This window comes from Quercus suber, unplaced genomic scaffold (assembly GCF_002906115.3).
Source record: "Quercus suber isolate HL8 unplaced genomic scaffold, Cork oak 2.0 scaffold_286, whole genome shotgun sequence".
NCBI lineage: Eukaryota > Viridiplantae > Streptophyta > Magnoliopsida > Fagales > Fagaceae > Quercus > Quercus suber.
Window position 1 is genome coordinate 600,347 of NW_027069742.1, and position 144,179 is coordinate 744,525.

General features: G+C 33.6%; 10 protein-coding genes, 1 long non-coding RNA gene, 1 other non-coding gene and 1 pseudogene across 13 annotated transcripts; 10 read left to right on the top strand and 3 right to left on the bottom strand.

Moving 5' to 3' along the window:
- Window positions 1–861: 861 nt before the first annotated feature.
- On the top strand, window positions 862–3,427 carry LOC111987473 (uncharacterized). 2 transcript variants are annotated; one of them, XR_010632429.1, is made up of 4 exons: window positions 862–1,003; window positions 1,186–1,266; window positions 2,754–2,934; window positions 3,130–3,427. It is a non-coding gene; the product is annotated as an uncharacterized LOC111987473 (transcript). The 2 variants fall into 2 exon arrangements; XR_010632430.1 differs by having other exon boundaries at window positions 3,180–3,427.
- Window positions 3,428–9,474: 6,047 nt separating this feature from the next.
- On the bottom strand, window positions 9,475–20,266 carry LOC111987466 (ER lumen protein-retaining receptor A). Its single transcript, XM_024019185.2, has 6 exons — window positions 19,915–20,266; window positions 19,241–19,506; window positions 16,269–16,384; window positions 13,414–13,487; window positions 9,987–10,050; window positions 9,475–9,898 (listed from the first exon to the last, which is right to left on the bottom strand). Exons 1-6 carry the CDS (start codon window positions 20,003–20,005, stop codon window positions 9,862–9,864), a joined length of 648 nt encoding a protein of 215 aa, XP_023874953.1. The 5' UTR covers window positions 20,006–20,266; the 3' UTR covers window positions 9,475–9,861.
- A 15,203-nt stretch (window positions 20,267–35,469) lies between these two features.
- On the top strand, window positions 35,470–41,000 carry LOC111987478 (uncharacterized). The gene is made up of 4 exons (XM_024019202.2): window positions 35,470–35,782; window positions 37,724–37,846; window positions 40,446–40,565; window positions 40,735–41,000. Exons 1-4 carry the CDS (start codon window positions 35,746–35,748, stop codon window positions 40,788–40,790), a joined length of 336 nt encoding a protein of 111 aa, XP_023874970.1. The 5' UTR covers window positions 35,470–35,745; the 3' UTR covers window positions 40,791–41,000.
- Window positions 41,001–48,953: 7,953 nt separating this feature from the next.
- On the bottom strand, window positions 48,954–52,329 carry LOC111987457 (uncharacterized). Its single transcript, XM_024019175.2, has 3 exons — window positions 52,003–52,329; window positions 50,294–50,367; window positions 48,954–49,430 (listed from the first exon to the last, which is right to left on the bottom strand). Exons 1-3 carry the CDS (start codon window positions 52,258–52,260, stop codon window positions 49,343–49,345), a joined length of 420 nt encoding a protein of 139 aa, XP_023874943.1. The 5' UTR covers window positions 52,261–52,329; the 3' UTR covers window positions 48,954–49,342.
- A 3,336-nt stretch (window positions 52,330–55,665) lies between these two features.
- LOC112034638 (hypothetical protein At1g04090-like) lies at window positions 55,666–59,726 on the top strand. Its single transcript, XM_065782001.1, has 2 exons — window positions 55,666–56,949; window positions 59,573–59,726. Exons 1-2 carry the CDS (start codon window positions 55,666–55,668, stop codon window positions 59,723–59,725), a joined length of 1,437 nt encoding a protein of 478 aa, XP_065638073.1. The 3' UTR covers window position 59,726.
- A 48-nt stretch (window positions 59,727–59,774) lies between these two features.
- LOC112028909 (benzyl alcohol O-benzoyltransferase) lies at window positions 59,775–63,255 on the top strand. The gene is made up of 3 exons (XM_065782022.1): window positions 59,775–60,041; window positions 60,324–60,826; window positions 62,245–63,255. The coding sequence occupies exons 2-3, from the start codon at window positions 60,371–60,373 to the stop codon at window positions 63,172–63,174; spliced, it is 1,386 nt and encodes a 461-aa protein (XP_065638094.1). The 5' UTR covers window positions 59,775–60,041; window positions 60,324–60,370; the 3' UTR covers window positions 63,175–63,255.
- An 11,562-nt stretch (window positions 63,256–74,817) lies between these two features.
- Window positions 74,818–78,521, top strand: LOC112029458 (benzyl alcohol O-benzoyltransferase). Its single transcript, XM_024062146.2, has 2 exons — window positions 74,818–75,494; window positions 77,462–78,521. The coding sequence occupies exons 1-2, from the start codon at window positions 75,048–75,050 to the stop codon at window positions 78,386–78,388; spliced, it is 1,374 nt and encodes a 457-aa protein (XP_023917914.1). The 5' UTR covers window positions 74,818–75,047; the 3' UTR covers window positions 78,389–78,521.
- A 4,844-nt stretch (window positions 78,522–83,365) lies between these two features.
- Window positions 83,366–86,510, bottom strand: LOC136071118 (uncharacterized). Its single transcript, XR_010632432.1, has 4 exons — window positions 86,351–86,510; window positions 85,833–85,924; window positions 84,866–84,955; window positions 83,366–83,761 (listed from the first exon to the last, which is right to left on the bottom strand). It is a non-coding gene; the product is annotated as an uncharacterized LOC136071118 (long non-coding RNA).
- A 12,936-nt stretch (window positions 86,511–99,446) lies between these two features.
- LOC112029064 (benzyl alcohol O-benzoyltransferase) lies at window positions 99,447–104,461 on the top strand. Its single transcript, XM_024061758.2, has 2 exons — window positions 99,447–99,982; window positions 103,250–104,461. The coding sequence occupies exons 1-2, from the start codon at window positions 99,536–99,538 to the stop codon at window positions 104,162–104,164; spliced, it is 1,362 nt and encodes a 453-aa protein (XP_023917526.2). The 5' UTR covers window positions 99,447–99,535; the 3' UTR covers window positions 104,165–104,461.
- Window positions 104,462–111,658: 7,197 nt separating this feature from the next.
- On the top strand, window positions 111,659–117,772 carry LOC112038657 (benzyl alcohol O-benzoyltransferase). Its single transcript, XM_024071487.2, has 2 exons — window positions 111,659–112,133; window positions 116,682–117,772. The coding sequence occupies exons 1-2, from the start codon at window positions 111,687–111,689 to the stop codon at window positions 117,579–117,581; spliced, it is 1,347 nt and encodes a 448-aa protein (XP_023927255.1). The 5' UTR covers window positions 111,659–111,686; the 3' UTR covers window positions 117,582–117,772.
- Window positions 117,773–120,263: 2,491 nt separating this feature from the next.
- Window positions 120,264–123,427, top strand: LOC112038651 (protein BOLA4, chloroplastic/mitochondrial). Its single transcript, XM_065782024.1, has 2 exons — window positions 120,264–120,665; window positions 122,566–123,427. The coding sequence occupies exons 1-2, from the start codon at window positions 120,351–120,353 to the stop codon at window positions 122,635–122,637; spliced, it is 387 nt and encodes a 128-aa protein (XP_065638096.1). The 5' UTR covers window positions 120,264–120,350; the 3' UTR covers window positions 122,638–123,427.
- Window positions 123,428–125,499: 2,072 nt separating this feature from the next.
- Window positions 125,500–126,441, top strand: LOC112038642 (benzyl alcohol O-benzoyltransferase). Its single transcript, XM_024071466.2, has one exon. The coding sequence runs from the start codon at window positions 125,577–125,579 to the stop codon at window positions 126,387–126,389; it is 813 nt and encodes a 270-aa protein (XP_023927234.2). The 5' UTR covers window positions 125,500–125,576; the 3' UTR covers window positions 126,390–126,441.
- A 17,139-nt stretch (window positions 126,442–143,580) lies between these two features.
- Window positions 143,581–144,179, top strand: part of LOC112019862 (benzyl alcohol O-benzoyltransferase-like) — a 2,227-nt pseudogene continuing 1,628 nt past the window's right edge.

Below are 144,179 nucleotides of genomic sequence, written 5' to 3' on the forward strand. Positions count from 1 at the left end.
ACAGCACGCTAGAGACTATTCTCTATTCAACTTCTTGGACCAAAGAAATTAGAGAAATAGTCAACTTCTTATACTGTGCACTTGGAGGACCAAGTCACCTACATCAAAACACTATAATTTTTACTTATTGGCAAAGATTCAAAGGTTAAATATNCAGACTCTTAAATTTGGACTATTTATTTGAAATACAAGAAGTTACTATACATGGATTGAAGAGTTGAGACTTTTTTGGTTTTGCACAATGCTTTATGAGTTGATCCTTTTACAGTTTTACCCAATAACATGTAATCATAAAAATTAGTAGAAGACAGTACCTAAAATAATTTTAGTTGAAGTCATAAAAAAGTATATATTAATTAAGGTGACAAAGAGCATGATTTTAGATAGGATATAATGGTGGAGAAGAATACATGGGCTAATCTTGATTAGTCTATTAAGGATCCATAGCCAACCACAAAATTTTGGGACTAGTGCTTTGTTGTGATTATTATTATTGTAGAATTCCTTGTTAGAGTGGATATTATGCAAACCAATATAAATATGACATATTGACTAGAGAAGATCCACAGTAAATAAAAAGAAATTGCATCTAACCTACAATTATAATAACTAACTCAAAACTTGGTACAAATGTTGACCAATACGATTAAAATGGAAAAGAAACACAATTTAGATAGATAGAAAGTTGTTAGGAACTCAAATCATGCTCATTCTGACTTTTACTACAATTGGTTAGTTACAAAAATAAATGAGTTATGAGTAAAGAGGGAAAGAGAAGATTTTCAATTTCAAATTGGCTTGTTATTGATCATGTCTTATGCTATTACCTCAAGCCTATCCATCTACAAGTCTGCTCTTCATAGTCTGACACTGGCCAATTCTACAATAGGGGGAGGATTTATTACGAGAAAGTGGAATACCATATGCAATCGTTAGGCCATGTGCATTAACTGAGGAGCCTGCCGGAGCAGATCTCATTTTCGAGCAGGGAGACAATATAACGGTACAACATTTTTTCTTTAATCATATCTCAGTTTGTACTATTTAATGGTAATGTTCAAATACCCCGCTGGTGGGTTCTGTTAGCATTACCTTGCTCTTAAATTGAGTTTCTTGGGTTCTTGGTTAAGCCTTCAAGGCTAAAATTACTTTATGTGACGATTTTTGACTATATGATACATACAGGGTAAGATATCAAGGGAAGAGATTGCTCGTATATGTGTTGCTGCTTTGGAAAGCACATATGCTTGTGACAAGACATTTGAGGTAATACTCTTGCTCCCCTTATTTTTGTCATATAATTGTAGTTTATGCGCTTCAATTCTCTTTTTATTAATATACTTGGTTTGTGTCGTATGGGACAATAACTGATTGTAGTATTTGCATGTAGCATATTGATAGAAGTGCAAGTTTTACTTCAAATGCTTGTAGTTTACTGTACCACACAAAATCACCTTGTAATAATGTAAACTGAGTTTGTGACTTACTTTGAACTTCTTTCATTTCTCATTTTCCCCCCTTTTTCCCCAATCAATTAAAGGGAAAATTTTATATAACTGCTATCAGATCAGCTATGCTCTATGTTGTTGAATGTTGGGTTGTTAAGAAATAACATATTATAAAATTGGTGTAGCTAAAACAAGAGTGTTGAGATGGATAAGTAGAAATACACAGAAAAATAGGATTCATAATAAAGAAATCTGTTTAAAGATAGGGTGGCTCCTATTGATGAAAAGATGAGAAAGATTCGCTCAAGATGGTTTGGTCATGTTCAAAGGAGACTGATTAATGCAATGGTAAGAAATTGATTTGAGTTGAGGGAACAAAATAGGGGTATAAAAAGACCAAAAATAACATGTAAGTAATAAAGAGCATGACTTTGGATAGAATGGAAAATAAAAGTAATTGTGGCTGACCTTGATTAATCAAAGATCAATAGCCGACCCCAAAAAATTTGGGACTAAAGCTTTGTTGTTTGTTTGGAGTAAAAACTAGTTTTTAGTTTTTCTGTAAAGAACTGTGGATGGTTGTAGTGGTAACATTTTATCATAGAAAATAAATATAACTTTCAGGGTACGCAATATATAAATTATTGTGCTTGTTCTTAAGCCACTTCAAAGATAGGGGTGAACTGCTCTGTCTATTTTATTACTACTTTAAGCAACATTAATAATTGTAATTGCCGATTCCAACAGTGATATCACAGAACATTGTAAAACTTTTACATGGTTAGACTTCAGGCTCTAAGTTTCTGGTTATCTATCCTATATAATGCCACATAACATGCTGCCAAAGTTTTTGCAAAATTGTAATTCAGGCCCAAAAGTTCTTGTTATCCATCCTATAATAATCTTCCTCTATGGCTTTTAGTTTAGTCATTTGAAATTTTTTGGGGAAGATTAACTACAATACTATTTTGAAATTGAGGAAACAGGACTGAAAAAGTTTAAAAATGAAATGCAGTTCCTTCTCTCAATAAGAAAAGCTGTAAATCCTTTTTCAATTACATGATTACTTTAGCTTTGTCAGTACCAGTAAAAAGTACAAGTGCTGTCCAGTCTAACTTGTATGATTTACCATGGAACTTCTTGACTATAAATGTTTGGATGAGCTGGAAGCATGAAAGTGGGAGAATGCTTTTGTGATACTTATTTACTCTTGAGCTTAATTAAGTTTCACTTGTGAACATAAAGTGCTCAAGTTTCATTTATTGGAGTTTTGGACATCATCACTTTCTTCTATGTCTTCGGCAGGTTAAAAGTGTGATTCCATTTAGTGAGCCTTTTACAGTGGACCCTGAAAACCCACCTCCAGAGAAGGACTACGACATATACTTTAAAACTCTGAAGGATGGAATTACAGGGAAAGAAATTCTAGAACAAAGTCCAGTTCCAGTCTGATGCCATAAGCTTATCCAATTTTGAAAATAGCCATGTAAGTAATGTGGAGGTGGTCATATAATTGTTTCATGTAAAGCAGATTTAAGGAGAAAGGCTGAGACTGTACACTTATATTTGTTCCCTATTCCACACAGTTCAACATTTCCCAAAGGCATATTGATAAAACTTTTAAATTATGCACATAAATTTTTTGTTCTTGCTACTGTTATTAATCAACTCAGTGAAGCAGGCTGGGGAATTCTTTGACTGCTTCACTTATACTCCTGTTGATCGATGCAGGTGTATTCATCCCTTGAAAGCACAGAGCAGAAGCTTCAAAAGAAACATACAAGCATGGAAGAAAGGAAATATAACATAATTCAGCTCTGCGATCAAACAATGTCTCAGTACAGATAATTTATATGAGATAGTTGAAAATACCAACTCACGTTTGAAGAGTTTACTTCATAATTGTCCATTCTTGTGTGTATGAATACTTATGCTAATTAAGAAGACAATTAAATGAAAGCGAACATGTTTTTCATTTATTCTTTTAATAGCAATATCAAGACTGTTTCCATGTTATGTTCCTTTCTAGGCGTTTCAAGTTGCCTTAAAACTTTCTTGTTCCTTCTGTGCTTTTTTAATCAGAGAAAGTTTTTGCCACTCATTCCACTTTCCCTTTAGCAACTCGTTTTCCAATAAATTTAGAATTAATCAAAATTTTAAAATATTTCTGTAGGACACAGTTTTACTCCATTCATTGGATTAACCAGGAGATTATTTTATGATAAAATGGTCTTTGTTCAATGGTATAGCCACATATAGCGTGTTAGGACTTAGAAATGCTGGGTTTTCTGTATACTTAAAATGGACACGTGAGAGTTGACTATTAATGTCGCCTCAGTAGTTTCAGTTTGTCCTAATAAATCATGGCTTTGTGATTGGAAATCGACATTGGTTTTTACAATGTCATAAATAAATTGGGAGCACTGTTTGCAATAAATAAATTTTCTTGAATTTCTTTCCCAGTTATTATTAATAATATAAAATGAACATACCCTCCATTCACAAAGCACCATCCCAACTTTGATATTTTTGTGCTCCACAAAGATGACAGTTTTATTGCAAATCCACCATAATTTTGATATTGTTATTATTCTGTTTTCTTTTTATTATAGTGTATATAAGGTTTTTTTTTTTTTGGGGCTGAATTATAAGGATATACATTTGAGAAAAAAGAGAGAATCAAGTGAGATGGATTTGTCACCGACCCTCCTAACCATTGGAATATTTTCGTGTCATTGACAAAAGATTTTGGTAAAAATAGAAAGTGAAATGCTTGAGGTACTAATGCTATAAATTGACCAATCAATATGTGCTACGGGTAACACAGTGGGCTGGACCTAATGCAAATCTTGGGTAGAGTGCTATTCTGGAAGGGACTGTGAGCAACTGGGCATGCTGTATGGTGACTTTAACGAATATGGGAGAGAGTTGCATCCATACTTACATATTAGTACATGGTAAAAACTAAAAAGAGAAGCAAAAACAAAAACAAAACAGAAAAATAAGAAAACGAAAACGAAATAACTAGGTGCAACTGGAACAAATTATGCCTTACCATTACTTTTTACTACCCCAAACTTCGAAAAACAAATTATGCTGTATGGTGACGATTTTTTGTTTTTTGAAAAACAAAGAACAAAAAATCGTCACCAAATTTGCAAAGTTGGACTTGGACAGGCCTAGAATGGGACAAAGTTATAAACTCAATATGGCATTTCCATTTTCCATTTTTCTCAATATGGCCTCCCATTGTGTTTTGTGTAAGTTGCAGTACATTGCATAGTCGAGGAACCTGTGAAAGTTGACAGGCTATTCAGCTTTTCTCTGATTCCAGTAAATATGTTATTGAGAAACAGAGAGAAAAATGAATTGTGGAATCAATTCCTTTTACTGAATTGGAAAAATGAAACTTAATACATTATGAATACTATATCCTACTATTTATATACATGAAACAGAGCATAATAGGCCTAATAGGGAGTAACGGTTTTTCCCTCCAATAATAACAGAATTTTAACTAATTAACCGTTTCACAAGGAACCAATTGTAATGTGACATCTGTCACCTTCGTTTGGCTCTTCTTCTGCATTTGTCACGTGCAATTCTTTTCCTTCTTTCTTCTTTGTTCTGTCTAATTCACCATGTTCCATTTGAATTGTAACAAAAGCTCATATCAGGCAGAGCTGCTGCAGCAGATGATGTTTTTTTTTTTTTGATAAGGTGCAGCAGATGATGTTAGAACTTAGAAGTTTGTGATGCACTGTTTCTATATGCAAGACAAAATGACAAGCCATGGAATCTGCATGCAGATTCGTCAGGCTGTTGCTCCCTTATCATTTTGCATGCAAGCATTGCCCTAGTGGATATTGCAATTAATATATCCTGAAATTTGCATATGCATTGGTGCTAAAAGTTTGTCACTTCCAAATGTTTTCAATCTAAGAGATGTGCATTGTAGGTAGTAGTAAGAGAAGAGGGGAAACTAGCTAGTAAGACTTTGATGACAATATATCGATGTATTCTATATGCTATGCACTTTTTTTTTTGCATATTTTAGTTGTGTGAAAAAAATCTTTGGCATATTAAGGACCATATTAAGAAATCAAGATATATATATGGTAAATTTGTATGCAGTAACTTTTGAAATGAATAGAGCTTTGAAAATCAAATTTAGTAGGGTGGTTTCCTCCTATCTGTATATATCACTGTCAGTGGCAGTCTGGTTTGGACTTTGGCTCCGTACTGGCACTTTGGATTCAATTCTTGAAAACTTGCTGCCAACTTTGCCAGACAGCAATTGTCGTTTCTTACAAGCGTTTAAAGTACGCTCATAAAAGAGTATCATTTATAAATTTGAAAGTGTTGTCTCTAAGCCATATATGTAGAACACCTAGACTGCCTTCCCAGTATATTTGTTATCCCAGAAATAAAAATCTTATGTGACAATTTTTGTATCTGACTTTGTATTTCATCGATTATTTTATAAAAAAAAGGAAAAAAGAATATACAAGAAGTTGTCAACGTTTTTAATGCTCATTGTTTAGAAGGTTAGGTACTAACTCTTTGTGTCTACTCACAAAAAAGCGATGAACAAAATAAAAATCATATGCTCCATTAATTATGTGTTTGATTTTTTTTTTTTTTAATTTGATTACTTTATAAAGATTTTTAAAAAAAAAAAAAAGAGGGAGAAACGTGATAGATTCCCATTGGTGGATTAATATAAGAATAGTGTTTATTGCGTACACAGTGTACAACAACTTTTTCCCTTAATATAAAATGGAATACTAAGAAATGGCGGAAGGAAGAAAAAGAAATGGCGAAGGAGGAGAGGAGCATACCGCGGCGAGTGGAGGAAGGAGGAAAAAGAAAAAGAAATGTCGAAGGAGGAGAGGGGCATCGGGTTGAAATGGGGAAGGAGAAAGAAAGAAAAAATAAATAAAAAATTCTAATCCCAGTGTGAACGCAAAATAAAATAACATTTTTTTTTTTTAGATGTGAGCTACAGTGCACATCTATTTTTAGATGTGCACTGTAGCGAATCATCTATATTTTTTTGCTTTAGCTCCACTGCTGGAGCACCATTTTAATGAAAGTGGAGCTAAAATATAGCATTATTGCTTTATACCACCACTGCTGCAAATGCTCTTAGAAAGTGACTAGATGATTTTTATTCCAATGGATGCTATAAAATCACAAGGGTATAAAATACAAAAACCAATACTGAGATTTGGGCTAATACCAGGAATTATCAAAGACTTTAAAAAAAAAAAAAAAAATCTAATTTGCCTTAAACACAAGCAAGACTTAACAATTAACACCGTTTGAAAGTTCTCTACTCCCCCAAGTCCTCTACTTCCTTCCAACACTAAGATGGAGAAGGAAACGAGAGGAGCATGGAAGTTTTCAAATGATATTAAGTTATGTTTGTACTTTGTGATAGTATCTAAAATTAGCTCAAATTTTAGGGGTAATTTTTATATTTTACCAGATACGAATATGGCTAGAAACTTGGTTGAAAGAAGTTAAAGAACTTAATAACTTATTAACATTCAACAAATAAATAAATAAATTATTAACAAGACGGATGAATGATGATATAAAATACGTCACAGTGGCCCAATGATCAAACTACATATATATCATATCATATATTACGATCTCAAGCGGCTGTCAAAGCCAATATATACCTCCTAAGATCTTGACTTATAACAGCTAGCTAGCGTTCTTGAATACTAATCTATATATATATATATATATATAATTTTTTTTTTAGATAGCGTATTATTAACAAAATTGATGCTGGCAGCTGAGTATTTTACGGAGTTCATAAAGTTATAATAGAACAAGTACAGTTCAATCTAGTTTTGATCACTTCTATTCAATGAATCAATACTTGCGTGAAAGCAATAATCAAAGCCACTAGCATTTAAAAAGCCAAGCAAAGGCCTTGGCTTTTCAAACACATTGTATAAAGATTAGAGTGGAAAATAGATAGGCATGAACAATATATTTCTCTCTCTTTCTTCCAGACAATGTAACATTTACATCGCCAAATAAAAGAATCTCAAAAAAACTACAACAATAATTATAATCGGGGTCATTTTGTATTGAGCTTTGACCTGCTAAATTAGTTCCATTCCTAGAAAAGAGGTTGTCTTCGACATCTTCTTCAGAAGCAACAAACTAATAACTGCAAAACAAGCTAATATATGTATCAAAAACTTTCAAAATATAGCTCAAAAGAATGAACAAAAAAGAGAGAGAGGAAGAGTATAGCTCCATACATTGAAACAAAATTTGTGTTTTCTTGGAGGACGAGTATGCATAACTTTTCTAAGTCTCGAAAGCATTTCTTCTTCGGTGAATATTATTCCTGGGGAGCTCATGAACACCCTTCTTTGGATTGGAGGAGACCACAGTCCACTTTGCTCATAATCAAAGTCGAATTCAGACGCATCAGAAAATTTTTGAACGAGTTGTTCAGACACAGACTTGGAAACTAGTTCAACTCTTTGTGATGATGGTGAAGATGGGATTTCTGAGATGGACATTGATAAGAAGAAGCCAATGGTGCATAAGATAATGAAAAATAGAGAGCAGCTTGGTGATTGGGGTGAGAGATTGAGAAAGAGACAACATATAATTTTAGATAAAAGCTAACGTTAAGGTGGGAACTAGGATGAGGACGTGTATGGCTGTATGCAATAATAATCCTGTACAGACGTGGGAAGCATTGCTGAAGATTCCTATATATTGGTGTCTCATTATCAGTTTCGAAATTCAGCGGAAGATTCACCATTTGTAGCTAAACAGTGCTTGGAACTTTGAAAAGTTTTTTAATTATTTGGACTTTGTTATATTGTGTGGGATCGATGTAACATGTACCTAAGTTATTTTATCCATGTGCAATACTGTTTTTGTGGACATGGAGACATGTTTATTTGTGGTGTTGTGGACCCTAGTTCATGGTCCTAAAGATTTATATTCCATGGTTGGTAAGCACGATCAGTATGCAGGCACGATTATTTCTGGTGCATGTGATTTATTGTTATTTTCCTATATACATGTGCCTAACTTTTCCAAGAAAAAAAAATTGAAAGGTATGTGTGTAATCAAAATGTTGAAAATTATAATGTGTGTTTGTTTCTCAAAAAAAAAAATTGTTGAAAATTATCATTTACACTATAAGCTCGATTGTCACTTAGAGGGACCTTTTAATTGGATCGCAGTAAATCATGGACCAGTCTCTGGAATGCCGATAGTAACATTGGTTGGGAATAAGTTTCTATATATATATATATATATATTTTTTTTTTCCTCTGAATAACATAATTTTTAAAGAATAAAAGGTACGCAAGAGAGGACTATAAAAACGCATGTAAGTTTTCATATTTTTATTAATCAATGAAATTGTAGTCCTACGGTATATCTCTTCATCCTAACATAAATATAGAATTTGAAAGGTTAATAAAATAATGTGTTCAGGAACATTTCTATCATTAAAATAAAGGTTCTATTATTTGAAAAAAAGAAAAAGAAAATTAAAGTTTTGAGTATGCTGGAGATGTCAGATGAGCTTTTGATATTAGTCATTGAACTAACGCACATGTTCTTTCAAAATAGTTGAGGTCTATGAATTTCTTATGAGTTCGAATTATCAATCCCTCACATTGCCATATTGCCATATTGCTTGCAAGGCAGAGTAACATTGAATCACCATGCATTGATTAGCAGAGTAACATTGGATCAACATGCATTGCAAGCCCATTTCTCCAATGTTGGATTGTATAATTCTTTTACCTACAAGTTGTAGGTAAGAGAATTATAAATATCCAACATTAGAGAAATACAATTTTAAGCAAAATATGTTAAGGTTTGGATTTCATGACAAGAACAAATAAAGCCTATTGAAGCAACTTCCTTTCAGACCAATCCTATTCAGAATCAGATGTGAACATAATGAGGTGGATACTCGAACATATAAGGAACAATCGAGTCGCCAATTCGAAAACTAAGACCATCAGAAAGTAAAAAAACATGTTAATTTAATATATGATAATACAAATAAAAAGAATAACTATATCTGCACTAAACATCCATATATGATACTAGCCAACTACGCAATTTTGTCCTCCCAGTAAATCTTTAAGACAAGACACTCAAGAAACCATCACCACATAAGAACATGGTGTGTTTAATCTGATATACAATTGCCTATAAGACGTGGGTTTTTCCACCCAAACCCGCTAAATTTTTCCCCCATTGATATGGGGTTAAATTCAAAACTATGAAACTTGTATCCCTTCCTCTTGCACGCTACAAGTCAATTTACCAATGGTTCTGTGCAAAAGGAGTACCAAACAACAACTTGGCTGAACAAGCTTCAAATTTTCAAAAATCCATGCTTGGCTCAAGCAGGCAGCTTTAGCTTTGCATTGTTTTTCCAGCTGCAAAACAAAATGGTTCTTAATGATATTTATCAAAATATAAAAGTGCATGAGAGATCGTCATCAACTATGTGCCAGATTTCATTACCTAAGAAAGTAGTAGTAAAAGAAATCTGCATATAAAGCTGTCTGAACAAGACCAGAGACGCAAGCTGCAAAATTAAGAAAGAATGCTTAAATATATCTACAGGCGGCAATACAAATGACAAACAATTGTTCTCAATGATTCTAGGCATAAGTTACCTATCCATCGACTGAAATGCGCCTCTGTGAAATAGCGGTATATCCAGTTGAGGATGTAGAGCCCACGATATGCCCTAATGATAGTATGAAAATCCAACCATAAGTTCAATCAACATGTGTCCAATAATTTTCTTGCTTATGTGAACCATGAGGCTAACCTAAAACTGTTAAATGCAAGAGACAACAAGATAAAGACCAGTATATTGACCATGTACACTCCAATGGAAAACAATAACAGGGAGAAGCAACATGTTATGCTGTTACACTAAGTGCATCTAAATCTATGTTACACCAACTTGGGTTTGAGACTTGAGAGTTAGATTTAGGTATGAATCCAGGTTTCAAAAGTTATGTCTTCCTAGGCTTTGATAAACCCATACACTTCTCCTGCCTTTCCCAATATAAAATCATATTAATTGGAACCTAGTAAACCATCAAAATTAAGGTTAAATAAAAAGGCAGTATTATGAGTGGTTTAGTAAGTACTTAAACATATGATGGCACCCAAGTTATGGAAGAAAAAAAAATAAAACAGAGAAGAGAAAAAGAAAAACAGGTCAGAAAAAAAATCCAAACTCAGAAATATAGACTTTTGAAAGTAAGCTCTCAAAAATTATGATTGTATATGCATGTGTTTACGGAGAGAGAGAGAGAGAGAGTATGTTTCAAATCACTCTGAAGGGCTTCAGAATTTTTTTTTAATAAATAATGGGGTTAAGTATTTGTATTAATGAAGTACCTATTTCTGTCTACAAACACAGCTAATGGCATTATACCATTTTAAGATGCAGGGGCGCACACACATGTAAAAATTTTATAAAATTACAGTAAAATAGCCATGGAGGACATTTTTAAGATGTATTCCGATCTCTTAAACTTATTTTACCAAGAGAACATACATGAACACACACACACACAAAAACAATCAAAACAAAAACACATACATTAATATAAGCGCATGCATATTCATTCATATGTACCACACGCCATATTCATTGGTGAAATTCTATATCTTATCCCGCTCCATTCACAAAAGTTTTTTTTTTTTTTTAACGAATGAGATTTCAATTTATTGAACCAAAACAACAAGATACATGCAGCAAGCTGCGAACTACAGAGCAACAACCTTAACTCAGAAAGCCAAAGTTTTTTTTTCCCCCCCTTTATAAAATTTTTCATTACCTATCAAAAAAGAAAGATAAAATACAGCAACTACTCGACCAGCACATCCAAAGGGATTCCCCAAATGCAGCAAAGAATTCTATTCTGAGATGAGAAATATCTTCCTTGCATCCTGCACAATTGATCTAATCATTTCCACTTCAGTTCTAACTCTCTCGTTATTGATTCTCACATTCCTCTCTCTCAAAATATGATAAACAGATGCAGCCCAAGCCAATTTGCTATTTAGAGTTTGCAGACCATCACCCTTAAGGATGGACAGCCAATTTAGCTCACAACTCCAACTCTCAACCTGCCGATCAAAACATTATCAAAACTTCCCTCCATATTCTCCAGGTAACAGGCCAGTCAAAATAGATATGATCTCTCAATTCTATCCTACTTCTACAAAAAATAAATAAATAAATAAAGCATATCACCCTTGTAACCCCATTAGCCATTCTCTCCCTTGTGACTAATCAATCTTTGATGGATTAACCATGACATAAAAGCATGTTTTGGAATGTGGCCAATGTTAACAATTATGGTGAGGTGATTAAATTCACTATTTCCTAACAACTTAAGTTTTTTGGACAATCGGTAATTTATTATGGTATCAAAGCAAGAGGTCATGAGTTAAATCCCTAACTTTACTCTACCTCCTATTTAAAATGTTAAAAATCTCATATGTTGGGCCCCACTTATTATGGGGGAGTTTGGACCCACTCATGTGGGGGAGTGTTAAAGTTATGGTTAAGCGATTGAATTCACCATTTTCTAATAGCTTAAGCTCTTGGGACAATCAGCAATTTATCAGCCAAAAAACCAAATCCTCTTCCAAGTTCCACCACTTAACAAAAAGGCACTTCATTAATAGCTTCCCGTGTATTAGAACATATTTAGTATGAATTTTCCATTAGCAGTACACTTAACAAGAGTGCACTTCATTCTAATAGCTTCCCATGTATCCGAACATATGAACTTTCCATTAGCAGTACAGTAGGTAACAACACCACCTGAACAATTGCACTTTTCATTCTAATGGCTTCCCATGTATCAAAACACGCTGCTTGGTTTCCCCATAGTTTATTACTTGCTAGAGTTGCTCCTATATTGCTTTGATTACTAAGTCAGATAAATAGACATACTAAGTAATCCAATATAGAAAAAGCTTATTTCTCAAGTATTGGCAAAATATTATGAATGCAACCCTGGATATATTTCCCAAGGAGAGGTTTAAAATATAAACAAGAAAAATGCCACAGCGAAAACTCTGTCAAGCATTTCAGAATCATGTGGCAAATGTAACTGGCACTTCTTGTCAATAATTGAACTCAACTTAAAATGTATATGGTCTTTCATGCACAAGATGGATTTTCTAATTAGAACATTTCATTATTGATTTGGCACTGAAGTGACTCAGACAATTAATTAACGGCAGCAACAAAATTGCTGTAGATATATGGTGTTTGTGGGTGTGAACAATAAATATGGTTTGTTTTCCAAATACTTTTGATGAAGAGTTGTAGGAAAATTGTATGACACAAGACATTTGGGAAGCAAAATTTTATAGGGGAAATGCATTCAATAACAAAAATATTAGTAATAACAGTCAAATTTAAAAGAATTAAAATCTAGCTAACCATGTGATAAAGAGAATTCTTAAGAGAAACACTGGTATGAAAAAGACACATACCCAAGAAAGAAAACATATTGGCCAGTTAAATTGTCAACATTTCCACTTCGTTGTAGCAAAACTAACTGGGGAAGAATTGCAACTGCCTCCAAATATATTGAAAATGCCCATAAGATCTGTGACAGTTGCATCAAAAGTTAGTACGAGATCGTCCTTCACCTTTACGAATTGACAATACATGACAGAACAACTACAAAGCTAGCATGCATAAAACTAACTTTTGGTTAAACAAGTAGGATTCGCAGAAATATATTAGAGAAGATAACAATAATGTGAATGAATAAGCTGCATATAAAGCTGTCTGAACAAGACCAGAGACGCAAGCTGCAAAATTAAGAAAGAATGCTTAAATATATCTACAGGCGGCAATACAAATGACAAACAATTGTTCTCAATGATTCTAGGCATAAGTTACCTATCCATCGACTGAAATGCGCCTCTGTGAAATAGCGGTATATCCAGTTGAGGATGTAGAGCCCACGATATGCCCTAATGATAGTATGAAAATCCAACCATAAGTTCAATCAACATGTGTCCAATAATTTTCTTGCTTATGTGAACCATGAGGCTAACCTAAAACTGTTAAATGCAAGAGACAACAAGATAAAGACCAGTATATTGACCATGTACACTCCAATGGAAAACAATAACAGGGAGAAGCAACATGTTATGCTGTTACACTAAGTGCATCTAAATCTATGTTACACCAACTTGGGTTTGAGACTTGAGAGTTAGATTTAGGTATGAATCCAGGTTTCAAAAGTTATGTCTTCCTAGGCTTTGATAAACCCATACACTTCTCCTGCCTTTCCCAATATAAAATCATATTAATTGGAACCTAGTAAACCATCAAAATTAAGGTTAAATAAAAAGGCAGTATTATGAGTGGTTTAGTAAGTACTTAAACATATGATGGCACCCAAGTTATGGAAGAAAAAAAAATAAAACAGAGAAGAGAAAAAGAAAAACAGGTCAGAAAAAAAATCCAAACTCAGAAATATAGACTTTTGAAAGTAAGCTCTCAAAAATTATGATTGTATATGCATGTGTTTACGGAGAGAGAGAGAGAGAGAGTATGTTTCAAATCACTCTGAAGGGCTTCAGAATTTTTTTTAATAAATAATGGGGTTAAGTATTTGTATTAATGAAGTACCTATTTCTGTCTACAAACACAGCTAATGGCATTATACCATTTTAAGATGCAGGGGCGCACACACATGTAAAAATTTTATAAAATTACAGTAAAATAGCCATGGAGGACATTTTTAAGATGTATTCCGATCTCTTAAACTTATTTTACCAAGAGAACATACATGAACACACACACACACAAAAACAATCAAAACAAAAACACATACATTAATATAAGCGCATGCATATTCATTCATATGTACCACACGCCATATTCATTGGTGAAATTCTATATCTTATCCCGCTCCATTCACAAAAGTTTTTTTTTTTTTTTAACGAATGAGATTTCAATTTATTGAACCAAAACAACAAGATACATGCAGCAAGCTGCGAACTACAGAGCAACAACCTTAACTCAGAAAGCCAAAGTTTTTTTTTCCCCCCCTTTATAAAATTTTTCATTACCTATCAAAAAAGAAAGATAAAATACAGCAACTACTCGACCAGCACATCCAAAGGGATTCCCCAAATGCAGCAAAGAATTCTATTCTGAGATGAGAAATATCTTCCTTGCATCCTGCACAATTGATCTAATCATTTCCACTTCAGTTCTAACTCTCTCGTTATTGATTCTCACATTCCTCTCTCTCAAAATATGATAAACAGATGCAGCCCAAGCCAATTTGCTATTTAGAGTTTGCAGACCATCACCCTTAAGGATGGACAGCCAATTTAGCTCACAACTCCAACTCTCAACCTGCCGATCAAAACATTATCAAAACTTCCCTCCATATTCTCCAGGTAACAGGCCAGTCAAAATAGATATGATCTCTCAATTCTATCCTACTTCTACAAAAAATAAATAAATAAATAAAGCATATCACCCTTGTAACCCCATTAGCCATTCTCTCCCTTGTGACTAATCAATCTTTGATGGATTAACCATGACATAAAAGCATGTTTTGGAATGTGGCCAATGTTAACAATTATGGTGAGGTGATTAAATTCACTATTTCCTAACAACTTAAGTTTTTTGGACAATCGGTAATTTATTATGGTATCAAAGCAAGAGGTCATGAGTTAAATCCCTAACTTTACTCTACCTCCTATTTAAAATGTTAAAAATCTCATATGTTGGGCCCCACTTATTATGGGGAGTTTGGACCCACTCATGTGGGGGAGTGTTAAAGTTATGGTTAAGCGATTGAATTCACCATTTTCTAATAGCTTAAGCTCTTGGGACAATCAGCAATTTATCAGCCAAAAAACCAAATCCTCTTCCAAGTTCCACCACTTAACAAAAAGGCACTTCATTAATAGCTTCCCGTGTATTAGAACATATTTAGTATGAATTTTCCATTAGCAGTACACTTAACAAGAGTGCACTTCATTCTAATAGCTTCCCATGTATCCGAACATATGAACTTTCCATTAGCAGTACAGTAGGTAACAACACCACCTGAACAATTGCACTTTTCATTCTAATGGCTTCCCATGTATCAAAACACGCTGCTTGGTTTCCCCATAGTTTATTACTTGCTAGAGTTGCTCCTATATTGCTTTGATTACTAAGTCAGATAAATAGACATACTAAGTAATCCAATATAGAAAAAGCTTATTTCTCAAGTATTGGCAAAATATTATGAATGCAACCCTGGATATATTTCCCAAGGAGAGGTTTAAAATATAAACAAGAAAAATGCCACAGCGAAAACTCTGTCAAGCATTTCAGAATCATGTGGCAAATGTAACTGGCACTTCTTGTCAATAATTGAACTCAACTTAAAATGTATATGGTCTTTCATGCACAAGATGGATTTTCTAATTAGAACATTTCATTATTGATTTGGCACTGAAGTGACTCAGACAATTAATTAACGGCAGCAACAAAATTGCTGTAGATATATGGTGTTTGTGGGTGTGAACAATAAATATGGTTTGTTTTCCAAATACTTTTGATGAAGAGTTGTAGGAAAATTGTATGACACAAGACATTTGGGAAGCAAAATTTTATAGGGGAAATGCATTCAATAACAAAAATATTAGTAATAACAGTCAAATTTAAAAGAATTAAAATCTAGCTAACCATGTGATAAAGAGAATTCTTAAGAGAAACACTGGTATGAAAAAGACACATACCCAAGAAAGAAAACATATTGGCCAGTTAAATTGTCAACATTTCCACTTCGTTGTAGCAAAACTAACTGGGGAAGAATTGCAACTGCCTCCAAATATATTGAAAATGCCCATAAGATCTGTGACAGTTGCATCAAAAGTTAGTACGAGATCGTCCTTCACCTTTACGAATTGACAATACATGACAGAACAACTACAAAGCTAGCATGCATAAAACTAACTTTTGGTTAAACAAGTAGGATTCGCAGAAATATATTAGAGAAGATAACAATATGTGAATGTGATAGGTCTTCACTCTTCAGTAAGGATTCTAATATTAACTTGCATGTGACAGGGACTGCGAATTGACCAGCCAATTAAAATAGCTATAACTGTAAAGAAATGTGTTTACATCATAATAAAATGTGATCTGTCATCCTATATTAAACCTTTTTAATGGAAGTCACAATCATTTCTTTACAATTACATCTTCTAATCAAACTTCAACAATAAACTGTATGGGATTTCAGCCACACAGAAACTCATAATTTTTTTTTTTTCGACAAGTTCTTTTCTCCTTTTTTTTTTTTTTTTTTTTTTTAAAGATATACACCCAGTGGGCCTTGAACCCACAATATCTCTCCTCACCCCATTCTTTATAGAGAGAGGAAGTATCATTTGAAATAGAGTTCAATAAAATGCAGAAACTCATATACTATAAAGTTGTGCATATTATCAACAATATTGCTTAAACTTAATAAGCTATCAGCACTAAGACGATAATTGGATATGATTTGCCTAAATAAAACAATGGATTGATGAAATAAATAGCATTGTCATCATATGATACATAAGATATATTTTTATGAAAATTATTTTTAATATATGTTATGTGTATAACATCTTGACCCGTAAATCATATATTTATGATTGGTAATTCCACACACACCTACTTGAAACCATGACCTCAACCTCCACTTGACTTGACTTGTTTAACAGTATGAAACATATACAGACATCTAAGACATACTATATCTGAGAAAAGAGAATTTTAAATGTATTTCAGCAAAAATATATCGTATTAATATACCATATGTGATTTTAGACTAAACAGACCAAGCATAGGCTCTCTATTTGCCCCCTTTTTTTAACCTGCTATGAAAAATTGCAAAAGTGCAATGAATCAAAATTTTCAGCGTTACAACTCATATGCGTGATGTTTGGTATTATTCATCACAGAGTTGTATATAAATTATTATTTAAACGTATACTGTGATAGAGAACAGCACAAGTACAATCAAGTAAACTTAAATCTAACAAAATTTTTATGAAGTATAGAGTAAAAAGGCCAAAACTCAATGAAAATCTTAGGCATGAAACTAACCCAAAAAAAAAAAATTCTACAAACAAGGCATCAAAAGGGCACAGAGGACAGCTCAAGGCCCCCTCACCCCCAAGGAAGATGCAAATCTTTAAAACACACATGCGCGCTATGTCTTGGAATCACAGTTTCTTTGAGAATGCACCAAAAACTATAGGCAGCCAATGACAGGAAAGAAATACCACGAAAGCCTCCAAGCAGGTAGGGGGACTTCACAAAAGTTAAAGCATTAAACACTGCACACGATGACCACTTAAACTATAAACCTCATCAACCTAGGCCTATAGAATGGTAGCAAAACAGTTGAACTGGTAACAACTTTCAAGCTTTGATCTACCAAGTCCAAGTTAATAGAAAACTAGCCCCACACCATATACTGTGGTTATTTATTTTGGATGAAGGACCTCCACACCATGTAGTACTCAATCAATGATGAAAAAACAGGTGTTAAATCTAACACTTCAAAAATTTCATGCACACAAGCCTTAATTTCCTCAATTTACTTGCCAAAAAATAATTCATCCTCCTTACTACTCCAGGAAAAACCTTACTGATGTCTCAATGTAATCAATAAAAGAAGTTACGGTAAATATTACCAGAGTTAAATATGTGTACAATTTATTTTATTTTTTCACAATAATTCTTTAGAAGCACAAAAGCGAACTACTTATTGACATGGAAAGTACTATAAGAGAAATTCCAACAAGAGAAGAAAAATCCCGAGACTAGTTGACAAGTTAAAATTTTGACTGTGCAGCCCCTTTAGTAAAAGAGCTATACCCAAATCTTTTTACTTAAGCTAATTTCATCACTAATTATGTCAATTTGTTCAAAACTTAATAATCATCACAGTAAAATGTTTAGGGTGTGTTTGGATACCGCTTATTTTGCTGAAACTGAAAAATTATTGAAAAATTATTGCTGAAAGTACTGTAGATAAAAGTAAAAGTTAGTTGAAATAGTACAATGGGGAGGGGGATTTGAACTTTGGATGTCATAGAAATGTTTAGCACTATTAATATTGACCTTTAATTCAGTTTCCATAGACCTTTTTTTTTTATTATTAGATAATTACAACTGGGGAGGGGGACTTGAAGTCTGGATGTAATAGAAACACCCAGAGATGCCAACTCATTGACCTATAAGGCTCTTGATTTAGTTTTCTTAGATTTTGAAGATCTAAATTTGTTTGGCTCAATCTTGTATCTAAATTGAACAAAGCAGACTAAAGTGCAACTCCAGCACTTCAGCAATTTATATCTTTCTTGACACAAGTAATACAATAAACCTCATTCCATTGGGTTAACAAACAAAAAATGGAATTAACGAATACGAGGTGTCAAAACAATACATTGATGATGGGGGTGGGAGTGGAAAACAATTTTGAAGTAATAATTAATATGGAACCAAAACTCAAGAATCATAGAGAATATCCAGCTGCTCAACAATAAAAGCACAAAACTATAAACTATACCTGAATACCATAAGCATAAAACTAAAAAAAAAAAAAAAATTCCGGAAATTTGAAATAGGCATTCATCCTTATAATCACGAACATAAATAAAAACCCATTTAGTAAACAATATCCCAAAATGACTAGTTAGCAGTGAACTACCTCTTGAAACGTGAACTTCTCATGCACAAGAAGCGCCAAAACAAGGCTTGCAGCAATAAGAAAATAATGGCGGAACGTGTCAAGCTCTCTATCATACGAACGCCTAACCACCCGGTGACCCCTCATGCACCACACAATCGCGAGTGAGCTCGCTATGAACACGATCTTCATTATGGTGTTATAGACGGAGATAAACTCCGTGAAAATGTCCACGTACCGCGCCAGGAACACCAACGCATAAAGCTCCTGAGTCTTTCGCGAAATCCCTAACAAATCATCCAAATTCCCAACCAAATTCAGCATATTACCAAGTCATTGCACTCAATCAAACCTTAAAAATCACACTTTGCTTTTTTAAAGAAAAAAAAAAAACAAATAGAAATCTTCGATTCCTACAAAGCTTTCTCCTATTCTAAGCTCAAAAAACCCTCACAGCTCACTTCAAAACCTTATTCCAACTAGAAACCAACACAACACTGAGTTGTACCATGTGAAACATTATTTCATTTTCTTTACGCTAATTGCTCAGAAAGCCCAAAATTAACAAAAATTAGTAAATAACATGGCAGATCACAGAATATTTCAACATTTGAGTGAGAAAAAGGAAACGAGATTACAAAAATTTGTTTGCATTTCAATTTTCTCGGGAACCAAGCGGTGGGGTAAAAAGTTACCTGAGCAAGATTTGGTGGCGTAGATTTTGAGAAGAAGGACGAGAATACTGATCAAGTGCGTCATATCACCGGCGAACCTGAAGATATTCATGGTCGCTACTAGTCTTGCGGAGCTAGATTTTTGTGCCCTAGATTTCAGAGAGAAATGTTGAAGAAGAAAATGGAAAACGGAGTGAGATTCGATTTGAACAGAGTTTTTGTGTATGTGTTTGTGAGAGAGAGAGAGAGAGAGGGGTTTAAACGGGATTTGGTAAAATGACGTGGCGGTCGGAAACGGGGTTTTGGTTTGGGTGTTGCGAGTCTTGCGACCAATGTGTGTTACGGAAGACCTTCTTTCTCTTACGTGGAAGCTGGGATTTAGCACACCACGCGTTGGCTTTACGTTAACCGTTCAGTTTTTCAGATGGGCGGTCCTTGTATGGATGGTGTCGGGTCAAACATGGGTTATACGTTTCTTAACTGCACCTTTTTTTTTTCTTTTCTTTTCTTTCTTTTTTCTTTTTAGGAAAGTGACAGATATTCTTTTAATAGTTGGATTTTAAAGACTCCATTGACATAAAGCTGAGTGATTGACAGAAATTCTGGCATAACATTGGGTGAAAGGAAAAAGGCTTAGTTATAAACCAATTTGAAACTCTCTTTGCTGACCGGTTAGTTGCAATTTGAAAATAAAATTTAGTTCCTTTTCGGTTTGGATAACTTTTTTATGTATATATTAGTATAAAATGTATTGTTAATTAATATTTTATAACTAAAACGTGCATTAGAAATATAATATAGAATTTTTACTTAGAAAATTAAATTATGTAAGAATGTAATGTAAAACTCATATTTTATCTCTCTAATTTCAACATGTCACATTATTTAATCACATATTTAAGAATAAGTACAACCATAATCAATCGATTTTAATACTCATATATAAATTCAGCCAAATTGGAAATTTATAAAAATGTTATTAGATATAGTGGGATGTATTAAATTTTAAGTAAAATATTGATGTAGCAATCATTTGTTGGATAATGTAAGACGTGAGTTTTATCCTCATCCATACCAAATTCTAACTCTTTTACATAACTTAATATATTAATTGAACTATTTTTATCTATTTATACAACTTATTTTAAAAAAATTAATTCTAAAAATAAATCCAAATAATTAGTATCAGAATAAATATCATGCTTTAAATAATTACAGTCTAATTCCACAATTTCATGAGAGCAATACCACTCAAGAAGTTGGAGGTTCAAGGGGTTTAAACCTTTACCCCAATTGTGAAATTCATGGTAATCAATTATCGACATCTTGCATATGAATCATGGTTGTTCAACATCCTAGCTTGAGTGTTAAATGATCAAGCTCAAATATAATAATGTATTCTTATACAAGCTCATGAATATAAGACTTAATTTAAGTATATATAATATTATTTATCTATATATATTAATAGTCAAAACTCAAAGAAAATCCGATTAAATTTCAATTGGATTCTCAATTTTGCACTTCGTTTCCCGTTTAATTTAGATTTTGTACCAAAAGAATTATTGAAAGTAAAAATCAAAGAGTCTAAATCCAAATAGATTCCAAATTGGATTTTAATTGGAGTCTAATTTTTCACCACATGCTCATCTAAGTTTTAAATTTTTGTGACAAGTGAATTATTGGGTGAAAAAATCGAAAAGTCTAAAACCAATTAAATTCTAAATCATATATATATATATATATATAGTTGAGTTCAGGTTACACCTAGTGTAACTCTAAACAATGTTATACCACTCAATATTTTTTTAATTGAATAAAATTTTTGATAAATCTACCATTAGATTACATTTTTTTCATATATTCTTCATGCTTGCAAATTTTCAAGGTGATCAAAGATTAATAGCTATGTCATCAATCAATTTTTTAAATTTAAGTTTTTGTAGTTTAAAATAATGCATAAAAGATGAGTTTATCGATTAAATTGTAAATAACATCCAATTGACATGATTATTAAGAACATATAAAACATGTAATTCAATGGTGGGATTTTCAAAATATGAATTCTATAACAAGTTATTGGGTGGTGTAACATTACTTAGAGTTACACTATGTGTAACTTGAATCCAATCCACACACACACATATATATATATATATATATATAACATATTTTAGAAATGTATGGTTTAAAAAAAAGTGTAAGCTAATTTAAACCTCTTCTAAAACATAATGTATAATTTGATAGTATAAATAGTACATTTTGTAACATAAATTGTGTGTATATCTACACATATTAATAATATTGCATTAGTGAATCTATTTTTATCAGCTCAAACGTGAAAAGAATTCAACCTAATTAACTCACATAATATAGTTTCAAATTTTCAACTCTAAATTAGTTAATATTTGAATACATATATATTAGCATAGATTTATCAATAACTTTATGAACAAACTTGAATTTGTTCGATAATGAAAGAAACCAAGCATATAATCTAACCTAGTGATGAGCTTAGCTAGGCTTGTATTTGAAGAATTTTGGAAAGAGACAGTGAGAATTGCACTTGAAGTTGCTAGAGGGATTCTCTATTTGCATCATAAAGAGTGTGAAGTTCATATCGTCCACTGCAATATAAAGCCCCAAAACATCTTCTGTAGAATTTTTAGTTATCTTTCAAATGGCACCAATTTCAACTTATTCAAAATTTTGAGCAAAAAGTTATGGCCAAAATACTTAAAGGTGTTCAGCTTTGGAATTCATATATTTGCTCTTGATTCTCCCTCCAATTTCAACTTCATTTTAGATTTAAATTCAAACTTGATCTAATTCATATCCAGAAGTTTTACCCTCCTTAGAGCCTTCAAACCCCTCTATAAGTAAAGTAGGCACCCCCATCCAAAGCACCACATCCCCAATCTAACTTCTTAGAGGGATTAGAAGTACTTACTCACCCCAATCTTCCTTAGATTCAAAGTGTGATTAAGCAACCTTCTCTTTATTTTTTGGGATTCTAAAATAGCTCCTTTAGGGATCAAAATTAAGGAAGCAACAAGCTAGGGTTGAATGCATGATCATCTTCTTAGTTGATCAACATTTTCAATCACTCTCTTACCTCACTCCTCTTGGTTTCTAAAGGAACCCCCCTCTTGTTTGTATAATTATATACAAGTAATTATTTTTTATATTATTTTTGTTGTTAAAACTAGGGATGTCAATGTTCGATTCAACCTGCAAACACGACATGAACCTGACACGGGTTTTTGCAGGTTAGGGTTGTGCCTTAATAGGTTTGGGTCATAAACAGATCGACCCTAAAACGACATAATGAGAAACGTGTCATAAGTGGGTCAACTCACATAACTCGTAATAGATACGTTTGACACGTTAATTTATTTGTGTCAACCCAAAATGACTCACTTAACACAACCTGTTTAACTCGTATAGCAAATAAATATTCATTTTATTTTAAATTTGTCAAATACCATTTATATCCAACATATATTTTAAATTTAAAAAGAAAGTCAGTAATTACAAAAACTTATAAGGGATATAATTGAAAATTGAAATTTTACAAACCCTAGATCTCTAAACCCTACAAACCCTAAATTTCTAAACCTTCTTATAAATATCTTTTTTTTTTTTTTTTTTATTTCAGCCATACTACTCACTCTACTATCTTATTGTCTCATGCCCAATTCTTAAACTCAAAATCTCAAACCAGTTATTTCTCTCTGTCTCTCTGTCTCTCTCTCTCTCTCTCTATTGATGATAATTGTAATCATAGTTAAGATTAGTCTACTGTTTACTCCAATTCTTTCAATATTGATACTTAGCATTTGGTGAGTTCCAAGGATATTATATTTTTATTGAACTATGTTATTTTTGTTAAACTACTTTATTTCAAATTTGGGTTGAAGTATATGCACTTCTTTTGGAGTGTAAAGAACTTATTTCTAGATGAATGTTATATTTTTGTAGAACTATATTATTTTGAATGTGGATTAAAGACTTGAAGTGTATGCACTGCTTTTGGGATGTAAAAAAATTTATTTCTAGATGGATATTATATTAAATATTATGCAGGTTGAAATGAATTGTGTTACATTCGTGTCAATCCAACACAACTCATTCATTAAATGTGTCAAATGGGTTGGGTCAGGTCAACCCGCCTTATTAACAGGTCAGGTTAGGGTTGAAGGATTATAACACAATTATTAAATGGGTCAGGTTAGGGTTGAGCCATTTAGTTGAATACCCCTATCTCAACACGATACGAACCCAACACGCTAACCCGAATTGACACCCTTAGTTAAAACACTTGTTTGTTTACTCATGTTTTGATGTTTTAACTATGTGTTAGTAGGATCAAATATTCTAGGACTCTTCATGCTCATATACTTCTTAGATGTTTGATTCTAATTCACTATTGATCATATGCTTGGATTTATTTTTCCCTTTATATTCGACATGTCAATATGTTCGTGCAATGATTAATTTCCATTTGTTTATCATGCAAGATCTTAACATATTGATAAAATCATGTGAAATTATGTTTGTTCATAAAATGTCATGCTTGTAATCATGTTTTTATCTTGCTAGATCTTTGATTCATGATAAATCTTTGTCAAAATATGTTTTTCCTTTTAAGTGTATTTCTATGTATATATGCATGCTAATTGTTGTTCATCTCTTGTCACTCTTGTAAAAACATCCTTTTCAAAACATAAGCACAGCACACCTAGTAAAGACAAAACATAATAACTTACAGGGAAAGAGGCAATGAATAATGAGAATAGAATGTGACCATAGCCTCTGGAAAATATTATTTATGTTTTTATTTTTAATATTTTTGGGATTTTTTTATAGGTACAATGTAAACTGTAAGGGTTTTGGGTAACTGAAGGGTCAATGATATATATTTAGAAAATAAATAAAACGAAAGAGAGACTATGGTGATTTGGTTTGGGTGGGAAACTGGGGGATAGTCCCTCTCAGACAAACCAAAGTTAACACCATTGGGTTCCGTCCTAGACCAATATTCAAAATTTATCTAAAATAATCTATATTTTGGCAAAATTATATAAATCATGCTTAAATTTATATTACTCAGCTCATTTATAACCCTATCAAAAAGATAAAGAACTAAGAGTTCTATAAAGGCCCAAAACGTAAACTCGAATGGAGGAGATCAAATTTGGCTTGATATTGGCTTCTATGATGCTTGGCTACCTACTCAAGTATCACAGAATGTAGATCAGACTCTTTCACCAAACGATAAGCATGAAGACAAAATTTGCTAGTTTCGTTTTACCACAAGATGAATACAATAGAATTTCATTTTATGATGCTTAGTTTATTTTCTTTTCTTTTTGAATCAATTAAGTTTTGATGAATTTGCAAAATGTCTATCATTTTCATTCCAAAATCCAAGTCAATTTAATCATTCAAAGAGTTTAATTCAAGAGTTTTGTAACTCAATTGGTTGGTATTTTTTTGTATTTCCAATAGAAACATTCAGAGTTTAAATCTTTCCACCTCCAATTATTGAATTATCAAAAAAAAAAAATTACCACTTAGTAATTAAATTTTACAGATTTAATCTACAAATAATGTGTGTTAAAAGCTCAATAACAATATTTCATTATAGAAATTTTTTGAAATGATAACCTTTTAAAATGTATAAAGAATTTTTTTTTTTTTTTAGTTTTTTAGAATCATGTAAAGAATCTAATTTAAATGAATTTTAAATGACTCTTGTTATTCCACAAACATGTTGGAAAATTTTTAAATGGAAAGGTTTTGCTGCATACTTGTATGCAATAATTGCTATATATAAGGGTATGTGGCAGCAAAAAGAAAATGACAAGCGTCTAAGGTCCACCTGATCATGTGTATTGCACATGACCCTTGAACATATGTCTCTTTCTTTTTGCTGCCACATACCCCTGTATGTAGTAATTACTGCATACAAGTATGCACCAAAACCTTTCCCATAATTAAATTAGAGAGAAGAAACAATGCAAAAAATTATAGTCCAAATATATATTGTAATAGTTTTGTTCTAAGAAACCTCTCAAGTTTAGTTTGTTGTTTGTTTCAATAGAAAACTTTATGTGAAAATAGTTTTTCGCATTTTCTTATATTTTTTAATATTATAAAAAAATTGGTTAAAGGAAATTTATCTCTTAACTTCCCTTAAAGCATTCGTATCAAAGGTTTTAAATTTTTTAGCATTTACCATCTCAAAATGCCACTTTATCTATTTTACCACTTCACTTTAAAATACATCCAACATCAAAAGTTCTATTTTTTTAGCATTTGATTTAAAATAATATTAACAACTCATTAAAATAATTAAAAAAACATCATCACAAAATCTACAACAACCAACCACAACTCGTCACCACCCACCATTGCCACCTCCACCACCAACCACAAACACTGTGGCATCCATAACTCACCACCCACCACAAGGAAAAAAAAAAACCACAACCTATCACCATAACACACTAATATTCGTCCTCGGAGGAACTCAGTTCAACCACCTCCCTTGCTTTCTTAGATGGTCCTTTCTCGGCCACCGTTACTTGCCGGGATGAAGAGGGACCTGATAGCGGAATACCTTCAGGTATATAAGACCCCTCAGTAAAAGCAAAACCGCTCTCCACCACGGTAATCTGCGTAAGCCAAGGGTCACGAGCTCTAATTACGTGCTGCGGAACTGGGAATGACGTCTGAGCTGGGTCGCATCCGAGGATTTTATGAGCAGCTCTGACTTGGTTATCAGTTCATTCAAGAAAAGTTCCGACCTGAGAACGGTTTTCAAATCCGCTTTGTTAACCAGGTGGAAATGACGTGCAAAGGCGTGTGGATCTGCGAAAAGAAAAGCGAAATTCCTATGGTTAATCAACCAAATCGAGTATACAGGTATAAAACTTGAAAATGCTGAGACCTAGATTATCTTGTATTTCGGATGCCCTACCTGGCTCCCCCTCTACGGTTGGGCAATGAAAGCCGTCGTGCCACTCTCCCGACACTATGAGGAAATCTTGGGTTCAACCCCTTATTGGAATCAGGAAGACACTGGATAAGACGAACCCTATCGTCCCTGTCTTTCATATAATATGTCTTACCCCTCAGGTGATGAAGGTTGTAACACCAATTCACATCATGGTGAGTCAGTCTCAGCCCCATTTCTCATTCAGGGTATCTACACACCTTAGTATCCTAAATACATTCACAGCACACTGAGTAGGAGCCAGGCGAAAATGCCTGAAGGTAATTGAGGGTCACCGGCCTCATAGGGATTCTCATCCCTCCTTCTACAAAAGCGACTATGGGATCACGACCTCACCCTCTCTCCTCCTAAGGTACCACTCTCCCTCTTCACAGTACTTCAATCACATTATTGGGTATTCCATAGTCGATAATGAATTTGTTCATCTATCTCATCGGACTCGACCACTTCTTAAACTTACCCATTCCCAAAGACAACTAAAAGTTCTAAAAGAGAAAAGGAAGAATGAAATCAAGGAAAATTGGGTCACTAGAAAAAGAAGACTTACAGAAGTATGACGATACTCTTCAGATAGTGTGCAAGTCAAACCAGATTCAAACTATATGCATCAATAATTGTAAGCGCGAAAATGATGAAACTCTTAGTTCAAACAGAGTATTTATACTCCCCTTAGGTTCCCCAAATGTAACCGCTTGCTCATAAAAGCAAAAGATCATGCCGTTGAAAGTGGGAAACGGGTGCCGCCAAAATTTAATGTGGGCCCATTAAGTCTTGAAACGCTAAAAACGCGCATCGGGCAGTCAAAAAGCCGCCAGCATCAGTACAAACCATAAATCAATTTCTCCAGATTGGACGTATCAAAACCTTCGATCGAGATACGTTTTCTAGAACATGTGTTGAAGCTAATTGTGGGGCCCATGGGCCCGATAGCCTCGGCCATCATGTAGCAGACCCAAGGCCCATGCCGAGGAGCACAAGCTATTCTGGACTAAAGTGGGGAAAGCCTATTTTCCCAATCCACGCCGAGGACCACCTTATCCTCGGCCTGACAAAGGTGATTTTGGGGAGAGACTAACCCCAAAGTAAACTGTCACTCTCGCATTTAATGCACTCAACTAACCCCCCTGGCCAGCATTAATGGGGAGGTAACCCCTTGGCAGGATAACGTTGATCAGAGTGAACCACTTGAGTACCGATAAGGCCTCTGATGGGACGGACGGCCAGAAGAGAGGCAAATAGATGATCAACAGATGGAAGTAGGAGATAGGAAGATAAAACTATAAAAGAAAAGCTAGTAAAGTAAAAGAGGGGGGGAAAAAAAGANCTATCACCACCAGCCACAAGACAACCCATCATCACAACCATAACCCATTGCCACAGTTAGGAGCGGAGCTAAAAATTTTGGTTTGGGGGGCTGAATTACATATTTATATATACATTCACTACGCAACTACATATTGATATTTTCACACACACGTGTGTGTGTGTTCAAGAGAATTGTTTTTTTAAGTATTGTCACTCCCAAACATTACATATCCTCGGTGTAGTTTTCTTCATTTAACATTTTTATGACTAAATCAAGTATTGACAAACAACTCAAAACTTAACAAGAACATTGAAAGACTTAATCCAAATAAAATAAAATAACTCTAAGTAGAAGTTTCTTTTATTAAAAATTTACCATTTGAACTCAACAACAAAAATTTACCAATTAAGAGAAGAAAAAACTAAAAAGAAGTATTTTTTTTTGCTTACAAGATGGATAGTTTGTTGTTGTTAACCAATATTTTTTGGAACCCACAATTAGTTGTTCAATTACTTTTTGTAAGGGCCAACTTTTATTTTTTTGGAGGGGTTAACTATTAATTTTAAGGTCTAATATTAATTTTAAGGTTTCTTTTGTTTAAGGTTTTCAACAAAAAATATTTCCCTACAAGTTCGGTATTGGTGGCAAAAAGTAAGAAGGGCTCATTTGCTTGGTAGAGTATACTTAAGGCAAGGCATGTCATTGAGAAGGGGATGTTATGGAGGGTTAATGATGGGTCACAAATTCGGGTATTCAAGAATAGTTGGATTCCGGGTAGTTTTCCAACCGAGGCAGTACCACTTACGCAGGATTGTGAAGATGACTCCACATTTAGTTCACTTATATACCAGACAACAATGGACAGATGATTGATCAGAAAATTGCTCCCTGCTTGGCTCAGAGAATCAAGGCTATCCCACTTTGCAAAACGCCACAGGTAGATTGTACTATATGGCCACGGAGTTAGGACGGAAACTATTCGATAAAGACCGGGTATCAGCTACTAGGTGAGCTGGAAAACAGGGAGGCTGCTTTGAGGTCAAATATTGCTAATTCGAGGAACTTTTGGAAAGGAATATGAAGCTTGCGAATCCCCAATAAGATAAAACATTTTGGCTGGCGAGCGTGCACTGAATCACTCCTAACGTTGGCAAACTTGTATCGGTGAAAAGTGATAGGGTCACCGTTATGCAGCAACTACGAGAGAGCAAGTGAAACAGTCCTCCACACTCTTAGGGACTGTGATAAAGTGTTGGGTTGCTAGGGTCACGGGTTCAAGAAATTAAGAAGCCAAGATCGGGGTACGGGTTCCTTTACAGACTTGGTGTTCTCAGTAAGGCAGCAGGAAGAAAATATGGAGCTATTCATGGTGGTTGCGTGGTTTATATGGAACAAACATAACAAAATGCATTTTAATAAGCAGCACTTGCCACTGAGAAGATCCTTGACGCGACAATAGCACTGCTCACTAAGTTCCACGGGAATCCAGATGGCAAACCCAAGAGAAAGCTGGCTCGGACACAGCGCTGGGTACCACCAATTGAAGGAATGTACAAGATAAACTATGATGGTGCTTATTTCGTGGACGAAGAGAAAGCAGGGATCGATGTTGTGGTGCGGAATGATTTGGGTCAAGTTATGGGCTCACTAGCAAAAAAAATTGACATGTCATCGACTGTGGAAGTGCTTGAGGCAATGGCAGCGAGGAGAGCGATGTTATTCATGGAGGAGTTAGGCTTGAGACATGCTGTATTTGAAGGAGACTCGGAGCTTGTTGTAAAAGCATTAGTGGGTCACTATCCAGACTAGTCTAGTATTGGTCATATTATAAAAGACTGTAAGTCTTTAAGGGGTTTGTTCCAAACTTGTTCTTTCTCTCATGTTAGGCAGCAGGGCAACGGAGTTGCTTATGCTTTAGCTAGGAGAGCTAACTGTATGGATGGAATCTGTTGCACTAGACATTACCTATCTAGTTTATGTTGATGTAACATCATATTTTTTCCACATGTTAATAAAGTGGATCCTTTTCTTCTCCAAAAAAAAAAATAGGTCTAATATTTTTTTTTTTTTAAATTGCAAATATGCGCCCCCCCCCCCCCTCCACTGGTAAGTGTAGCTCTGCCCGTGGCCATAGCCAAACCATAGCCACCATAACAACCACAACTCACCGCTACAGCCAAACCAATAGCCAATAGCAAGTATCAACCATCACTGCCACTACAACCACCAATCCGCAATATCCACACCCAAATCGCTTGTTTGTTTACTCATGTTTTGATGTTTTAACTGTGTTAGTAGGATCAAATATGCTAGAACTCTTCATGCTCATATACTTCTTAGATGTTTGATTCTAATTCACTATTGATCATATGCTTGGATGGGGGGGGGGGGGGGAAAGAAAGAACAATAAGGCCTCCTCCTCGGCCACAGGCCGAGGAGCATCCCTCCTATTTGTAAAGAAACTCTTAGCATTTTTTATAAGAAAAGTTCATACATAGTGATCGACGGCCAGCACCTAAACCTGTCAACCCACTCTCTATAAATTTATTATTTGGGCTTATTGGGCTGAAAACCCATCACTCAGGGTCAATCCAAATTGAGTCCTTACAATTAATTTTTTAGAAAAATGTTAATGTTGAAAGAGAGCTTAACTCTCAACCAACATTTTTTTTTTCAATTCTACCAATATTTAATAAAAAAATAAAAAAATTTGATGGTTGCATAAAATAAAAATAAAAAAATTTAAAGTGCAATCTAGTGCCGCGATGCTTATTAAAAAACAAAGCCGGCAAAAACAAAATGCTATACATGTTTATTGCAAATATAAATATTGATATCTATTATTATACAAAATGAAGTGTTGGAATTTTTTTTTAAAATTTTTTTTGTAAAATTACGTTCATATATTTTTTCCTTGGTTCTTTAAGATTTTATTCATGCTCTTAAAGAGAGATATAACTAGAAGTAAATTTCTCCTAAGAGATAGAGTACCATTAAAAAAATTGCAAAGTTTGTAAATTAAAATGATTTACATAGTGTTGTCACCTTTCTATGCACAAAGTACTTGAAGATTGGAGGTTTAGGAAGAAAATAGTTTGAGCGCTAACAACACATTGTAACTATCTTGACACACAAAAAATGTCACCCTTTTTTGAGTTAAAAATATATCATAGTACAAGTATTCATTAATAAAATACATGTATTATCAAACTAAAACACACACGCAATATAAGTATTCATAAAGATATTTAAATTCTATAACCTAAGTTTCAAAAAACTAAAAATTCTATATGTCTTATTGTATTTTTAGGATAGTTTAATTTAGGTAAAATTCAATTGTCTAAGTTCAAGGAATTTAAAATTCTACTCAAAATAATATTCTATTACCAAAAATTTCAAGAAAGTTAAAATAGAATTTATCATTTATTTTAATTTTTAATTTTCTATCATAATATTAATAATTTTTTAATGTATAGAACGCAATAAAAATATAAATCATTGACTTAAAAAATTATATAAAAACTTAAAACTTTATTTGAAAAAAAAATTTTATATTAAATATAATGGAAAGAGGCAATGAATAATGAGAATAGAATGTGAGTATGTGACCATAGGGATAGAGCCTCTGGAAAATATTATTTATGTATATATTTTTAATATTTTTGGAATTTTTCTATAGGTACAACGTAAACTGAAGGGTTTTTGGGTAATTGAAGGGTCAATGATATATATTTAGAAAATAAATAAAAAGAAAGAGAGATTATTGTGGTCTGGTTTGGGTGGGAAATTATTGGGTAGTCCCTCCCAGACAGACCAAAGTTAACACCATTAGGTTCCGTCCTAGACCAATATTCAAAATTTAATAAAAATCTTCTATATTCTGGCAAAATTAAATAAATTAATCATGCTTAAATTATATTACTCAGCTCATTTATAACCATGCCAAAAAGATAAAGAACTAAGAGTTCTATGAAGGTCCAAAACATAAATTCTAATGGGGAAGATCAAATCTGGCTTGAGGATGGCTTCTATGATGCTTGGCTACCTCCTTCAAGTATCACAGAATTTTAGATCAGACTTTCACCAAATGATAGGCATGAAGACATGCTTTGCTAGTGTCGTTTTACCACAAGATGAATACAATAAAATTTCATTTTATGATGCTTAGTTTCTTTTCTTTTCTTTTCTTTTCTTTTTTTTTAAATCAATTAAGTTTTGATGAATTTGCAAAATGTCTATCATTTCCATTCCAAAATCCAAATCAATTTCAAAATCATTCAAAGAGTTTAATTCAATTTTTGTAAGTTATATAAGAGCATCCACACTAGATGTGCTAAATGTGCCAAATGTCAAATATTTGGCACACCAAACACCAAAAAACACCAAATATCAGATGTTCCAAAACTCATAATTTTTGCAACATGCTACAGTATCTTCACATATTTGGCACGGTACAGACATCTGTGGCATATGGTTTTATTATATTTTTTTTATTCATCTTTCTCTCTCATCCTAATTATCTCTTTCGTCTTCTCCTTCAGCTATTCACGATAAGGATGTGCCTTCTTCTCATTTTTTATATTTTTTTAAGGTGACAGGTTCTGAGGTTTTTTTTTTTTTTTTTTTTTAATTTTATAATTCTTAAGAAAATATTTATTTTTAAAAATATGACAGTTGAAATAAGAGGATTGTTTGAAAATGTTACCGTTAGAATAAGAATATTTGAAAATATGACTGTTTAGGAACAAATATTACCTTTAGGAACAAATAATAAAGAAAGAATAAAATAAGTATTAAAAAGAATTAAGAAATAATATTTAAATGAAGTGGTAAAAATATAGAACATCTAATAAATGAGATATTGTAAAATGATGTGGTAAAATAATAAAATAGGCTTTTGATGTGGTAAAATGGCATAATTTTTGCAACAACTACTATGGATGCTATACTAGAGTTACCATTTTCTAGTTAAGAGCCTTGTAACTCAATTGGCTAGTATCTTCTTGTATTTCTAATAGAGACATTCAGAGTTTAAATCATTCTACCTCCAATTATTGAATTATAAAAAAAAAAAAAAAAAAAACACTTAGTAATTAAATTTTACAGATTTAATCTACACATAATGTGTGTTAAACTAATGCTCAATAATAATATTTCATTATAGAAATTTTTTGAAATGATAACCTTTTAAAATGTATAAAGAATTTTTTTGAAAAAAAAAAAATTAGAATCACGTAAAGAATCTAATTTAAATGACTTTTACATGACTCTTGTTATTCCACAAACAAGTTGGACAATAATTAAATTAGAGAGAAGAAACAACGCAAAATATATATATATATATATATATATAGTACAAATATATACTATAATAGTTTTGTTCTAAGAAAACTTCTCAAGTGTAGATTGTTGTTTGTTTCAATAGAAAACTTTATGTGAAAATAGTTTTTTGTATTTTCTTATATTTGGTAATATTGTAAAAAAATAGGTTAAAGGAAAACTATCTTTTAACTTTCCTTATTTGACTTGGTGTAAGTTAGAGTTGTTTTCCACTAAAGTTTTCTAGAAAACAATTGCATCTCACACGAAACTAAATAAGAAAAGTCAATAAATACTTTTTTAACTCATTTGAAGCTCATTACCAAATATAGGAAAATGATATACTTTTCTAGAAAATACTTTTTGAAAAATAATTAATTTTCTAGAAAATGTTAATGTCAAAACAAACAGAGTGTAACTCTCAACCAACATATTCTTTCAACTCTACCAATATTTAATAAAAAAATTAATGTTCATAACAAATTAAAAGTGAAATATAGTGTCATAATGCTTAGATTAGGTAAAAATAGAATTTCTATTTTGTATAAAAAAAAAAAAGGCACGCAAAACCAAAATGTTAGACACGTTTAATTGGTGTGAGACAGAGTCGTTTTCAACTAAGTTTTCTAAAAAACAACTATATATTACGCGAAACTAAATAAGAAAAACCAATAAATACTTTTTCAATTCATTTTAAGATTACTACAAAATATAAGAAAATGAGATAGTTTTCTAAAAAATGTATTTTTTGAAAAATGATTAATTTTTTAAAAATGTTAATGTCGAAACAAAGTGTAACTCTCAACCAACAATTTTTTTTTTTCAATTCTACCATTATTTAATAAAAAAATTTAAAAATTTGATGGTTGCATAAAAAAAAAAAAAAAAAAAGTGCAATCTAGTGCCGCGATGCTTATTAAAAAACAAAGCCGGCAAAAACAAAATGTTATACATGTTTAATTGAAAACTAGTTGCTTAATAATTTATTGCAAATATAAATATTGATATCTATTATTATACAAAATGAAGTCTTGGAATTTTTTTAAAATTTTTTTTGTAAAATTTCGTTCATATATTTTTTCCATGGTTCTTTAAGATTTTATATATGCTCTTAAAGAGAGTAACTGGAAGTAAATTTCTCCTAAGATAGAGTAACATTAAAAAAATTGCAAAATTTGTAAATTAAAATGATTTACAGTGTAGGCACATTTCTATGCACAAAGTGCTTCGAGATTGGAGGTTTAAGAAGAAAATAGTTCGAGCGCTAACAGCACATTGTAACTACCTTGACACACAAAAAATGTCAACCTTTTTTTGAGTTAAAAATATATCATAGTACAAGTATTCATTAATAAAATACATATATTATCAAACTAAAACACACACACACACACAATATAAGTATTCATAAAGATATTTAAATTCTATAACCTAAGTTTCAAAAAACTAAAAATTCTATATGTCTTACCATATTTTTAGAATAGTTTAATTTAGGTAAAGCTCAATTGTCTAAGTTCAGGGAATTTAAAATTCTACTCAAACTAATATTCTATTACCAAAAATTTCAAGAAAGTTAAAATAGAATTTGTCATTTTTTTTAATTTTTAATTTTCTATCATAATATTAATAATTTTTTAATGTATAGATCCCAATAAAAATATAAACCATTTACTTAAAATGATATAAAAACTTAAAATTTTATTTGAAAAAAAAAACTAAAATTTTATATTAGTAAGAAATTTTCCACCAAACAAATATATAAAAGAAAAGAAAAGAAAAGAAAAGAAATAGAAATAGAGGATAAGTCCATGGACGTGGACCCCAAGCTGGAACTTCAAAGCTACCAAGAAACCAGGGCAAGAGTCTCTGATTTGTATTAAATATTAAATTTAGGCTGTCAATACATATATATAGTAATAATATATAATAACAGCTGTGGCAGTCAAAATGGTAAAATCGAAGCAATGAAGAGCTGCCAGATTCAAGTAACAAAGAAAGAAGAAGAAACCCATTAGGCCATTACTTTTTTTATTTTAATCAACCCATTAGGCCATTACTACAACTACTACACACATATATTTTATTACTATACTTTTGCCATAAGCTTTGGTTTCTTCTCGTTTTTCAACAAGAAGATTCAAGTAACCAAAAAAAAAAAAGCCAAGTTTATTCTGGTTTGTCTGAAGACTCTTTGGAACTTACTACAATGGGTTGCTCTGGATCTTCTCAGGCCAAAGCCGATGGTAATACTAAAACTGCTTCTTTTTCTATCTGGGTTATCTGGGATTTGTTCAAAGTTTTGGTATTGCTTGAAGAAAAATGTTTCTGAGTTGTACTGTAAAAAATAATAATGTGTGTGCCATTGTTTATTATTATTATTATTATTATTATGCATAGTTTAGTTCTTGGTTGTGTGTATAATGTTAGAATCACTGATAATGGTGCATCTTAAGTTTTTTTTTTTCCTTGTTTGTTGCATGTGCTGTAGCTCACAGACAATATTTTAAGGTTTTTTTTGTTCTTTGAGTGACAAAATCTTGACTTTGTTGTTGTGTATCTGTAATGGGATTTGTTTGTTATATCATAATGTTGGCACTTGATGATGATGATGAGGAAGGATAGCAATTGTGAGAACTCAGATTTGTTGTTGTTGTTGTTTTTGTTGTTATTGGTGAGATCAAAGATTTCATAGACTGAAAAACAGAATTTCTAAATTGATTTCCTAGATTTGAAACAAAGGGGGAAGACCTCTTATGAGCCTATTGAGGGAAAGATCTATGTGATTGACGTGCGTCTTCCTTGAAAGAAAAGAAGGGAAAGCACTAATCTGTTACAAATATTGAGAAATGAACAGAGTATTAAGGGAATAGCATAGGTTCCAATAAATAGGGGCCGAAAGTGCAGTAGACGCTTGACTCACTGCTTCATTTTTTAGCAATGGTAGTAATGTAGGCATGCAAATTCTTCCATGTTTGTTCGTCAATGTCATGGTTGGAATATTGTTAGTTAGATCATACCAAGCTTGCCTCCTTTTTCTTATGTGAAATAGGTGAATGAAAGTTCAAGCTTTAAGTAGTAAAAGTAGCATGCGCTTCCCTAGTAGCAGGAAAGGAAGATAGAATTAGTGTGCTACCTTCTCCCCAAGGCCTCCTCGGTCTTCTTGGACATGGTTTTTTATTTAATTGGAATGCAGATGAGATTAAAAAAAGGGGGGGAGGGGGGGGGGGTTGTGTTTGCAAGAATGGATTTTTTGTAGAGTAAGTTTAATCAATTACATTTGTCAACCAACAAGTGTCCTCTGCACTATTTTTGTCAATTTGTTATAATTTATTTTGTCATTACGTTTTCGATTCAATTTTTTTTTTTTTTTTTATTCTTCTTCTTTCCAATTGATTGTCTATTTGAGCCACTGCCGGATATGGTACATTATAGGCTGCAAATCTTCGAGTTGCCTAGTGAAGAGGAAAGATAGACTGGATACACATACCACTAAGTGTGTGTTTGAATGAGCTTATTTCTTTATTAGTTTACTTTGTTTAGCAAAAGTATAGATGTACCTGGAAAAAGATGATACTTTAAAAAGCTGTACATTTTCTTTTAGGATGCAAATAGGCTCATCCATACAAATGCAAGCAACACACAACTCGATTGCCTTATGTCACTATGAGGTATATATCTTCTACTAGCTTCCCTAACACTCCATTTGAGTGTGAAGGACAAGCTATTGATATTTGAAGGATCTTCTCAATTGTGCCATTCTAAGTTATTGGCATAAATGCCGTGCACGCCTATTTCCTTCTACACTTGGTCCCCTTAAGAATGACCAGCAATTTGAATGCTGAGAAAGAAATAGAGGGAATCCTCCAATAGGCAATAGAGGAGTCATAGCTCTCCAATATTTGATTATATCCTAAAATAATTCCTATGAACTGTGACCTAAACAATATTTAATGGCACAACTGTGACACAAAAACCAAAGTTAATGTTGTTGCTGCCACCACTATCACCCATACACGATATATCCACTTATCTCGTCCTCATCATATCTCTCCCCCTCTCCCATAAACAAGCCAAATGCACATATATGCATTTATGCGTATGTATCAAATTATCTATGTGCTTATGTCTTTCCTAGCTAATTCAATTTATTTGATGGTGATAACAATACTTTTATATGATCTCAGGGGATTTTAAGAAAATTCAGAAGCCGAAACCTTGGAAGCATACTGAACCAATTACAAGGACACAACTAATGCAGATGCGTGATGAATTTTGGGATACCGCTCCACACTATGGTGGCCAGAAAGGTACTTTTTCGATGGGACTTGTGTATGCTCTCAAAGAATGCATGTTGTATGCGCATATATTGTTTACGTATTAACTTTATAGTTTTGTCAAATTCTGCTATTCCCATGTTTCAAAATTATTTGGGTATCTAGTAACAACCCTACTCCAAACCCTCCGAAATCATGAGTAACTAAAAATTAAGGGCATTAGATAGTACATCTGTTGTATAGTTGGGACAAAAAAGATTTGACTTTTTCTTTTCTTGTTTGCTTTTGCATCAGTATGATTTAGTTGAAAGTTCCATTTGATGGCCCATGACTTTTTATGCTTCGGGCATATTTGTAGCCCAAGGAAGTAAATATTTGAAGATTCTATGGCAAGCATCTATGGTAGAGATTGCAATGAAAATCTAGCAGTTATTTTGTTTCTGCTATTCTAGCAGAAGATGCACAAGAAAAACCTTTACTTCAAGAGATCAGTAATGAGTGATTGCAAAGAACACATATGAGCTCAACATATTTTTTTACATCATGATTGTTTTGTAGAATGAAGATTTGGATTAAGTTTGTTGATCTATATAGAATTTGTGCTATATGGTTGTTGACACAAATGGGAGACATATGGACTGTTAATGATTATTCAAAATAAATGATACTCTTAGAGAGAATTTATGTTTGACATTGTGCCTATTTGCATCATGACGATATTTCTAGTTTCTGACATTGGCATATAGATGCATTGGGATGGATGCCAACAGTTGTACAATAGTTTATCATGTGTGGTTAACTTGCAAAAGCATGAATAATGATATGAAAAATTGCAGGCTTATCCTGATTCTCGGGTCCCCTTTTTGGGGCCCATCTTTTCTCTTTATGTTAAGATATTTAATTTGTGAAAGCATACTTAAAGAGTTGCTTTTATTCATATCCGTGATAGTTACTATGCTTTGTCTCTTCATTCTAAAAGCAAATGTTTAACTAAACTCGGTCCTTTTCAGTAAACTGAAAGAGTTCACTGTTCTGGGTATCAGCTGATACGAACCATTAGTTTTTACTTAAAGGTCTGCAAGAAGGACACTCACTTCTTTAAGTTGAAATGTTTGTTACCACATCAGCCAGTAAGCATATTGGTGAATTTATTCCGGCATATTGAGCATGTTCCCCCACCTACTGGATCAGAATGGTCCAAAATTCTGTTATAAAGTGTTTGGTAAAAGATGTACGGCAAGAACTTGATAAAATATGTTTGATATTACTGATTATGACCAGAATTAGTTTCATTATAACTCTTTCTAGTTTTGAGAATGACATTCATAGAAAGTGCGAACCTCTGCATGAAGTTTTGTATTGACATTCATGGATACTGTTTTAAACATGCTTATCATTCATTGCTGTGAAAATGAATTTAGTGTTTTCATATTGTTGGACCTCTTTTATATGTGATAGCATATTGTATTTTGATTACTGTGGTTGGGGAGGCAGGTTTAAAATCTGAGATTGTAAATCAAAAGTTTGCTTCTCACAGTTATGAGCACTGGGAGTAGACATTATTTAACTGGGACAAAGTACTCTTGGTTCACCAAAACAAGTCTGGATCCTATCAAGTGCATGTCTTCTTAATATAATCTTCTACAAAACGATTTCTTTTCATAGCTGCATATTTTATGGTTATTTGATTAGCTTTAGCTGTCTTAGTTCACTAAGCCAAGTGCATACACAACTTGCCCAATCAAGGCTTGTGTCTTATCCCCATATACATTAGTTTTGACATCCAGAGATTGTCTCGATCAGTAGGAGCTTGCCATTCTTTGACACTAGAGAATAAATGGGTTCTGCCCTTTTAGAAGGTAGTCATTTGCATTTGGTTTCTAGTTCAAACATACACGCACATATTATATTTTAGTAGTAACTTTGATGAAACATGCTCAGTATAATCAGCACTTTGGAGGAAGTTGTGGTAATTGCTAGTCAAGCCCATCCTATTAATTATCATAGTTCAGGTTTAAAGATGAGTTTTGTTTGCTTTGCCACTTCCTCATACCATCTACTTTTCTCATCTGTCTGTCTACCTGTATTTAATGGTACAGTTTGAGATCAAAACTATATCACTTCTTTTTTAGATCCAAAACATGTCATTTTTGCTGTTGACATTGTCATATTTTATCAGTTGTTATTGCTATATATTCTTGTTTTACTGTTTATGAAGTAAGATGAAATTCTTGTTAAAAAATGTAGTGATATCATTATTGTCTAAAGTTCGTATCAAACATTTGTTTAATTCTTGACCCATATTTTTTATAAAAATAAACTTAAATGTTGCACTATGATTGCTAAAGCTAAGTTGCATGAAGGTTCTCAAACTATTATATTTTAGTCTGGATGTTTTGCTCCTTTCTAGTTTCTACTGTTCTATGTTGTTTATAGTCATCAACATGACGGTAATGTATATTCTGCTGTAAATGTGTATGTATATTTTGCTGTAAACATGTTTTGTTGTTATATTTGATGTGCAATCTACATGTACTGTTTGTTTAGTGTTAAGAGAAGTTGAAGAACTAATCTTTTAGTGTTAAGCGAAGAAAGAAGATATCTGAAATATGAATGTTGTTTTTCTTTCCAGAGATATGGGATGCACTTCGAGCAGCTGCTGAAGCAGACTTAACCCTTGCACAAACAATCGTGGAAAGTGCGGGTGTGATCGTTCAGAGTGCTGACTTGACAATCTGTTATGATGAAAGAGGTCCATCATTTCCTTCCTTCCTCCTCCTTTTTCCCCTTTCATTTATCTCTCTTCTTTTCTTTCCCTTAAATTACTCAAAATTTTCTTTTGTAATCTCCCTTTTGTTGGTATAAAAAAAAAAAATTACTCAAAATTTTCTTTCATCCAGCTTACAGAATTTCCATTACAGGTGCAAGATATGAACTACCCAAGTATGTTTTGAGTGAGCCAACCAATTTGATATGAGAGTTGACAATAGGGTAAAGAATACAGTGTTTCATTAAGGCTGTAAATTTTGTATATTGATCTCATGGCCCCTAGAGTTCTGAATCTTGATAGTGTTGGGGAATTAAGAATTCATGTCGCAGCTCCCAAATATTTGGAGTAAAGGATTTTCAAATTGATTATCCTTATAGATCTTCTCTTCATTTATACATCTGTTTTTTTCAAAGAATATTTTTTTATTCTCTTTTGATCCAAATATTGTTCTATATTAGGTGAAAATAAGATATCAACTAATTAAAAATAAAAGTTTCTTCTTACGTTGTTTTACTCATGGTTGTCAAAATCGCGATTTGGATTGTAGGATCGCACGATTTTACGATTTCACCTTATTAAAACGTTTAGAATCACACTAAGATTGTAAAAATGTTAGGATCGTGTAAGATTGTATGGGATCCTATCGATCTTACCAAAAGATGAATTTTTTTTTTTTTTAAATGGGATAAATTTTTTGATTTGATGAAGCTTTAAGGGTTTTTATTTTTATTTTTTATGTTGTGATGGTATGACTTTTTATTTTATTTTTATAAAATTATGTTAACCTAAACAATTTTTTTTAGTTTCTAGTTCACTTATAATCAAAATGAAGGAATGCTTCATCATTTCTAAATGAAGAATTTGATGTTGGCTTTGCTAGCTTTTAAGTTATAATGTCGTTAAATTTGTTTGTTCAATATACTAATTTGTGTTCTAATATTACTAAAATGTTTTTTTTATATATAACTTTATTAGTTATGCTTGTATTTGTATATTGATTTATTGATTTTTTTTAGCGTGCTCTTTAATTGTTGTTGCGTGGTATAATTTGAATAGTTGAGTGAAATTGTATCTTGATGCCTTTTGTAGCTCTAGTATACAAATATATAATGTCTACATAGATTATGATAATTAGGAATTTAGGACGGTGGTTATAAGAACCTTAGAGTGTGAATAATTAAATGTTCACTTCACCTTAATATTCATCTTACTTTTGGATTTCATATTGTAGTTAGCTAGTTTCCATTTACTACCTTATTTTAGATTTCAAACTTGGAAATTAGAACTTGGAAAATATTTTCCATATGTTTTGATAAATATTTTGGTATTTGGTTGCTAATTAAACATTTATTGAACTTTTTAAATACATTGGGTCAAAACTTAAATATAATTGTTTTGTTAGTATAAACTTAGCGATGTATGGCATGCAAATTATTTCATATGATGGAAATCTTAGTTGTTTTATGGATGAATTTATAATTTATGTGGTTATTTAATATACAAAGTCATTATCAATGTATTTTTTACTTTCAATCTAAAAATATGTAAGATCTTACGATTTATGATCCGATCTTACGATTTACAATCTCACCTACCTTCAACGATCCTATGTAGAATTTCGATTTTGACAACCTTGATTTTATTTATAAAAAAGAGTTTCTTCTAAACCTTAAGGTATACATAGAGAGAGAGAGAGAGAGAGAGCCAAGCATTAGCACAATTCCCTCCCCCCATTTTTTGGTAGAACAGTTTTTAAGCTAGTGTTACAACTTACAAGCTACTAGTTTCAAGAATGTAAATCGTTAAACAACAATACTACTAGCACAATTTTTTTAACAATAAGTAACATATTGTGATAAGTGGTGCAACATTACTTTCACTAAGATCATCATTTACATCACTCTTATTGTACTTCAAGTGAAAGAAACTTTGTGAAATTCATTTGTTTCAATGGAAAACTTTGTGAAAATAGTATTTTGCATTTTCCTCTATTTAGAAGTATCAGGAAAAAAAAAATGGTTAAAGGAAAACTATATCTTAACTTCCCTTATTTAGATGAAATTTTTTGCTAAATTTTTTTGAAAAACAACTCTATTCCATATGAAGCTAGATAAGAAAAACAACTCTATTTTAAATGAAACTAAATAAGGAAAATCAAAAGATAGTTTTCCAACTCATTTTAAAGTTGCTACCAAATATAGAAAAATGAGATAATTTTCTAGAAAATTCTTTTTGGAAAAATATTAATTTTTTTAAAAATGTTAATGTCAAAACAAACGTAGCGACATTCAAATGTCAAAGAGGGCTTGGTAACTTGCTTTTCACTTGAGTGCTGAAATTGATGTCTAACTTTGGTAGGTCCAACCCACACAATATGTGCTCACTATTAGGGTTAATTTAGTTGGGAGTGAAAAAGTGAGGCGATAGAAAATGAAAAATAGGTGAAAAGGTAGAGTATAGAAGGGGTTTAGTTTTCTCTCATGGCATTTAGTTGGGGTGATGGAAAAATGAAGGAATAGAAAACTCTTTTATTTGATTGAAAAGAAAAATAACACAATAAAGAATGAAGATTGTATAAATTTACTTCTATGCTCCTACTATGAAGAAAAAAAAATTGTATAAGGAATAAAAATTGAATGTAATATAGGCTTTAATAAAAGTAACATTGAAGAACTCAACAACACTTTCATTACCTTGATCCCAAAGTGCCAAAGCCCGGAAATGGTTGGAGATTTTAGACCAATAAGCCTGTGTAACGTTGCCTACAAGATAGCATCGAAAGTTTTGGCAAATAAATTAAAACCCATTATGGAAGACATCATTACCCCATACCAGAATGCCTTCATCAAAGGGCGGCTAATTTCAGACAATCTCATAATTGCTCATGAATTACTCCATACCATAAAAACAAAGAAAAAAAGCCGAGCCCGATTTGCAGTTATAAAAGTAGATTTGAGTAAAGCTTATAACCGCCTAAGTTGGAATTTCTTGGAAGCTGTTCTCCAGAAAATGGGATTCAGCCAATTATGGATTAATTCTATTATGCAATGTGTAAGCACAGTAACCTACAGAATCATCTTTTATCCCTTCGTAGCACAATAACAAGACCTTGGGTATGGATTGGAGATTTTAACCAAGTCCTTAACCAAGAAGATAAAATTTCCCTTAGGAATCAAGCATGTCCAGGTGCAATAGACCTACACAATTATCTCCAAGAAGCAAGTATGATCCCCATGAATGCTACAAGAGTACAATACACATGGAAAAATAATAGGGAAGGGGAAGAATTAGTGTGTGAACGGCTTGATAGAGCCTTTGTTAATCTGGACTGGCTACACACTTATGAACATAGCAGTTTGGAAGCTTGGCCAATATCAATTTCAGATCATGCCCCTTTAATATTAGATACCCACAAAAGGCATGCCTTTCATAAAAGACCTCAAAGATTTGAAGCTATGTGGTTATTACACCCAAGCTGTAAAAAACTCATTGAAGAGACATGGCAGGAGAAAATATCGGGTTCAACTACATATATACTAACAACAAAACTGAAGAGAGTACAACAGGTATGTAATGATTGGAATAAAAATGATTTGGAAAATATCCATAAACGTCTAGCAGATTTGAAGAACCAATTGACGTATTTGCAAAATCAACATTACACCCCAGAGATAGTTAAAAAAGAGAAAGAGAAACAGCAGGAACTACAACTACTGTTGGATATGGAAGAATCCTTTTGGGCTCAAAAAGCTAGAATAGACTGGATACAAAAAAAGGGGATAGAAATACAAAGTACTTTCATGCTTTGGTAAAGCAAAGGAGGATAAATAATCGTGTAGTTCGCATTAGACAGGACTCGGGGCTATGGTTGGAGGACGATGAATCTATCAGAACACATATTAAAGAACACTTTGAAAAGATTTACCAAGTGCCAGAAGAGATGAGCAAGGAGGAAATACTAAGGAAGCTGGACAATTATAATCTTTCGATGTTATCTTTTATTCATAGGCAAGAACTAGACAAAGACTTCACAGAAAAGGAAGTCAAAGATGCTGTTTTTCAGTTGGGAGCCTGGAAGGCACCTAGACCAGACGGTATTCCTGCATTGGTTCCCCAAAAGTGTTGGAATACCATGGGATCTACAATTACACAAGCTACTCTTGGGTTTTTAAAATCAGGTTTCATTCTTAAAGAACTCAACAGCACTTTCATTACCTTGATCCCAAAGTGCCAAAGCCCGGAAATGGTTGGAGATTTTAGACCTCGATAAATCAATCAGAACACATATTAGAGAACACTTTGAAAAGCTTTACCAAATGCCGGAAGAGATGAGCAAGGAGGAAATACTAAGGAAGCTGGACAGTTATAATCTTTCGGGGTTATCTTTTATTCATAGGCAAGAACTAGACAAAGACTTCACAGAAAAGGAAGTCAAGGATGCTGTTTTTCAGTTGGGAGCTTGGAAGGCACTTGGACCAGACGGTATTCCTGCATTGGTTCCCCAAAAGTGTTGAAATACCATGGAATCTACAATTACACAAGCTACTCTTGGGTTTTTAAAATCAGGTTTCATTCTTAAAGAACTCAACAACACTTTCATTACCTTGATCCCAAAGTGCCAAAGCCCAGAAATGGTTGGAGATTTTAGACCAATAAGCCTATGTAACGTTGCCTACAAGATAGCATCGAAAGTTTTGGCAAACAGATTAAAACCCATTATGGAAGACATCATTACCCCATACCAGAATGCCTTCATCAAAGGGCGGCTAATTTCAGACAATCTCATAATTGCTCATGAATTACTACATACCATAAAAACAAAGAAAAAAGGCCGAGCCCAATTTGCAACTATAAAAGTAGATTTGAGTAAAGCTTATGACCGCCTAAGTTGGAATTTCTTGGAAGCTGTTCTCCAGAAAATGGGATTCAGCCAATTATGGATTAATTCTATTATGCAATGTGTAAGCACAGTAACCTACAGAATCCTAATCAATGGTGCTCCAACTGAAAACATCAAACCAACAAGAGATATCAGACAAGGTGACCCGCTTTCCACTTACCTCTTTATTCTTTGTGCTAATATTTTATCTTGCATGCTTCTGGATATAGAGAATAAAGGACTTATATAGGGTATTGACTTACGAAAAGGAGAAATGCCCATATCACACTTATTTTTTGCTGACGACATCCTTTTATTCATGAAACTAAACAAACAAACTCTAAAGCACTTGAAAGAGGTCTTGGAAAGCTTTTGTAAAATGTCTGGACAAAAAATAAATGATAGCAAATCCGTCATGACTGTCAGTCCAAACTGTAATTTGGAAGAAAGGGAAGATTTGCAACACAAGTTCAAGATTCAAATGAAAAACAAGATTGGAAAATATTTGGGGATTCCCATTGACCCAAGTACCAAAATGAAGGACATAGGAGATCAAATCATTGACCGAGTTCAAAGTAAACTACAGAACTGGAAAGGTAAGTTATTGTCCCAAGCAGGCAAACTCACTTTGATCAAATCAATCATGCAAGCTATGCCAATTTATACAATGTCGATACATCTCCTTCCAAAAGATACTTGCAAACGAATTGATAAAATAATGCGAGACTTTTGGTGGGGTGATAATATTGAGAAGAAAAAGATTCATACAATTGCTTGGGAAAAGATTTGCCAAACAAGATGCAACGGGGGTCTTGGAATTAGGAAAACAGATACATTCAATAAAGCCTTAGTAGCAAAACAATTTTGGAGGATAGGGCAAAATCCACAATTGTTATTAGCTAAAACCTTGAAAAGTAAATATTTCCCCAAAGTCAACCATATATGGGAAATAGATCGAGTCCCTAAAAACTCAAGCAAGATGTGGAAAAATATATGGCAAACAAGGAACTCCTCACTGGCGCAAGCAAAGTGGCAAGTGGGAAGAGGGGATAGCATTAAATGGAGAGACTCCCTTTGGTACAAGCCAAGAAGTGTTGACCATTTAGATCTTCTTCAACTACAGAATGGTACAGTTAAAGACCCTATGGATCCTATATCGGGGAACTGGAATGGTAATTTGATTAATTCTATTTATAATAGGACTGAAGCAGAAGCTATCCTAAGTACGACTTTTTCCAAATTTGGAAACAATGATAAGGTAGTCTGGCCCTTTTCTAGTAGCGGTGAATACCAAGTGAAGAAGGGCTACAAGATGTTAACGGCCTTAAATCAAGAGAATGCTATTCGTAACGACCACACTAGGAAAAAATGCTGGATTAATCTATGGAAACTGGGGATTCCTTTTAAGGTGTCTACTTTCTTGTGGAAAATTCTTCATCGTGGGCTACCTATAAGAACCGAATTAGCCAAGAGGCAAATAATTACAGATGATACCTGTGTGATTTGTGGAGAAGGCCAGGAAACTTTAGATCACCTGTTTATGTCATGTCACTTTGCCAGAGCTATATGGTATGGTGCTGCGCAAGGGCTGAGAACTCATTTGATATACACAACAGATATGGCTAACTGGAGGAAGTCTCAAATTGAAAATTGCAATATAAAAAGTCAAGGGGATATAGAGATATTGACCGAATAAGGAGCGATTCTTTGGACAATTTGGAAGACAAGAAATAAAGCTATTTTTGAGAATATAGAGCCAGACATTCATCAAGCTTTACGTACAGTCCAAAGATTTAAGAGTGAATGGATGCAAGCAATGTCTTTCCAAGAGCAACACCACTACGACTTACAAGAGAAAAGACATTACAGAAATTTCTCAAACTGTAAGGAATGGCAAATTTTAATTATTATAGGAAACAAAAACCTTCGCGGCAAAACAAATTGGGATGGAGGAGCCTTTGTGATAAAAAATCACTTAGGACAGTCCATCAAGAAGGGATGTTTCTCATGGCATACGAGGAATAAGAATACCAGCAATCTCTTAACTATTCGTGAAGCACTCTACGCTGCTTGGAAGGAAGGATACAGAAAAGCCATCTTACTTGTTAGCTTAGAAAACTTAGCTGATGAACTGGCAACCATAAATACAAACAAGAAGGAAGCAGAGATTCTCCTAGAAGATATCCAAACCCAAAAGAGAATGTTTCAAAGTCTACAAATCAAAGTTGCTCCTGAACCCATATTCAAAGAAGTACAGCAATTGGCGAAGATGGCAACCCAGTCTTGTGTGCACATTTGTTGATTTTCCATTGTTACCAAAATAAATAAATAAATAAATAAAAGTAACATTGAATAGAAAACCATTTCGCTCCAAATGGTGGGCTCAAAGAAAAAACTCTTGGACACCACCATTTTCACTCTCCTCTCCCCCTCTCCAACCAAACACACTTTCCTCCCCAACTCAACGAGACCCTTAGTTTAGTATTTTTCACTCTTCAAAAAAATGAAGTCATTCTAGTGGATTTGGCGTTGTGGATTTTAGGGGTGTATGTGGATCTAAATTATAAAATGAGCTGGTTCTAGAATCATGGCACTAACTCCACTTTGCCATTACTAATGCCTCTCTAATTTCCATACAATACACCACCAATTCCTCTTCTTGTATCCTCCAGGGCTCCACCTAAAGCAGCCTGACCATCCCATATCCTCACTTCGCAAACTCCCAATTACAAGGATAATAGCACAGTCAGACAAAATTAGAGCACCACCATCTAGTCTGCTCCCTACATTATTCCTTCACCCCGTATGCTTCCTTTTGCCAACACCTCATAAGAGTCTCTTTTACATAGATACTTTGAAAACAAGTTCTGTTTTTAAATGTCCAAGTTGATCACACAACTCACAAAGTTAGCAGCCATCACAAGTTCACAACCATGAACTCCTCCAACCCTTCAGGAGACTATGCCTGCTGTGTGTTTAATCACTTCCAAATCAATGTCGGACTGAGGTTCGAGCATTACATCCAGTAGCTTGCCCATTAGGCAACAACAATGAAACCGCATGCATGAACCCAGGAAAAGGCTCAAGTGGCATAGGCCAGGTGTGCAATTGTGCCATCTGACATGTTCTACCAGTAACTTCAACCTTGTACGAAAATTTAGCCATAAAGGAGGACATGAACTGATGAAAGTTAATAAAGAACAAAAAAAAAAAGGGTTTAACATCTCACACGCTCCATTCCTACCTATTTGAATCCTAATTTGACATCAAACCCGCCCACATTATAAATAATTATCCCAATACCAGACCTCTATGCTTTGAACTTGTTCTCTTAACCAAGTCACAGATTATTGTAAGGGGAAAGTGTTGTGAATGTTTAGGCTATACTTATACTGGGGTTTGTAAATATCTGTTGGTGAGTAAATGTTATCAATGACCATTGAGAAATGCAGCCTTCACCAATTTTAAAATGATCTTTCGCAACAACTGCCTGATCAAGATTATTGGTGTATTGAACAGAACCAAAAGAATCCGAAAAATCTTATGATAATTACAAAACTTCCACACAGAAAATTTAACTGCTTGAACTCTGGGAAAAGTGTACACCCCTCATTATTCTGCTTATATAACTACTCCAGTTTGCAGACCTAGTTAACCAATCTAATCATCCACACTCCCAGCTTCAACGGATGAGGTTCTAACAACGATAAAAATTTAGTAGAAATGTGTATTGGTGCAAAACATATCAAGGTCAACATAACCTGCATTCCTACAAGAAAGATGAAATATAAATTCCATACTTCATGAAAGCTTGTTCAAACCGAAAATTTAAAATTCTAGTAGTCCACCAAGGTTTGATAATTCGTATCTGAGAACTTGATTATCTGGATGAATCGTTTTGCTCGCCGACACCTTCCTTCTTTCCGCTGCAACAGTAGAAGTGTGGCAGCTTGACCCGACCACAGCTCCTGTGACAGAAAATAGTAAAGTGTTAGATATACAATAAAGTAAACATAATTTACTATGTAATTTGTCAGTCTAAGTATATATTAACTTTTTAAGTGGCCATCACAAGTGTTGGTCCAACACGAGAATGAGGTGGTGAATTTACAAAAAAGTACACATGAAACTTTCACTTTTTAATAAGTACGTATGGTTGTTCTAGTTGACCTATTGTTTTAGTGAATAAACACATAATGGGATGCACTACGCTCTCTTCCCAATAAATTTATTCACAATCACAGTTTCATTTAAGGCTTTCAAGAAAAGACTTAGTTTCAGTTCATGTCATTATAATTAATGATCATTCTCTTTCTTTTGCAAACCCCTGAAGCCCTGCCTATTTATTCTAAAATGGAGCAAAAACCACCCTAATCAAATGCTTTGTCACCTCACTAACTGTGGATAAAGAACTTAATCTAAGTGAAAAAAATAATTTATCTGCTCACTTAAAGGCTTCTCATGTTCGAAGACAGTGAACCAAATGACGCTAAAAAATGGAACAGAGAAACTAAGAATGTTTCTCAGTTACAGAAAAACAGGACTATATACAAAGAATTTTGTCATATGAAGATTCATTTATTTGTCTGAATTCTGAAAAGGCAAGCCAATATTCCAAAGGTGATGCAAACATTTGGCTAATTTCATCATGAATTCAAAGTAAATATGTTGTGTGTGTGTGTGTGTGTGTGTGTGTGTGTGAGAGAGAGAGAGAGAGAGAGAGAGAGAGAGAGAGAGGCGTATATGAATCCATAAAAAACATGAAACATATGCTGATATCAGTATTAGCAAAACAAACTTATCAAAAGAACAGTAGTGGAAAAATACTTACAAGCACCGTACAATCACAGGGATAGGTTTTAAAGCCCTTGGCCCATTTCTTATGCCTCTCTTATGGGGAGAAACCTGCATGGTAGACATTCTTTTAAAATCACTTTTATACCAAAAAAAAAAAGGTGTTGTTTACCCAGAACCTACACACACCCCACCCCCCCAAAAAAAAAAAAAGAAACACCCTAGGCTAGCACAAAGTCAAAAAACCTACCAACCTTTATGACCGAAACAGATGAAGGATAAAATGACATGTCCAACAGGAAAGCTAGAATCAGATGATCATTAAAAGAGAAAACTATATCAAGAGAGAGATCATTGCTTCCAAGAAAACTGTGATAATCCCTAATGTGTGTGTGTGTGTGTGTAGAGAGAAATGATAAAGCCACACCATAATTATAAACTACATATGTTCCTAATTATAATCGAACATACTATACCAATTTTTTACTACCAAACGTACAATCTTTTTGATAATTACCAGTACCTCATTGATGTCAAGTAAGATATGTTCATGGACGTGCACAATATTTGAAACTAAAAGAAAGAATCATAGCTCATGCATACCTATTTTATCAAGACTAAAGGGCTGAAGGTAACATTTGAATTACATTCTATTTGTACCCTCTGCCAATAACAGTAGATCGGTGAGAAGAGTGTTGCTCAAAGCATTATCAGTCAGTTTGATGTCTAATCCAAAAGTTATGTATTGGTTTTACCAATATATTGGACACCTTACATCATTGTAGAAAATAAAGCATTCACATAATGGGAAGAAAAAGGAGGGAAAGAGTGACTGAGAGTCAATTACAATGCTCAACCACATATAGAAAATCAAAAATCCCTAGCACAAACATTGCACCAATGAAATCGGATTGTCGCCCAAAAATATTGCCAAGAGCTTTTATTTAGCGAACATTAAACAGTCTAAAAACAGGAACTTAAGTTTTTAAAAACCAACACTTGCCTAAAAACTCGCCATGGGGGGAGGGGCGGAACTTAAGTTTTCAAACACCAATACTTGCCTAAACAGTCATTAGACATGATTACCTATTGTGAGCCAACATTTTTAAACATACTGAAATCATATAACAGCACTACAAAATACAATTGTTGCTGTTAGGACACACAGAAGTGTGAACTGTCAAGTCATACAACAGCACTACATAACAAAATTGTGGCTTTTACAACACAAAGCAGTTTTTTGCGTATACATCTTTATTACTTATCAAAATAAAAATAAATGAACATCCTGACCAATGTTATGGGAAAGAAACTATACCCTGGTTCATAAAAGCTTCTCAAAATCACACCCAGCAATAACAATTCAAAGACTAATAATTCAGAACACAGAAAGTAATCCCAATTCATAGATTCAAAAAAAAAAAAAAAACCTCAAGCTTTTTTTTTTTTTTTTTGAGGAACAACACTCAAGCTATTAGTAACAGAAAGTAATCCCAATTCATAGATTCAAAAAAAAAAAAAAAACCTCAAGCTTTTTTTTTTTTTTTTTGAGGAACAACACTCAAGCTATTAGTAATGAGCAATATTAGCACAAAAGTAGCAATACCCAGAACCCTTAAACTTCAATTCTAAAACCAAAAATCCCAAACACAACTGTACTCAACCTAAATTCAAACCAACAAACACAGATTGATATATTACTCATTGGAATGAAAATGAAGTGAGGAGTGAGAAGTGAGAAGGTACCTTCCTCTTGGGGACAGCCATAAGCTCCATAGATCCACCAAAGGAGAAACTTGGGAACTCAAACCCGAATCCTATGTTGTTGCCGTCGTCGCTGCCGTCTGACTCAGGCAAAACGAGCGGCGGAGATGTGAGCTCACGGTGGATGGGAGCATCCAAAGGCGGAGGGAGAGCCATAACGTGACTCAACCTCCGAACAAGCAACGTGGTGAACCCTACGTTCCCCCAGGTGCCGGCGGTGCTCCTCAGCATCGTCGCCATTTGCTCCAAGTGCTGTGCTACTGTGTACTGTCGAAGAAGAGTGAAGGCTTCAAGTGTGTATCATCAATTCACAACTAATGTCTAATGGGCTATTTATTTTGGGCCCATAGAACCAAACAATTACAACAACTTTGGTTTTCTTTTAAGTTAAATCACAAGGCCCAATGTTTCTTTGTTTAGCCCCAAAAAAAACATTTCCATTACATGTGCAAAATATGAAATTGCTAAAAGTATGTTGAGAACTTTTGAGTGAGTTAAACCAATTTGATTCGAGCTGATTTTTTTTTTTCTTTTTCTTTTTTATATTTCGATTTTTGGGATGGAGAATTTAAACTTTGAATATTTTTATTGAAAATACTAGAAGGTGGTAATTAAGCTACAATACATTTGGCAAGAATATACTGCTTCAATGAGACAGTTTTGACTATTGATATCTTAAATCTTAAGCACTATTTTTTTGTATCTTGATAGAGGTGGATATTAAGGATACATGTGGCAGCTCCATTTTGTCTAATTGATTGTCCTTATAAAACGTCTTCTACATATTTCTATGTGATTTTATAAAATTTTATTATCTTCTCTTTTGACCCAAATATTGAATGGCAGGGAGAACGCGAGATTCGAAGTCAATGGGAAAAAAAAAAAGAACAGAAACACCGAATCCAATGTTAAATTTTGTGGAAAATGTGTAATTGACTCGATGGTTGATTGAGTAAGAAGTACCCAATACTTTTACCTACGTTTGATTTGAGTTAGTGATAAACTTATATAATATAGGCCCAAGCCCACTCCATTGTTGTTGCCTTGTTGGGAATGAACTATCTTGCGCGGTTAAACTTTCCCAGTCAGCAAAGATAGTCAAGAGACAAAACCTCAAAGCATAGCTAAACAATGTAAGATAATGAGTGATAATAGGGTTGCAGAGTAGCAATAATTATCTCATCTTCCCTCTCAAAACGTGTAGGATCCACAAGTGCATAGGACACATACTTTGTGACTTATTAGAAGGAAGGTGCGTGCATGAGATAACCTCTCGTAGCCGTAGGCAGCTAGGCTAGCTGGATAATAATTGGACAAATCTCGTAAGTTCTATTATTACTTCATTTGATTGCATTTTTTCTTTACTTACTCTTATTTTCCAATGAAAAATTATGTTATTTACCGTGGCATATAATGCAAAAGTTTGTGTAGGATCCACTACGGACTCCTTGTCGTAAAATTTAACTTCACTGGAAGGGCTATGAAGTTGACAAAAGCTTACCATCTCACTTTAGCTCCATCCCTAACCTTGACTCCACCCAACCTACCCTGATAAACACACCAAGGAAAAATAATGTTGTACACAGCTTATTAGACGCTACCGTTCTGACACAGGATAAAGTGGCAGAATGATTTTTCCAACCATTTCAGAAGATATTTAAAGATTGATAGGTATTTTGTCCAAGAAGTCCAATAGCATATAATTGGGGGGTTTCTTTAAGGAATATTTAACTTTAATGTTTTAGTTCTCCTCATTTATTTTGTTTATAGTTCTTATAAGTTAAAGTCTTAAAAATGAAATGTTTTTAATTGCTAATTTTGTTCTCCCATACTTAGAGGGCTATTCTAAGCATTATATAAGTCATTTAGTTGAATTGAATAAAAGCATATTATAGACTATATTTTCAAATTAAAAGGCTTTGCGCTTCAAAAAATGAATTTCTTCTTTTAAACTCTTATCCCATTGGTGGATTTCTTGGATGGTGAGTTTGGTTCTGTATCTCTTTGGGTAGTGTTTCTGTATCACATAGAGAGATGAGTCATTTATCCCTTTTATATATTAAGTGTTTTGTTCAAACCATTGTACCATATTACATTTCAGCCATCCATCACTCTCTTATTGGATCAATTTGGTTTTTCCCTTACAAATCTCATATCATGTACACTCTCCACTCTCCTAAAATCGTATTTTCAAAACACAACTTCACTTCACACGACATAATATGTACAATAAGTATGCAATAACAAATATGTGATAATCATTATCCCGTACATAATACAAATTGATGCCTAAATTTCTATGCTTCACTCTCAAAAGATTGTTCTACTGTTGTCCTAATCAAGAAATTGCAAATTGCAATGCACATAATTGGATTACTAGTGAAATTGAATTCTAAATACCATTCTTTGGGTAGGATGATGGTGAACAGTGAACACAATCAACTTGGGCTTAGTTTAAGGTTTAACCAAACTTGCTAGATGCCACTCCTAGTCCTAGCCCCTCTAGGATACTAGCAAATGAGTGTGAAGCCGCCAACCTTGTGCATGTTTGCACGTGATTAACTAATCACTAAAAACAAAATGCTGAGAACTCAACTTCCCATCTCAAGATTAGAGATCCCATTAACCCAGAAAGTTTTAAAAATAATAATTAGGATTGGAACACATAACTATATTATTGTCTCTGCGGAACTAGACAAAAAAAAGTAGCTTTTCCAATGAAAAAAAATGATTAACTCCACAAACCATAGAAGGGCCCCAAAATATAGACGAGGAATCTTAAACAAGTCAGCTGAAGTAGATATTATATATACTACTTCATTAAGAGTCGGCGTGATGCTACTCGAGGATTTGGTCAATTCTGCAATTTTTATTCTTTCCTTTCTTTGCTTTTGCTTTGTTTTAACGATACCCAATGTAAAGGCACTACATGCTCAGCTTACGCCTCTTAGCCTTAGAAATATTCTTTTTTTTTTTTGGAACTCAGTTCTATCATAGAAGATTCGAACCGATGCTTTGTTCTATAAGAGTATCAGACAGTAATTGAATCTTAAAGCAAATTAACGAATGTCCTTCATTTAAGACGTGTCACTTATTAAGAAATGAAAGTAAAGGAGAAACCGCAAGAGATTTCGTCCATGAATATGAAAATTGTATGTACACAAGACAATAGTATTTTATGTATGCGTTTGGATTCAGATTATTTGAGCCCCGTTTGCCTCTTTTTTTTTTGAGCCAGCACCTCTTGCACTGCTCATGAGACATAAACAGTGTATTAAGGCAAATGCATAATACTTTCAGTGTGAACAGTAATTTTATTTTTATTTTTTTATTTTTTCGGTTTCTCGAGTAAGATACTTTGTTTCTGAGAAAACTGAAGAAGAAAGGGAAGATGACAAATCCCTAAAGACATTTGGGAATTTGCTCTGATACCATATCAAAGATTGAATGAATTGATATGTATTTCATTGAAATGAGAAAATGAGAGTACAAAACTATTTATAGATTGATCTAAGCTAGAAACCTAACTCTAACTGAATAACTGAAACTAACAGAAGAGTAACTAACTCTCACACGTACAAAAACTAACTCTCCCACATGTGAACACTTATACAACTCAAAACAGAAAACAAGTTACTAAACTACATGCCGTTTCTTCATTCAAATACATATAGATGTCGTTTATGCATTACTTTGGCCTTTACTGTGATTATGCTCCACTGTATCTTGCTCTGCTCTTGCTTCCTTGTGACCATCTTTGTTATCACTCTGATAGGTTACCATAGCCAACCCAACAAGAAGCGTTTCAGTGGACGAAGTGTTGTAGCCTATGATAAACTAAATGGAAATATAAAGGCTCCGGTGGATTACATTTCTCTATGGAACAGCTTGTCATTCGAAATCGATCAAGATGGAATTGGTTTTATCTGGTTGCCAAAATGCCCAGATGGTTACAAAGCCTTAGGGCATGTTGTGACAAACTCAACTCAGAAGCCATCCCCTGATAAAATTAGGTGTGTTAAAGCTGAGCTCACCGAGCAATGTGAGCATTACAAGTGGATTTGGGGTGCTGAAGGTTTCAATGTTTATATTACAAGGCCTAGCAATAAAGGGACCCAAGCTATGGGAGTTCATTTGGGTTCATTTGTTGCCCAAGTTGGTGGGGTTATGTCTGATATAGCTTGCTTGAAGAATACCAAATCTGATTTATCTGCTGTGCCTACTCTAGACCAACTTAAGCCATTAATTGATGCCTACGCTCCATGGGTGTACTTTCATCCTGATGAAAAATACCTGCCTGCTACAGTGGAATGGTTTTTTGAGAATGGGGGACTATTATATAAGAAAGGGGACGAGGCAAATCCTGTTCCGATTATGCCCGACGGCTCAAACCTTCCTCAAGGTGGTTCAGATGATGATGCCTATTGGTTGGATGTACCAGTTGACTCAGACGCCAGAGACAAGGTTGAGAGAGGAGATTTAGCAAGAGCTAAGGTTTATGTGCATGTAAAGCCCATGTTTGGTGCTACATTCACTGACATAGTTATATGGATTTATTATCCATTTAATGGCCCTGCCACGATAAAGTTTAAATTTCTCAATATTAAATTCGATCACTTAGGTGAACATACTGGTGATTGGGAGCATGTGACCTTGAGAGTCAACAATTTCAATGGAGAGCTAAAGAGTATCTATTTCTCTGAACATATTGGGGGTACATGGGTGGATGCTACAGATATCGAGTTTCAAGATCGTAACAAGGCTGCTGTGTATGCATCAAAGCATGGACATGCATTTTATTCAAAGCCTGGACTTGTTTTGGATGGGAGTGATGGAATTGGATTAAGGAATGATTGTGAAAAGGCTGATTTGCACTTGGATACTGGAATTTGTTATACACTAGTGTCAGCCGAGTATTTGGGCACAGCAGTTGTTGAGCCATTAGATGGGGCCTAAGGCCCAGAATACCTAAGGCCCAGAATATGCGTTTGGGCTTTTACGACCCCCCCCCATACCTAAGGCCCAGAATATGCGTTTGGGCTTTTACGACCCCACCCCCCCCCCCACAACAACAATAATAATAATAATAATAAGAGGGACATTATTTGTTTACATTGCAAATACAATGTATACCAATAAAAGTCCATAATAAAATTTATAGTCCACCCAAAGTTTTTACTTTTTATTGGTAGAAAGTTTTTAATTTTTTACCAGTACAAGAGTTATGTTAACGAGTGCTCTTAGGGTATTAGGTAATAATTCATTTTACAAAAATTTTGACACCACTTCTATGGTAAATGAAAAAAGTTGTCAAAATATTAATTGTTTTTTTTCTTTTCCCATAAAATATTTCTTTAAATAAATTATTAACCAATACTCTAAGGGTCCGTTTGGTTGGGAGAATGGAAAAGTAGGAGGATAAAAAAGATTTTAGTTCCCTCATTTGTGTTTGGTTAGAAGAGTGGAAAAATAGATGAATGGAAAATTTTTTGTTTTGTTGAAAATAAAGTTTGTCTAAATTGACCATCATGTCCCTATTAAATAAAATAAAAGGTAACACATTATACTTTTTTTTTTTTTTTAATTATGTATAGATAGACACTAATTAAAGTATAAAAAAAAGCATAACAAAATGTTTTTTTTTTTTTTAAAACGAAATTAATGAGAAAATAAACATATGAGCACAAAGAAAAAGAAAAAAAGCTACATATTCAGAAAAAGTCAAAAAAATAAAAAGAAGAAAAGAAAAAAAGCTATGTTCAGACAAAAGAAAAGAAGAAAAAAATAATAAAAAATGAAAACCACGTCAGTAACAGAGGAAAAAAAAAGTTAACACATCAATAACAAAGGAAGAAAAAATGAAAGGAAAAAATAAAAAGCCAACACATTGGAGACTTGAAGGTGAATTTTAAGGATATTTTTGGAAGTTTAATTCATAAGTTTCTTGCTCTCAATTTTCTCTCCATATGGAGAGAAAACTTTTTAGTGGGTGAGGAGAGAAAACACATGGGCATCACCATTTAATTTTCCTCCTTCTCATCCAACCAAATACACTCTAAAAAAAAATTTCTTCCTATTTTCTCTCCAAAATTTTTCATCCTCCTTATTTCACCTCTAAACAAACACACTCTAAGAGCATTCGTTAGCATTTTCTATTCTCATATAATGTCTTTCTTATGCTTTTTGAAGGTTATTACATTATAAAATTGGACATGGAATCACGAGTCTTTAGGCTAAATATTGCTAAATCTGAAACTTATTTGCGTTATAGGCACTATTACAACTTATTTAGGGGATTGAGGAGAGAGATTGAATTTCAGTAGCAGTGTTGCTGAAATTCCAACAAAAGTATGAGAGAGAAAAAGAAAAAGCCTGAAGAGAGAAAATGTTGAATTACGGCAATGGCATTGCCGTAATTCGTTTTGCCCAAATTTCCTCCTGAATGTGTGAGAACTGCTCGGAGTGTGAGTGCCCAAAAGAAAGTAATTGTGGCAATGGTATTGCCGAAAGTGGGAGGGAAAAAAAATGAATGCTAAAATCTGGGGAGGAATTAAAAAAAATATAATGTGCTATGTACACAATATTTTCACAATAAATCACAGGTAACTGGTTATTATTAGTTCAAATTTAAATTTAACATTGAGATTACTATTTTAATCCAACAATAACAATAAGTAACAACCTGATACTTAGAATTTGTTGTAAAAATATTGTAAAAATTGTGTACACATATCATTTCTAAAAAAAAAAAAAAGGGTGGAATGGATTGTGGCAATGGCATTGCCGAAATAGGAGGGGAAAATTAATTTTTTTCCCTCCTATTTCAGCAATGCCATTGCCACAATCCAGTCCATCTTTTTTTTTTTTAGAAATGATATGTGCACACAATTTTTATAACAAATTTTAAGTATCAGGTTGTTACTTATTGTTATTGTTGGATTAAAATAGTAATCTCAATGTTAAATTTAAATTTGAACTAATAATAACTAGTTACCTGTGATTTATTGTGAAAATGTTGTAAAAATATTGTGTACGTAGCACATTATATTTTTTTTTAATTCCTCCAGAGATTTTGGCATTCATTTTTTTTCCCCTCCTATTTTCAGTAATACCATTGCCACAATTACTTTCTTTTGGGCACTCACGCTCCGAGCACTTCTCACACATTCGATTAGGAAATTTGGACAGAACAAATTACGCCAATGCCATTGCCGTAATTCAACATTTTCTCTCTCAGGCTTTTTCTCTTTCTCTCTCATACTTTTGTTGGAATTTCGGCAACATTGTTGCCAAAATTCAATCTCTCTCCTTAATTCTCTAAATAAGTTGTAACAGTGCCTATATCGCAAATAAGTTTCAAATTTAGCAATATTTAACCAGAAGACTCTTGAACGACGGCAACAAATAAATTTATTGGGTAGCTCGGGGGCTCCCTCCTTCCACTTGTGGGGCCAACTTCTCGTGTAAGAAAAGGAAGCAATTTTCACTAACTGTACAGCCTTAAAAAAATTTTATAAAAAAAATTAAAAAAATGAAAAGACGAAAAGACTAGATTAGTACGACTGTCTCCCATCCATTCATGAATTCTGCCACTATCTCAATTGAGAGGTGGTATCTCATGCGTCAGGGCATGAGACCTACCCTCATAAACATGTGGATCCCGCACCTGTTTGTGAGAGGTAGGTTTCATGCGCATGGGCCGTGAGAAATTTAAACCTCAATTGAAGTGTACCTACTGAGTGAGTGATTTAGCAAAATAATGGATGAGTGAGGGTGAGAACTGAGGAGGGAAGAAGAGGTGCAAATTTCTAAAAGCAATCCCGTGGTATGTATTATTTCGACTCAGTCACCCTTTACCAAATGCCACAGCAAGTACCCATTCACTGTAACTCAAAAAACAAAAGCAAAATAAAAAACAAAACACTTGCTCAGACTGCAACTGGCAAGGGAGCAATTGCTGAGACAAGAGTGAGATGGCAGATCTGACAGTACTTTTGGATTATTGAGGGGGAATATTTGAGGTAATCAATTTTTTTTTTTTTGGAGCTTTGGAGAGAGAGAGAGAGAGAGAGAGAGAGAGCATGATCTATGCTTTTAGAGTTTGTAGGAGCTTAAAGACTGAGTCCAAAGATTTTCGTGCATTGGTTAAAATTTGAGGCTTAATTAATATTCTTACAAGATAATTAATAGTCCAAATTTTTTTTCAAAAGATTTTCTTGGTTAATACTTGATTTATTTTTTTCAAAGTTTTTATTGAACAACTGACTGAAACTTCTCTGCCTTCATACACATTGCACTTGCAGTGTCACCTATCCCATTCGACCACACAATATTTTGTGGCAAAGTGGTAATGTCAATTCTTCCTCCTTCACCCACTTCTCTGGCCTTCACAGTGCGAAGGTGTGAACCAGAGCTGGTTGCTCCGACCAAGTCAACTCCTCATGAGTTTAAACAGCTCTCTGATTTGGATGACCAAGAATGCTTTCGGTTTCAAATTCAGTTGATACAATTCTATAGGTGTGATCCATCTATGCATGGGAAAGACCCAGTGAAAATCATCAGAGAGGCACTAGCACAAGCACTTGTGTTTTACTACCCATATGCAGGGAGGCTTAGGAAAGGACCTGGTCGAAAGCTTATCTTAGAATGTACTGGTGAGGGTGTTCTCTTCATTGAGGCTGATGCTGATGTTACACTTGAACAGTTCGGTGATATAATTCATCCTCCAATCCCATGTATGGACAAACTCCTCTATGATGATCCAGGCTCAGGAGAAATCCTTGACTGCCCATTATTGCTCATTCAGGTACTCATATCTCTCTCTGTCTCTCAAATTTTCATTTCACATCTTATTATCAATGGTTCACACAATTAATAAATAGAGTCACTTGTGCATTTTCAGTTTTTCACCAATGTGGGAATCTATAAATGATTAAAAATTAACCACAAACCCCAAGACTATAAGATGCTTTCGTTTCACAAGATTTCCCATTTAGATTGGTGATGAAGACAGATGACGTCTCTGTTCTTTATACCCTGTATATATACCTACAAATTACCATCAAGAAAATTATAGATCGTTAACTTATTTTTTATAAAAGGTTAAAAATTAAAGTTTTGTGTATTTTAAAATTATATACAAAATATGAACTTTTAAATAGAAGAGTAAATCATATGCAATTGAGAATATTGAATAGAACAAAATTTTTAAATATTTTAATTTGTGCATAATTTATAACAGAGTTATATTAGGGAAAGTTATTAATTTCGTTACATTTTAGTAAACAGGTGGAATATTTTGTACCAATTATTGAATCAATACACGCATCTCCTTATTCAGCCTGAATTGCAATGGATTTCGTAGGTTTCAGTTATCATTAAACACCAATTGATTTTTGATTTAGTAAATTAAATTCCAAATCTCTTATCAGGAGTGAATCTATAATTTGAAATTCCTTAAAAAAAATTCCAATGGATTTCAGTGTGTCTGCCATTTCAACCAATATTTAAATTATGGGCAGAACACTTACCCTTTGTTTTGTGTTTTTCTCTTCTCCCTCTCTTTCTCCACTGTCAGATTTCTTTTCTTAATTTTTTACTCCTCTTTGTCTCACACGCGTTTAAATTTAATCAATCATTTTAATTTCTTTTCTTTTTTCACTCTCTCGTCACATCGCTCTCATATGTGTGTACATTTCTCTCCTCTCTCCGTAATCTTTTTTTTTCTTAACTCCCCAGCACATTCACATCTCTCTCTCTCTCTCTCTCTCTCTCTCTCTCTCTCTCTCTTAAGTCTACACTCAATTCATTTTTTGCCTCCCCTTTCTTTCACTTATTATGTGAATATTTATTTTATTTTTAAAATATATTTTGAGCATGTAATATATATAGAATATGTTATTATTTGATTTTAAATTAATATGATATAATTGTTTTTATCTGTAACAAAGGAAAAAACACTGATATCATTAAAAATAAAAAATAAAAAGTAGTAACCTAAAACACTATGCTTGAATACATAGTATTGAAATATTTCATTCCAAACCAAATTGGTCATCAAAACAGAATTGACAAATTGATAGCTTTGGTAAATAGCTAGCATAGCTTAAACATAGCTGAAGTAGAAAGAATGTAATATGATTGAAGTAAATAGCTACCCAACAAAAAAGACACAAAGGAATAACCAATATGCTTAAGTTAATGGTATTTTTAGCTAATTAACAGGTGACAAGATTGAGGTGTGGGGGTTTTATCTTTGCCTATCGCTTGAACCACACCATGAGTGATGCAATTGGCATAGCCCAATTCATAGGTGCCGTGGGTGAAATGGCTCGAGGTGAATGTGCCCCTTCCATCCCCCATGTTTGGCAAAGGGATCTTCTCAATGCAAGGAATCCACCAAGGGTGACATGCACACATCACCAATTCGATGAACTTCCTGATCCAAATGACTACACTCTCCAAGACATGGTCCCTTGTTCTCTCTTCTTCAGCTCGATGGAAGTAAATGCAATTCGTAAACATCTCCCTAGTCACTTGAAAAAATGCTCCACATTCGATATAATAACTGCGTGCATTTGGCGATGCAGTACAAGAGCACTTAGACCAGACCTAGAGACCCAAGTGCGTGTTATGTTTGCAATCAATGTGCGTGGCAAACTTAACCCCCCATTACCAACTGGATATTATGGCAATGCTATTTTAGCAGCAGTGGCTATAACAACAGCTAGGAAGCTTTGTGAGAACCCTTTGGGATATGCATTAGAATTGGTGAAAATGGCAAAAGCTAATGTGACTATGGAGTATGTGCATTCTTACACAGATTTGGTGGTGATTAAAGACAAACTTGATCTCAATAGGGTTCAATGCTACTTACCAACAAATTCGACACGTGTTGGATTTGAAGAGGTGGACTTTGGGTGGGGTAACCCTGCCTATGGTGGGCCAGCCAATCTTTGGACTGGACCCAATCCAAAGCTAGCAAGCTCTTACACATCTTTTAGCAATGGTAAAGGGAAGAATGGAATTGTGGTGTCAATCCTACTGCCAAATGCGGCTCACGAAATATTCAAGAAGGAGCTTGAAGAGTACACGTTGAAGGGCCATGCAATTGGTGGTCAATATCTATCAACTCCTATTAAATCTTCTATGTAGTGCAATTACAAACCAAATTATCAATGTGAGATTAATTAAAGAATTAACTTTCAATGAATCAGAAAAGTCTAATTTTTTTTTTTTTTTTTTAAATTAAAAAAAAAAAAAAAAAAAAAAGAAGAAGAAGAAGAAGAAGAAGAAGAAGAAGAAGAAGAAGAGGTAATATTTCTAGGATTTTGCTAATGTGTGCCCTAAGGGCACACAATGATTAATTATTTTTGGAAAAAATTTTCTTAGGAATTGAAGAAGTACTGACAATTTTTTCAATTCCAGAGAAAATATATTTAAAAATAAATGATTTAATGTGTGCTCTTAGGACACACATTAACCGGACCTCATTCTCTATCCCCCGTTACTATGACTATAAAGCTTTTGTTGTTCATGCATCTATGCAGGACAAAACAATGAACTGACACATTACTATTTTAAGACCTGTGCTGTGTCACCAATGCATGAGAGTAACAGAGAAAAACCAAAAACCCCAAAACTACTATATTCTGAATTTATAGCTTCATAAATTATTGTTCTTGTATACGTACAAAAAAGGGAAAATAATTATATGATTGATACAGTTGATAAAATGGTCTACACATGTTATTTATTGTCTCCCCTCAATTATTAATGACATTATCCACTCATCTCCTTGGATTACTTAATAAAAGAAAAAAAAAAATCACCCATATTCTACCGTTTATAAATTATTTATGTATAGGCTGGTGAAAACATTTAATTAAAAATAAAAACTCTGATATGACTTATCCACGTCCGTGTAGAAATCTTTTAGAAGATAAGAAGAGATCCGAACAGAGCAAAGCAATATAGGAAAAGATGAACTGAGGAGAAAAAATTAACAAACAAATGGTCTACATTCTTTTCCACTAATTCATAAAGTAGATATAAGATTCCCCCAATGAAATTATAGGCTTAAAACTTTAAATAAACATGTTTTTTTTTATTTTTTTATTATTGTGGATTGAAAATAATACATAATTTAATATCAAGTATGCACATGATAATCAAAAGATGTCTATTTGTTACTGCCAATGTTAAGAACTTTGTAACTTAATTAACTAACAATTTTTGATGTTCAGTTTCTAATAAAGACATTTAAAGTTCAAATCCTATCTTTTTGATTCAACTATTAAATTATAAAAAAAATAATAATTTATATATATATATATATATCAACTTATCTTTACTAATTATAGGAAAGGAAAGGTAACCCACCACGTTGGCACTTTGTTAGACCCTAGTGCACGCTCGCTAGTAACGCAACAAAACATATTTGGGTCCATTTGGATAACACTTATTGTTGCTGAAAGTTGATAAAAACTGATTGTTGCTGAAAACACTGTAGCAAAATAATTTTTAAATGTGTGAATAGTATTGTGGAACCCATTTTTAATATTAAATATTGCATGAAAAGTACGTGAACAGTGCATAAACAGTACACACACTGTTCACGCACAGTAAATTTTGTCCCCCCAAAGTCAACAAAGTGCGGCAAAAAAAAAAAAGAAAAAAAAAAGAGGTAAAACGCAACTTTACTTTGAGTAGCAAAACTTGCTATCCAAACGCAGGCAAAGATTCAATTGGACCTCGCAATCTATTGATAAACGAAAAAAAACAGTAATATCGTATAATCTTGAATACGCATACAATTTATTTGATGGTATCTAACTAATAAATTATAAGCACCAAATTTGAGTTTCTTTTTCTGTTTGAAATTGACCATAATGTTTTCCTTTTTGACAACGATTTTTTTTTTTAATAGTTAAAAACAATATTTTTTTACAGCAAATATAAGCATGTCCCCCCAAAGTCAACAAAGTGCGGCAAAAAAAAAAAAAAAAAAAAAAGAGGTAAAACGCAACTTTACTTTGAGTAGCAAAACTTGCTATCCAAACGCAAGCAAAGATTCAATTGGACCTCGCAATCTATTGATAAACGAAAAAAAACAGTAATATCGTATAATCTTGAATACGCATACAATTTATTTGGTGGTATCTAACTAATAAATTATAAGCACCAAATTTGAGTTTCTTTTTCTGTTTGAAATTGACCATAATGTTTTCCTTTTTGACAACGATTTTTTTTTTTTAATAGTTAAAAACAATATTTTTTTACAGCAAATATAAGAATGATTTCACGTTGTGAGAAAAGAAATTATGCTAGATAATTTGTTCTATTAGTGACAATTGAAATTTCAAGGAACTAATTGTCAAATCTTGATCTTGATTGGTTGGTGGAGAGACTAGAACCGAGATCAATAACCAAGGACCGAGCTCAAATAGGGACTGGTCCAAAGTCATGAGGTCGGATATTAAGACATTTACTAAGATAGTCAAATTGGCTAACAGAAAGTGATTCATGCATTACCATAAAAAATTAATTAAAAAAAAAAAAAAAACTGAAGTGTTGGATACGCTAGAAAACTATTTTGCAATAATGACATATTCACTCACTTTGCCTAACGATTGATGGGCTTGAGGGAATTTGATTTGATAGGGATGAAATCACTAGAGAAGACAGGGGACATTCATGAACGCTGGTTCAGTATAAATAAAGGCTTAACCTCAAAAGTATGGTATATGCAATTTATTGACTGAACTATCTCATAGTTCCTGGTCATGAGTTCTTTTGGTTAGAGGTTTTGAGAGTTTAATTAAAAAATGTATTTAAATTTTAAAATTATGATTTACAATAACAAATCTTTGTAACTTTTTTATTTTTATTTTTTACAAACACTTATTTTAAACTAGAAACATAGTTTTCTAATAGTTTATACAAACATACTCTATATCTATCTATACGATGAACTTAACATTTAAGCTTTCTTGATGGTCCTACGAAGAAGGAACCTCATGGGACCACGAAGAGGAACATGATGTTCCTCGTATGCTCATGGGACCCCTAATGCATCACATTTAAGATAAAATCCAAATCAACAGCCACATTAGCTAAAAATTCACTTAAATATAATATAATAAAATATTCTAAATAAAATTACTCAATCTTTCTTTTCATTAATTTCCCTCCACTTTCTTAGCAACCAAAGTGAGAAAGAAGTTCAAGTTCAAATCATTACACATTCTCACAATAATTATAGCATAGAGTCAAAAATCAGATGCCACAACTCAAAGTTGTCCCACACTCAGAAAACAATGGAAATATAATAGATTTTCCTATTTTTTACACCATTTCCCTGCACTTTCCTCGCAACCAAATTAACAATGAGAAATCAATTCATTATCACATCATTTTACACAATCTCATTTTAACTTGGGGGGCGAAAATAGCCAAATACCACGTTTTGGCAAAATTTGTAACAAACTAGCATTGTTTCGAAAATATTTAACAATCTATCACTTTTTTAGTACTTGAGTTCCACAAAATCGATTTCTAATAATACTCAAGTTCAATGAACTTGAGTTCCTTGTAAGTTAACAGTGTGACACTGCTGACCTAGAATTTGTGTAATTAAAAAAATAATGTGATACTTGATATTACTGAAATTGAGTATTTCTTTATAGTACTCGAGCTTCGTACAATTGAGTAACCTTTTTTTTTTTTTTTTTTTTTCAATACAGTCGAGTTCTTTTCTATCTCTCTATCTCACGTAGAGGCACTCTTTCTTCTTTTTATATATATATATATATATATCTCCTATAGGACTCACTCTTTCAAGTTGAAGAAACTTGTCAAGTCAAAGAAAATGGCAAGCATTTATGGCCAAAGAAAAGAAGCATGAATTTGGTTTGCACGTCAAGTGTTGTTCTTGGCCATCTTTTTTGACAATTCATGAAAAACATTTAATGCAAGCTCTTGCATTTCTTCACACATGAAACTTCTTGAATATCATACATCTTCTTGACATCGGCATGCAAGCCATTTAATGGTTTGTTGGCTAATGTCAAGCTACTAAGTTTGACTATTCAATCCATTTCAACAGAACCAAAAAGTCGAAAAAGGGGGAAAAAAAGTACTTGATTGAACTAAGCTCAAGTACTATAAAGAGATACTCAATTTTAGTCATATCTGAGTACCAATTTTTTTTTTTTTTTAATTACACAAATTCTAGGTCAGCAGTGCCATGTTGGTGACTTACTATGAACTTGAGTTTACTAAACTCGAGTACTATTTAGAACTCGATTTTGTGGAACTTGAGTACTAAAAAAGTAATAGATTGCTAAATATTTTCAAAAGAGTGCTAGTTTGCTACAAATTTTGTCAAAACGTGGTATTTGGCTATTTTCACCTATCTTGGGTCTATTTGGAATTTGTTTGTTTTGCTGAAATTATAAACTTTTTGCTGAAAGTACTGTAGATAAAGGTAAAAGTTAGCTAAAATAGTATAGTGAAACTCATGAATAGTGCAAAAAATGCAGTGGGCCCATGAATAGTAGCAAAAATAAGCTGAATAGTAAAATAAACTGGCGCTGGAGCCAAAAACACACTAAGAAAACATGGTCTTCAACTCAAATTTTGTCCACACTCAATTGACAAAATCACAAAACAATGGAAACATGGACTCAAAATAATTATTTGCTCCTATCTTCTTATCCTCTTTGTTGACAGCCAATCAATAGAAAGTAATTCACGATTAGACCACAAAAAAAAAAAAAAAGCTCAAAATTTTCGCAAACTTAATAACCAAAATTGCCTTCTTTTTTAATATAAAAATTTCCAATACAAAGAAACAAGAGTTAAAGAAAAAAAATCAAAAGATCGCTTGACTAGTAGTTGATTAGTTGCTTTCTTGGTTGCAGAGAGGGACAAATTATAACCTGAACACAAGTTGGATTCAAGTTACATAAAGAATAACTTAAACCAAATGTTGGGTAAATCACATTTAATGTAACTTTAAAATTGTTACACCATTTAACAGTTTTTTTTTTTTTTATTAGTTGTGAATTTTGACCAATTTGGAGTTAAATTACATTTTCTTCTTAATTGCTCTATACTTACAAAATTTTAATATGATCAAATATCAATAACTATTTTATCTATAAAATGTTTAATTTTTTTTAATGTTTTTATATTTCAAAATTTTGTATAAAAGATGATTATGAATTGATAGTATGTAACGGGAGGTGTAACATTATTATTCATGATCTAATCCATACATATATATATATAGGCAAAACTTCAATTAGAATTTAAAATTAGTATTTAATTTTACATTATGTCTATAAATTTATGTGGAGACCACGCCATAATTATCCACTTAAGTTTGTGACGTGTGTTTGAAGTCAATTTCGTACCATACGGACTGGTATGGCTGGTATTTACAGTGCCAGAACCTTGGCCGGTACAAAAACTCTACTATTTCTTTCTGGCTAAAATACTGGCTGCATCGAAGTTGCTCTGGCCATACCGGAGTAAATACCGGATTTTGGCCAGTAATTTGATACCAGGCCGAAACCCAAGCCTCTAAGGGAGGGCTTAGAAGAAGACTAACAATAGAAGAAGTAGTTGAGGCTTATTGAAATTTTTGAAAAATTTGCTCACTAGTCATTGCAGATCGACCAAAGTTGCTCAGTTCTCAGTTTCATGTCTGTCGCCTCCTCACCTGCTCCTCGTTTTACTTCTTTCTTCTTTTGTTTTTCTATTTCACTTTTTGCTCTTACCCCCACCAAAACAACCCCACCACCCCCCCAACTTTTCCTTGTTTTTTCCGCTGTGAATATCTATGCCCAATTTGAAACTTGTGGTCTGATGTGGCGTTTACTCTATGTACAATATTAGTACAATTCTAATCTTTAACTCAGAAAAAAGGTATTTACATTAGTGTGTGTGTGTATATACACACACACACTAATTGTATACTTATTATTGATATTATAATTATGATATAATTAGCTGTAATTCCAAAACGGTATTTTGGTATTAACCGATTTTGAAATATATTGTTCTCTTGGCGAAACCGGTACAGCCTCTTGTACGAAATTGACTCTCTTGATCATGTGTTCACTTAAATTTTTTAATTTTTGTGTCAAGTGAGTTGATGAGTGCAAATTACTAAGAATCTAATATTAATGAATTATAATTTTTTTAAAATTAATCACATATTCTCAATAAAAATCATCACACAACAAAGATCACTACACATTTTATCTTATTAAAAATTAAAAAAAAAATTGATCATAAGTAGTAATAAATTTGGGTAAGAATTTTAATATGTAACTAATTGCGTTTACTTTAAAAAAAAAAATCATTTGACTAATTATTTATATTTTTATGATAAAAATTGTATTTAATTTTACATGTATCCATATGTATGCATGTGTTACATGCTTTTTTTTTTTTAATAATTTGAGTCATTTGACTAATCATTTATATTTTTATAGTAAAAACTGTGTTTAATTTTAAATACATCCATGTGTTTGCATGAGTTACATGTTAGTATGTATATAAAAGATGCGCTCAATAGTGTTTTTTTTTTTTTTTTTTTTTTATGGATTTAAGTTATGCATAGTGCAATTTTACAAGAACTACACTTTAAAAAAAAAAAAAAATTGATTTCTGCTCAAATCTAATGGTAGAAAAACATTTAGGGATCATGTCATGAACATGATTAATTAATGATTTTAAAAGAGCATTATCAATTTAACACTCAAGAAAGACCCTTGAATTCTATTTCATGTGTTCACACACATGAATTAATGTTAATAGAATTAGTTATTACTTGGACGACACATGAATTAATGTTAATAGAATTAAGTATTACTTGGACGGCAACATCCTCGCGTATTTAGGGTCCGTTTGGTTGGAAGGGTGGAAAAGTGGGAGGATGAAAAATTGTGAGAGGATAGAAAAATGGGAGGATAAAAAATATTTAGTTTTCCATCTTGTGTGTTTGGTTGGAGTGGAAAACTCTTTTGTTTGGTTGGAGAGAAAAAGAGAAGGATGGAAAATGTAATTTATATAAGTTGACTATAATACCGTTGTTATATAATAGGTAAGAAATAGATTTATTTGTACTTATTAAATAATATAAAATTTACCACATCATATATATAAATTATTATTATTATTTTTATTATTATAATATAAAAGTTATAATAGTGTACATATAAATTTAATTGGGAAAAGAATCTTGTAAACAGCAAAAAAGTGGTTAGCAAATTTTCACTACGTTCAGCCTCACAATAACGTGGTCAACAAAGAGGAACTCAACAAACCCACTTCTCGAGAAATTATAAGATCCACATATGGACAAGTGATGTAGTCCACCATTCTACTAAAAAACTGCCACTTATTTAAAATTGTTATTTAGAAATTTTATTTAAATAGAAATTAATTACTGACTCAGCAATTTTAAACAAGTAGAAGTTTTTTAGTGGAATGGTGGACAAGAGACATGGTCCACCAGAGGACTCTATAATTTCTCTCACTTCTCGCTTTTCTTTTCTAAACACTATTCTCTCTCTCTCTCTCTCTCTCTCTCTCTCTCTCTCTCAATGAATTTTCTTTCTTTTTCTTCTTTCTCTCATCTTTCTTCACCAGTCAAGTTTTCTTCTTTCACCCATTTCTTCATCGGAAAACTCCATTAACAAACCAAAAAAACTCCATAAACAAACCAAAAATCTTCACTTCAACACAAACCCATGTCAACCTAAGTCCATTTGGGTTGGATCTGGCGATGGCAGCAAGGCAGATGCGGCAGCGAAAGCAACAAGGTAGATCTGGCGGCATATCAATCCAAGTTTCTGTTGGATTTTTCTTATGGGTTTTCCATTGTATTTAGTGTTTATTGATTTTGGTTTGGATTTGGAATGGGTTTTTCGGTGGGTTTGGGTTGCGGTGGTGATAGTTGGGTTTGCTAAGTTGGTGGTTGGAAAATTGTCTTCTTCTTCTTTGCTGAGTTGCTGTGATCGTTGGGAAAGAGAGGGCATTTGTGTAAAAGTGCTGTGCATTCGGTTTTCTCTCCAGCCTTTTCCTCCCGATTTGGGAGGATAAAAAATGTGGGCTTGGGAGAGAAAACTTTCTCTTGGGTTTTCCTTCCTCCCAATTTTGCTTCTTCAACCAAACAGTAGAAAATAGTATTTTTCACCCTATTTTCCTCTCTCTATTTTCCATTCTCTCTGTTTTCACCCCAACCAAACATAGTGTTAATAAGATTTTATGGAATCTACAGCTTCCAAGGCTAGTGCCTAGTGGACACTAGAAATTGGTCCAGTGTTGGCTACCAAACACCTTTCTGTCATTTACTAACCTAATCTATAATTAAATCGTGCACTAAAGTTACTTAAAGAAAAGATTATGGTCCGAACATTGCTTATATATCTATTAAAATGATATGAATTGAGTCTTAATTAGTTAAGTGTACCTACTTTTTCAAAACAAGATTGAAAGCATTATTTATAAACTAGGACAATACCATTGAAATAACTTAAAGAAAATACATTGATCTTGGACTCCTAACCTCGTTTATTTAATGCCCTATTTTTTAAGGCAATTATGAGGTTGTCATTAATGTTCGTCTTGGTGATATGTCTCACCCTTCCCTTGGCCAGTTTATCAAAGACACTGTTTTTAATCAGTTCTCCTCCTCATTTTTCTTTCTCAGATTTACGTACGAGATAATGAATGTAGTTATATAGTCCCTCCGTTCCACTTTTTTTTTGTACTCTATTCCATTTTAAGATGTCCCAAAATATTGTCATGTTTTTAAAAATAAAAGTCATTAATTTACTAATATTCTTAGTATACCCCTATTAATTTACTAATTCAATTTTTTGATAAATTTTTTTAAGGGTAGTTTTGAAAACTTATACATTTTTAAAAGATAAACAAGACAATAAATGATATTCCCTTAAAAAGTTTGACTTTCAAACATGACAAAAAATGTGGGACGGAAGGAGTATGCTTTAGTTAAAAGAGTAGGACTTTCTTCTTCGTTATTAGTTTGAATAGAGTCTATTCCACCAAACATTTATAGTCTTTTTGTATTTGATTCTATATAGTCTTTTTGTATTTGATTCTATGCAAGTTGAATAATAGACTTATTGGTTCGGTTTAAAAAAAAACATTTAATTTAATAAAACATGTTAAAGATATTATAATTTTCATTAGCATGACATAACAATGAATGTAATTGGTGTTTCTTCATCAACAACCCATCAATTTATTAATTTTGTTATTTATTTATAGGGTAAAATGCAAAACTGACTTTCTAAGTTTCTTCAGATTTTATTTTAGTTATCTAAATTTACTTTTGGTCATTTCAGTCCTTTAACTTTCAAGTTTATTCAATTAAGACTTTTCCATCAACTTTTATTATATGCTGTGGTTAATTTTTCAATTTTATAAATTTTTCTTCAAATTTTTTAAATTAAAAAAATTCAATTAATGATTGAACAATATTTTCTAGATTTTTTTTTTTCAAAAAATTAATGAAAATGCCTTAATTGAGTAAATCTGAAACTTAGAGGACTGAAATAAATGAAAACAAAGTTAGAGAAATGAAATGAAATCTGAAGAAAGTTAGAAGGTCAATTTTGTATTTTAACCTTATTTATATAATAAAATTTGTAATATATATTATATGAGAATCAAGTTTGCAGTAATGCAGAATAGAATGTTTTTATATGAGAATCAAGTTGCAGTAATGCAGAATCGAATGTATCTTTTAATGGTCAAAAAGAGAATGGATAAAACCATTGACCCATTAATTGGTGGAGTTGGGGTGCAGGTACAGGGCAATTACCAAGAAAATCCTAAGAAAGCACACACTCGTATTTGCTACGTAATGATTGTTCATGCGTAAAACTAAACATCATTTCTTATAGGACTAAATTTTCAAGTGTCACTAAAAAAGAATGACTTCCCATTGGACTTCCCATTAGGTCGTCTCTTTCATTCATTTAATTTTCCAATGTCACCAAGAGAAAAGAATGACCTCCCTTTTTTTTTGCTGAAAGAATGTCCTCCCTTTAGGTCGTCTCTTTAAGTCCTTTTTATTTGTATGCTTAGGACTTTGGCCAAAATGGCGAAGTATTAGTGTATTATTGTATGACAAAATGTGGATGGATCTACCATTATTTTTGAAATAATTAGGTATTTATCAGTTTTTTAAAATTTGAGTTTCACAAACTCGAGTTCACCCTTTAGGTCGTCTCTTTAAGTCCTTTTTATTTGTATGCTTAGGACTTTGGCCAAAATGGCGAAGTATTAGTGTATTATTGTATGACAAAATGTGGATGGATCTACCATTATTTTTGAAATAATTAGGTATTTATCAGTTTTTTAAAATTTGAGTTTCACAAACTCGAGTTCCATGGAAAATTTTTAATGTAACTTGAGTTCCATAAAAAATATCATGACAAATTTGAAGATTATTTTTTCAAAGAACACAAATTTCTAGAAGTCAAATTATATGGCAAACTCGAGTTTCAAAAAAGTGGTAGATTGCTAAATATTTTTCCAAATAGTGGTATATTCCTAAATATTTTACCAAATAGTGATATATGACCATTTTCACCTTATAACTTTATATAACATAAAATATCACATTTTCCAGTTATTTTAGTGTGGTTGTGTACTAAAAATCGTTGACTAGAGAGAGTGGGTCAGATCAGCATCAATCGCTGCTTGGAAAGTATGGGTGCTTCCTTACATTTTCCGGGGATTTTTTAAGCTCAACTTGGAAGATGCTTTAGAAAGAGAGGAAATGGCATTAGAAGAGCTCATATTAATTTGATGTCCTTATTTTATTTTCAACCACCAAATCCCCCCACAAGTTCGCATGCCACTTATGTAATTTTCAATGTTTTTGTCTTTTTGTTAGGACCATATTGTTCGGTTTGGAATAAAAAATTCTACGGCTACGACCATTTTCCCAACCATCTTAGGCGGCTGATCGCAAGTGTTGGAAACAAAACTGTAAATTTACTTGAAAATGATAAGTAGCCGATCACAATACGTCATATAATAATATTTATAAGTGCTCTTGCGCAATGCAATGGTAAGAGTCTCAGATTTGGTTACATTTGCGAGTCCAAGAATTACCAAGTTCGAGTTGTGCATTTTGCAAAATGTTGTGTCACGATAAAAATAGCCCTTACCAAGTTCGAGTTGTGCATTTTGCAAAATGTTGTGTCACGATAAAAATAGCCCTTAGCCCTAATGTGCCCACGTCGTCAATAGCAGATTTAAGTGGACCGGATTAATAATAATAATAATAATAATAATAATCTTAGTATTATATATTTATATATATATTCGTCGGCATCTAGACAGAGCCGTACACCGCACATATAAAATAACTTTTGTCCAAATCAAATCAAATCCAGACAGGTGTGGAACACGTTGTAATTTGCTTGACTTTTCCCACCTTCAACAATGATTCCGTGAACCAATTTCTACCTTTACAACCACATGTTTTCGTTTCAGACTGTCTCCGTTAGAGGCTGTCAAGTATATTCAAATGGTTTTCTGTTCGGAGTTCACAATGGGGTTGCTCAATCGGCCTAGCAGTGGTTGTTGTGAGTCTTGTGACCAGTGTTTGAGCCATAAGCTATGGTCGCCCATTAGCCAAAACTCAAAAGTCCAATTATTGAGTCAATTCAGTCATCGCAGCGAGAAAAAAAAAATCACAACCATTCACAGCACTCCCTTTTTCTCACTTTAAATTACAAAGCACTTTCTCACACAACTACCATGATAGAATAGTCCACACCAACATCGAAACAAAAAAACAAAAGGTGAAGCATGCTGTGTACTGTGTGGGCCATCCTTTGTTTCACCTTTTGCTATAAATTCTACTCCCAAAAATCAGCATAACACACGCTACAACAGCAACAACCACAAAAACTAAAACCTCCTCATTATTCTTGATACTCTCATCAAACCCACCCTTACTTCTTGGCATGGCGCCACCAGCCACCTCTCTAGTGTTTACAGTAAGAAGGTGCAAACCAGAACTGGTTGCTCCTGCTAAGCCCACACCTCATGAATTCAAACAACTTTCTGATATTGATGACCAAGAGGGTCTTCGATTTCAAATCCCAGTCATACAATTCTATAAATATGATCCCTCAATGCAAGGTAGAGACCCTGTGAGAGTCATTAGAGAGGCACTTGCAAAAACACTTGTGTTTTACTACCCACTTGCTGGTAGGCTTAGGGAAGGACCTGGCCGAAAGCTTGTAGTAGAATGTACTGGTGAGGGTATCGTGTTTATTGAGGCCGATGCTGATGTTACACTTGAACAGTTTGGTGATGCACTTCAACCACCATTTCCATGCTGGGAGGAGCTCCTTTTTGATGTTCCTGGCTCTGGAGAGGTCCTTAATTGCCCATTGTTGCTTATTCAGGTACATATTTGGTTAAGACTCATAAGATTTTTAAAACGTCATAAATATACAAAATTTTTGTGATGAGTTACGGTAAAAATTGTGTACATTTATATAGCCGTAGCATTGCTCAAAATTACTATAAATTATTGAGTGAATTTCCTTAGTTACAAATTTTTAAAATTGACTTTTTTATTAAGTGCAACTTTTAAGGGTGTTTGGTATATATACTTAAAAATATGTGTTTTGTTGTTTGAAAACATGTGAGTAAAAAAATGTATAAAAATACGTATAATATTGTTTAAAAACTTAAAATTATTATTTGAAATGGTATATCAAACATCCCAGGCTTTACTTTTGAGAAGCATGGTTTTGCTGATTCATTATTTGTTAAAGGTAAAACAAAATTGACAAAACTTAGAATTGTTCTTTATATTCTTATTTTAAAATTCAACTATGTGGTATCTTTTTCATCGAATAGAAGTGTATATTTAATTAATTAGTCACATAATTAAATTTTAAGAAGAAAACTTAAGGAACAGTTTTGCCCAAAAGAAAAATAGATTTTAAAAAATAAATTACCTTATTTTCTAAAAGACAAAACAAACAAAAATAATAATTTAAACAAAAAAACTATATAAAAAAAAAAAACTCCTTTCTAGAAATTTAATTATTAAGCTTGAAGTATTTGGTTTCAACAGGTTTAACATGATTTATTATTTTGTGTAAAAATGGTATACAACATAATTATCACATAAGATGGATCCTACAAACAATAATCATAAAACCCACCTCATGTGAGACATATACATATAACAGTTACTCATAAAGATAGAGGCATAAGATTTTTTTTTTTTGACATGTTCACATCATGTACCAATTTTTTTTATTTTTAAAACCGACAGTTCTCATCTTATTTGTTTTGCATAATCTAATTTGAAAGCAGTTGGACTGAGTTGTGGCCCATTAAGTGGAATGATCCGACCCAGTCATAGTCTTGGAAATTAATCAGAGATGGAATAGAATTGGGAAAGGATTCCGATTAATCCAGTCACTGTCAGATAATATTAGCCACGCAACACAATTCGTAGTTGATTTTATAAACTTGTTATCACAACCTAACATATGGTCTGAGGTTGTGTTTAGAAGACAATTTTCATCTAAATCCCACCCCCCACACAACCCCAACCCCCCCCCCCAAAAAAAAAAAAAAAATCCAACTCTAAATTTGGACTGACAAAAACAGCCAATTGTGAGTTTTTTGGATGCACTGCCAAAGTGATTAATAGTTGAGCTTAGGTCTGTGACTGGCTTATGGGTTTAGGCCTTTGTTATAGAATATTTTGGTGTGCACACATTTTTATTTTTATATTTATCAAGGTATTATTATATTATTAAGTTGATAGGTTTATGTCTCTTTCATAAGAAGGCATCTTGCATTTGGATATTTGGTGTATGCATATTTTTTCCATAACATTTGGATCTCATATAATGGAATATACATTCTAATAATTCTAATATCACACACTTTGTCACAATTGTTCTATATGAATGACTATAATTGATTATCCATCGCTATCATATGAAATTGCTATTTTTTGTCCATCATTCAAAGTCTACTACATAAAATAGTTATGTTAAAATGTTTGTAAAAGTATGTGTTACTATAATTATTTATATACACAGAATAAGATAATTATTATATTCATACATACCTACCATTGTCAGACTTTTGCACACACCTGTCACAATATATTACATACTTAAAATAATGTTCATATTATATAAATTTGTATTATATCTGTCAAAAGAAATCAATAAAAATCTTTCGTGATCCATTAGCATGGAAAATGAATTATGTACCGTACATGTCTTTTTCAATAATGCTACTCTACTGATTTCAATCGATTCATGACGCGCCTCAGGTGCGTGGTCTCATCTTACATGTCTTTTTTCAATAATGCTATTGTGCTGATTTGAATTCACAGGTGACGCGCCTCAAATGCGGTGGTTTCATTTTTGCCCTACGTCTCAACCACACGATGGGCGACGCAGCTGGATTAGTCCAATTCATGGCGGCTGTGGGTGAGATAGCACGTGGTGCAAGCTCCCCATCCATTTTACCAGTATGGCAAAGACGCCTTCTTGACGCGCGTGACCCACCGCGTGTAACATTCGCGCACCGTGAGTATGACGAAGTTGCTGACACAAAGGGTACACTTATTCCACTTGACGACATGTCGCACAAGTCCTTCTTCTTTGGACCCACTGAAGTTTCTGCACTCCGTAAATTTGTGCCACACCACCTAGGCAAATGCTCTACATTCGAATTACTCACAGCCTGTCTCTGGCGTTGTCGCACCATAGCTATCAAACCCGACCCGAATGAGGAGGTCCGCATTATTTGCATAGTTGATGCACGTTCGAAATTTAACCCTCCTTTACCTACTGGTTATTATGGTAATGGCTTTGCATTTCCAGTGGCAGTTACAACTACTGAGAAACTGTGTAAAAATCCGTTGAGTTACGCTTTGGAATTGGTAAAGAAAGCGAAGAACGAGGTAAATGAAGAGTACATGCGATCGTTGGCCGATATGTTGGTGATTAGGGGTAGGCCCCACTTCACTGTGGTGAGGTCCTATCTTGTGTCAGATTTGACACGTGCTGGGTTTAAAGATGTGGATTTTGGGTGGGGCAAACCGGTTTATGGTGGGGCAGCCAAAGGTGGGGTTGGGGCTATTCCTGGTGTGGCTAGCTTTTTAATTCCGTTCAAGAACAATATGGGAGAAGATGGGATTGTTGTCCCAATTTGCTTGCCAGCTCCAGCTATGGAAATATTCGTAAAGGAGTTGGATGGGCTATTGAAGGGCCAGCCAGAGATTGGCAATTCCAAGTTTATTGTCTCTAGCCTGTAAAATGTAAATCCAATTTATCATTGCTTGTTGCGCATGAGAGAGAGAGAGAGAGAGAGCATGCATTACTATGTGTGTTAGGCTCCTTTGTAAAAATTAATAAATTAATAAAAGAGATTGTGGTTTCCGGTTTAAATGGAGAAAAAAAAATTAAAAAAAAATAACTACTATTTTTATAAATGGATAAATAAATAAAAATTATGGTTTTTTTTTTCTTTTATTGCAAATTTGGCACTAAAATTATTTTGGACAAATAAGGTGACAACAATATAATATTTCATAGTGAAATACAAATCGAGATATTTTTATAAATGGATAAATAAATAAAAATTATGGTTTTTTTTTCTTTTATTGCAAATTTGGAACAAAAGTTATTTTGGACAAATAAGGTGACAACAATATAATATTTCATAGTGAAATACAAATCGAGATGGTATATATATCAAATTATTTAAATTCAATCTCATGAATCCATATGAAATATATGAAAGAGACTTGATGATGCCGTAAATCTCACCAGTGAGTTGCACGACGCTTGCACGCTCAAAACAACACCTGCACAACAAAAAGGAAAGGGCCTCATAGAGAGCACCGGTGTGGTGCCGGCCAAATATCCTCCGAAGGTCAAGTTAGAACTTCTTTTCAACTCTAGAGTGCTAGAGAGGGGTTAATTATGCGTACCTCGGCCTATGAGGGTATTGGGGCTTTTATAGTGGCTTGAGATTGACATCCCTTCCTTGATGCGGAAGTCTTTTCCTTATAGGACTCTTCCTGTGGAGTTCAAAACGTGATGAACAAGTCTCCTCCTTACGCGGAAGATTTTTACCAAGTATACCAGATTTCCGAAGTCCTACTAGCGCAAGGACTCTATTTGGGCTCTTACGAGAATGGGCCAAAATATCCCTCCTTAGGAACTCAGCAGGCCCATGGATAACTAGCCCAGCATAATTCAGCCCGTCCATGTCCGGCCCGTTCACATCAAGTCCGTCCATATAGGGCCCGTGCAAATGATGGATCCGTCTATTCGGGCTTAAGAGATTTTTCCCCTTTCAAGACTTAACTTGGAAAATTTCAATTACCCATTTAAAGTGTTCACCATGCCACTAATTCGTAGTTTCTCCCACACACATTAAAAATCAACGTGTGACAATGTAGTACTAATTGATTATCATCACTAATAAGACTTCCAAAAGGACTTATGCAATCAGTTAAAACCACTGATGGCAAAGATAGAAGATTTGCACTTTCTCACTTTGTGATTGCATTCATTTATGCTTACTGCAAACTTTATTTCCTAAAATTAAAACAACTACCACAGATTACTGAATCAAATCCCTTTTTTTCGCAATTCCAAAGCTAGAAAACAGTATCCTACTCCTATGGCGTTCATCATCACTTTAAATTTTATCATTTTTAGCAATTCTTTTTGGAAGTACATTAGTTTAAGAACTCTGCTCTTTCTATCCATTATCATCAACAAATTCAAGTGCAATTAATAAATAAGCGTTTTCATTCATGCAGAGAGAGAGAGAGAGAGAGAGAGAGAGAGAGAATTGGGGGGGCAATATTGTATAGCAGGACAAAAAGATACTAAACAAAAACGACCAAAACAAATACCACATTCTCTCTGTCCTTTTTTTTTAATAAATAAACAACCATTTGCCCATATATATATTACAATAATTCCATAAAAAATTCGAATATTGAATATAATACATTGGTACATGATTCATATTATTATAATAAATATTCTTCGAAGACTATAAAAAAGAATGAAATGAGCATGCATGTTCCTGCAAAAAGAGTAACACCTGCGCGCAATAAAAAATAATGAAATGGAATTTGTTAACAATGGATTTTGCATTAATTGGAATAATGTAATTTCAACCCCTATGGTTGCCTGCCCTTGATATTTAACCTGTGGGCTTTGAGTCTGTGACGCCCCCATAAGTTTAAAGACGGCATATTTGTAAGAGTCTACAGCGGAACTATTACACTTAACTCCTGCCAGAGTTTGATTGTTTCCTTGTGGAAGAAAAAAAAAAGTGTGATTTTTCTTAAGTATGTTTGTCCCTCGTTTTCCATGTGAAAAACATACTTGATTTTTGTTCTTCCATCTTTTGCACTTGGAAATTAAAGCATACGATTCAGTGTATACTCCATATATATATATATATATATATGGTACATATTTGAAAAGTCAAAAGACGATAAAATTAAACAAGAGATTCAAGAGGTGGAAGACAAAGTCTTCTTGCTGGTGATGGCGACACTTCTCCTTAGCCCATCCGCAAATTTGTTTGTTTCTTTGAAGTAACTCGCTCCATTTAGAAGTACGTTTTCTCCATTATAAATGCATAATATTGTACATATTTTTTAATAACACAATAATATAGTAGGAATTTAAACCCTAGTTTCCCTAATAAACGAGGGTAGACTATGTGTTCTTTTTTAATTTGATGATTTTAATGAATTCTTTATTTCTTAAGCATCGATTTCAACATACAAACAAGTAAATTAAGAAATGTTAAGAACATCACATTTTTCATGATTTTTTTTTCCCAACAGCTTATATGGTCTTTTGTGAAAAATTATTGGGTCTTTATTTGAATATATCATTTGCACTACTATTATTATGTACTAATTACAATAAAACACATCATCATTGTGAAAAATGTGATGACCTTATTTTTATTGCATGAAAATTTGAAATTCCATATTGTTGGCAAAAGATACGAAATAACTCGTCTTTTGGTCCATGTAAGATAGTCATGATGTCCAAATTCTCGTTGGCAAGCGTAATTTGTGGATCGAAGGTACAAGAAATCTGTTAATCCTGCCAAACCAGTGTGACAAAATGACATATGTTTAAAAATATAAAGACTAAAATGAAACATTTCAAATGATGAAAATCATTTTGAAACGTGTAACAAAGGTTGAGGACTAAATTTATTGTTAAAACAATAATTTATAATATAAAATATCCAAAATAAATGGCAACAGAGACAAAAATATGAAATGTTACATTAGGACCAGCAGGTGGCTCTCTCATATAAAATGTGTCACTTGTAGTGGTTTAGACTTTAGAGTTCAGGTATACGATACCCAACCAAAACACCCTTATTCAGTCTAGCTAATACATATATGGTGAAACGATAATCTAGATGTCGTTTCTCTTATCAAACCTGAAACATGGTCCTCTCTATTTTTAGTTCATATTATTACTATAATTTAATATATTCAATTCACGAGAATGTCCAATGAAATTATTTATATTTGATAATTAGAATTTATTTTTAAAATAAAGAAGATTTAATTTAATCAAAATTTATTTTGTGTAGGGATGATTTATTAATTTTAATTATTTTTTTAAAAAAGGTTAGAAATATTATTTTACTTAATTTAAACTAACATATATTTACGTTGTTTGTAATTTTAAACACCAAATTTTAAAATATACATTAGAATCTTTATGTATAAGAAAAATATAGGTTTTCAAATGTTTACACGACTAACCCAAAGATTCTAATTTAATATTATTGTATGGGAAAATTGAACCAATCTCTCATGAGACTTACTAAAACTACATTGATTTCCATCATTTTTAAAATTTTATCTCACTACAAGAAAGTTTGCTATTTTCAAAGTTTAGGTAATAAAGGTATTAAATTTTGTTATTATTGCTTAATTTTTGTTGTTGTAATTATATGTTTATTATTATATTTATGGTTGTAATTGTATTTTAATTTTAGATATATAGAAATTAATAATAGATTATTTAGATCATGTATGACCTATTAATCAAACAGGTTATTAGTATTAATTTTTACATGACTTATTAATTAAACAGGTTAAACGTGTCGGGTTGGGTCAACCTATTTAATAAACAGGTCGGGTTAGGGTTGAGGATTCTTGACACGTTTACTAAATAGGGCGGGTTCAGGTCAACCCATATAGCAGAGTACTTATGACTCGACATGACACGAACCCGACCCGTTTAGTAAACGCGTAACAAAGGTTGAGGACTAAATTTATTGTTAAAACAATAATTTATAATATAAAATATCCAAAATAAATATTAATGGCAACAGAGACAAATATATGAAATGTTACATTAGGACCAGCAGGTGGCTCTCTCATATAAAATGTGTCACTTGTAGTGGTTTAGACTTTAGAGTTCAGGTATACGATACCCAATCAAAACACCCTTATTCAGTCTAGCTAATACATATACGGTGAAACGATAATCTAGATGTCGTTTCTCTTATCAAACCTGAAACATGGTCCTCTCTATTTTTAGTTCATATTATTACTATAATTTAATATATTCAATTCACGAGAATGTCCAATGAAATTATTTATATTTGATAATTAGAATTTATTTTTAAAATAAAGAAGATTTAATTTAATCACAATTTATTTTGTGTAGGGATGATTTATTAATTTTAATTTTTTTTTTAAAAAAGGTTAGAAATATTATTTTACTTAATTTAAACTAACATATATTTACGTTGTTTGTAATTTTAAACACCAAATTTTAAAATATACATTAGAATCTTTATGTATAAGAAAAATATAGGTTTTCAAATGTTTACACAACTAACCCAAAGATTCTAATTTAATATTATTGTATGGGAAAATTGAACCAATCTCTCATGAGACTTACTAAAACTACATTGATTTCCATCATTTTTAAAATTTTATCTCACTACAAGAAAGTTTGCTATTTTCAATTTTTTTTTCTACAACTTATGAGACTGTCGAAAAATGTGATTCACCTTAATCAACAATTATTAAATGTCGAAATATTATTAAAAACCATTGAAACATATGTTATCTTGACATAAATTTCAACAGTTTGAAACCGTTGAAATAAGTATTTTTTTTAATAAATAAATAAACAAATTTGGATGCAGCCCTTCACATGATCAAAATTTAATAACTTGATTCAAAATATAAACATAAACACAATTGTGCAATTCCAAATTAAACTCCATTCTTATATAAAAACTAAAGAACCAGTCTAATTTTCAAGTATTCAAATAGTTCCAAGTTTTCAAAATGGCTAATTAAAAGAAAAAAAAAATTGAAAGCCATTGTGCTCCATCAATTATCCTCAAGTAACAAATATATGGAGAAGTGCCACTTCCCAACAAGAAGGCCAAGCCCAAGACTAAAGCTAGTACCATTGAAAAAAAGATGATGCATCCTTTCTTCATGTACTTCATGTACTTCCCTGTAGAGGACACCCCATCCCTCCTTCCACATTTTCCTTACTCCATTTAACACATACATCCACTCTAACAAGTGCATATCCACCCAATTTGCTCCAAGTTTCATTGTAGATATTACACCATTGTGTGCATCAAGGACAACCTGTAAACCACATAAAATTGGTAAGACTTAAGTGAGGAGCTACCTAAATTTTATTAATTGTGTGGATCAAAAAGTCAAGGCCCAAAGGTAAAAAATTGAAAATTAAGAGTATAGACAGACCAAACACCAATAATACATGCTTTTTGATAGAGATATCCAACACAATTTAAGGATGATTCTTTCATGGACTAATCTATTTACAATTCTAGTATCATCATCAAATTCAATAGCAAATGAATAAATTTATGAATGATAAATGATTAAGAAACTAACTTGATTGCTAAAGTTCGGAAGAACTATTAGATTGAGCTTGCTCAAATGGCTTATCCTAGTTCAACAAAAAATGAAATACGGCTTCGAAGTAAATTGTACTAAATAACTATTTTGTAGCCCCTAATTAATTCACACCAAACATGTATGGTGTACGAAATTAAGATAAGCCAAAGGCAATACAAAAAGAAGATATTAATCAAACTTAGTACACAATATAATAAACCTCGGTTTATTGTTTATTGTTTATTGTTTAACTAACATAATAGATAAAGCTTCATACAAAATGAGCAAGTCACTTAATATAAATAACACAATAGATCAGACTTCACACACAATGAGCAAGATAGTGGGGCAAAAGAATCAGTGCACTACAAATATTGATGATGTAAATGAAGTCAAATTGGCTCAATAAAATACCAAGGTTTCAGGAGAATAATTTATCTTAGATCAACTGGACTTTTCTTTGTTTAGAGACACAGTCATACTCCACATGATATGAAATATAAATCACAAATATTCCTTTGCCTCCTAGGCATGAGGATAAACTGCTTAGTCCGCTAGGGGTGAAAAGTCCCTGGATTACTTGGTAATTGATTCTAGCAGGTGGGGTCAGTTGTCCATTGGAGTTTGCTTAATAGTGAGGATTGTTGTACAGTATTCTCTGTGATGTGCAACTAATCTGAGTGAAGTTCTCCTATGTCATAAAAAAAAAAAAAATGAAATATAAATCACAACAGCCTAGAACCTATATAAGTATGGTTCAAAAAACAAATGCCATGAATTGACACTCCTTACGATGGAAATGGTCTATAAAAAAAACACCAAACACACCTCTGTTTTAATTCCAAGTGCTAATGACAATACAGCAGCTATGATCAAGATGATAAGGTTTAAAACTTGCCAAGCTTCCCAAAGGAACCTCTGCAGGAAAATAATGGAACATGGAAACAAATAAAGAAAAGGGAAAAGAAAACCAAAAGAAAATGACAGAATTTAACTTTATATTAACTGAAAGAAAAAGAAAACCCATACCCAAAAAATTTCTTTATTCCTCCTTGCTATTTCTTTTATTTTACAATGTCTATCGCTTTGTGCTTGCCTCATTTATATGCATTGGTGACCTTAACCCAAGCAGGAATAAAGCAGTTGGTTCTTTATTAGCTAGCTACAACTAAAGAAATGTTTTAAATATCTATAAAAATTTATATTCCTTTGTATAGTTTATTTAAGATTGTATCATTCCCTTAGGATGCAATAAATAGGTAAAAACTTGTCTTAAGTTGAAGTGATTACAGACCAACTAAAACTATTGAACAATTAAGTACAAATTCTCTAAAAATAGAAAGGCAACTACCAAAAAGTGCAAAATGCTACAAGCCATAAAACATTGACAATGGCGTGGTCAAAATACAAGAATAATGCTTTAGGGTGTAGAGGAAAGGCAACAATATAGGAAACTATTGAAAGAGAGAGAACAGAGGTGTATGAATACTTAATTTGTATGTTGCTGTGTGTGTATTTCTGTACATAGATGGACAATATAAATAGGCCCAATGCTAGTTGACTAGAGGGGACAAAGGACCCTTGATTGAGACTAAAATCAAGGACTTGCAGTGACTTTAACATAGAGCTTGATGCAAAATGCCTAATTAGCTAGCTAACAAATAATAAAGCCACTAACCTATTGATGGATTCCTTACACTCTGATTTTAGGAACTTGCTACTCCAAATTGAACACCATCATGTATTTAGGAAAGCTAACCAATGTGCTAATGCATTGGACAAGTTAGGCTCTTACCCTCCACCATTTTTTATGGGGCTAGTACCCTTTGAGCTAAAACTCATTGGCGATCACGATTTGGTCATTATTATCCATTGAATAGGTAACTGCTGCAATATGGATGAAACATGTTATCACGGGACACTTTCATTTCATCGCAACAAAAATGGATGGTTGGAGCTTCGTCATCCATTCCATGTCAATTGCATTGGAGAACATAGGAAATGCAAATATGTCAAATATTATAGTGAATTGTTATGACCTCATAATTTATATCAGTTATAATATACAACAAAAATTCAAATGGTGCCTATGAATATTATCATGAGTTAACATGCGGCTTATACTTCACAAAGCAGTTATAATATATTACAAAAAAGTTATTTAATGTCAAATTTTCCCTACACTGTTCTCAAAGAAGAAACAAAGTATACCTTGTTGTTCATCAAAGCAATGATGAACAACATGGTTCAGCAAAATACGTTATAGACAAAAAAGAACATGAAATGGAGAAAATAATGTTTTGATAATCAAACCTAGTTGTAGTGAGCTTTAATTCTTGTTGTTAAATGTGTAGATGCTGGAAATACCACAAGTTCCACAAGTATCCTGCAAAAATGAATGAAAATCAGACTAAAAAGTTCATTTTTCAACTTGATGATGTTTCCACCCTTAGTTTTTCTAATGAATAAGTGATATTATTGATCAACAAATCAAACTAGAAATATAAACACCAATTCTCATTAGGGGAAACCTGAGACTCCAACAGCACAGAGTCAAAAATCAGACACCAACCCTTAACCTGTTCTAGCACTCAAAACAGAGAAAGAAATGTTCTACTTACTACATAAGACCCTATAACAATGTGAAATGGTCACTGCTTTGCAACTACCTGCACACAACCTCACATAATTTTTTATTTGTTGCATTAGATCCTCCTCTAACAAGATTCTTCCATTAAACATTGTAGCATTTCTCTGAATCTAAACATGATACATTGATGCATCCCAGTTTTGATCACTTGAGCATCGATCGAATACCAATCGAGTCAGGCAGAAGTAAGCTTCAAAAACCTAGAAATTTTCGATTGATTGAAAAATAGATTCGATCGATCCAAAACTTAAAAAAACAGATTCGATTGATCGGGTACCAATCAAATAGCAATTGAGCCAGGCTGAGAGCAATGATTTAAAATCAAGGGATTTTTGATCGGTCAAAAATCACAATTGATCGATCGAAATTCTGGAAATTTGATGCATAAGATTATGAGAAACTACTCAAACCAAGGAATTTCATGAATGAAATGCATGAGAATGAGTTTAAATGTTTTTCAAAAACATGAGTTTCAACCCAGAACTTCAAAGCAAAGATTTTCAAACTCTTACCCCAAAATTTTCAACCCTTGAACATATTTTGTATCAAAATCATAGAATATATAATCTTGGATGACCAAACTAGATTCACACACAATTTCATGTACAAAGCTTAGCAAAGAATAACGTGTGAAGTGTGTGTAACTAGTAGAAGCATTAGATACATGTGGGATGATTTGTAGATAGTAATCAAGCACAATTTCTACATTATTCATCACATAAATTTGAGAGTGACTATCACCTAAAGAGTTACATCATATAACTCCTACATCTCCTAGAAAATAAGTTTGCAATCATGTTTTTTTTTTTGGCCTTATTTAATGTAGAAATTTTTTTTAAGGCTACACCTTATTTTCTTTTTATGCATATGCTACACTTTTTCGAGCACAAAATCTTATGATATGCACTAAGGTGTTCATGATTAGTTAGTAAACAGTGGTGAGATGGTTATTTATACATTTCTTTTAGAATTTTTTAGTCTTTACAATCAAAAGCATGTGACTACAAAATCAAGAGCATGTAATCAAAAACTACAAACACTCACACAAACATGCACTACATAGCTAAGACTAGTAAAGTACAGAAAAATAAGCTCATCAAAGCTAAACAAGGTACGTAGGCATGAAATATAAATTTTATAGGCCAACCTCAACTATACATTTTTGATGTGTAATACAAAAGAAATAAAAATCTTTTTGGTTTCAAAAAAAAATTTATGATCAAAACTAAAAGCACACATTATGCTAAATGATTAAAAATGCAAATGTAATGCATGACAATGCTTAACTAAGCTATAGAGGGTACATAAACAAGAAATATCAATTTTTTTATTAACCCTTGAGTACATGTACAAACTAGTACATACTCACACAAAATCAGAATTAGCTTAGTAATTATATACATATTATTCAAGTTTCTCCAAAATGTCAAGCATGTTCTAAATCAAGAGAGAGATATTATAACTCGTGTAATCCTCCAAACAAATAAAACAAGACACAAAATAAAATATTTTTGTCTTTTTGAAATTTTCAATATTTTTGGATTTTTGAATAATCAAAACAGCCTAAGAAAATAAAACAACCAAAAACTAAAAGTAAATATATCCACAAATAATGGAAAGAATTAAATCAGGGACAAATCAACAACACTCACCTTAAAGAATCTTTTCTCACCCATATAGCACAACTCTTCGGCTTTGTAGGTGAAAATCCATGAGAAGCAAAGTGTATTTGAGGGATTACATCAATTTTCTAAGAAAGACTGAAATCCTACAAATTTCTTTCATAAGCCTCAATAAGATCAACTGATACAATAGTGTCATTTTTATTCAAAGCATCACAATAAAAAATAGTAAACACTTAAAATTATCTATGATAACAGGGATCAAGGATCAACTCTAGGTATAATAACCTAAATCAAGGGCTAACCTGCTCTGATACCACTTGTTAGGTTTTAGATCCCTATAAACTAGATTTGTTAGGACATATGTGATTCACATGTTAGAAACATATGTCACTACTTTATGTAATTACTAATCCTTTGATAAAACGCACTTTACTTATATTTGGATAGATCTAGGACGTGTTTAATACTTCAAGAAACTATGTTTCAAGATCAAGAGTTGAAGACATGCAAGTATGTCCAAAATTCAAACTGAAGAAGTGACTGTCATTAAAGCTTGACAGCTATCTCAACAGCTAGCCATCTATCGAGCTTAAGAAGCTGTTTCAGTCTCGTGGCTTGACAGCTGCTCTACAAATAGGTATCTGTTGAGGTTTATGAAAAACAGAATTTCAGATTTGTTTTGACTCTAATCCGTGATTATGTGTTTGAGCTTTCTTTTCTCACAGCCCTAGACATATAAAAAGATTTTTTTAAGGGTCCTTAAAGAGGACACAAGTTGCACAAATGTTGAGCAAAGTTTATTTAAGCAAATTGTGACAAGAGACAGAATTTTGCCCTAGTTCATCATTCTTGTAAAAGTTGCTGTGTTTGTGCACTGTAGGGTTTTGTAACAAAGCATCTTCTTGATCTTCATTGTAGATGAACTGAAGAACTTTGTAGCTAACAACCTTCTCTAGTTGGTGATTGAAGTCGCGAACTGGGATTCACGCAACTGGTTAGTCACGTATTGGGAGCCGTGCATCAAAAAGAGAAATTGTCACTACAGAATAAGTCCAATTGGGTACTAGGGTAAGGGTTTAACAGTAGGTTGGTATAAAGTACTGTGATTCTTTTACTTGTAATCGCTTGTTGTGATAATAGTGGAGTTTCGGGAGTAGTGACCTTAAAATCACCTGGTAGGGTTTTTGCCATGTTAGTTTTCCCTATTCGTAAACAAATCACCGTTTCAATTTATTTTCTGCTACATACTTAGTTTAATTGGTGATTTGTTTATGCTACCACGCATTTGCATGTTAATTTGATTAATTAATTAAATTTGGCTAATTAATTCATCACAAGAGGTCAATTTGTTTTTGGCCTATTAAATGGTATCAGAGCAGGCACACTCTGATTAGGGTTAATCTTTGTTGTGTTGATCCATTGACCCCTTTTTGTCATGGATAGAGGGCAGTATTTGATTATACCTCATTTATTTGATGACACTAACTATGCATACTGGAAAGTACACATGAGAACTTTCTTGCAATCTTTAGATAAAAAAGTGTGGCAAGCTGTAGAAATTGGCTGGACCAAGCCAAAGGAAGCGCCGGCCAATTGGGATGATGCCAAGATCAAGGTGGCAAACTTCAACAGCGAGGTATTGAATACTTTATTCAGTGCAGTCATTAATAAGGAGTTTAAGAAGATATCCTCTACTGAAACTGCGAAAGAGCCATGGACCATTCTCTAGATAACCTATGAGGGAACCAAGACTGTCAAAGATTTAAAATTTCAGAGACTCACTACAAGCTTTGAAGAAATCAAAATGGAAAAAGATGAGTTGTTTGATGAGTTCTATGCCAAGTTCAAGGACATAGTGAATTCAGTCTTCAATCTTGGGGAAACCGTTCCTAAACCCAAGATTGTGAGGAAAATGCTCAGATCTCTACCCGAGAGATTCCATGCCAAGATTACAGCAATCGAGGAATCAAAAGATATTGACAAGATTTCTTTGACAAAGATGGTTGGTAATTTGCAGACCTACGAGTTAGGGTTATCAAGAATTGGCAAGTTGGGTAAGGGTAAGAGCATGAAATTGAAAGCCAAGAGCAGTAACACTGATGAGTCTTCAGATGATGAGGATTCTAATATGAAGTCCTATATCACCAGGCAATTCAAGAAGTTCATGAAGAATGCAAATGGGAAAGACTTCAACAAGGACTGTAGGCAATTCAGTTCTTCACAGTTCAAGAGCCAAGACAAAGGGAAGATGGATGCTAGGGATGGCGGTCAGTACGCTATTCCCGCAGAACCTAAGTGCTTTAGGTGTCAAGGCTTCGGTCATATGAAACAGGATTGTCCTATATATCTCAAGAGCATTGGGAAAAGCAAGGCACTTGCTGCTACCTTGAGTGACACCGAGCCTGAAGATGATTCTGATAATGAGGATGACGAAATCTTGAATGCCTTCACTGCCACTGTCAATCCTACTGAGGGGATTGCTGAAGACGTGGACGAAGAAAAAGACTTGGTGGAATCTAATTTCGAGAAGATGGACGATCAAGATGATATCCATACAACCTATGAGAAATTGTACAAAGTGTTTGAGAAGCATGAGAAACTTTATAGGCTGGCCACCAAGAAGCTCAGTGATGTGGAACTTGATTGTGAAGAGTTTTCCACAAAGTTTGATGAAGCCAATCAAACTATTGGAGCACTGAGGTTTGAAAACTATTGAAGCGGAACTATTTCAAGTCAGAGCTCAATTGGAGAGGACTTCAAGTGCAAAGCTTGATGAGATGCCCAGTCTTCAGAAATCTGCTTCTGATCGAACAGATTTAGGGTATGGTCTCTCTTCTTCTAATATTGCTTTTAATAGTACTACTATTTTTTTTCTTCCTAGTAATAATGTTGAAATTGAGAACAATGATGTTAAAACTGATTTAGCTAGTGAGAACATAGATAAGGATAAATCTATCTTAGGAGCACCCCCTAAGCAAGATAAGAGGGAAGCTAAAAACCCTAAGGGTAAGAAGGCTAACTTTCAAAAGCCTAAACAAAAGAAGCAGCATCTTTGTCATCATTGTGAAGTTGCCGGTCATACTCACCCAAATTGCTATAAGTGGTTAGCCACTTAATAGAGTAACGGCGTGATAGCATCTAGAAGCCAGAATCAGTTTCAATCCTCTTTTGCTCCTTTTGGACATCTTATCAAAGCCCTCATGTTCCTTTTGAACTTGAACGATTTCAACTCCTCCCTTTCACCGCCGGTTCAAGGGTTTAATCAAAGGAAAGGTTCTTCCAAGGTGTGGAAGAAAAAGGACTCCAAGTCATTGTATCACTTTCCTCTCTCTCTCTCTTCTTGTTTTTGTTTTTGCATAACTTGTGTGTTTTGCTTTTTATTTTGAGTCAGTCTAGTTTTTGTTTTGCTTTGTCTAATATGTTTTTGTTTGTTTTCAGTTTTGTTTATTTTGTTTTTTGATATAAAAATTTAAAAAAAAATTAAAAATTAGAAAAATATAAAAACAGTGTGTGTTTTGTGTACATTGGTACTTGTGTACTTTGGATGGCCATTGAAACAAAATTTTCTAAATTTTGTATCTTTTATAGCTTAGATGAGTATCTCTATACACAACTAAGCAAGTGAGCTTTGTGGCGCTTGTTTGTGATGAGTAAGATTAAGTTATCTTTTATACTTAACACTCGTATCACTGTTTTTGACGAGAAGGACTAGAAAATCCTAAGAGAAAGGCATAAATAACCATCTCACCACTGTTACCCGCAAATCATGAATGACATTTGTATGCTTCGGCATAGCAAAAGTGCAATTTCAATGACATTTGTATACTTCGGCATAGCAAAATTGGAATGTCAAATGCTTAACATAATTTGGTATTTATTTTCTATCTCTTATACACCCATGCATGATTCACTTAAAAAGAAAAATATGAAAAGAAAAATAAAAAAGAATAAAAATGCTTTAAATATGATTGCAAGCATGTATTTTAGGAGATGTGAGAGTTATAGGATGTACCTCGAAGGTGATAGTTCCCATCAAACAGTTATGATTGTATATGAGTTAAAATGATTTTCTCATATCTCAAATCTTCATAACATGTATATACTTATGCAATCTTGCGATGTTTTTCACACGCAATATTCTTAGCTACTCTTGATACATGTGCAGGTACAATGTGATTGGCCATTATAAGATTTTACATATGTTAATGTATGCTCACTAAACTGTCTTAACTTGTTTTTGAAATATAAAATCAATTAGACTTGTTGTGTGTGTGTGTGTGTGTTTTTGGGATCTTTGTGCTTAAAATTGTTGTTGAGAGATGATTTTGAGAGCTTAAAATGTTATTTGGATCCTTGGTTGAGTTGCATGTTTGATTGTATTCATATTTGTGTTTTTCCCTTCTTGAAAAACTATTTTTATGCAATCTCGACACCTGACTGTCTGTTGAACTCTTGAGCTATTTCTTATCGCAATCTCGACACTTCCTCGACAGCTGGTGGATCAATCGGGAAAACTTCTATCTCCTCGATAACTTCTCGACACTTGGTGGATCGATTGAGATTCTGTTAGCCTTTGGTTGATTTATCCCTCGACAGATCCTCGACAACTTCATCTGTCAATGTTTTGTTTTCTCGACACCTGGCTCGACAGATGACTCGATACCTCTCGACACCTTTATCTGTCGAGATTTACTGAAGTTCTATAAATAGGTTCTGTGTGATTCGAACTTCATTTCTCTCGATCTCTCTCTCGATAGCTTTGTCTCCTCACCTCCCAAATCACTCTCTCTCACTCCAAATCTCTTTTCCAAGTGTTTTTCAAGCTCTTTCAAGGTTATCTCTTCACTTGGTAAGTTTCTTTTCTCTCATTTACATGCATTTCATATTTTGAAACTTAGGTTTGGTGTTTTTGAAAAATTTTGGGGTTTTTCAAAAGTGATGAGTTATTGTTGCAATATTGGGATGGGTGTTTTCTTAAATGAGTTTAAAATCTCATACATTGCATCACATTAGCATTATAATAGTATTATCATGTATTTAGATGTATATGAATTGTTTATGTGCTGGTAGAATTGGATTAGGCTGAGCCTATAATGAATTTTATGTTGCATGTCACATGTTCATGCATTTCCCATGCATACGTACTCTCTTTTCAATATATTTTGATATATTTGAACTGCTTGAGACTTTTCTAATTGTCTTTCTTTCTCCTCTTTTTTCTGTTTACATTAGTCATGTTTATGGCACCTAAACTTAAGTCTGCTCCGTCTCGAAACCCTCTTCGTTCCGAGGCATCGTCTTCGTCTGATCCTACTCCTTCTCATATTCGGTTCCATGATGAGGATGCCTGAAAGGACTTCTTGGAGAACTTTTCTCAACAAGGTGTTCATTCGAAACGTCGAGTCATTTTGGCGGACTTCGCTGACACTAACCTACCCGATGTCATTCACAGTCGGGTAGGGAGTCATTGTGTGACGTCCCGGTCACATGTCCTTCAGTGTTGATCTAGGAGTTTTACTCCAACATGCATGAAATTGATTCTTTAGTACCTCTCTTTCATACTCGCATTCAGGTACGTGCATTGTTGTCACACTGTAGCTTGTTGCGGATGTGCTCCGTGTCCTGAGGGTAAAGCATCCTGACTATCCCGGTTGTGAGCGTCTGAAGACTATGTCCAAAGAATAGATGATGTCTGCTTTTTGCGAGCGCCCTTCTGTTTAGGGTGATTGTCAGTTTACACCATGTAAGCCATTTGCTAAAGGTCCTAGATTCATGAACATGGTGATGAATTTTGTTAGAACATATGTGGTTCACTTGTTAAAAACATATGTCATTCTTTTATGTAACTGGCTAATCCTTTGACAAAACGCACTTTACTTATAATTGGGTAGTTCTAGGTGTTTTTAATACTTCAAAAAATAAGGTTTCAAGATCAAGTGTTGAAATCATCAAGTCTGTCTAAGAAACAAGCTGAGAAAGTGCAAGTTCATTAAAACTCGACAGATGGCTTGACAACTGCATCTATCGAGCTTAAGAAAGTTGTTCCAACCCTATGTGATCAATAGCTGCTTGACAGCTCCTATCTGTCGAGGTTTATGAAATTTAGAATTATGATATAATTTTATTGGGATTCGTATTTATGTGTTTGGGCCTTTTTTTCTCCTAACCCTAAACATATAAAAGGATTGTTTTAAAAGTTGTCAAAGAGTACTTAAGTTACACAAGCATTGAGTAAAGTTTGTTCAAGCAATTTGTAACCGGAGACAAAATTTTGCTTTAGTTCATTATTCTTGAAAAAGTTGCTGTGTATGTGCACCTTTGGGTTTTGTGACCAAGCATCTTCTTGATCTTCATCGTTGGGATAAACTGAAGAATTTTGCAGCCAACAACCTTCTACAGTTGGTAATTGAAGTCGCGTACTGGGATCCGCGCATTGGTTAGTCACGTACTTGGGAGTCATTCATCAAAAGGGGAAATTGTCACTACAGAATAAGTCCAATTGGGTATTGGGGTAAAGGTTCAATTGTAGGTTGGTATAAGGTACTGAAATTCTTTTACTTATAACTGCTTATTGTGATAATAGTAAAATTTCGGGAGTGGTGACTTGAAAATCACCCGGTGGGGTTTTTGCCGTTAGGTTTTCCCCATTTGTAAATAAATCACTATATTATTTATTTTCCACTACATAATTAGTTTATTGGTGATTTGTTTGTGCTACCACGCGTTTACATATTAATTAACTTAATTAATTCACTTGGCTAAATTAATTGGTTAATTTATCACAAGGGGTCAATTCGTTTTTGCACCCACTCTCTCACTATAACTCCATCACAGAGCCTCGTGCTTGATTTTTGCTTTCTTTGTTAATGCACCTCACTATAGATTTTCCTTCACATTTTATTCTTTCTATTATAGATGTGTTTAGGGATACGGCTACCCATGATAAGCTCATTTTCTCTTTGGCTATCATGCAGATTTTATGCCATTTTTCTGTTCATTTTCCTCTTTTGATCACTTCTCTGTCATGTGTGCCATAGATGCTGCTATCGTTAAACGTAGCAAGGCGCAGTTTAGGTCACAGCAGTTGGATTCAGTAGCTTCTCCCTCCTGTTCGGCTCCATCTCGATCTGCTCTATCCACATTCGCTCATTCCTCCTCTACGAGCGATGTGTCACTTGAAGACATCATAGTACAGCTTCAGCACATGGATGCTCACCTTGATACACTTTCTACAGAGCTGTATCAAGTGAACGTTCGTGTCGGCCATATTCCACGGCGGTAGGTGACAATGGGTGGCTTCGCTTCTAAGGCTTCTCCTCTACCTCCTCTAGTGGCTTCTGATTCTGAGGCTGAGGATGATGATGATGATGGAGATGCTAACTCTATCGATGAGATGTTACTTGACACTCTTACCCTTTGTCACTCATGACAAAAAAGAGGAGTAATTTTGGTTTGAGAGTAGTCATTCTTAGGAGAAGAGTTAGTATAAGATATTTTTGTTAGGGGGAGTGTTGTTCTCTTGAGGGATGTAGTGAAGATTACTTGTATCTTTTTCTTTTCTCTACTTTAGATACATTTATTCTTGTACATTAGATCTGATCATTATTGACATACATTGGAGTTATTTTTTTTATATGTTGATGTATGTTTCTTTCACCTACCCTTACATATGTTGTTTCTTTTCTTTCTATATGCACATGCTTCTTATTACGTGTATGCAACCTATTATTTTTGTTTCACACAAAGATGTCTTGATGAGTTTTGTTTAAAGTGTTTCAAAAATACAGGTTGTCAAAATCTTCTTACCATAAACTCTCTTCTTGCAAAGTTTTTCAAGAGTTTGTGTTAGGATAGATTTTATTATATTCAATAAGTGAATATGAGTTGAGTGATTTATGACTTCTCTAATATTTTCATTTGTTTGTTGTGGTTTTGTCACGGATTGTCAAAGGGGGAGATTGTTAGGACATATGTGATTCACTTGTTAGGAACATATGTCACTACTTTATGTAATTAGCTAATCTTTTGACAAAACATACTTTACTTGTATTTGAGTATATCTAGGATGTGTTTAATACTTCAAGAAACTGTGTTTCAAGATCAAGTGTTGAAGACATGCAAGTTTGTTCAAGATTCAAGCTAAAGAAGTGCCTGTCATTAAAGCTCGACAGCTATCTTGACAGCTAGCCATCTATTGAGCTTAAGAAGCTGTTTCAGCCCCGTGGCTCGATAGCTACTCGACAGTAGCTCGACAGATAGGCATCTGTCGAGGTTTATGAAAAATAGAATTTCAGATCTATTTTGACTCTAATCCGTAATTATGTTTTTGGGCTTTCTTTTCTCACAACCCTAGACATATAAAATGATTATTTTAAGGGCCGTCAAAGAGGACATAAGTTGCACAAGTGTTGAGCAAAGTTTGTTCAAGCAAATTGTGAGTAGAAACAGAGTTTTGCCATAGTTCATCATTCTTGTAGAAGTTGCTGTGTTTGTGCACTGTAAGGTTTTGTAACCAAGCATCTTCTTGATCTTCATTGTAGATGAACTGAAGCACTTTGCAGCCAAAAACCTTCTCTAGTTGATGATTGAAGTCGCGTATTGGGATCTACGCAATTGGTTAGTCATGTACTGGAAGCCATGCATCAAAAAGAGAAATTGTCACTACAAAACAAGTCCAATTTGATATTGAGGTAAGGGTGTAAGTTGGTATAAGGTATTGGAATTCCTTTACTTATAATCGCTTGTTGTAATAATAGTGGAGCTTTGGGAGTGGTGACCTTAAAATCACCCAGTGGAGTTTTTGCTGTGTTGGTTTTCCCCATTCGTAAACAAAACCGTGTCAATTTATTTTCTATTGCATACTTAGTTTAATTGGTGATTTGTTTGTACTATCACGCGTTTGTATGTTAATTTGATTAATTAATTAAACTTGGCTAATTAATCAATCAATTCATCACAATGGATAAATTTGTTTTTGGCCTATCAAGATTGTTTAACCTAATTAATTAACCAAGTGAATACTTAAGTTTATTATTCAGATCTAGGTTAAAACAATAAAGTCATATCATGTAAAGCAACGAAAAATATAAAAAACACAATGATATAATCTTCTAAGAAAACCAAACTGGTAAAAAACTTGGGGAGGATTTAACCTAACTATCCTCAAGGTAAAAATCAAATCCACTAAAAAGAATTGAAGTTTATAATAAGACTTAGACCATTAACATCCTATTTCTACTACATGTAGAACTTACTACCATAACCCCGTGATAACTTTGAGTCCACAGACTACTTCTTTCCTTGGCCTTTGTAATACAAGCACCCGCACTTGTGACTTTGAGATCTGACTCAAAGATTTATCAACACAAACTCTCCTGTTTGTGACTCTAAGACCACCTTTGAAGGTTTAGATCATCTGTACATTTGATAACTAGAGAAAACGACAACTTATACAATACTGGATCTTGAGATTTTTCAAGGAATTACACCAGTAAAAGACAAGAGAGAGCTTTTTGGGTAAAAAAACCCTAGATACAAAGGAGGCACACTCTTCTCTCTTTGAAAAGAGTTATTAAAAACGTGCTTAGGGTTCCTTTTATATACTAGAAGAAGTAGATCTGAAACCCTAATCCTTTTTGGGCTTGAACTGCTATTCAGGCCTAATTATATGATTCTCGATCGATCGAGCTTGTCTCTCGATCGGTCGAACTAGGTAGATTCTGAATTCTTCTTTCTACAGTATGTATGTTCTTGAATCTTGACTTAAATCACTTTGAGTATTATTTAATAATACAAATGGACTTTAGGATCCATATCTAGACAAGTTTATGTTCACGATTTGTCAATTGTTTTAAACTTTTAGAACTTAACATATATATATATATATATATTCATAACCAAAATTCATATAATTTATTAATAAGTTTAAATTCATAAATCTTTATCTCATTTAATATGTTAATCTCTAGTTAAAATTTCAACTAGGTAATATTAATAATAATAATAATACAGAATTTATGTTCCTACTTCTTTAATAATAATAATAATAATAATAATATCACAATCAATAAAGTTTGACAAATAAGTACAAATTTTTTTTTCACTTATTAAAAGTTAAAATGCCGTTTGAAGCTTCTTGGCATCAGAGAAAAAAAAAAATTCAAATTTAAATTCTCAAAATTTTATAACAATTCACGTGGGGGTGTTAGGAGGGCACACTGCCACAAGTTACAAAAAGCGAACCACCTTTACTTCTAGTTTTTTACTATTAAAAGTCACAACAAAACGAACAACTAGAGCCTTTAGAAATAAAAACTTAGAGAGGCAGACAGATGGGCATGAAAAAGAAGAAGAATGGCTGGTCACTTTTGGAATAGTGCTCGCGACGGCGGTGTTGTGGGTTACATGGTATTTTCTTTTACTGTTAATTACTTAATTTCTATTTTCTTGTTTTTCTTTTTCTGGCCGGTATTTGATTTTTTTCCAAGTTTTGCCAGTACAACCCGGTAAACTCCGGACCAAAAAGCGGTACAAAATAGCTGTGTTTCTGCACCGGCCAAGGTGCCGTTACAAAAAATTCTGACTGTACAAGCCGGTATGGTACGGTATTGACTCCATTGCTCATAACACCATTAAACTCAATAATGGATTCTCAAAAAACTCGGTAATGAAAATGGTCAGATTTACGTTTAACCCTCACTTCAAAATTGGAAATCCCATTGGTTGTGTGGTTTTAACACACATTTTCATATTTTAAACAATTTTACACACTTTTTCACCCATATATATATCAAAAATATTCAAATAATATTATTCAAACTCCTGTACAGCCCTTATTTTTTGGAAAACGAAAGAGAAAATGAAGATATGTAAAGGAATAATCAACATCTGAACTTGGAAAAGTCACAAAGTCAAAAGAAACGATATTAAATTTGAATTAGAGATGGAAAATTGGATTTGGATTAGTTGGGTCTTTACCAAATAGTTTGACAAAGTCCCGATTAAATTGTCGACCGTGTCCCATAAAATAAAATAAAAAATGTTGACCGTACATTATTCTTCGAAAAAGTACATAATAGGTATTTCCAGAGCACGTAATTGGTAGCACTACGAGAAAGAAAATCGCAATTCTCTATATCTCTTGCTATAAATTCTACTTTGAAATATCAATCAATACACACAGTACAACCTCTAAGTCTAAGCTCCACAACTTTCTTAGTTGGCATGGCACCAACACCAACCTCTCTAGTGTTCAAAGTACAAAGGTGTAAACGAGAACTGGTTGCTCCTGCTAAGCCCACACCCCACGAATTCAAACAACTTTCAGATATTGATGATCAAGAGGGTCTTCGATTTCAAATCCCACTCATACAATTCTATAAATATGATCCCTTAATGAAAGGTAGAGACCCTGTGAGAGTCATTAGGGAGGCACTTGCAAAAACACTTGTGTTTTACTACCCATTCGCTGGCAGACTTAGGGAAGGAGTTGGCCGAAAGCTTGTAGTAGAATGTACTGGTGAGGGTATCATCTTTATTGAGGCTGAAGCTGATGTTACACTTGAACAGTTTGGTGATTCACTTCATCCCCCATTTCCATGTTGGGAGGAGCTCCTCTTTGATGTTCCTGGCTCTGGAGGGATCCTTAATTGCCCATTATTGCTTATTCAGGTACATATACTGCTTATTATAGTCATATATATCATTGTAGGGTCATAATTTACCCTACCTGGATGATTAATTTTTCGTGTTTAGGATCAAAACAACATATAATTTAAAGTTTAAGTAGTGTTTTTAAAAAATAAAAATATTATATATATATATATATTTAACATTTAAAATTTATTCTTCTTACTGTTTGAGAAGAAAGATTACTAAATGTATTTGAGTTTTACTAACATCTATTTTTAAATTGATAATATGACTCTTCAACATAAAGTGTAGAACAATAGAATCTAGTTTATTAAAATCAATAACAACTTCAATAAATAATAAAATTACACAATACAGTCAATATATCCAAACAAAGACTTAAACATATAACTCTTTTTGTTAACTAAGCTACAATGCTCTTAACATACAAAAAGGACTTTAGCACGTAATTCAATAAATTAATACTAACAAAACTAAGATTAATTTTACGTAGAGAATTAAATATCATGATTCAATTTATTTTGTCTTTATAAAGGAGTTCTATGTAAGGTGAAGAGGGCTAAAATCTAATTTCCAATTTTGAGAGAGAGAGAGAGAGAGAGAGAGAGAGAGAGGGCTAAAATCTAATTTCCAATTTTGTGAGAGAGAGAGAGAGAGAGAGAGAGAGAGAGAGATTGTTTGTTGTACAGCCGAACTAAAATTTTGGGGCCATTCTCTCGTAGGGGCCTTAGGTGATGCCTAATTGCAGTAGCCTAAGAATCAGCCGGTAGATAAACTAATAATATGACTATACAAGAACTTGACCTTAGTCTTCCTATTTTTTTTACCTATTCCTAATTTTTATTAAGACCATATTATATATATATATATGAGTTTAAATTACATCTAATTTAACTATAAACAATATTACACTAATAAATAAATTATTATTGAATTTATATTTTGAAAAAATCACTGATGGACTACATGTTTTATATGTTCATAAAATGCATGTCAATTTTCATATCAATCGGATGTTATTTACCATTCGATCCATAAACTCATATTTTATTTATTATTTTAAACTACAAAAACTTGAATTTAAACAATTGATTGATCATGACATGGTTATTGGTCTTTGATTACTTTGAATTTGTAAGCATAGAGAATATACAAAAATAATATAATCCAACGATAGATTTGTCAAAATTCGCATCCAACTAAAAAATATTGAATAGTGTAACATTACTTAAAATTACACCATGTGTAACTTGAACTCAATCCCATAAAATTCGATTGTTACAATGGGAGGAGGAATTTGAACCTAAATGTCTCCCTGATGAAAAAAAAAAAAAAAAAAAAAACTAATAATATGACTATACAAGAACTTGACCTTAGTCTTCCTTTTTTTTTTTTTTACCTATTCCTAATTTTTATTAAGACCATATTATATATATATATATGAGTTTAAATTACATCTAATTTAACTATAAACAATATTACACTAATAAATAAATTATTATTGAATTTATATTTTGAAAAAATCACCGTTTGACTACATATTTTATATGTTCATAACATGCATGTCAATTTTCATATCAATCGGATGTTATTTACCATTCGATCCATAAACTCATATTTTATGTATTATTTTAAACTACAAAAACTTGAATTTAAACAATTGATTGATCATGACATGGTTATTGATCTTTGATTACTTTGAATTTGTAAGCATAGAGAATATACAAAAATAATGTAATCCAACGATAGATTTGTCAAAATTCGCATCAAACTAAAAAATATTGAATAGTGTAACATTACTTAAAATTACACCATGTGTAACTTGAACCCAATCCCATAAAATTCGATTGTTACAATGGGAGGAGGAATTTGAACTTAAATGTCTCCCTTATGAAAAAAGAAAAAAGAAAAAAAAAAAACCTTTGTTTGATAAAATGAGCTCCACATCCTTCAAATATTTGAACTCTTGTAGGAAAAGAAGAAGAAATATTGGTCGTTTGCAAGTGTAGTAGGCTAATAGGAAAGAGAAGAATAGCAAGAAGGTATGTAAGCCATATCACACGAAACTTGGAATTATGAAGCTTCATTGGTTTCAAGCAGAGGTGAAATATTGGTGCATTGATTACCAAAAAAAAGAAATATTGGTTCAAGGCAAAGAGAGATATAGAGTAATATGTTTAGTAGCAAAAATGAGACTTTAAACAGGGGTCCGTTATAGTATGAACAATTTTTTTTTTTTTTTTTTAATGAAAATTATAAGTTTTTATTTTTGCTGCTAGGTCTGACTTTACATTCCATCAAGACAAAGTTTTGCTTTTGTATTCACCGTCCTCATGTAAAACAATGCCGTTTGTCACATTCCTCCACACACCAAAACGCAATTATTATTATTATTATTTTTTGATACGAAAAAGCAATTATTATACTTTAACTGATTCGTTAATGATAAATTAGATTCGTTAATGATAAATTAGAGTAGTAAATTTGTGAGAAAGTAGAAGCTGAACCAAACAAACAAACGTCGTTGGCATCGTATGTTGTTTGATCCTAAACACGCGAAATTATTTATCCAGGTTAGGTAAATTATAAATTCTACTTCAAAAAACATCATAAACTTCCTCATTATTTTTAATACTCTCATTAAGCCCCTTTCTTCTTGGCATGGCACCACCAGCCACCTCTCTAGTGTTCACAATAAGAAGGTGCAAACCAAAACTAGTTGTCCCAGCTAAGCACACACCTCATGAATTCAAACAACTTTCTAATATTAATCACCCTGTGAGAGTCATTAGACACTTGCACAAACACTAGTTTTTTACTACCCATTTGCTGATAGGCTTAGGGAAGGGCTTGTCCGGAAGCTTGTAGTAGAAAAGAATGTATTGGTGAGGGTGTCATGTTTATTGAGGCCAATGCTGATATTACTCTTGAACAGTTTGGTCACACACTTCACCATCCATTCCCAATGCCGATGTTCCTGGCTCTAGGGGCATCATTCATTGCCCGTTATTAGTCATTCAGGTCCATATATATATATATATATATATATAGATGGAAAATTATTGGTAGTTTGTTACCTTGTTCTCTTGAAGGTGGAAAATGCTAACCTTCACAAGTAATAGATATGATTGATGGATGTCAAACAACACGACAAATGAAAGATAAAGTTACATTTTTATAATTGGTGACACATGCATTTAAAGGTTACGTAGTACAATTACAATATATCTCTAGCATCATTCTTTATTAATTACATAAATCATGTTGCCTGGTGATGATTGGCAGGTGACACGTCTCAAGTGTGGTGGTTTCATCTTCGCCCTTCGCCTCAACCACACGATGAGTGATGCTCCAGGAGTGGTGCAATTCATGATGGCAGTGGGCGAGATGGCACGTGGGGCGAGTGCTCCCTCTATCTTACCCGTGTGGCAGAGACATCTCCTTCAAGCAAGGGATCCACCTCACGTGACATGCACACACCAAGAGTACGACGAAATGGTTGCGGACACCATTATTTCAATCCCAGTTGATGACAACATGGCCCACAGTACCATTTTCTTTGGCCCCACGGAGGTGTCCACACTCAGGAGATTCATGCCACATCACTTGAAACAATGCTCCACCTTCGAGTTACTCACCGCATGCATCTGGCGTTGTCGAACCATAGCTCTCCATACAAAACCCCATGAAGTGGTTCGTGTGTTGTGCATTGTCAACGCACATGCTAAATTCGACCCTGCTTTACCCCCTGGTTATTATGGCAACGTTTTTGCGTTCTCTGTTGCGCTCACAACTGCAGGGAAGCTTTGTGAGAATCCATTGGGTTATGCCGTGGAATTGGTGAAGAAGGCGAAGGACAACGTAACAGAGGAGTACATGCGATCGGTTTCTGATCTTATGGTGATTAAGGGTCGGCCCCACTTCTATGGGGTGGGGTCGTACGTTGTGTCGAGTGTGGCACGTGCCAGATTTGGAGAGGTGGACTATGGGTGGGGTAAATCGGTTTACGGTGGACCAGCCAAGGGTGAGGTGGGGGCCATCCCCGGAGTGTCATGCTTTCAAATACCTGGTAAGAATAGTAAAGGAGAGAATGGAATAATGGTGCCAATTTCCCTGCCAGTCCAAGCCATGGAAAGATTCGTAAAGCAGTTGGATTGTTTGTTGAAGGACCAATCCAAGTTTATTGTCTCTAGCTTGTGAGCCCAATTTACCAAGAGTTGGTAAAGTTTGAATTTTATATTGTAGTAGATTAGTGTTTAGGGAAAAATCTATTGCACACAATGTGTATAAAAGTGCAAAAATACACTAAAAACATTACTTTAAGTCTCGTTTTTAGTGTATTTGGGCAGCGTGTATTTGCATACACGGTGTGTAATAAGCATTGCCCTAGTTTTTATAGGGAGTACAGAGTAGTTAATTTCAACTTTAAATTCAAATTTTTATTAGTTTTTTGGTATTTGTTAATTAAGGTTAGATACCCTTTTAAAGTCTTCAAAACTGGTTTGCAAATGACTGTTGTGACTTGAATGCTAGAGTGTGAGATGCCCAGTGCGATGACTGAATGAAGATAGGCAATATGCACGTTCAGTGTGAGAAGCTAAAAATGCAATTGACTGAATGAAAATATAGCAAATACGCATGTGTTATATCTTATGCATTACTGCATATATATTTTACCCCAAAAAAAGGTATTGAATTTTTCATGAAGTTTAAACTGCTTCGTGAGATACTGGCATGATTGTCATCATGTCATGTGATTAGGATATTCTGCACCACCAGATCACAAGGGATAAACCATAAAATTTGGAGAGTGTAATCTAAGCTAGAAAGTTTTTACTCCTGCCTTCAAACCTGTGCCTACTGGCAGTATTTGTATGGAAAAAAAATATGATTGCCTTCATATAAGGATCCGTAACTTAGGTCAAAAATTGCAGAAATTGAAGAGGGCCTGTCACAAGAGAACAGGGTGCTTTAATACAGCAGAACTCTACTTTTTATATATATATATATATATATATATATCTGTGGCGGAGCCAGGATTGTAGTCTTGAGGGGGCAAAATTAAAATAATACAGCAGAACTCTACTTTTTATATATATATATATATATATATATATCTGTGGCGGAGCCAGGATTGTAGTCTTGAGGGGGCAAAATTAAAAGATGATATTAAAAGTGAAATTAATCTAAAAAAATATTAATCAACAATAATAACAAAATAAATAAACAAATAAAAAATTGTAAGCAAATATGAATATATTTCATATTATTAAAATAAATAAACAAAAATAACCCATCCATAGCTACTAAAAAATTTACAAACTGATGGAGTAAGAATGTGATTAGTATTACTTAAAAAATATAATAAATAAACGTTTGAAATGATTTTTTTGTAATTTGTGACATGTCAATTTGTAAGACATAAGTTGTAAAATTTGTAGTATTTCTAGCATCATTCAAGGATAAAATGCTATGAAAAGTATCATAAATAATAAAAATGGTGTAAATAATGATATAAAATAAAAAATAGTGACATAGGTGCAAGTTGCAGTAGGACAAGACAAAAGCAATGATTTGGTCACTTTCAACAAGTAAAAGTCTTTTTTTCTTTTACTTTTTCATTTTTTTTTTCCTCCATGTCAGTATATAACTATTTTAGACTCCTATTACTAAAAACTTTGAGGAGTCAGGGGGGGCAAGTGCCCCCCCTCGCCCCCCTCTGGCTCCGCTAGTGATATATATATATACATGGAAAATGATAGAGTTACAAACAAATTGCTGATATGGTAAATAGTTATTAGTAATTAAAAAAAATAATATTAGTGATAAGTCCAGATAAAAACAGCAAGAATTTACTACAACAACAATTTATAAAAATGTTGTAAAAAAGTTTGTGCCTATAGTATTAATTACTCATATATGCACATGTACAGCAATGACCGCAGAACTCAAAAGGTAATTAATTACTAATTACAACTTACTGGTTTTAGTTTGGCCTTAATACACTTTATTTCTACAAACTTTTTATTTGCTTCATTTTGACTTCCTAAGATTTGGATTGAAATAAAATAGTGCAAAAGCTTTTGAAGCTTTGATCTATGAACTCTAACAGTTTCATTTAATCCAAACTTTAGAAACAATAAATAAATAAAAGAAAAAAGAAAGAAGATCTGTTTTTTATTATTATTATTTTTTTTTTTAACCATACAATCAAATGTAACAATTGAAAATTTATAAAGTTGTGATAGGCCATACGAAAGGAAAAAAAAATTATAAATTATAGTATATTTTTAATACTAGTATTTAAGAGCATAATTAATTGATTCATAAAAATTTAAATAATTTGTATTTACTAAAAACCAAATGGACAGCGTTGTTTGGTAGCAGAAAACGTGAAACATACTCCCACGTGAATTATCTCTGGAAGATAAGGAACGGGTGGAGGCAATTAAAACATATGAAAACAAGACAAAAGTGTCTCTAGGTGGGTGGGAAGAGTAAAATCATATGGGGCCTAGTTGGGATTATGATAAAGATATAAGTGAAAAAAAATTATGTAAATTGGTCCATAATTACTAAAAATAAAAGATAATATAATTCTAGTATAATATGTTTTTATATTACTATATATTAGGTTAATATTAGGCATGTTCAGGATCTAATCGGTGTCGATGAAACTGGCCGATGTCAAACCGATCCGACTGTTTCCAAGCCTCTCCGCAAGTATCCGGCGCGGTGATTGGCGGCGATATGGGCAAACCGAAGACGACCGATGCGGCGAGCAGTGGCTATTTTGCACTCCGACGAGAAACCGCACCGCACCGATATATATATATATACACACACACACAAACACTATGATTTAAAATATATATATATATATATATATATATATATCAGTGTAAGAGAAGAAAGCTAAAAGCTGAAAGCTAGAAATGAAAACTGAAAGCAAGGTAGAAGAAGAAGAAGGAAACGACACTGGGTAAGTTAAGAAAAAAAGTTAGGTTTTTTTAAAAAAAAAAAAAATAATAATATAATCTGCCACTAAAATGACATTGTTTTAGTGCCTGATATTAAATTTTAATACCAACTCCAAAACGACATCGTTTTATCATCAGATTAAAAAAAAAAAAAACTATTGTAAGCTACTAACGATGACGTTTTAATTTTAAACCCTAGGATTAAAAAAAAAAAACAGGCAGGTGTGGATTTTCACGGGACATTCAGTCCTGTTATTAAACCTGCTACAGTGAGACTAGTCCTAGCTATTGCTATGAGCTATCAATGGGAATTGAGATAACTTGATGTGTTAAATGCTTTCCTTCATGGCTATCTCAAAAAAGAAGTCTATATGCATCAACCCCCAAGATATATTGACTCTGCTCATTCAGATTATGTTTTTAAGTTACATAAGTCCCTTTATGGTCTTAAAAAGGCACCTAGGGCATGGTTTGAAAGGTTTTCATTTCATTTGCTTCATCTAGGCTTCATTGCTTCTATGGCAGATAGTTCCTTATTTGTTTATAGCTCAGATCATACCATCAACTGTCTTTTCTTGTATGTGGATGATATCATTGTTACTGGCAATGATACTACTCAGATTCACAATGTGATTACAGCTTTGGGTCAAGTGTTTGAGCTGAAGGATTTGGGGCTTTTTAATTACTTCTTAGGCATTCAAATTACCAGGACATCTCATGGTCTCACCCTAACGTAGTTCAAATATGCCTATGATGTGTTGCACAGATTCAATATGGAAAATTCGAAGCCTACTAAAACACCCTCATGCCCTTCCACGAGGCTAGTTCCTCATGATGGAGTCACACTTTCTGATCCTACTCAGTATAGGAGCATGGTTGGTGCTCTGCAATATTTGACCTTCACTCGTCCAGATATAGCTTTCAGTGTGCATCAATTATGCAGTTCATGAGTCATCCTACCACTACATATTTTGAGACTGCTAAACGAGTTCTGTGTTATATCAGAGGCACATTACACTTTGGGATTTCTTTTACTCCAGGACCTTTAACTCTCACTGCATTTTCAAATGCTGATTGGGCTGGGGACCCTACGGATCGTCATTCTACTACAGGATTACTTGTCTTTCTTGGGCCTAATCCTATCTCTTGGTCTGCCAAGAAGCAAAGTACTGTTTCTCGTTCTCCAACAGAGGTTGAATATCGTGCTTTGGCTACCAAAGCAACTGAATTATCTTGGTTGCGTACTTTATTTAAGGAGCATCGTATTTACCTTTCTCATATTCCAATCTTTTGGTGCGATAATGTTTCAGCTATTGCATTTTTTCCTAATCCAGTCTTCCATTCTCGCACCAAACATCTTGAGGTGGATTATCACTTCACTCATGAAAAGGTTCTTCACAAACAATTACAAATTGGATTTGTTTCAGGTCGAGATAATTTTGCAAATATTTTCACTAAGTCCCTCCCTGCTCCTTTGTTTCATGTTCATCATTCCAAACTTTTGGTTGATTCCTCCCCCACCAGTTTGAGAGGGGATGTTAAGCACAGTCCTACATCTATGAAGAAGAAGCCCAAACATGAAGAATAAGAAGAATAGTAAATGCACCGTTTCACTTAATATAGGTGGCAACCAAACGCAACGTTTTGTTTACTGAGGCTTGTTCTGGTTTTAAGTAAATGGTTTGTTTGGTTCTATTCAAAGGGACGTTAGATTAGGCATGAGATTTAGCTGGTGGTTTAGCTTAACAGGTTTGACAAACTTCCCCATTTCCAGGAGTTAGATCTGCATAATGTGGGCGGTTAATTTAATTAATCTTGTGTATATAAAGTGCTCAGTGAGCCTTACTGATCTTTATGTAATTCAGTATTATCAATACAAATTTTCAGATTCATCTTCTCTCTCTCTCTCTCTCATATATTTTCTTGTCTGTGCTTTTAGCCGTGATTGTTGACTTATATTCACTATTACTCAATCTGTGATACTGGGTCTTTCATCACTCTCTTTCTCTCCCTCACTCACTCTTGTCTGTCTCCCTCTTCCAGACTCCCAATCTCGGCAAAATCTTCAGTTCTTCACAGCTCCTCTCTCTTTCTCTCCTCAACTTCCGTAAGTTTCTATTGATGTTTTGACTTCAGAGTTCAGATGCTTCTCCTTACAAATGCAATGCTTTCTACCAGGTTTGTTTATGTAATTTATTTTCAATGGTGTTTGGTTGATCTTTTACGAGTTTGGTTTAGTTTTTTGTTTGGATTTTTTGTGATTGGAAATGGGTTATGTTTGAGAAAATATTGTGAATTTGCTTGTAGTTTTCTTTTGTTTTTTTTTAAAGAATATTTGGTTTTTCTTTTTTTTTTTTTTTTTTTTTTTTTTTTTTTTTTTTTTTTTTTAATGAGCATGATATGGTTTGGGGTTGTTAATTGCATTGTGTTTGGTACCTAAAAAAAATGATAAATTAACCGAACTAACCGCACCGAACCGGTACCTTGCATTGCACCTTGTGTAGATCGGTTCCCAACCTTCCACAGATGAGGTGCGGTTAGGGATGAGGAAAAATTGCCCCTGTAGGTGTGGTGCAAAAAAGCCTTCCAAAACAGGCCGCATTGCACCATGTACAACCCTAGTTAATATATTGGGACTATTTGAGATTATATATATATATATATAATATATATATGGATAAAACTTAGGCATAGTACCTTAGGTGCTGTTCTTTAGGTTCTCATCTTAAGATTCAGTAATGTGGCTACTTAACTTAAAAATACACTTCTATCTCATGAGAAAAAATCCATATGGCAAAATTTTAAAGGGAAACCTAAAGAATAGCATTTAAGTACTGTACCTAAGTCTTACTATATATATCTAAAGTAGCAGTAATTCTGAAATAGTACACAGTATAAACTGGTACCAAAATATTTTGTTTCTTTGGCCAATGGAAATAGGTAGGGCTGTACACGGTGCAATGTGGCAGGTTTTTGTGGCCGTTTCTACACCACACCAGAACCTTCAGTTTCCTAAAAACCCAAGCCACTACCATGCCTAATGAACCGCTCTATGACAACATCGGTGGCGATTCCAGTCGGCGCAGTGGTCGGTGTCCACCTGTCTATCACACACATAGAGAGGAAGACAGATCTAAAACCAAAATCGAACTCAGAAAACTCAAGGATTCAAACCACAAATCAAAACTTAGATCAAATCTAAATATCAAAAGATTCAAAACCCACTATTAAAACCCAAACAAGCTAAAGATTCTTTGGACTAACCATCGATTGACTCACCTGCAAAGTCTAATTGACCACCAGGCGATGGAGGCAGAGACAACAACTTGAAGATTTGACCTAGGTGGCAGCAAAAGCAGAGGTGGCTTGAAGATAAAAAGTTGAAAATGGTGGTGGGTTGTTGTGGGTGGGGATGGAAATCTTAGATCTGACTTGAAGGGGGTAGAAATCTCAAGTTTTTATATATAAAAGCAAATTGATTTGGTTCGCTGTTCATCGAAATCCAAAAACCTTCGCCGACAACTATAACGGCTGACTTCAGTGCTTGAAAATTGCTGCCAACCACCGGCGGTGGAGGTTTGAGGCGGGTGGATCGGTTCGGCTCTGGCCAGTTTCGTCGTTGGCGGGCAGTGCCTATACAGCCCTAGAAATAGCCTACGGTATGGTATTGACTTCTTGAATTTAGTAACACTAATTGGAGTTTTTATAATAAGTTTTCTATATATATATATATATATATACTACAACCGCCTAACTAGGAGTCTTGGCTCTATTCCAATTTATATGGAAGTAATAACCAATCAATCATAGTCTACCACGTAATAAGAATTGTGACAAAAATTGTGAATTAGTTTGTAGTAATAAAAGACTCTTTAGACACTCTATGAATATATCCTTATATTTTAACTATATTTTGTTATATATTTCTTTTATACATCAAACTTCATTGAAAAAAATAGAAAAAAAAAATTTATCAAGCTTTTTTATATTGAAAAATTATAAAAGAAATATAAATATAAAGATATTAATTCGAGAAAAAAAAAATACAAAAAAATGTTACCATTGAAGAGTGTTAAAAGTTCAAATTTTATATAATTATTTATTATTTTTCATAAAATGAGGGTATAAGAAAAAACATTTAGAAATAATTAATTATATATTAAACTCTTTAATTTGCTATGGTTTTGAGGTTAAACTTTAAAGTTTTAAATGCACAATGGTTACTATATGGTCTAAAATAAATTGTTTTATAATAATCATTTTATGAGTTTAACAAAAATCTTAGGATTGTATTACGTAGGAGTACTAGAAAATCATTAAATGAGAATTCTCAGTAAAATTTTGACCATTAAAAAAATAAAACAAAAATACACTAAGAAATAATTGTTTTATGGGACTTAAGTGATAATGCATGCCATCCTCTCATGTTCCCTGCCGATTGTACTTTTGTTTGTCATTTTTCACCTTCCAACAATGATTGATGGATAAGAAAATTCAATCTTTTACATCCACATGTTCTTTTCGATCTGTAGATCTCTCTCAATTCGTCTCCGGGAGAGTCTTTTTATTAAAAGGTGAAAGTGCGTTGTAATTTATCCTTCTTTTTTCGGTTAAAATTTATCCTTCACTTGCTTGCTATAAATTCTACTTCGAAAAACATCGTAACTCACACTACTGCAACAACCACTAAAAACTTCCTCATTATTCTTATATACTCTCATCAAACCCCCTTTCTTCTTGGCATGGCACCACAAGCCACCTCTCTAGTATTCATAGTAAGAAGACGCAAACCAGAACTAGTTGTCCCAGCTAAGCCCACACCCCATGAATTCAAACAACTTTCTGATATTGATGACCAAGAGGGTCTTCGATTTCAAATTCCATTCATACAATTCTATAAATATGATCCCTCAATGAAAGGTAGAGACCCTGTGAGAGTCATTAGAGAGGCACTTGCACAAACACTTGTGTTTTACTACCCATTTGCTGGTAGGCTTAGGGAAGGACCTGGCCGAAAGCTTGTAGTAGAATGTACTGGTGAGGGTATCATCTTTATTGAGGCTGATGCTGACGTTACACTTGAACAATTTGGTGATACACTTCAACCCCCATTTCCATGCTGGGAGGAGCTCCTTTTTGAAGTTCCTGGCTCTAGAGGAATCCTTAATTGCCCATTATTGCATATTCAGGTACATATATCTAAGTTGTTGAATCATTGGATGATTATAACAAGAAAAAAAATGCTCCAGCTTGTTAAAGTTTCCCACCATTATTGGAAAGATTATTTTGCCTGAAAACCACATGACAAATTTAAAAGAAACTTTTTAAAGTAAGTCGACGATACAACTTCTGTTGTGACTTGCTAGGGCAACTGATATGAATGTTGGAAAAAAAAAGTTATGGAATGTGGAAGTGATTATTTAGTATCCATAGTCAATTATTTCAACAAGTTGTATAAAAAATTATGTCAGGAGAAGAAAAAAGAACTACTATAAATTTATTTGTTAGTGAATTTCGTTAGTGTTTTCACTGAAAGTGAATTTCCTTAGTTACAGCTATTTAAAACAACTTTTTTATTGAGTGCAACTTTTAGTCATGCAAGGCAACTTCACGAATTTTGGGTTCAAAGGCAAAAATTAAATTGCGGCATTTAATATATTTACATATTGAAATAATTTATTTTTTTCATACTTCAAAACTACACTTTTTTTTCTAGATACAAATTTAGTAGTTGAATTTTTGTATTCAAATTTATCTAGAGAAAATTTTTTAGGCTCAATCAAATTTTTTATTATTCTTACTTTTTTTGTTTTTTATATCCATGTGTATGTTTTTTTGGTAGCCATTTATGATTTAACACTGCACTTTGTGGTGTGGTTTAGCTAAAATTATAACTGCACCGCACCTTGTTTTTGCGGTTACATATGAGGTGTAGTGTGGTTTAGAGTTTAGTCAAAACTATAACCGCAACGCACTTCATTTTTGCAGTCACATGTGCGATACTATATATAAGATGCGGTTTGAAATTGGTATATTTTTCAAATTTTGGGCTTTTCCTACTCAGCCCAAAACTAATTTTTCCCCTTTTTTTGGGCAAAGTTTTAAATTATTGAGCTAGTTTTTCTTTATTTTGGATTGGCTTTTCTAGTCAACACTTGCTAGGATTATTAAACTTTTTTTTTTTTGAAAACTAGAGTTATTAAACTATTAATAATATATTTAATATTAAAACCAAATAAATATATTAATATATAAAAAGGGTACGGTGCGGTACGGTTTGTGTAGTTTTCTTATTATAAAACTGCAAACCGCACTGCACTATGTGGTGCAGTGCGGTGCGATGCGGTTATGTCATTTTGCGGGCGGTTTTGGTGCAGTTTATGCGGTTGGTGAACACCCCTAATTATTACTTCTTCTTCTTTTTTTTTAATATCCATGTGTATATTTTTTGGTAGACATTTATGATTTAAAAATAGTTACAACCAAAAGAAACTCTATTTATAAAATTATAATATATAATTAGAATCAAAACAACTTCAAGTAATAGAGCCTTTTTGATAAAATGTATTATTGTAGCTTCACTTAACTATGAAAATATCTTATAGTCTCAATTTGCATAAATAAAAAAGTATTCATTACATTACTCAATGAATTAGATAAAACAACACAATACAATTGAAATATACACTATCTATTGGGTTAAGCAACCAAATACTAAAAAATTTTAATGAAATTATATTTTAATATCTTTAAATAAATTTTAATTATAAATTTATTTACCATTACTTAGTTATATAGTTATTTGATTTTTTTTTAACGAATATTTTTTGTTAACAACTATAGTGTGTGTGTGTGTGAATGCGTGTGTTTATATATATATTTTTTAATTTTTAAAATATGGCAGTGGACATGGCTGTGTAAAGTGACAAACCAACTAATTTGGTTAAAAACAAAATTTGGCTCCAAACTTGTTTGTATCTAATGGCTACATATTCCCACTAAAAAAATCAATATAACTACGTATTTTGAAAATCTAATTATTGGATTCCATATTATTTATGTTTGTGCCAATTGAAAGTTGTTTATTATCTGATCCATAAAATTATTTTTTATTCATAATTTTAGATTACAAAAACTTGAAATTTAAACATTTAATTGATAATATAACTATTGATTTTTTATTTTTTAGAAATTTTACAAGTTTAGAGGATATAGAAAAAAAAAATGTAATCCAATGATGGTTTTGTCAAAATTCACATCAAATAAAAAAATATTGAGTGGAATTGTACTAATTAGCTAACACTAAGTTTGTAGCAAAACTTTATCCTTAAATTAACAAAGAAATATATATACACACACATGTACTGTCCTTTTTATAGTCTACTTAATTAGTACTTTTATGGTGAGTTTGGTTCAGCTTTTTAAAATTTGGCATTTTGAAAAAGTGGAGTTTTCAAAAAGTGACAAACCAACTAATTTAGTTGAAAAAAATTTTGGCTCCAAACTTATTTGTACCTAACAGCTACATATTCCCACTAAAAAAATCAACATGACTACGTATTTTGAAAATCTAACTGTTGAATTCCATATTATTTATGTTTGTGCCAATTGAAAGTTGTTTATTATTTGATCCATAAAATTATTTTTTATTCATAATTTTATATTACAAAAACTTGAAATTTAAACATTTGATTGATGATATAACTATTGATTTTTTATTTTTTAGAAATTTTGCAAGTATAGAGGATATAGAAAAGAAAAAAAAAATCCAATGATGGTTTTGTCAAAATTCACATCAAATAAAAAAAATTGAGTGGAATTGTACTAATTAGCTTACACTAAGTTTGTAGCAAACATTTATCCTTTAATTAACAAAGAAATATATATACACACATATGTACTGTCCTTTTTATAATATACTTAATTAGTACTTTTAGGGTGAGTTTGGTTCAACTTTTTAAAATTTGGCTTTTTGAAAAAGTGGAGTTTTCAAAAAGTGATTTTTGAAAAAGTTGAGTGTTTGGTAAAAGCTATTAAAAATATTTTTAAAAAAAATTGAATGTTTAGATAGCACTTATAAAAGTGGTGGTTTGAGTGGTAAATTACCAAAAAAAACAGTGTATATATAAAGGAGTTTATTTCATACTTGAATCAAATACTTCATAATACTTAAATCAATTTTTCTCTTTCTAAAAAAGTTATTTTTTTCTCATCAATATTAGTTAATAATAACCTACCACTTAAGATTTATTGTGAAAGTATTGTGATAATTGATACTGATTTTAATTTGAACATACTATTACAATTATTTTTTTCTCTTTCTAAAAAAAATTATTTTTTTCTCACCAATATTAGCTAATAATAACCTACTACTTAAAATTTATTGTTAAAATATTGTGAAAATATTATGATAATTGATACTAATTTTAATTTGAATGTACTATTAAATTTTTTTTCTCTTTCTAAAAAAATTATTTTTTTCTCACCAATATTAGCTAATAATAACCTACCACTTAAGATTTATTGTGAAAGTATTGTAAAAATATTGTGATAGCATTTCTCGATTTTAATTTCTTATTCTTTATTTTTTTTTCCTTTTTTTTTCTTTTCACCCGTATTTCCTTCTTTTTTTTCCCCCTCTTTTTTTCTCCTCCACACACGTACCCTTACTTTTTTTTTTCTTTTTTTCCTTCTTTCCTCTTTTTTCCCTACCACTTCCTCCACAATCCAGAACATTCCAGAACATTCCACCCAGAACCTCTTTCTTTTTTTTTTTCTTTTTTTTTTCTTTCTCCCTTTTCTCTTGCCACACAGAGCCTCCCTATCACTTCCTTCACATATTACTGGCAGTACCCAGTACCTACACTTCAAGAAGACTAGTACCCACACTTCAAGTACCCAGTACCCACACTTTAACTCTAAATTTTGAAACACAGTGGGCAATTTGGGAAGAAGACGAAGAAGAAAGAAGAAGAAGACGAAGAAGATCGGTTCGGATTGGTCAAGAGAAACATTTACTTGCAGCAGCACGATTCAGATTGTATAGCAGCATGGAGGAGAGGCTTGTGCTTGAAGATGAGATGAGAGGAAGCCATGACTTTCTAGCTACAGATCTTGATTTATCAAATTTCAGTAAAATGTGGAGTGCAATTTGGTAATTGCACACAAAGTCCAACGGATATAAATCAACGTGCATGGGCTTTTTCCAAAATGCACCTCAGAGCTCTTTTTATGGCTTGTGTGTTCTCTTCACAAACCCAAAACACAACTTTTTCCAAAAAATTGCGTTTTATACTAACCAAACAGGCTTTTTGTTTAGCTTTTTTCAAAACGGCTTTTTGGTTTGGGAAAGTTGAAACAAATAGGCACTTACTCTCATTAAAACTTTTTGAGTCCTATCAAAAAAAAAAAAAAAAAAAAACACTTTTTGAATACTTTCACCTTGTTAAAAAAAACAAAGAAACTACTTTCACGGTACTTTCTTGTCTACAATAGTACAACTTGACAATTGACTTTTTGTATTAATTTGTGTCAAAAATTACTTTTGTTCAATGTTTCTTTAACATATATTATGAATTGTAATTATAGGTTTTTTTTTTCCTAAATCGAAAAGTAGAATCTCCTTTTGCCAATCCTACTATCTAATCCTCGAACACTTGGTAAAATCTCAATTTTGATAGCCTTGATCATAGATATGTCTTTTTCAATAATGTCATTGTGTTGATTTGACCTAGTAGGTGACACGCCTCAAGTGCGGTGGATTCATCTTCGCCATTGGTCTTAACCACGCCATAAGTGACGGAATCGGACTTGTCCAATTCCTGATGGTCGTAGGCGAGGTAGTGCGTGGTGCAAGTTCCCCATCCATTCTACCTGTATGGCAAAGACATCTCCTTAATGCGCGTGACCCACCGCGTGTGACATACGCGCATCCTGAGTACGACGAAGTGGTTGACACTAAGGGCGCCATTATCCCTCTCGATGACATGTCCCATCGCTTCTTCTTCTTCGGACCAACTGAGATTTCCGCCCTCCGTAAATTTGTGCCACACCACCTAAGTCAATGCTCTACATTTGAGTTACTCACAGCCTATCTCTGGCGTTGTCGCACCATAGCGATCCAACCTGACCTAGATGAGGAGGTCCGCATTATTTGCGCAATCAATGCATCTACAAAACTCAATCCTCCATTACCAACCGGTTATTACGGTAATAGCTTTGCATTGTCTGGGGCAGTTACGACTGCAGAGAAACTGTGTAAGAAACCATTGGGTTATGCTTTGGAATTGGTGAAGAAAGCGAAGAATAAGGTAAATGAGGAGTACATGCGGTCATTGGCTGATATGTTGGTCATTAGGGGTAGGCCCCACTTTACTGTGGTGAGGACCTTCCTTGTGTCAGATTTGACACGTGCCGGGTTTAAAAAGGTAGATTTTGGGTGGGGCAAACCAGTTTATGGTGGGCCAGCCAAAGGTGGGGTTGGGGCTATACCTGGTGTGATTTGCACATTTATTCCTGTCAAGAATGGTATGGGAAATGATGGTATTGTCGTTCCGATTTGCTTGCCAGCTCCAGCTATGGAAATGTTCGTTAAGGAGCTGGATGTGTTGTCCAAGTTTATTGTCTCTAGCTTGTAAAATGTAAATCCACTCAATGACTCAGTGTGATAAATAAGAGATGTTGTGTATGACATCGGAGTATAGAATATACGTCGGAGTGTGATCATGTGTAGCCACATCTAAACTCTAGTTTGTAAAATTATGATGTGGTGCAATATTAGTATCTAATTCCTTGTTTGTAAAATTATGATGTGACACAATATTATTGGAGGCTATAGAATTAAATTTGGATTTTATTTTGTGGCTAAAATGTAAAGTGCACCTTCCAAGTTTGACTAAAATTCATTTCAGTCATATAATTTTATTTTCATCCAATTAAAACCTCTAATTCCAAGTTTCAAATCTAATTTACATTTTAGCTTCTTCTTTTTTTTCTTTTTCTTTTTAAATTGTAACTAAGGTCTCAAGTTTTGATTAAAATAATATTATTTTATATGACTCATCATTTATTAAATACCAAACACACTATTTTACATAAATATTTTTCAGAAGAACACTATTACACATAAATGGTTATTAAAATATTTGCATTCTCTCTCTATCTTAATATATATTTAGGAAAAATATTACATCATTTAATATTTGTTGTTTTGGACCCGTTTGTGGCGGAGCTATGTCAAGACTCATTTTCCATTTTCTACCATAACCACATTTGATTCTTGCAGCGGGATTTATAATGTATTACATAACCAGAGTACAACTATAAAAGAGTCTAACCTTTGTAATATTATTTTCGTGTGTCCTAATAAGTTTTACTATTTACTCAAAAAAAAACAGGGATGCTTATCCCACATTAGTTGTGTGTGTCTAGTGTCCGCTATTTATGACTCCAATCTACAACTATAAAAATTAAGCCCTTTTGTAGTTGTATTCTGATTATGTAATGTATTATAAACTCATTTTAAACACTAGTATTACTATTTATGTGTATGTTCTAATAAGTATTATTGTTTACTTAAAAAAAAAAAAAACATTTTATTCTTGTAGCATGACCACAAATGGAAATTTAGGAATGACACTATTTTTTAATGATACATCAATAGTTGAGGTGGAGGATTTAAACCCTAGATATATATTCTTATTAAACCACACAATTTCATGTTGATCTGCTTAACTTGTATTTAACCTGAAATGACCTGATTCATATAAATAAATATCATTTTTATGTTACATGAATTTAAATTCTAATATAATTGAGTAATTAAAAGAATTTCAATGGTTATATTGATTAATTCTTCGTTGAAACTGTAAAGCCTCTAACAATTTTATCTAATACAAAGAGGGAAAAAAATCTTCTTTCAAAGACTAATTTTCTTTGATTATCTTTCTTTTTTCTTATATTATCTCTTTTTATATATATTAAAAATCCTAGATTATCTATTAACATGAATTACTACCCGTATGATTTAGTGCTCTTGATATTTAACTTATGGACTAGTCTTATGTCCCATAGAGTGCTACAGTGGAATTCAAAGACTAATTTTCCAGTCATAGTTTGATTGTTTCCTTGTGAAAAAAAAAAAAAAAAAAAGTGATTTTCTTGAGTTTGTTTGTCCCTAGTTTTCCGTGTGAATACTTGATTTTTGTTCTTCCATCATTTCTACGTGAAAAGGCGCATATGATAGACTATAGTACATATTTGAAATTTATTGAAGCGCATATGATAGACTATAGTACATATTTAAAATTTATTTAGGATCCGCTTATTTTAGTGAAACTGAAAACTTTTGTTGAAATTACTATATATAAAGCGCATATGATAGACTATAGTACATATTTGAAATTTATTTAGGATCCGCTTATTTTATTGAAACTGAAAACTTTTGTTGAAATTACTATATATAAAAGTAAAAGTTAGGTAAAATAGTACAGTAAAACTTATGAATAGTACCAAAAAGTGCAATGAAGCCCATAATTAAATAGTAATAAAAATAAGCTAAATAGTAAAATAAGTTGATAAAAATAATTTTTACTAAATAATTATACAACAAAACACGATAAAAATTAATAAATACACGGTGGAGGATAGAGTCTTCTTGCTGGTGGCAACTTCTCCCTCGTGCATCCGTAAATTTGTCTGTTTCTTTCAAGAAAGTGACTCCATTGAACAGTTTTTCACTTATAAGTACTTTTTTTTTTTTTTTTTTTTTCATTCATGCAAAATATTATAACAACTTTTTTTGACCATTGAACAGTTTTTCACTTATAAGTACTTTTTTTTTTTTTTTTTTTCATTCATGCAAAATATTATAACAACTTTTTTTGTAAACACATTAATAGGAAGAAGGAATTTGAAGTTTTGAACCTTAGTTGTGTATGAAAAATTGCATATGTTAAATTTATATTATTGTGTACATTGAATGTACAGAATTAGGTACATTTTATGTTCCAACTAGTTTGACTTATCATCCCATGGCAAATTTGTGAACGGTTTCAACTGAACGTTCGGTCAACAACAGGTTTGTGCATAAAACCCAAACTAATGGGTCAAATGAGGGGTTTATCTAAATTCTTATTTAACCCATGGACACCCCAATTACTTGAGTATTTCTATTAGTATGATATTTCTTTCCAGTCCATTACAGGGCCCATCAATACGCTACACTATTTTTTGGGCCTTGCTCTATCATCAAAACTCAGCCCAGACCGTTAAGATTTTATTCATTCCCAGCCCAAGTAAAAGCCCATCTTTCCTTCTTCTTCTTTGTCGTAGCATCTGCCAGCTTAGTTCCGCAGCCACAGAAGAAAGCTAAAAGCTCCAAACTTTGGGAACCCAAAATCACCACAATGGCCAAGACGCTGATGGTGCGTCCGTACGTTTTCGCAGCATCGTCACGAGCGGCCAGAAATCTCTTCCTCCGTCAAGCTCAGCCAACGAGACCCTTTGTCTCTGCTGTGCTATTCAACAGAGCACGCACCAGTTGTACCAAGCTCCAAGCTCATAGTAATAGTAAAAACAGTGTTGGAGAAGAGTACAGCTGTGGAAATTCATTGGGGTTCTGGTTTGTTCCGGTGAGTGGTCGAAGGTTCAGCACACGGGCCACGAATGTCAACGATGCTGGGTCCATCGACTCGCCTCTCATGCACTCCATGGAGAAAAAGGTTTGCAACTTCCTGATAAATGATATAAATTTTTTATTTTGATTATTGGGTTTTGTGCTTTTATTGTTTTTGATTCCGGGAAATGAAAAAAATTAAGTTGCTTTGCTTATTTTAGTTTTGCTATGATAGTTGAATTGTTTAAGAGTGATGGGGTTATGTTTAAATTTTGTTTTGTTTTGTTGGGTCTTTGATATTTGATGCCAATTCTTAAGAATTAGAGTTTAATTTTTTTTTTCCATCCATTTTTTAATTTTTTATATATGTCTTGAAATGGGTTAAATTGCTTTTGATGTTCAATATGGATGCAATGGAATCTATCTGTAGAATTTCATTATTCTGGGTCAAGCAAATACTCCATTGTTAACTCAAATGGAATTATCAACATGACATTGCAGTTGCTAAATTGTTTTCCAAAATGATCTAACAAGGTTCTTAAACAAGAGCTTGAAGTGAAGGCTCTATTGTCTTGCCTAGAAAAAACAATAACTATTTTGGAATGGCATCGCCATTTGGGCCTTGATTACCCATCTGAATGGAATTTCTGATATATAAGCTCCTAGCTTCATGCTTCATCTTATTGAATAATACCACCATTCTTTATTATTGTATTGTTTTTGGTAATTTACATAGCGCCCAATTGGTCTTGGACCTACAACCACATCCTCCATCCTTCCTTATCGAGGGGGAAGTGCAATTTGACTCAGAATTCATTGGCACTTCCACAATCCTTTATTTTATTGATAAGTAAATAAATTTATCAAACAGGATACTCAAATCAAGCACACAGGAATTATAAGGAAAAAAGTCCAAAGAGAATAACAAACAAAAAAAAACATGACAATTATTTAGTGCCCAGGGAGTCTGTAAAATCTAGGAACACCTCAATCAAAAAAGAAATTGAGCATGTTGTCGTCCACTCATATAAGGATTTCAAAAGCAAAAATTCAACTTCTTCATGCTGAGCTCCTGGCCCTCAAAGCATCTCGCATTTCATTCACACCAAATACACCACATGAGACACAATAGGACCCCTAACCAAATTCCCCTGCTGTCCAATCTTTGCGTACCGCCCCTACCAGCTCAACCAAAGTTCTTTTACTGAATACAGCACTGTGACTCACAATCCTTTATTGTGGAGGAAGTTTTAGAGAAATGTAACAGGAGGATGCAGGAAGAAGATATCGCACTCATCTATTGGTGGGGAACTAGAGATGGAGGAATGGGTAATTTTTTATTCTGCACACATGTGTGCCTACGTGTGTGAGTGAGATCCATTCTTAGGGGAATTGTAGGCTTTAATTGTGTTGGAGGGTGATACTGATGTGAATTATAATGGTGGCACTCTGTGAAAAAGTCACAGAAAAAACGAATAATTCGATTTTGAGTGTTAACATCTACTGAAAAACAAATTAAGTGTTTGTGCCATTTTTTAAGGAAAGCATGTGTACACCTCCTGTGTATTTAAGCTTTTCTCATCTCAAAGTATTGTTTATCAAAATGAATCTACAGAGAAAATATAACGGTGGCACTCTGAAAAAATCACAGAAAAAACTAATAATTTGATGTTGAGTGTTAACATCTACTGAAAAACAAATTAAGTTTTTGTGCCATTTTATAAGGAAAGCTTGTGTACACCTCCAGTGAATTTATGCTTTTCTCATCTCAAAGTATTGTTTATAAAAATGAATCTACAGAGAAAAAAGAAGGGAAGATAACAATAAAGAAGGATGCAATAATTTTTTTTTTGAGAGGAGGGGTGGGGGGGCAGTGGTTCTGTTTCTATTTCTTTCTAGAGTTGATTCTGTATGTCCACCTTCATTCATAGGCTATTAGTTTTTTCTTTCAATAACTATATTACCAGCTCTCATTGCCAATAATATGTTGCAATTTGCTTCAACAGATCAAGGAACATCTCAATGCAGAATCAGTCACTGTGAGAGATGCTTATGGTGATGGTCGGCATGTCAGGTAAGATCATGTTATTGCTGGCTTATGATTATAGCCAAATAAATAATTTTGTTATATAAGATTATAGCCAAATAAAGAAATGCATATGAACCACGTTCAATTGACGTTTTTGGGCTTTTGTCAGTTGACTTATTATTTTTAATATATTAATGGAATTTACTTGGTAGAATGATTAATGGAAGTTCTTGTATTAATTGACACACACACACACACACACACACACACACACACACATACAAATGTAGGTACTTCTCCAAATAAATCTGTTGTTAATGATAACGTCTTACCTTCTAGGTGTTCTAGTGGTTCCATGTTCTTATTAGCACAACAGCTTTCTCCACATAGTATGATATAATTTTCTCCTTAAAAATAATTTGGATGAATTGCTTTAAAGGCCATTACCCAGGTGTTGGTCTCCTCAAAAAAGATCAGAAAGAACCGTTGTATATATTCAAAGCTGCATACACGATAGATATCAAGCATCTTTCCATTCCTGACATCAGTGATCTTATTTTGCATGGAAACCTTGTGTTTCCATAAATGCAAACTCTTGAAGATGATTGATCCTATCCGCATTTGTGTGACTCACTTTGTATTGTCCATCAATGCACTTGGGAGAATGACAATGACAATGTATTACTTATCAACCGTATGACAATGACAATGTATTACTTATCAACCATTTAACATGGAGCAATGCATGTATAATCAAAATGTTTAAGTTCTACCCTGATAGGTTTGAAAGGCCATGCCTTTGCAATATAATTTGATTGAAGTATCACCTTAAAGAGCTAGTGCAAGTTTTTTTTTTTCCTTTATTGTACTTATTGTTTTTATAGTGAATCATTATTATTTCCTTTAATCATGCGTTTACAAATTAACTTTAGTGATGCATTGTCTTACATTTTCTTTGAGTATGTAGAAGAGATGTCTATGTTTGAATATGGTGGGAAAAGTACACTTCTGCCCGTCTCCTAGGCAGCAAATGAGTTGTGGTTGGATAATAAACTGATAATTGTGGAATATGCTTGCAAATGGCCTTTGGTTCAAATGGCACTTCTACCCTCCACAACCACAACACCCCCCCCCCCCCCCCCCCCCCCAAAAAAAAGCAACCAAATACTAAAAAGTTTTAATGAAATTATATTTTAATATCTTTAAATAAATTTTAATTATAAATTTATTTACCATTACTTAGTTATATAGTTATTTTTTTAAACGAATATTTTTTGTTAACAACTATAGTGTGTGTGTATATATATCTATATATTAATTTTTAAAATATGGCATCAGACATGGCTGTGTAAAGTCACAAACCAACTAATTTGGTTAAAACAAAAAATTTAGCTCCAAACTTGGTTGTTGGCTACATATTTCCAATAAAAAAATTAACACGACTACGTATTTTGAAAATTCAACCGTTGGATTCCATATTCTTTATGTTTGTGCCAATTGAAAGTTGTTTATTATTTGATCCATAAAATTATTTTTTATTCATAATTTTAGATTACAAAAATTTGAAATTTAAACATTTTATTGATGATATAATTATTAATTTTTTATTTTTTAGAAATTTTGCAAGTATAGAGGATATAGAAAAAAAAAATGTAATTCAATGATTGCTTTGTAAAAATTCACATCAAATAAAAAAATATTGAGTGGAATTGTACTAATTAGATATGACTAAGTTTATAGCAAAACTTTGTCATTTGATTAACAAAGAAATATATATACACACACATGTACTGTCCTTTTTATAGTTCTACTTAATTAGTACTTTTACTCTCATAAAAATCTTTTTGAGTTCTATCAAAAAAAAAAAAAAAACTTTTTGAATACTTTCACCTTGTTAAAAAAAAACAAAGAAACTACTTTCACGATACTTTCTTGTCTACAATAGTACAACTTGATAATTGACTTTTTGTATTAATTTGTGTCAAAAATTACTTTTGTTCAATGTTTCTTTAACACATATTATGAATTATAATTGTACGGTACGAGACTCCCAGGCCAAATTTGGACTTGGGCCTTGGACTCCAACCTTGCAGTATGACCCATGGACCCAACCTTCTTGTTCACAGCTGGGCTCTGGGCCTGCTGAGGCCATAGGCCCAAAACTCATGTCATTGTGCCTGGCACAAAATTAGGCAGGCCATTATAATATATACATATATATTCATCATAGTTCATAGCCTGGGGTTGCCCAGCAGATTACACCTCGGATAGGAGCATGATTGCTTGGGAACGCTGTATTCCAAATACCCAATACTGTCTTGAAAAGTATCGCTGCCAAACATCCCCCTAAGGCGGGAACCAGTCCCAATGTCACTCTCACCACACCCCACTCCCAACTAAATACCCACTTAATGATAACAACATTGGACTTCCTCTCCCACTAATCACAAGAGTAATCATAACTCCCCATTAATTATGAACTATAAATATGAGAAGTTAAGGAAGAAAAGGGGGTTGAAAAAGGCTCCATAAGAAATTGAGAATAGAGAGAGTGAGAGAACAACAGGAGAGTGGTAAGAGTGGGAGTAGTAGAATTCATAAGGAGAGGTTGCTTTGTTGGGTCTCTATGTTACGGACTACCCAAAGTAGGAAATCCAAAACCTACACTATAAATAGATTGCGAGCCCAAGTGAGGGCCAGCCCATCAACCTCATTTTTGGCGCACACAATAATTATAGGTTTTTTTTTTTTTCCTAAATCGAAAAGTAGAATCTCCTTTTGCCACTCCTACTATTTGATCCTCGAACACTTACACTGATCTTGGTAAAATCTCAATTTTGATAGCCTTGATCATAGATATGTCTTTTTCAATAATGTCATTGTGTTGATTTGACGTAGCAGGTGACACGCCTCAAGTGCGGTGGATTCATCTTTGCCATTGGTCTTAACCATGCCATAAGTGACGGAATCGGACTTGTCCAATTCCTGATGGTCGTAGGCGAGATAACGCGTGGTGCAAGTTCCCCATCCACTTTACCTGTATGGCAAAGACATCTCCTTAATGCACGTGACCCACCGCGTGTGACATACACGCATCCTGAGTATGACGAAGTGGCTGACACTAAGGGCACCATTATCCCTCTCGATGACATGTCCCACCGCTTCTTCTTCTTCGGACCAGCTGAGATTTCCGCCCTCCGTAAATTTGTGCCACACCACCTAAGTCAATGCTCTACATTTGAGTTACTCACAGCCTATCTCTGGCGTTGTCGCACCATATCCATCCAACCTGACTTGGACGAGGAGGTCTGCATTATTTGCTCAGTTAATGCATCTGCAAAACTCAACCCTCCATTACCAACCGGTTATTACGGTAATAGCTTTGCATTGTCTGGGGCAATTACAACTACAGAGAAACTATGTAAGAAACCATTGGGTTATGCTTTGGAATTGGTGAAGAAAGCGAAGAATAAGGTTAATGAGGAGTACATGTGGTCATTGGTTGAGATGTTGGTCATTAGGGGTAGGCCCCACTTCACTGTGGTAAGGACCTTCCTTGTGTCAGATTTGACACGTGCCGGGTTTAAAAAGGTGGATTTTGGGTGGGGCAAACCAGTTTATGGTGGGCCAGCCAAAGGTGGGGTTGGGGCTATACCTGGTGTGATTTGCACATTTATTCCTGTCAAGAATGGTATGGGAAAGGATGGTATTGTTGTTCCGATTTGCTTGCCAGCTCCAGCTATGGAAATATACGTTAAGGAGTTGGATGGATTGTCCAAGTTTATTGTCTCTAGCCTGTAAATGTAAATCCACTCAATGTGATCAAGTGAATGAAAGCATGCATTACTGTGTGTTGGGCTACTTTCTAAAAATTAGTAAATAAATAGGAGTGATTTTTTTTTTTTTTGAGAAAAAATTAAGATTTTCTTAAAGAAGAATTTGTGAGACTTGTGTAATGAAATTCGAAGATACAAAACATTTTACATTTTTTTAGAGATTAAATTTAATAAGATGTAGTGTAAAAGTCTAATTTTACACCCTACAATGATACCGCCACACACAATCACACTTCAACCATTAGCTAATATAATAATAAATTAAAATTAAAACCCAAAGCAACCTTCTTCCTGTTACCCGTACACGCTGCCGGAGATTCTGTGGGCGACGTTGGAGTCTAGAATATACGCCGGAGTAACCATGGATGTGTTTTCTTGATGTTTTAAGAAAAGATCATTGTCAACCAATATAAGCTTTGGATATGAGGGAAACTTAAACGTTATTTTATTTTCTCTTGCAAGAGAAGGAAATTAATTTATTCTCTCTTATATTGCGTACTGGTTCCTTTTGTTTTGAGGAAAGGAGGTTGGGTTGACTTAGATTTTCAATTTCTACATAGAGACTTGCTTCTTTGCTAAGGTAATCCTTTGGAATATTGGACAAGGATGTTGGGTTAATACCAAAACTTCAAGATTCGGCTTAGAACCACCAAGTCCATGAGAGCTCCGGCATCTTTTATTGACTCCAACACCGTCGGCAGAAGCTTCTCAACCCGGCGGATCTTCGATAGCTTGTAGCTAGAGGGAGAAGTTTGGATTTGGGTTTTAATTTTCTAATAGCCGAAGTGTAATCTTGTGTAGCCGCATCTAATCTCTTGTTTGTAATATTAAGACGTGCATGACACTTTATTATTAGACGGTATAAAAGAGAATTTTACACCAAATTCTTATAAAATTTTGACTTTTTTTTTTTTTTTAATAATTAAGTGTCAAGTTTTGATTTATATGACTCATTATTTATTAAATACCAAACACACTATTTTACATAAATATTTTTTTAGAATAGCACTATTACACATAAATGGTTATTAAAAAATCTGCATCTCTCTCTATTCTTATATATATATATATATATATATAGATGAAAAATACTGTATTCATAATATTTTCACAACAAATTATAAATGATTAGTTGTTATTGATCTTAATTTGAACATACCACTAAAATTACTTATTTGTCTCACCAATAATAATTTATCACTTAGGGTTTGTTGTGAAATTAAGGTGTTGTGAAAATGCTATTGAAATAACATTTCTCTATTTGCAAGTCTATTCGCAGAGATTCTCTTTGATTTGCTTTGCTTTGATTCCTATCTGAAATACGTAGGCTTTAAAGGAGTCATGCAGAACACAGCTTAGCTCAACTTGTCGTCCAAATAATACATTCCTAAATGTAATTTAATGTGTATAAACTCTAATGGTAAAAATGAAGAAATTTCTCAAGTCTTAAAATTGAAAACGACTGAAGGAGAGTCTTTTTTTTGTTTTATTTAATTTATTTTAAAATTTTGATAATTTGACTGTTGATGTGCTATTCTTGGACCTAGTTCGAACTGTGGAGAAACAATAAAGCTCATGCTCTCATCATCTCATGAGACCAAGGCGAGGCCCAATTTTCTCAATCAAATTCTGTCTTGCATAGGCAAAAGGAATTTTACTAATACAAAGGATGAAAATTTAGGATAAAAACAGCGCGCTCTTGTTAACTTTAATAAGCTTTGTTATTTTAGCTATAAAAAAGAAGAAGAAAGAAGCTGTTAGGTTCTAAAGATTTAGGATTTTATGTATTTAGAACTCTAATTTGTATTGTTGGCAAACCATGATCAAAACAGGTTGTTTAGTCTTATTTAGACTTGCTCAAAGTTGGGTCTTTCATGTAAAGTTGGAATCGAGTGGCTGCAGATACATTGGTGCATTTCGGTCTGGCTCAATCGATCGAAGGAAAGACTCGATCGATCGAATCTCGGGCAAAATGTTTTTCTGCAGAATATTCCAGTTCAGCCCTAGCTCATTAAATGTTTTGGGTTTTCTGTTTTTACCCTAGGTATATAAAGAAAAACTCTAGCCACGTTTTTAGAGTTGCTCCAGTTGAGTTGTTGCTCATACTTTGCTGTTTTGTGTAATCTCTTGTGAGATCTAAAGGAGTTTTCCTTTACACAAATCTTAGGGTTTTCAAGATAGAGATTATTTCAACATCTTGATGATCAACTTGGTTGCTATCATTGAAGTTTAAAGATTATCAAGCGTGGGTGCTTGTAGCTGATTGGAGAACCCAAAGAAAGAAGGAGTCCGTGGATTTGGAGCTTGCACGTGGTCGTGTCAGTAAGTTCTTCTGGTGGGTAGCATTAGGAAGTCAAGCGGGGAGCTTGTAAGTCCTTTTGTATGAACTTCGATTCTTTCGAATAGTGGATTCAAGTTTACCTTGAGAATAACTAGGTCAAATCCTCCCCAGGTTTTTACCGTGTGGTTTCCTGAATTATCATATCATTGTGTCTTTTATATTTCAGCTGCTTTATACTTTTGATATGATTGTGTGTTTGTGATAACCTAGTATTGCTGAAATTAGCTAAGTTAATCACTTGGCTAATTAACTAGGTTAATCTGGTTGTTTTAAGGAGTCTAAAACTGTTCAAGTGGTATCAGAGCAAACAAACCAAAGGTGCCTGTGCCTTAAGCACAAGATCCTATGGCACTCATTGGTGAATTGGTAAAAGCGTTGAACCTTTATTCAAATCCTGGATTTGGAAATCGTGCGAATGTGAATAAGAACTCCAATGCTCATGGTGCATCTAAAAGGTTTTGGATGCAAAAGACTCGACCTAATTGAGTCTTTCTGACATGGTCCTTGTGCTTCATTGCTCATTCCTTTGTGACCATTGCTATTTGTTTTTTTTTTTTTTTTTTTTTTTTTTTTTTTTTTTAAAATGCAAAAAATGCAAAAAAAAAAAAAAAAAAAAGAAAAAGAAAAAGAAGAAGAAAGAGTGAACCTAGATACTCCCTCCGTTCCATTTTTTTTGTCCTGTTTAAAAAGTCAAATTTTTTAAGGGAACATCATTTATTGTCTTGTCTATCTTTTAAAAATGTATAAGTTTCCAAAACTACCCTTAAAAAAATTTATCAAAAAATTGAATTAGTAAATTAATAGGGGTATAATAGGAACATTAGTAAATTAGTGACTTTTATTTTTAGAAACGGGACAATATTTTGGGACATCTCAAAATGGAATAGAGGACAAAAAAAATGGGACGGAGGTAGTATTAATGTAAAGTGGAGGAAGTCTTAGTCAACCAGAATGACTGAATGACCAAAGGCTGAAATAGTCACGTGAAGGCTCACAAATCTAAGAAATTACGCATAAAACAAAGAACAAGGCATTGAAGGGGCGGACATTACAACACACAAAAAACTGAAATAGAAGAAGCAAAGCAGAGGATGTGAAACGCAGAAGAAGAAGAAAGGAGTGGCCACTGTGGGTTGCTTCAGCCCAATGGTTTTAGACTCTGACTATTCATTAAACCGTAAAAAAATGGGTTCAAAATTTTTGAGGTCGAACCAAGATTGAACCAGAGTCAAATCGTGATGATGTTATAATTAATTTAATAATTAATTAAAACCTATATATATATATATATTAAATTTATAAAACTAGCAAAATTGACTAATATATCTATATATGTGAGAAAAATTTAATGATTTTTAAGCATATATTTAATAATTAAATAAGAAAGTTAATAAAATAAAATAATAATCATGAAAACATTACAATTTATGATTAATTTTTGAAGTAAAGTTGAATATCTTTGAAGGATTTTAATTATAATTTTTTTTAATTCCTAATAAGAGATGTAATTTAATTAAGTAGAATAAAATTGTGTTAAGTTGTTTTTATAAAAATTTTAAAAAAAAATTGCTAAAGGGTTGGACCGCACGGTTCTTGCCACCTATTCGTGTGGTTCAACCCTGGTTTTAGGGGTTCACGAAATTAACAAAAAATCTAGTTCTTTATGCTTAAAAAATCAGTTTTCACCCCGGTTCTCGGTTTTTACGGTCCGACCTCCAGGTCCGGTCCAGTTCTGAAAACCTTGTTTTAGGCAACCAACAACATGCCGTGACAAGATGAGTTCATTCAGGCGAAAATTGTTTATAATGTAAAATGTGCCTCTCTGTTTTTCTTTTTTATTTCTCTCAATTTTTTTATTCAAATTCTTCACCGAGCGATATCTGTTTTCCGGCCTAAATACGGTATGTATCCCAGAAAACACCGTTAACTTGTTTTTTAAGGGAATTGTGCGAACCTTGAAAACCGGCAACGATTTAGAACTGTACTGTCCAACCGCAGTTTGAGCAGTTTCATGCTTTTTTTCACATAGAGAGGTTCTTAGTTCTAAAAGAACTGCAATAATAGGCGGTTCATGGTTAACCTGGTCGGACCATACGGTCCAGTCCGGGTTTGAGAACCATGCTTCGAACCACCATGTCCATGGCAGCTCCGACGTCTTTTATAGACTCCAACGTCGTCGGTGGAAGCTTCTCGACCCGGCGGATCTTCAATAGCTTGCAGAGGAAGAAGTTTGGATTAGGTCAAGAACGGAGCCAGGACTTAAGGTTAAGGGGGACGGTTTTGCTGTTGGTTGCATGAGGCGACTCTAGCCTCCAGCTCTGCTGCTTAACAGCTAATGGTTTATTTATTTGTGTTTTTTATGTGTGCATTTAGAATGAACGAAATTATTTTGTTCAAAATTTTTTAAAGGTCAGGTTGTTGTGTTTTGAGTAAAATTAGTTAATTGGACTTAATTGTTTTTAGCTTTAGTATTGGTAATTTTTGTTGTTGGGTTATTTTTTGGGCTTGTTTGTTTTAGATTTTAGATCTAGCCTTTTTTTAAAGTAGGAAAATACTAAAGTTACAAACTTTTTTACAAATTGTTAATGTGGTGAGTGGTTATTAGTATGTAAAAATGTGATGTAAGTAATGGGCCAGATGCAACCAATAAGAATTTTCTACCTCAACAGTTTGTAAAAATATTGTAGAAAAGTTGTAACTATAGTAGTACTCTTAAAAGAATCAATGATATTGTTAAAGGCAGCAAAGTATAATTTATAGAACAAAATTGCTAAAATTGGTACTTTATATATTAATATATTTTTTTGAAAAAAATTAGGGGGGGGGGTCCATTGCCCCTTCTCCAAGTCTCCCTCCGTCCTGGATTAGGTTTTAATTTTCTAATAACAGAAGTGTAATCATGTGTGGCCACATCTAACCTCTTGTTTGTATACTATGATGTGCATGACACAATATTATTGGAGGGTGTAAAAGTGAATTTTACACCAAATCCTTATCAAATTTTGACCTTTTCTTATATATAATTAAAGTGTCAAGTTTTGATTTATATGACTCATTATTTATTAAATAGCAGACACTATTTTACATAAATATTTTTTAGAATAATACTGTTACACATAGATGGTTATTAAAAATTTGCATCTCTCTCTATCTTTACCACACACACACACAACACACACACACACACACACACAGTGGCAGCTCCAGGATTATTTCTAGGGGCTTCAATAAGAAATATAAATTATACAAATTTTAAACAAAAGATAAATTAAATATATCGATATCACAAAAAAAAAAAAAAAAAACAAAAACAATAACAAAAACAAAAACAAAAACACAAAATCTTAATGCATAAAGTTTTACAATTGTCTTCTACGATGTTTAATATTTTGAAATTGTTACATGATATTTTCATTATCAATCTTGTTAACTACATCTGTTTCAATGTACATAGTCAAACAATCATTTATCCATTAATTTCCTATTTGATTAATTTATTTAAAATTTGTTAAGATCTAAATGAGCTTTTTCTAAGGTTTAAGATTAGCAAATTCTAGTTTTGTTGTTGGGCTAAATAAAAATTTTTCCTAAATTTTAGATCAACTTGGTTTGTTATTGAGATTTTTCTTTGTGTTTAAAAAGGTCAAGATATTGTTAAGAATTAAGATAATCATATTTAAATTTATTTCAATTAGGCTTAAGGTTAGAGTGTTCAAATTTTTATTTTAAGTGTCAAAACAGGAAAAATAAGATAAAAAAATATTATAATAATATTTTTTTGGTCCAATTCAGGGGGTTCAAAGTGGAACTGCCCTATATATATATATATATATATATATATTGAAAGCTCGAAAATGTGTTGAAAACACAAGAGCTATTTAGACCTCCCCCCAATTAAAGTTACGGCTCGATAGATTTTACACTAACTTACTACAAAGTGCGGAATAGTGTAAATGCGAGCGGATGAACAAATAAGCTACTCTAATTCATAAACTAAGCAACACATCAATATAATGGAATATAAAAGAGTAGAGAAGAATGATGCAAACACAGAAAACACCGAGACGTGTTTTCGAAGAGGAAACCGAAGAACTCGGCGAAAAACCTCTTCGCCGCCCTCCAAGCGAAAATCGATCCACTAGACAATCAGCTGGGATACATGGGTTAGCAAGAGACCATCCAAGCCTAATCTACCCGATGCACCTAAGCCCTCCAAGCTCCTACTCCAATAAGGCTTCTCGGAACCGTGTCTTGTCTAACACCCCGGATCCCGCAACAAGCTCCATGTTGCATCTGCCATTCCAAGCTTCTTCTAATGCTTCCCAGCAGCACCAAAATGTCACACAGCACTCTCAAAGGGTGTGGTAAGTGTTTGGGCTATCAACCTCTTAATGGTATGGAAATGGAGAGGGAAGGGTTGAGGAGATACCACAAGCAAGTGTATAGAGAAAGGTGGGGATGACAATCTCTAATTCTCAATGTGTTTGGCTAGGGTTTTCTCTCTGAAGCGTTCCTCAACATTTGTGGGTAATGAGGGTATATATAGGATAGGTACAGAAAGTGTGAGTCAATCAGTACAGGCTGGCAGAACAGATTGCCTCGCAGGTGTCTCGCGGGAAGGCCTTACCCACGAGATACTCGCGAGACATAGCTGTCTCCACTTGGCCTGACTCTTCCCATTCCAGCATGTGCATGGCACATGATTCATTTCGCGGGAAGCTAGGTTGCGACATACCCACGAGAATTCTTCAGCCTTCAAATGCTTAAGTCTTCACACTTTCTGTCTATCACACATCCCTTACAACAAATCCCACAATAGATACAGGGTATAAATGATTGATAATGATTACAATCAAATTTGGCACGGAATAAAAGCCAACAAAATACATAGTTGTAAATAACAACTTTACAATCTCCCCCTTTGGCTATTCCGTGACAAAACCCTAAAACAGACTCTAGACTTAAAAGTTAGTTTAGGAACAAAGTCAAAACTCACTCACACCTAATTCTAGATTCTGATAAGCTCTTGAAACATATGAAAAAGTATCTCCTGAAACACAACAACACAATAATATCATTATATGCAGAAAAAAGAAACTTGAAAAGCATATGGAGCAATAATAGCATGATCAAGCAAAATGAAGTAGAAACACTAGATCATGGCAAGATCAAACAAGCAATCACTATACAAAAGTGATCACTATGCTTATTCACACGAGGAATGAACATCCGGACATGCAAAATGATAAGCTCATTTGAAGAGTATCATTTGCAAATCCAGCACTCAACCAATGCGAAATACACAAAGTATTTGCATCTAGGAACAATCCTACAATGGCACAAGAGTGTTGTACTGAAGTAAAATGTATGACATTAAACATCAAGTACACAAGCACAAAGGCTGCATAAGCAAGGCACTGCATATGCATGGCACAAACCAAAACAGCCTACAAGCATGTACTTAAACAAACCCTAAAAGCTTACAAAAGTAACATGGGCACAAACAAGACATGCTACAAAGCATAGAAAATAACACAAAAGAACTAATGAAATTATACTTAAATAAAACCAAAGTATTAAAGCTTTAAACCAACAGCCGTAAAACAGTTATAAAAACTAAAATAAACTGAATTAAACCGTCTGTACGACCAATAACCAATGTTACTATGTTTCTAAGCTATGCTCCCTCTACCGCTGTGCAAGCTCTTCTCTAGCTCCCCCTCAAAATTTTCTTCCCCTTTTTAACCGGAATGGCCAAAGCGCTAGAACTGATCTGACTCTGAATCCAAGCCTTGCTCCATAGACAAGTCTTGTATCTATGACGATAGCGCGGTGATCTGTCCTTAAAGATATGTAAACTGGTCCACGGTATGCTGTACATGAGAATCCAGTACTGTAGACATTTGATCCATTTTAGCTAGTAATAGATCAAGTTTGCTCAAGCCTTGTGGTGGAGCTGAAAATGATGGTTATGCAATTGGCTCTGGAGTCGAGGTGAACCTATCAATCTCCTCCTCTGTATCTCCACTCTCATCTTGCTCAACACGAGTCTAAAGGATGGTATGCACACTAGTCTTGGAGCCCTTGATGTGTGCAGTGCTCCTAGTCAGTGTATGACTACCAATGGGGTAGTCCCTCTGAACAACTGTGAGGCCATTGGGTAGCTTGAGCTTTGCCTTGGCAATCAATCCCATGATCAAGGAGGGGAACGGCATCACAGTTTGTGAATTCTGCTTTGTGATGCTCTTCTTCAGGATATGCATGACATGGCCACAAATGTTAATCTCCTTATGTGTAAAGAGATCATACAAGAATCTTGTTCTCGGAGCAGATAGAGTGGTGAGATTGGTGACCGGATACAGATTATGAATCATCACATAACTTAGTGTCCTCATTTCCGAAGAAAACTTGATGGTGTTCATGGATGATTTCTTCGGTTCACCACCAAGAGCTGTAATCATCTCAGCAGTAGAGCCCAATCTGTCCTCATATGCAACTGTGATTGGCTGAGATGGAGGACAAACTTCCAAAAAGTCTTGGATGATCTCTCTCGTAATCACAAATTCCTTGTGTCTTACCCAGCACTCAATACAATCTTCGTTGACTATAGCATTTGAGAAGAACTCCCTGATTATCTCTGAATAAACAACCCCTGTTGGGTTCAACAGCTTGGTCCAAGTTTTATCTTTGAGCACGTCAGGGATGAAAGTGTCCTCAAGAGTTTCTAACTGAACCACTCTCTCCATGATAATCATCTTGTCCTTATAGCAGTCATTGTACTTCATATCTGCTTCCGCGGACTTGAAATGATCAGAATCAGTGCGTGCACGCTTTGAGGTTGGTTTCTTCTTAGCTGCATGCTTGGTGGGAGACATCTGCACAATTTCACAAAGCAGAAAGGAAACAAGTGCACAAACACCAAAACAGAACACACAAACAAAAACACTTGATTAGATTCAAGTTAATCCCAAAGCACATGAAAACAATCGTAAAGCAGATCATAACCAACTCAAGGAATATGCAACAACATATAAAACAACAGAAAAATAAGCACAGTGCATGAAAGCAAGTAACTGTGCATGTGTGTGCATCTGTGTGCATATGCTGATGCATGTGTGTGCAACATAAGATGCATGGGGGTGAGTCTAGAGAGTGCCTAGGTGTGTGCGTAGTGAGTGCATCAAAAGCAAACTGTAGGAAACACATGAACAAAGACCAAACCAAGTGAAGTAAGGTTAAACATATGGAAATTCATAAATTGGAACTCACATGAAGTAAATAAAGCACAAAAATGTCACTCGGACATTTTATCAAACACCTAACATGCACATATGAAATCTAAGCATGAACAATGCATGAACATGAGAAAAACTACCCTCAATACAAGTTAAAATGCCACAAGGGGCCAACACAGATACACATAAAACAAAAGGGACATAGCCCAAACAAAAGAAATGACAAATAATCACCCAATTTGGAAAACCAACCCAAATAATCAAAAATCCCCAATTAACAAAACCCTAACAAAAATTCTGCAAAATTTAAGTAGAAACTTAAAAAGGAATAGTTTGTAAGACATACCTTGAAGAACAAATGCAGAAAAGAAGCTTGAATTGAGGGGGTTTGAATGAAATAGTGATTTTTGGTTGAAAAGGTTCGAAGGAGTTTGAGCGAAGGAAGAATTTTTTGATTTAAAAAACTATCACATCAGCAATATAAAATTAAAAACACACGTTTTTCTCGAGTTAGAGAGTAGCAAGACAGTCGCGAGACAATCGAGAAGATGGCCACTGAAGCACAAAACTTTCGCGAGAAGCACTAGGTTGCGAGACAGTCGCAAGACATTCGCGGTAACTTCTGTCTGAATTTTGAAAAATCCAATTTTTAGCCAAACAGCATTTCACGAGAAGCTTTTGGTCACGAGATAGTCGCGATACAGTCACGAGAGTTTCTGTGTGACATGATTGAAAAATTATTCCCCTCAAGCCCTTTTCGTGGGAAACTCTAAGTCGCGAGCTTCTCGCGAAACAGCCCTTGAACCAGTTTTTGAAGAAAAACACAAAAATGCATTTTGAACAAAAACAAAACAACACGAAAAGTATAAAATCACTTTCAAAAACAAATAAAACACTCAAAAATATTTTTGGGTTTGATCAACGAATTCTTGAGCATACACATCACATTTGAACATGTACAATCACACAAATGATATAGGCATTGAGTGAATCAAAAACTTGTGTGTTGTGTGTGAGTATCAAATGTGGAATAGTCTATAGATCAGAGCGAAGTTTCAATGATCAATTCAATCGAGTCATACACAACTGATACGAAATCAAGTGGACTATCTCCATTATAGAAATGAGTATATATGACCTCCCACACATTGAATACAAAACTTAAAAGCTTTTCATTTGGCTTCTACATAAGGCATAACAATTGGTCCAATTAATTTTGTTTGGACAAAAAAAAAAACATTTCTTTTTTGAGATTGGTGCTTGAAATTTATGATATTTCAACATTAATGATTAGCCTTTGACTTTTTGAGCACCATATAGAACATATTAAGAAGAGTTGCTTTCCCTTTTTCCTAGTCGAATACTAGTGTGTGCGACAGGCTTTTCATTTGCAGATTTACATTTGGTGAGCTCTTTTTGCAAAAACATAAAAATAAAGTGGGAAGAGATATAGACACAAGTCTATGCAAGTATCAAGACCAACAAGACTATTGACCAATCATTCATGACAAGCTTGAAGATCTATTTACAACAGTCACACATAGTGTTCAAGATTTCTCCCACAAAGAAATGAGTGCATACAAGACAAGCCAATATCGTAAATGCACTATGCCATAAGTATGAAGGTACTAGGCCAAACTCACATGTGACATACACAAAACAAGTGATCAAACTTTTGAGATTTTTCAATTTTTTATGGGTTTTTGAATTTTTGAACATACCCAAAACAGAACAAGAAAAGTAAGATCAACAAGAAAACAACTGGTACAAACCAAAATAGATAAAAGAACAACAGCAAAAAGAAAGCAATGCATGAAATGATGCAACAGCAAATGTCCCTAAACATTGAAAGAATTAATGCATGGACATATTATAATGCTTATGCATGAGTACCCCTCTTCACCCACACGTCACATGCGTTTGGGGTGATATCCTTGACGGATTGGGTACAAGAGTTTGGACTTTTAAACCTTCTGGTGAAACTTTCCAAGCAAGTAGTGAAGGCACCGATCATCTTCATCATATTCGTCATACCAGGATCATGATTTTGACTTCTTTTTTGCTCACCACCCCAAGACCTCATGTCATTTCTCCTTCCTCATGACCGAGGTGCGCTTGCATTGTTGTCTGATCTCAGCTTTTGACAATTGGGTCTGGTATGTCCTTGCAATCCGCAATAATGACACACATAATCCGTTCTAGGACCCCGTTGTGATCTTGGGAAAGATCTTCCTCTAGTTTCATATTTAACCACAGATTGATTTCGGGGCTTATTCACCATTCGATGCTCAACCACATTCTTCTTCTTTACATCCTCAACTTTCTCAAGAATGGGCTCTTCATTAACCGTCTCGTTTGCCTTCACAAACTTTACTTCTTTGGTGACTTTGGCTGATGAGCAGTTTCCTCTGTTGTATCCCAGCCCGGACTTGTCTGAAGAAGGTTTTTGAGATGATATAACATCTTCTAACTTCTGAAAGGAGACTCTCTCTATCTTAGCATGAGCTTGCACAACCTCTTACTCAAGAAATCTCACCTTCATATACGCTTCAGACAGCTGGCCATTTAGTGTCTCAATCTCACACTTAACCTCTTTATATCTAATCAAGAGACTTCTGTAATCTTCCTCAGCTTTCTTCATTTTCCTTACAGCTGCCTTGGCTACTCTGGAATACTCTCCCGACTTCTCAAGTAGTAAGGAGTAATTTTCTTGAAGACTAGTTGTATTCTCTTCCTCTTTAGCATCTGATTCTTCCACAATCCCAATAGACTCTGAATCAGAATGCTCACCAAGTTCCTTTACAAGTGTACCCAAATCATCCGATGACTCCACGTGAGCAATGGTTATGAAGGCGGAGTAGTTTCCTTCTCCGTCACAACTCTCTTCTGAGTCAGAATCAGAAGATTCTGTATCACTGAGCGTCGTGGCATAAGCCTTGCCTTTTTCCCTTAGAAAATTTGGACACTCCTTCTTTAGATGTCCATGGCTATTGCATTCATAGCACACAATGTCTGAAGAAGGCTGAGAATCCTTCCCTTCTTTCCTCATAAGCTCTTTCCTATCACCTCTTGAAGAAGAAAATTTCCCTTTGTTGAATGGTTTTCCACTGTTCTTCATTTTCAGGAATTTTTGGAAGTTTTTCGCAAGATATACTACTTCCTTCTCCACTCCATCTTCTTCGGAGGGATCATCCATTCTTTCGGTGATGGTTTTAAGAGCAAGCGATTTACTCGTCTTGTGGGAAGGTAGTCCAAGCTCATACGTTTGAAGTGATCCAATGAGCTCTTGGATCTTAATTTCATCCAAATCTTTGCTTTCCTTTATGGCTGTAACTTTTGCCCGAAAACTCTCCGGTAAGGACCCCAAAATTTTTCTCACCGCCTTAGTATCTTCAATCTTCTCCCTAAGATTGAGTTTAGTAATTACAATTTCATTGAGCTTCCCATAGAATGAATCAAATAGTTAATCATCCCCCATCTTGAGCTCTTCAAATTTTGTGGTAAGAATCTGAAGTTTTGTGTCCTTAACTTTCTTCGTACCCTCATATGTCGTCTCCAAAATCTCCCAAGCTTCCTTGGCTACCGTCATATGAGAGATCCTGTAGAATTCATCAGGAGACACACCACAAAAAATAGCATTTAACGCTTTACTGTTAGCATTGGCTGCTGCGAGAGCTGCCTTATCCTAAGTGGACTTAGGATCCGTCGGCTTAGTCCAACCAGTCTCAACCGCATCCCAAACGGTATCATCCATAGAGCATAAAAATGCTCTCATTCTGATTTTCCAGAAAACGTAATTGTTCCCATCAAAAAATGGTGGAACATTGAGCGATTGAGACCGGTCCATCTCAAATAGGGTCAAGGATCACACTCAGGTATTTAAACCACAGCGAGTGTACCCGCTCTGATACCAATTGAAAGCTCGAAAATATGTTGAAAACACAAGAGCTATTTAGACCCCCCAATTAAAGTTACGGCTTGATAGATTTTACACTAACTTACTACAAAGTGCGAAATAGTGTAAATGCGAGCGGATAAACAAATAAGCTACTCTAATCCATAAACTAAGCAACACAGCAGTATAATGGAATATAAAAGAGTAGCGAAGAAGGATGCAAGCACAGAAAACACCGAGACATGTTTTTGAAGAGGAAACCAAAGAACTCGGCGAAAAACCTCTCCGCCGCCCTCCAAGCGGAAATCGATCCACTAGACAATCAGTTAGGATACATGGGTTAACAAGAGACCCTTCAAGCCTAATCTACCCAATGCACCTAAGCCCTCTAAGCTCCTACTCCAACAAGACTTCTCGGAACCGTGTCTTGTCTAGCACCCCGGATCCCGCAATAAGCTCCATGTTGCATCTGTCATTCCAAGCTTCTTCCAATACTTCCCAGTAGCACCAAAACGTCACGTAGCACTCTCAAAGGGTGTGGTAAGTGTTTGGGCTATCAACCTCTCAATGGTATGGAAATGGAAAGGGAAGGGTTGAGGAGATACTACAAGCAAGTGTATAGAGAAAGGTGGGGATGACAATCTCTAATTCTCAATGTGTTTGGCTAGGGTTTTCTCTCTGAAGCGTTCCTCGACATTTGTAGGTAATGAGAGTATATATAGGATAGGTACAGAAAGTGTGAGTCAATCAGTACAGGCTGGCAGAACAGATTGCCTCGCGGGTGTCTCACGGGAAGGCCTTACCCGCGAGATACTCGCGAGACACAGTTGTCTCCACCTGGCCTGACTCTTCGCATTCCAGCATATGCATGGCACATGATTCATTTCGCGGGAAGCTAGGTCGCGACATACCCGCGAGAATTCTTCAGCCTTCAAATGCTTGAATCTTCACACTTTCTCTCTATCACACATCCCTTACAACAAATCCCACAATAGATACAGGGTATAAACGATTAATAATGATTACAATCAAATTTGGCACAGAATAAAAGCCAACAAAATACATAGTTGTAAATAACAACTTTACATATATATATATATATATGAAAAGTATTATGTCCATAACATTTTCAATAGATGGTTAGTTATTGTTGGTTCTAATTTGGACCAACCATTAAAATTACTTTTTCGTCCCACCAATAACAATCTGCTATATAGAATTTGTTGTGAAAGTATTGTGGACATAACATTTCGCTATATATATTTGAGATAAATATTACGTTATTTAATATTTGTTGTGAGCTATGTCAATACTCATTTTCCATTTTCCACACTAACTACATTTGATTCTTGCAGCACGACCACAAACGGAAATTTAGGAACAAACATTTTTTTTTTACTCTTTGCCTTTAAATTAACCTGTGCCTGGCAGTATTTGTATGGACAAAAAAATATGATTGCCTTCATGTCATGATATGTAACTAAGGTCAAAAAGTGCAGAAATTAAAGAGGGCTTGTGACAAGAACAACGAGGGTGCTTTAATACTGCAGAACTCTATTTCAAATATAGGTTTTACTAATGTATGGCCTTAGGGTACACATTAGTATACCATTTTATGAAGAAAAAAATTGAAGAAAAATAAATTGCTAACTTTTTTGATAATTTTTTTAAATTTCTATAAAAAAGAAATTATTAAAATAGTAAACTAATGCATGCCATAACTAGACCCTTCAAATATATATACACGGCAGAACTTAAAAGTAATTACAACTTACCCGTTTTAGTTTGGCCCTAATACACTTTATTTCTACAAACTTGTTTTGCTTCATTTTGGCTTTCTAAGATTTGAATTAAAATAAAATTGTGCAAAGGTTTTTGAAGTTTGGATGAACCTTAACGGTTTCATTTAATCCAAACTTAATTTAGACGCAATAATTTTTTTTTTTTTTTTAAGAATTAGACAATCAAATTAATGTAACAATTGAAAATTTATAAAGTTGTGACGGGCCATACAAAAGGAAATAAATTATAAATTATATTTTTAATACTAGTATTTAAGAGCATAATCAATTGATGCATAAAAAATTAAATAATTTGTATTTACTAAAAACCAAATGGTCAGGCACCTTTCTCTTTGTTTGTTTTGATTTAGGCAATGTGTATTTGCACACATTGTGACACCGCCCTAGTTTTTATAAGGAGTGGAGTTAATTTCAACTTGAAATTCAAATTTTTATTAGTTTTTGGTTTTCTTAATTAAGGTTAGACCCTTTTAAAGTTTTCAAAACGCTTACAAAGACACACATTAACAACAGTCATTTACCAATGACTATTGTGACTAGCGAGCAAGAGTGTGAGGTACCCAGTGCGATGACTGAATGAAGATGGGCAATATGCACATTCAGAGCTAAGTGTGACTATGTGAGAAGCTAAAAATGCGACGAATGAATGAAAATATAGGCAATGTGTATGTATTATATCTTATGCAGCCATTACTGCATACATATTTTACCCACACAAAAAAAAAAAGGCATTGAACTTTTCACCAAGTTTAAACTGCTTCATGATAGATACTGGCATATATGGTTGTCATGTTATTAGGATATTCTGCACCACCAGATCACAAGGGAAACCATAAAATTTGGGAAGTGTGCAATCCAAGCTAGAAAAAATTAAATGAGAATTCTGAGTAAAATTTTGACTATTAAAAAATAAAACAAAAATAGACTAAGAAATAACCGTTGTATGGGATTTAAGTGACAATGCATGCCATCCTCTCATGTTCCCGCCCGTTGTACTTTTATTTGTCATTTTCGAGGTGATATACTATGCATCATATACATATTTCTTTCCGAAAAAGTCTTTTGTATTAAATGATATCATGTCATTTATATCAAAACCTAATAAATGAGAGATATATGTATAAACGGTGCAGCTTGTGTCCAGTGGCAACTATTACTGGACACATTGGATTGCGGACACATGTTTACTCTTGGACACGTGTCTGTATCCTGACGTGTCCAGTAACAATTACCACTGGACAAAAGCCCTTCCCATATGTAAAAATAACTACCCATTAACACATGTCATTCATTTATTAGTGAAGTAGTTATTTTTTACTGACATGACTCACACTTACTAGACTTTGATACTACTAACATGGTATCATTTGATACCAAATACCTTCTCGTTTTCTCCCTCTCACATGCAGATAGACCCCACAAGTGTGGGGTTTGCTTTTATGTGAGAGGGAGGAAACATGTATCCAATGTATGATGTATTTTCTCATCATTTTTCACCATCAACAGTGATTAATCAATTCCCAAACAGAAATTCTATCTTTACATCCACATGTTCATTTCGAACTGTAGTTCTCTCTCGATCTGTCTCCAATAGAAAGAATCACAATTGTTGTTTCTCTCTATTAAAGGTGAAAGTACGTTGTAATTATCCTTCACTTGCTTGCTATAAATTCGACTTCAAAAAACATCATAACTCATAGTACTACAACAACCACTGAAAACTTATTATTATTATTATTCTTATATACTCTCATCAAACCCACTTTCTTCTTGTCATGGCACCACTTCACAGTAAGAAGGTGCAAACTAGGACTAGTTGTCCCAAGTTAAACCCACACCCCATGAATTCGAACAACTTTCTGATATTGATGACCAAGAGGGCCTTTGATTTCAAATTCCACTCATACAATTCTATAAATATGATCCCTCAATGCAAGGTAGAGACCCTGTGAGAGTCATTAGAGAGGCACTTGCAAAAACACTTGTGTTTTACTACCCACTTGCTGGTAGGATTAGGGAAGGACCTGGCCGAAAGCTTGTAGTAGAATGTACTAGTGAGAGTATCATGTTCATTGAGGCTGATGCTGAAGTTACACTTGAACAGTTTGGTGATGCACTTCAACCACCATTTCCATGCTGGGAGGAGCTCCTTTTTGAAGTTCCTGACTCTGGAGGGATCCTTAATTGCCCATTATTGCATATTCAGGTACATATTTGGTTAAAGAACTCATACAACATCTAAGTTGTTGGATGATTATAACAAGAAAACAATTTGTTGGATGATTGCCCATTAGTAATTTTACTATCATAAAAAAATAAATAAATAAATAAATAAATTGAGTACTTTCACCTTGTTATTTAAAAAAAAAAAAAAAAAAAAAAAAAAAACCTACTTTCTTGTCTACAACAGGACAACTTGACAATTGACTTTTTATACTAATTTGTGTCAAAAATTACTTTTGTTCAATGTTTCTTTTACATA

Excerpts from the sequence above, each read along its gene's own strand:
- LOC111987466 (XM_024019185.2), bottom strand. The coding sequence starts at position 20,005 with ATGAATATCTTCAGGTTCGCCGGTGATATGACGCACTTGATCAGTATT. Across the intron at positions 16,385-19,240 it reads AGAAGTTCACGTTTCAAGAG|ATCTTATGGGCATTTTCAAT; the intron begins GTAGTTCACTGC and ends CAACTGTCACAG. Across the intron at positions 9,899-9,986 it reads TTTTACTACTACTTTCTTAG|CTGGAAAAACAATGCAAAGC; the intron begins GTAATGAAATCT and ends TTTGTTTTGCAG.
- LOC111987478 (XM_024019202.2), top strand. The coding sequence starts at position 35,746 with ATGGGTTGCTCTGGATCTTCTCAGGCCAAAGCCGATG. Across the intron at positions 35,783-37,723 it reads TTCTCAGGCCAAAGCCGATG|GGGATTTTAAGAAAATTCAG; the intron begins GTAATACTAAAA and ends ATATGATCTCAG. Across the intron at positions 37,847-40,445 it reads ACACTATGGTGGCCAGAAAG|AGATATGGGATGCACTTCGA; the intron begins GTACTTTTTCGA and ends TTTTCTTTCCAG.
- LOC111987457 (XM_024019175.2), bottom strand. The coding sequence starts at position 52,260 with ATGGCGACGATGCTGAGGAGCACCGCCGGCACCTGGGGGAACGTAGGG. Across the intron at positions 50,368-52,002 it reads TGGCTGTCCCCAAGAGGAAG|GTTTCTCCCCATAAGAGAGG; the intron begins GTACCTTCTCAC and ends TCTACCATGCAG. Across the intron at positions 49,431-50,293 it reads CCTGTGATTGTACGGTGCTT|GAGCTGTGGTCGGGTCAAGC; the intron begins GTAAGTATTTTT and ends TTTCTGTCACAG.
- LOC112034638 (XM_065782001.1), top strand. The coding sequence starts at position 55,666 with ATGCCGTTTCTTCATTCAAATACATATAGATGTCGTTTATGCATTACT. Across the intron at positions 56,950-59,572 it reads CCGAGTATTTGGGCACAGCA|ATTAGTACGACTGTCTCCCA; the intron begins GTTGTTGAGCCA and ends CGAAAAGACTAG.
- LOC112028909 (XM_065782022.1), top strand. The coding sequence starts at position 60,371 with ATGTCAATTCTTCCTCCTTCACCCACTTCTCTGGCCTTCACAGTGCGA. Across the intron at positions 60,827-62,244 it reads GCCCATTATTGCTCATTCAG|GTGACAAGATTGAGGTGTGG; the intron begins GTACTCATATCT and ends GCTAATTAACAG.
- LOC112029458 (XM_024062146.2), top strand. The coding sequence starts at position 75,048 with ATGGCGCCACCAGCCACCTCTCTAGTGTTTACAGTAAGAAGGTGCAAA. Across the intron at positions 75,495-77,461 it reads GCCCATTGTTGCTTATTCAG|GTGACGCGCCTCAAATGCGG; the intron begins GTACATATTTGG and ends TTGAATTCACAG.
- LOC112029064 (XM_024061758.2), top strand. The coding sequence starts at position 99,536 with ATGGCACCAACACCAACCTCTCTAGTGTTCAAAGTACAAAGGTGTAAA. Across the intron at positions 99,983-103,249 it reads GCCCATTATTGCTTATTCAG|GTGACACGTCTCAAGTGTGG; the intron begins GTACATATACTG and ends GATGATTGGCAG.
- LOC112038657 (XM_024071487.2), top strand. The coding sequence starts at position 111,687 with ATGGCACCACAAGCCACCTCTCTAGTATTCATAGTAAGAAGACGCAAA. Across the intron at positions 112,134-116,681 it reads GCCCATTATTGCATATTCAG|GTGACACGCCTCAAGTGCGG; the intron begins GTACATATATCT and ends TTGACCTAGTAG.
- LOC112038651 (XM_065782024.1), top strand. The coding sequence starts at position 120,351 with ATGGCCAAGACGCTGATGGTGCGTCCGTACGTTTTCGCAGCATCGTCA. Across the intron at positions 120,666-122,565 it reads TGCACTCCATGGAGAAAAAG|ATCAAGGAACATCTCAATGC; the intron begins GTTTGCAACTTC and ends TTGCTTCAACAG.
- LOC112038642 (XM_024071466.2), top strand. The coding sequence starts at position 125,577 with ATGGTCGTAGGCGAGATAACGCGTGGTGCAAGTTCCCCATCCACTTTA.